This window comes from Phragmites australis, chromosome 21 (assembly GCF_958298935.1).
Source record: "Phragmites australis chromosome 21, lpPhrAust1.1, whole genome shotgun sequence".
NCBI lineage: Eukaryota > Viridiplantae > Streptophyta > Magnoliopsida > Poales > Poaceae > Phragmites > Phragmites australis.
In genome coordinates, this window is record NC_084941.1 from 21,460,314 (window position 1) to 21,604,492 (window position 144,179).

The following is a 144,179-nucleotide window of genomic DNA, read 5'->3' on the forward strand; positions in this document are numbered from 1 at the left end:
GCCTGATGGCTATAGAGTATTTATAGTGCCGTTCAGGGTGTAAATGTGCAAGCATACCTAATACAAACTATCACTATACCACAGGGACCTAGGGCCGGTCGAATCGTACAGTATGGGTCAAGGTAGGATGCATTTACCCATAATCAGAAGATATTATCTACTATTGCAATACAGTGGTGCAAGTGGCCCTAAGGGCGTGGTACTCAGCCGGTCGCCTATTGCGGCGCCACACTGTCCCGGGTGTCAGAGTGGCCTCCACTTGCATCGGGAGGCCAGGGTGGCTACCTCTTGCACCGGTATTAACTGCCGGTCACTTCGTGTCAAGCTAATTGTCTTTGGTGTTCTCCTTTTGCTGATATTCTCTCCAAATGCCAGCTTCTTCCCCTGTCTCGAGAGGCGGTGGCCTGAGGAGTTCACGGCCTCCGAAAGCCTTAGCTTCTGCATGGAGTCCAGAGCCCGAGAGCTCTGGAGAAGCTCTTGACGGCGTCCTCTTAGTATTATCTGTGGGCTGGGATATTTCCCCCAATAGTACCCCTCATCTGCTGGCCCCGAGGTGTGGAGGGGCGAGCAGATGTAGAAGGAACTAGTTTCAGCCCAGCCTCATAGTCAGGATATCCTAATATAACTTCTAGCCATTAAAGAGCCTCTCGGTGATGACCGTAAGCGATGGTGACGAAGCCAGATGGAGATGGCGTAACCCGGAGGAAACTGCATGGTCCAGAGCCCAATGACGATAGTTGGAGATATCGACTTGGTTTATCTAAAGCTCGGCGGGGATGATGCAGTCCAGAGCCTGGCGGGGGTTGCCTAATGTTGAGACGATGTTGGAGCCAAGGGCCGTGGAGGTTTGCGGGGATCTACGTGCACCGGAGCCTATGCTAAGATCGGAGGCATAGTAGACGTTGGAGCCGAAGGCCATCGGGGTTCGAATGGAGGCAATGCGCTCCAGAGCCCATGCTGAGGCTGGAGGCTTAGAGGCGTTAAAGCCGAAGGCCGTCGAGGTTCGAATGGAGGCAATGCGCTCCGGAGCCCATGCTGAGGCCAGATGCATAGAAGCATTGGAGTCGAAGGTTGTCGGGGTTCGAATGGAGGTAATGCACTCCGGAGCCCATGCTGAGGCCGGATGCATAGAGGCATAGAGGCATCGAAGTCGAAGGCCGTCGAGGTTCGAACGGAGGCAATACGCTCTGGAGCCCCGCTGAAGCCGAAGGCGTAGAGGCGTTGGAGTCAAAGGCTGTCGAGGTTCGAACGGAGGCAATGCGCTCCAGAGCCCATGCTGAGGCCAGAGGCGTAGAGGCATTGGAGACGAAGGCCGTTTGAAGCCCTGCGGCGGTCAGAGCAAGCTCTTCAACTTATCGGATGGTGAGCCTTTTCACCATTTGAACCGTCATAATGGGGATCGTATGTAGAGGTAAGATATTCTCACCATTTTTTGGCATAAGTACTTAATGACCCGTGGTAGCGTTAGTGCATCTGATGGTGTAATGCGTCAATTCTCCTAGGGTCTTGTGCCTATTGCCCTTGCATGCACTGAAAGGGATTCAAATAATAAATGTGACGGGATGTGTTTGCAAAAAACTAGGGTTCTACCACAGGGAGTTACCACGTGTGCACGGATTTCACCAGGATGCGGCCACGACCCCTCAGAATAATAATTGGGAAGGCCGCGCGATGGCACCCGTGCCGGTTCCGTTCCCTTCCCTAGGCGTACGCAAACGATTGGCCTGGCTATAAAAGTTGGGGTCTACCCAGTTTATCCTTCATTGCTGTGTAAGGGAGCGATTCTTCTTTGGCTTGATCATGGCGTCCTCCTCCTCCTCATTGTCAGAGATGTTGATGATTTCGACTGGCTTGATTGGGGCAGGGTCACCTCTGGTGCCGGTGCTAGTTTCGCTTGTCGTGGTGCCTCCAGGGGCGAGCGGTCCCGTGGGCCTGTTTGCAAGGTTGGAGCCAGCAACCATCGTGCTTCCATCCTTGCAGAGAGAGCCCCCCCCCCCCGCCACTCCGTCTCTATCTCTAGTCTGATTGATCACTCCAGTTGAGATTATCGATATCTCTGACGATGGATAGGGGTCGACTGGGATCTTTTGGAGAAGGAGATCGATGAGGAAGAGAAGGCGGAAGCCAAGAAGAAGGAAGCCCAGGCGAACAAGAAGAAGGCCAAGGAGGAGGGAGAGAAGGCTGTGGAGGAGTCCTCTTCATCCTCGTCCTCGTCCTCTGACAGCGCAGGGGCTGGCTAATGCATCAGCCTCCGCAGCGGTAGGCCGCAGATGAAGCGCATACGCCGCTTCATGCACCGCTGTTAGGGCTTGTAGTTTTCTTCCCCATCCTTTGTCAGTGCTTTTGGTCCTGAGTAGTCCAGATACTACAAACTCGGGAAGGCATGTAAGCATTTTTTGGATGTCAAAATTTATTAATATAACTAAGTCCTTGGGTCCGCTTAGTGTTTTTTTTCTTTGATCGAAGTGTATGGCGATCCTCCGGGCATGTAGCCAAACATGTTCTTTTGTGTGTGCACCTAAGCTCTAGCGCCTCACCTTCCCCAGCCCCCTCGCACGCAGCAGTTATTACTAGCCGGAGAGTGCGATTATAGGTATTTTTTGTGTTTTAGGGGTGACTGGAGTGATGAAGTCAACACAGGTTTAGGCCTCAACGCAACCGAGGTAGGTGTCATCGATGTGCGAAGGGTTTGGACCTCGACGCCTTTGGCCGGGGATATTAACCTCATCGTTCCTGACGGAGTAGGCACGAGGGAGTCGTGTGGTGGCTGGACTCGAGACAAGAGTTGGTGTCGGAGACGGACTCTGAGTTGGTTACGTATATGCATGTATGCATGGGAGATGTGCATGTATGATTACGTAGGAGTTGTTGGCTAATTAGCTTAATTAGCAGAAGATGTTTGTCCTCTTATGATTAGAGGAAGAAAGAGACCAGATTGAATACGACAGGGAGTTGTAGTTCGATTTGGTCACATTTGTGCATGTGGCTACCCTATAAACGCAGAGCGCAGAATAGGGCAGCTTAACGTAGCAGCAGCAGCAGCAGAGAGATAGAAAAACTTGAGAGAAAGTTGTTTTGGGATTTCATGGAAATCCTTGTTGGATGCTTTAGAGAGGTATCTTGTAAACTCATCTATGCAATGAAAATCAAGTTTCGTAAGTTGATAAGTTGCTGATTCAGAATTTTCTCTATGTTCTATATTCTACATGTTTGGTTTTGGTTTTTGATTAATCTTATGCTTTTATCAAGTTTCATCTTGGTTTAATCCATCCAAAAACTTACTAGAATATCTAGTGTTTGATCTAAGAAAATTTCAAGTGGATTTGGTTTGATCTCGAGTAGCTTTTTGTCAACTCGACTAGGTTTTGATCTACTCAATTCTGGTTGACTCAGTCTGCTTTGATCAGGAATAATTCTTGATCCACATATCCTATTTACTCGATTCTTATGGCGTTAGTTTCGTATTTGAATCTAGTTGCTGCTGACCAAATTTGAGAGTAATCCGACCGACAGATCTTACTTACATCATTTCTACTAGAGCTTGTGCAATCTATTTTGAGTGGAATATCGAGTTTTAATCGAGTTTCGATTTGGGTGATTAATCTTTGAATTTGGTTTCCGCAATCATTCACCCCCCCCCTCTCTGATTGGTTATTTTGCGTATATTTGATCCTACAATTGGTATCAGAGCCTTAATCGTTTCTAATTGATCTTAATCGGTAATTAGAAATATGGCTTCAGATTGGTATTCCACAAAACCTTGTGTTTTCGATGGAGTTGATTTGCAGTTCTGGAAGGTGAAGATGGAGGCATACATTCAAGCACAGGGCTTTGCAATTTGGGAAAAGGTCTACAAGCCATATGTGGTCCCTGAGAATAATGAAGTGACGGCACAGAACATGTCTCATGTCGAGGCGAACAACAAGGCAAGGAACCTGATCATATAAGGCTTGGGAAGGAGCAACTTTGATCATGTAATACATCTCAACTTGGCGTTCGAGGTATGGAAAGCACTCTGTGATTATCATGAAGGTTCAACTACTATTAAAGAGGTATGTTAAGATTTATTTAAGAAAGATTACATGCGTTTTGAGATGAAGCCTAGTGAGTCACTAGATGATTTCTTTGCTCAGTTTAATAAAATTCTTAGTAATTTGCGTGCTGTTAATATTACATATACTGATGCTGTGAATGCACATCAATTACTAGGAGCTTTAGATATGTTAGTGTGGGAGATGAAAGTTACATCTATTAGAGAATCTATTATCATGAGTTCACTTATATTAGATGTAGTGTATTCTAAATTGAAGACTCATGAGCTAGATGTTTTTGCTAGAAAGAACATTAATAAATCAAATGCTTTGGTCTCTCAACCCAGCATGTCTTATATTAAATCTTCTTCATCAAATTTTTCATTATCTTCTATATCTTCACTAACCAATGATCAGCTTGAGTTGATTCCTGAAGAAGATTTAGCACTTCTTTCTACTCGGTTCTCTAAAGCATTGCAAAATGTGCGTATGAGGAAGAGAGAAAGTGGAGGTCCTTAAAGATGCTATGAATGTGGTGATCTTAACCGCATTTGTTCCAATTGTCCTAAGCTCACAGATAAAACATCAAAAGAGGAGAAGGAGAAAAAGAAGCGATCGTTCAACGACAAGAAGAGAAAAAGCTTTCTCAACCGCAAGGTTGTGCATCGAGTTCTTTCAGCGCTCGAACAAGTCAACCTAAGTGATGTTGATTCAGATAGCAGCAAGAATGACACAACATCTAAGAGCAAGACATTACGTGATTTGACTAGATTGTGTCTCATGGCAAGCAACAAAGAATGCTCAACCGAGGATGAACTTGACGGTGATGGTAATGAGGTATTACCTACTTATTATGATTTATCTAATGCTGTTGTTCGTCTTGGTACACTCTTAGAGAAACATAACAAGAAAATTAAGAAACATGATGTTTTAATTGAATAGCTTAATTCTAAAATTGCAAGACTTAAGACTTTAATTCCTGATGATAATGCTTGCAAGTCATGTGACTTAATTTATTCTGAGCTCACTTCTCTTAGAGATGTTCATGCTTCTACTATTGAGAAACTTAGAGAAGAAACTGAGAAAAATGAGAAATTTGTTGTGTTGAATTGCAAACATGTTAAAAATACAAGTTGTTCAACGTCTGATTTGCATGATTCAATTTCCTATTCTAATTGCTCAATTCTTGAATTGAAGTTGCATGATGCTAATACTAGAGTTTCTCAAATAACTAATGATATGATTACTCATGAGGTTCTTTCATGCTCTAACTATCGTAAACAAAAGAAACCCATGAGTGTTGCTTATAATAAGTGCCCAGCTCTTTCTAAACAGGTTGATTACTTGAAAGAAACTTTAGAACATTTTTCTAAGGGAAAGAAAAATCTGAACCTAATTTTAGATTCAACTAAGTCAAGAACATGTAAACAAGGTTTAGGTTTTGATCCTTATGCTCGTTCTAAGACCAATGCACCCACTGTTATTAGAGCTCTTGGTTGTGGAAAATTTGAATCTCTTGCTGAATCTGAACCTAAGAAGGTTGTTTTTAAGTTTGCTGGATTTTTATCATCTACAATGAATGCAAATGTTGCTTCTTCTTCAAAATCCATACATCAAGTTAGGTACACTTGCACTCATTGTGGTAGAGATAGACATGTAGTAGATTTTTGCTTTATACTAGCTAAACAACAAAAGAAAGAAAAGTCTAAGGCTAGATCTAATTTGCGAAATGCACGTTTTATTCCTCATGAGGTTGTGGCACCTCATTTTGTGCCTCAGGTGAAACAATCATCACCTTTTACTGCTCATGTAACTCGAGTTGAACCTACTCGAGCTGCTTCTCGAGTTGAACTCACTCGAGCTTCTCGAATTAAGTCTACTCGGGCTACTCATGTTTTGCATACTCGTGTTGTTAGTCGAGTGACTCAGTACTGGATTCCTAGCTTTATTACTAACTTCAGTACTGAGGCCTCGACATCTTCTGTTTTTTTGTAGCCTTCCCGAGCGAGGAAGGAGAACATTTGGCTAGTCGATTCCGGATACTCATGCCACATGTCCGGTGATAAAAATTGGTTCTCCTCCCTTGTACGTGCATCTCGTGCTGAAAGTGTTACTTTTGGAGATGCTTCTTCTACCTCAGTTGTTGCAAAAGGTACAGTGCAGGTAAATGACAAGTTTATGTTCAAAGATGTTGATTTAGTCGAGAACTTGAAATTTAACTTGCTTTCTATTTCACAAATGATTGATGAAGACCTTGAAGTGCGATTTAAGAAAAATGAATGTAATGTATTAGATGCATCTAGTGATTTGGTTTTTAAAATCTCACATTTTGGAAGAGTTTTTAAGGCTGATTTTGATGCATCACCTTCTTCTAAGCTTAGATGTCTTGTTGTTAATGTTTCTAAAGATTTATTCTTTTGGCATCGTAGACTTGGTCATGTTGTTATAGATCATCTCACTCTAGTTAGTGGTTTAGATCTTATTTGTGGCTTGCCTAAACTTAAGGGTGATAGCGAGTTAGTTTGGTCTTCTTGTAGACATGGTAAAATGCATTCAGGTTCACATCCACCTATTACCATGGTTATGACAAATGCACCCGGTCAACTTTTAAACCTTGATACTGTTGGTCCTTCTAGAGTACAATCTTTTGGAGGTAAATAGTATGTGCTTGTTATTATTGGTGATCACTCTAGATATTCTTGGGTTTACTTTATGACATCTAAGGATGAATCTTTTGGTTATTTTAGAAGTTTAGTTCTTAGGTTATCTATTGATCTCCCAAGATCTTTGAGAACGATTAGATGTGATAATGGAACCGAATTTAAGAATTCTTCTTTTGATCACTTTTGTGCTGAGAAAGGTATTGAACATCAATTTTCATCACCTAGAGTTCCTCAACAAAATGGTGTAGTTGAAAGGAAGAATAGAACTCTGGTCGAGATGGCTAGGAACATGTTAGATGAATTTTCTACTCCTAGAAAATTTTGGGCAGAAGCTATATCTACTGCTTGTTATGTTTCAAACCGTATTTTCTTGAGATCTAAATTAGGTAAAACTTCATATGACCTGCAGTTCGGACATAGGCCGAGTGTATCTCACTTTAGAGTTTTTAGCTGCAAGTGCTTTGTATTGAAATCTGGAAATTTGGATAAATTTGAGTCCAGATCAATAGATGGTATTTTTCTTGGATATCCTGCTCATACTCATGGCTATCGAGTGCTTGTTTTGGAGACTAACAAAATTGTTGAAACATGTGAAGTTACTTTTGATGAGACTAGTCCTGGAACTAGATCAAGTGATGCAGGTACAGGTACACATATTCAGAGGGAGCTCGAGAGCATTTTTGTGGATGATGATGAGGTCGATCAGGATGAGATTTTAATTTCGATGATACAATCAGTTGTAGATCCCTTGACACCTTCGATCACTTCAGCTACAGTTGGACATCCTCAAGCTACTACATCATCTGTGCATATTGAAGGAGAAGATGAGATTGCTTCTCGAGTGACAGCTCCTTTGCACATTCAGCGGAGTCATCCACCTGATCAGATGATTGGAGATTTGCATGAGCGAGTCACACAGTCTAGGTTTATTGATTCTAATTCTCATGCTCATTCAGCTTTTGTTACTTCTTTTGAACCCAAAGATGTTTCACATGCATTAACTGACGGATCTTGGATCAATGCCATGCATGAGGAACTTGAAAATTTTGAACGCAACAAAGTGGAAGCTTGTCACACCTCCTCCGGGTCATACTAAATGGGTTTTCAAAAATAAACAAAGTGACGATGGTGTTGTTGTTAGAAACAAAACTAGACTTGTAGCTCAAGATTTTACACAGGTAGAAGGGCTAGATTTTGAGGAAACTTTTGCTCCGGTTGCTAGACTAGAAGCCATTAGAATTCTTTTAGCTTCTGCTGCATCTAAAGGCTTTAGATTATATCAAATGGATGTCAAAAGTGTTTTTTTGAATGGCTACATAAATGAAGAGATTTATGTTAAGCAACCACCTGATTTTGAAAATCCTAAATATCCAGATTATGTATACAAGTTGTGTAAAGCTTTGTATGGTTTAAAACAAGCCCCTAGAGCATGGTATGATAGGCTTAAAACCTTCTTGCTTGAAAAGGGTTTTGAAATGGAAAATGTGGACAAGACGTTGTTTGTGCTCAAGCATGGTAATGATCAACTATTTGTTCAGATTTATGTAGATGATATCATCGTTGGTTGTTCTTCTCATGCTTTGGTGTCCCAGTTTTCAGAAACGATGAGCAGGGAATTTGAGATGAGTATGATGGGTGAACTAATGTAATTTTTGGGATTTCAAGTCAAACAAACCAAAGAAGGTACTTTTGTTCATCAAAGTAAGTATACACAAGACTTGCTACGACGTTTTGAGATGGAAAACAGCAAGCCAATCATGACACCTATTGGAGCAACAATGACACTTGATCCTGATGAAGATGGTAAGCCAGTTGATCAAAAAGAATATAGAAGTATGATTGGATCACTTTTGTATCTCACCGCTTCAAGGCCAGACATACAATTTGTTGTATGCTTGTGTGCACGATTTCAAGCTTTCCCACGTGCTTCACATCGACAAGCTGTCAAACGGATTCTAAGGTATCTTCATGGAACTCAAGATTTTGGCATTTGGCTTTCTGCTTCTTCATTTATTAGCTTAAGAGCTTTTTCTAATGCAGATTTTGGAGGTTGTAGAATTGATAGAAAAAGTACATCTAGTACATACCATTTCTCGGGTAATTCTCTTGTTGCATAGTCATCTAGGAAACAGTCCTCTGTTGCACAATCTACTGCTGAATCTGACTATGTAGTTGCTGCTAGTTGTTGTTCACAAACTCTTTGGATAGTTGCTACACTTAAAGATTATGGGGTTAATTTAGAGAGTGTTCCACTTTTCTGTGATAACACTAGTGCTATAAGTATTGCTAAAAATCTTGTGCAACATTGTCTGACTAAACACATTGATATCATATTTCATTTTCTTAGAGACAATGTTGAAAAAGGAAACATTGAACTTCTTCTTGTGAATACTGAACACCAATTGGTAGATATTTTCACAAAACCTTTGGATTCTTCTCGTTTTGCTTTTCTTCGGGGAGAACTTGGTGTTATTCATCCTATGGGATTGTTTTGAGGGGGAGTTCTTATATCTTGGAACTTGTTAAAGTTTATAAAAATGAGAAAAAGAAATATGATGAGCATCATATCTGATACATATGTGACTTTTGAAGCTAGTGCTTATGCTACATAGGAGTTTTTGCACTTTCATATCTATATGTGTAACTATGTAGTTTTTGTCATGACTGTTTAAATTGAATGACAACTTGAATTAAATCTTGTCATGGTTAAACTCTCTTGATTACTTTAATCTTTGATAAAAATGCTATATGTGAAAGAATCAAAGAAATGAAAATGTGCTAAATAATAGTTGATAGATAAAAGATCAAGGAAGTATGCACTATCGCACTTCTTCTTTTCAACACTGCTTATCATTGCACTTTGATATGAACTTGGAAGAAGTTGTGTATGATCATAATCATTGTCTTAAGCTTCTAATTGTCTTTTTGAAATAGGCTTGGCATGGTTGGATAGAATAAGGCTGATGGTGCATATAATTCCTTGCAAAAGAATATGAGAAGTTCTTGACATCAAAATTGGCATCTTGATATGCCTTTTAAATCAAAGCAATGACATACTTTTGATATTCATGTTTTTAATAGCATATAAATTGAGGATTCAAAAGATTGAGATTGGGAAACCATGCCTTGCAAATAAATCATTAATTATACTTGATAAGTTGTGCTCACACTATATTTTTACATGTGTAGACGGGTTTGTGCAAGTATTCTTCTTAGTGTGGCTTGGTCGAGTATTTGTTATATATGTGGATGATTTCTAATGCTCATTGAAATGATTGAAATAACAAGACTTGATTCTCTCTTTTGAATTTTTGATGAAATCATTGCCAAAGGGGGAGAGAAAGTTGCTCATTTTTTAGATGGAGTTTTTTTTTACTCTTGTTTTTCTCAAAGGGAGTTTTTTTTCCAAGGATTTTTGTTGATCTTTTTATTTCACTTTGTGTTTGATTTTAAAATCAAATCATGTTTGTTAAAAGGTTACCAATGTTCACATGAGGGTTGCCAATGTTTTCATCAAGGGGGAGATCGTGAGATCATGTGATGAAAAATTGGTTTGATTGATGAAATTGACAGAGCAAAGTGATTTAGCATAATGACATTAGGTTGATGTTCATGAGTTGCTAAGATATGCTTGGATAGCATAGTTGGTTTGATGCGCTATCATTAGTTGGGTATGCTTATGTTATCGTGTTGGTTTTGCTTGGAGTTTGCGTGGTGTTGCGTGAACTGATCTTGAGTCAAGTCGGGAAGGACTTGTGCTCGTACTCAATTGTTGTTTGATTCATGTGCAGGTGTTGCTCAAAGACGAACGTGATCGATGACGGATCAACGAACTAAGTTCAGGGAGGAACTGAGGTTTGGTGACTAGGTTCAGGAGGAACTGAGGTCGTGGTGATCGAGGATGTCATGCGGGACGTTCGAGCTGAGAGAACAATGCATATGGAGACAAGGCTTCGCAATGGACATAGGAGGCGCTCTGATCATGAGAGGACGTGAAGACGAATTCTTGTTCGAGTTAGAGCAGGCACGAGAGAGTCATGTGGTGTCTCTCGTGTGGTGGCTGGAGTCGAGACAAGAGTTGGTGTTGGAGACGGACTCTGAGTTGGTTACGTATATGCATGTATGCATGGGAGATGTGCATGCATGATTACGAACGAGTTGTCAGCTAATTAGCTTAATTAGCGGAGTTATTTGTCCTATTGAGATTAGAGGAAGATAAAGACCAGATGGAATATGACAGGGAGTTGTAGTTCAATTCGGTCACATTTGTGTGTGTGGCTACCCTATAAATGCAGAGCGCAGAACAGGGCAGCTTAACGTAGCAGCAGCAGCAGAGAGATAGAGAAACTCGAGAGAAAGCTGTTTTGGGATTTTGTGAAAATCCTTATTGGATGCTTTGGAGAGGCATCTTGTAAACTCATCTATGCAATGAAAATCGAGTTTTGTAAGTTGATAAGTTGCTGATTCGGAATTTTCTCTATGTTCTATATTCTGCATGTTTGGTTTTGGTTTTTGATTAATCTTGTGCTTTTATCAAGTTTCATCTTGGTTTAATCCATCCAAAACCTTGCTAGAATATCTAGTGTTTGATCTAAGAAAATTTTGAGTGGATTTGGTTTGATCTCGAGTAGGTTTTTGTCAACTCGACTAGGTTTTGATCTACTCGATTATGGTTGACTCAGTTTGCTTCGACCAGGCATAATTCTTGATCCACATATTTGATTTACTCGATTCTTGTGGCGTTAGTTTAGTATTTTAATCTAGTTTCTGCTGACCAAATTTGAGAGTAATCTGACCAGCAGATCTTACTCTACATTATTTTTACTAGAGCTTCTGCAATCTATTTTGAGTGGAATACCGAGTTTTAATCGAGTTTTGATTTGGGTGAGTTAATCTTTGAATTTGGTTTTCGCAATCATTCATCCCCCCTCTAATTGGGTATTTTGCGCATATTCAATCCTACAAAACATTCTTCTATCTGATGCCGGTATAGACTCCTCTCCAAATGTGTTCCAGATTTCTGATTCAAAGCAATCTATTCAAAGCCCGGTGGCAGTTAGAGGAGGTGAAGCCGATGACTAGGCCGAGGGAGGCAGTCTGCGACCCCCTCAGCCCTTAGCGGTAGCGAGGCTCCAGAGATTGGGCCATCCGGAGCACTACGGGGGTTGCCGGAGGTGAAACCGATGGCTAGGCCGAGGGAAGCAGTTCGCGACCCTCGGCCCTTAGCCGTGGCGAGGCTCTAGAGGCAGGGCCATTCGAAGCCCAGCGGCAATTGCCAGAGGTGAAGCCGATGGCTAGGCCGAAGGAGGCAATCCACGACCCCCTCGGCTCTTAGCCGTGGTGAGGCTCCGAAGGTAGGACCATCCGGAGCCCAGCGGCGGTTGCCGAAGGTGAAGCTGATGGCTAGGCCAAGGGAGACAGTTCGCGACCCCCTCGGCCCTTAGCCATGGTGAGGCTCCGGAGGCTGGGCCATTCGGAGCCCAGCAGTGGTAGCCAAAGGTGAAGCCAATGGCTAGGCCGAGGGAGGCAGTCCGTGACCCCCTCGGCCCTTAGTCGTGACAAGGCTCCGGAGGCAAGGCCATCTGGACTCCAGCGGCGGTTGCCGAAGGTGAAGCCGATGGCTAGGCCGAGGGAGGTAGGCCACGACCCCCTTGGCCCTTAGCCGTATCAAGGCTCCAAAGGCAAAGCCATCCAGAGCCCAGCGACGGTTGTCGCAGGTGAAGCCGATGGCTAGGCCGAGGGAGGCAGTCCGCAACCCCCTTAGCCCTTAGCTGTGGCGAGGCTCCAGAGGCAGGGCCATTCGGAGCCCAGCGGTGGTTGCCGAAGGTGAAGCTGATGGCTAGGCCGAGGGAGAAAGTCCGCTACCCCCTCGCCCCTTAGCCGTGGTGAGGCTCCGGAGGCAGGGCCATCCATAGCCCAGTGGAAGTTTTGTCGGAGCAGAAGCCGATGGTGACGCTGAGGCGACCTCTTTGGTACTCGGACAACGTCTTTGAGTTACCAGAGGGTTTCGTGCCTCTATGACATTATTGGTATACCTTCAACTTGCCGGAGGGTTTTCCGTACCTCTATGGCATCAGGGCTTACGCCTTCGACCTGCCGGAGGGTTTCTTTGTACATCTACGACATCGGGGCTTACGTCTATAACCCGTCAGAGGGTTTTCAGTACCTCTACGACATCGGGGCTTATGCCTACGACTTGTTGGAGGGTTTTCAATACCTCTATGGTATCAAGGCTTTCGCCTACGACCTGTCGGAGGGTTTTTAGTACCTCTACGACATCGGGGTTTATGCCTATGACCTGCCAAAGGGTTTCTTTGTACCTCTACGACATCGGGGCATACGCCTACGACTTGTCGAAGGGTTTTTAGTACCTCTACGACATCGGGGCTTACGTGTACAACCTGTCGGAGGGTTTCCAGTACCTCTATGGCATCGGAGCTTTCGCCTACAACCTGTCGGAGGGTTTCTTTGTACCTCTACGACATCGGGGCTTACGCCTACAACCTATCAGAGTGTTTTTAGTACCTCTATAGCATCGGGGCTTTCACCTACAACCTGCCAGAGAGTTTCTTTGTACCTCTACGACATCGGAGCTTTCGCCTACGACCTGTCAGAGGGTTTTCAGTACCTCTACAGCATCGAGGCTTTCACCTACGACCTGCCGGAGGGTTCCCTTGTACCTTTACGACATCGGGGCTTTCGCCTACAACCTGTCGGAGGGTTTCTTGGTACCTCTAGGACATTGGGGCTTATGCCTACGACATGTCGAAGGGTTTTCAGTACCTCTACGGCATCGAGGCTTTCGCCTATGACCTGACGGAGGGTTTCCAGTACGTCTACAGCATTAGGTCTTTCGCCTATGACCTGTTGGAGGGTTTTTAAGGTATCTCCATTACCAAGGCCATGCCATCGGTGGGGGGGTTTAAGATGTCCCTACCACCGAGGCTAAGCCATCGGTGGGGAGGTTTTTTAAGATGTCTCCGCCACCGAGGCTAGGCCATTATTGGGTAGGTTTTTAAGATGTCTCCGCCACCGTGGCTAAGTCATAGGTGGGGAGGTTTTTAAGATGTCCCCGCCACCGAGGCTATGCCATCGGTGGGGAGGTTTTTAATCTCTATGTATTATTTCAGCGAAGGTATAACTTAAGTTTTGACTGTAGATATAACTTAGGTTTTACTGTTTATTGTTGAACAAAGATATAACTTATGTCATACAATATCCTGTTGCTACCTAGTAGCTATTTGTCGTAGAGACTTTCGATCAGATAAGCTAGCTACTTTTAGAGTACAGTGACTTTGTTGTATAAACACTAACTGGCTAGGTAAGCTATTGCTAGGTGGCCATAAGCGGGCGTACCTTTGCCAAAATGAGGCCTCCACAGCGAGGTCGAAGGCCAGGAAGAACTCTACAGCCTGAAGGTAGCGGAAGGGTCGACTTCTCCGGCCTGGGCTACCTGCCGAAGGTTCTGGGCTGCGTGGGTCATCTAGAGCACTCAGAGCCCTATTGCCGGAGCCCTGCACCTCTTCGCCACGGCCAATCCCACCGGTGTCGAACCCGACGCGGGAGCCACGTCAGGGGCCCCAACCGCTCCAGAGGCTCAGGCGGGGCCCCCTACGTTGGAGGCTTGCCGTACTTTGTTTAGGGCTAGGGCCTTTTCGCAACTCAGTCCTGATCGCTGGGTGTTGCACCATTGGCGGCGGAATCGGGGGCGGCATAACGGGCCGATGGGGGCTCGGTAAGGCCCAGCCGCCCACCTAGTGGCCCGTTGGAGGATTGCGACCCTTGGGTCGCCTGTCGTCGGCTTTTTTTCCCTTGGCGGGCGTCCAGTCGGCCTCTTGAGGTAATCTCCCTAGAAAGTTATGAGGGTTCGGTAGCCATCTGTATTATGGCCTTGTCTGGGTCTGTGTAGGATGCACCAGTACCCTTCCAGTGGTTCCGGAGCTTATGTTAGATGCCAAGGATGTTGGCGGGATCTACGCCCCTCGGGGAGGCCTTCGGGGCTGCCGGGTGACCAAGCTCTCAGAGGACACTGGCTCGACGAAGGTGCTCTAGGCATCGTCACACGAGGCGTCTAGGCGCCGGGCCCACGTATGAGTGCCCCTAGGCTCGAGCGCCCAGAACTATTGGAGGGTAGTCTGTCTAGCTGCAGCCTCCGCCGTAATCCCCTAGGGTGCGACGGGGTCCTCGCTACGCCATTGTTGGAGCGCCTCCGCGCTGGCTTGGGCCTCCGTGCCAACCCAAGCTGTTGGGCCGATGGTGACCCGATGGTCGTCGTTCCGCCCAGCTGCGGAGCTGATGGGTGCATACGGTGTGCCCGGTCGCAGCTGCCATGCATACATTTGCATGGGTGCGGCGATGGAAATGGCTGCTTGGGCTAGCGCCTTGGTGGTCTTTTGTGGTATCCTACCTCCCCTTGTACTTCTATGTTCAAGTCCCCACAGACGGCGTGCTGTTGGAGGAAGAGAAGATGTCTTCCATGAATAAAGTGCGGTGAGAGTCTCTTTTAGAGAGGAAACTCAAGCTTGGAGAATATATTATCTACTATAGCAATACAGTGGTGCAAGTGGCCCTAAGGGCATGGTACTCAGCCAGTCGCCTATTGCGGCGTTGCAATGTCCCGGGTGTCAAATTGGCCTCCACTTGCATCGGGAGGTCAGGGTGGCCACCTCTTGCACCGGCATTAACTGTTGGTCACTTCGTGTCAGGTCAATTGCCTTTGGTGTTCTCCTTTTACTGATATTCTCTCCGGAGGCTAGCTTCTTCCCCTGTCTCGAGAGGCGGCAACCTGAGGGGTTCACGGCCTCCAGAAGCCTTAGGTTATGCAGGGAGTCCAGAGCCCAAAAGCTCCGGAGAAACTCTTGACGGCGTCATCTTAGTATTATCTGTGGTCTGAGATATTTCCCCAACATAAACTAAACATGTCGTAAACCTCTGCTTGCTCCAACAGTAGAGATGACCCAGTAGTCTCGATAATAGCATCGATCCAACCTCCTGAAGGCTCCAAATTAACCCTGTCTGATGTTTAGAAGGATAACATGGAAGGAACCTAACACAATCTAATAACATGGACAAGACTTGGTTACATAAGATTCTACGAGGTCAAGTCGTGTTAATTTGTATATATGGTTGCGCACTCAGCCAGGAATTATTGTTTATTCATTAGTGCGGGTGGGTGGCTTCTTGAAGAAATTGACATCTCACCAAAACTCGCATTTTTGTAAACAATTCGCACTACACTTTTGGAAGCCGGAAGGAAGCTGAACTGCTTTGGTTCACTCAAGACTATATATAGGGCAAGAGCCTCGCCGTGTTTAACTCATACAAGCTCCACACAGCCATCTGTGCTGATAATTAACATAGAAGGCAGCGTGTGCTACATACCTCGAGCCAGCTAGGAAGCGGTGGCGGCAACCAAGGTGATCGGCATCTTAATTATTTAGCTGAAAGCAGGTGACTGACATCTTATATTCATTCTTGGGACAGTAATTAATAGCAGTAGTTGATTAGATTGCGCTTGTTAGCATCTAATCTTTCTTCCGCTTTTCTAGTAGTACGAAGTTTATCCAGAAAAAGGAAAAAAAAGAAGGCGTACGAATTCAATCTGGACTATAGCTCTGCGCAACGCCAGACGATCAAACTCTTTTAGACTTATTCATGTTTCCTCTCCTTCGCGTTTAATTTTTCTCCAAACATCTGATGTTCCATGTGAACCTTAGGTTTCATTGTTGTTGAGATTTCTTTTGCCTACTTATGACTGACCCTATATTCTGCACCTAATATATAGTTATTCAGACTTATGGCTAGGGTGGGCACTATTCTACACCGACCTGTGGAATAGCTATTCTATGCGTTTCCAAAGTTACTGATGAGAGGGTTCGGATTTATTGAGTTGGAAGTTTCAGACTAACTAACTTGCACTTTAGGACACCTCTCACTGAATAGGACGATTAGACATCCAGTAAATTCCTTGCCCAGGCGCAATATTTAGGCGCACATCGAATAATATTTTACAAGTTTGTATGTGATAGTCAAAATATCAATCAGTTGGGGGCAACCATCAACATTTCTTTTTACCTTTTCTAGATAATGGAATTATTGGTGAAAAAAAATATCTTTCACGAACAAAGTGCGGCGAGAACCAGCTTGCTAGAGTGGTTCAAGCTTAGAGAAGAAACAGAGAGGAAAAGAGTACCCAGAGTGATGTGAAAATCTATCCCGTTGCACCGTGTGCCCCTGGTCAGTATTTATATTGCCGTCCATGACGTAGGATTACAGGCATGTCCCTGACTTATGGTAGAGATATAAACTATCGCCTATACAAATGGGACATAGGGCCAATATAGTAATACATCGACCAGACTGGAGGCCCAAATATCAACCATTCTGATGATATCACCTAGCCGTGGCAATCACTGTGGCGGTGAGTGGCCATAGTGCCTGGTCGGTCGCCGACTACGGCGCCGGTCTTATCCGGCATGTCAGACAGCCACCACTTGCACCAGCGTATCAGGCGGCCACCACTTGACCGGCATTAAATGTCGGTTGCATCATGGCAAACACCACGTGGTTGGTGGGCACGCTCCTACGGGCCTTACTAGGGGCCCCTTGCACCTCCCCCTCCTCAGGGGGCCCGCGGCTTCCGGTGGTTAGTGGTTCGTAGGGTTCAGAGATCCCCAAAGGCTTGGGCTCCCGGGGTCGCTCCGGAGCCTGGGAGTTTTCGAACGGCTCCTGGGCTTGACGTTCTCCTTGGTTAGACTGTCGGAGCCAAGGGACGTCGAGGGTCCTTGATGGCGACCCCCAACAGTAGCCCCTCATGTGGATGACCAGCAGAGCAATCATCCCCGCGCTCTCCGGAGCTGGACCTCTAATGATTCTTGGCTCCGTAGCTATGAGGCCCATGGCCCTCCGGTGGCTTTGAGCCGCTTGAATTGCCGGTCCAACGGTTGAGCGAGTGCACAACGTCACCTGAAAGAGTGGGCATTAAATGCAACCTGCTGTTAGTGGTGGCATCACGTCACCAGTAGGTGGTAGTGGGACACGCGGCACCTCAATGCTGGAAGATCATGGAAAACGGTGTCGCCTCCCCATGATCGTGGGTGAGGGGACGGGAAGTGCGCACACGCCCCGAGGAGGCAATAACTCCTCCCTTGTCTTTATAAGACGGGGGTCCCAGTCAAGAAGCCACCCTATTTGGCAATCCCATTTCCAGTTGTCCTTGCCTTAGAGAACGCACACCTCTCGGCCACTGTACTCCCAACTTCCATCACCGCCAAGTGGACCTCGCCGCCTCAAAGGATTTCCCATGGCTCGCTCTGGTGCTCGAGGCAGAGCCATTTCCCCGGCGAGGGGCTGTGCAACATTAGGAGATGCCACCGTCGTGTCGCCAACTACAGCCGCAACCTTCCGCCGCACAGAAATGGCATCCACCGCCATCGGCATAAATACATCAACGACGGGCGGGACCGTTGACGTGTGTGTGCCGATGGGGACCTTGACATCATCGGTTTATCGACCATTGCCCTGGCTGTCACCGGGCGTGAAGCTCCGCCACGCCAGCAAGAAGTACCCCATGCAGACCAATGCATTGGGGGAGTCCACCATCACTAAGGTCGAGATCAACCGGATGGTTGAGGAGGGGAAGATCTCCTCAAGATCCGTCGCTCTGGCCCTGCCAGGGGAAGTGGTTCTGGCGCCGCAGGGCTACGAGACTGTCATCTTCGAGGCCTTCTTCGATGAGGGCCTCGACTTCCCGGGCGTGCTGCTCCTCGAAGGGGTGATTCGTTACTTTTACGTGGAGCTCCCACAACTCTCAGCCAACGCTATCGCCCGCCTGGCCATCTTCAAGTGGGCCATGCGAGCGGAGGGCTACGAGTGGCGAGTGAAGCTTTTCACCGCCATTCACGAAGCCAGCTACCAGCCAAAGACCTGGACGGAGGATGGAGAGACAAGGACCCTCAGCTTCAGGAGTGTGAATTTCCTACTTCAGCAGGAGTACCAGGATGCGTTATCGTCGAAGGAAATCAACAAACGGTGGTACACTGGGTGATCTAAGGGGCGGTTCTACTACAACGTCAGCTCCGAGTCACCCCTCCACTCCACTAACCGGGATATCCACTACGTCCGGACCCTGGTGGTGGACATCTCTGGGGCTCAACTGGCTTCAAGGGTGGTGCTCCTTCGGAGGGTGGCCTAGAAGATGAGCATGTATGATCTCGTGGAGGGGTTCACGATGCTGTGCATCCGGCCTCTTCGGGCGGATTGGGACCATACCTTTGAGAAAGGTGAGGAGGGCGAGCCTAACACATACTCCAGGCCCATCATCAGCTCTAGTGAGTCCTCTTCATTGTCTAGCTTCAAATCCGCAGATGTGAGACATATTTTCCTTTTAGAGAATTGCTTCTCGCTGGACTAAGCAGCTGAGATCATGGAGAAATTCTTGGGCCAACCTTCCGTCGTGGAGCAGGACCAGTGTTTAGAGCTGGTGGGGAGCTGGGAGCGGCACAACTGCATCTGCTCTCCCCTTGGGATTGAGGCTCCAGCGTGGTCGGACCCTGCAGATTTTTAGGTCACCGGGAAATGAGGGTGTGTGTCCTCGGGCGCCGTGGTCTTCGTGACTCGTGAGATCCCACTTTGAACCCGAGCTCTGCCTATCCCCGCAACCTTGTGTGCCAGTTCAGCGGCTGAATCTTCTAAGGTAGAGTCAGATGGGGCGAAGCGGGGGAGGCTTTTCGAGAGTGCCAGGGCTATGAGCTAGCCGGTTGGAGACAAGGCCCGGCCAGGTGGAGGTCATCATGGGAAGGGACTGGCCCCCCTGGACTCTTCCAGCCATGGCCAAAGCAGAAGAGTTCATGAGGCCTCGCTGGACGAGTAAGCAGAGTTGGAGATTGCGGGCTCTTCCGACGATGAGGCCTCTGACAAGGGTGAGGCGTCGCTTTTCCTTTTTTGCTCTACTGTTCTTGTGCCAAAGGGTCCTAACTCCAGCATGTTTCTTATTTGTACGGGTTGCCGTAGCGGATGCATCTTTGGTCTCCGATCCAGAGGTACCTGGGGCCGCCACTCCGGAGACGAGGGCTTCGCCACCCTGGGACGCCAATCCGGACTGGGGCCTTGCTCTTGTGGCCAAGTTTGGGGGAGCTAAACCTTCCGAGGCGGCCACCTCCGAACCCTTGGAGCAGGGACTGAGCTTCGAGACCTTGACCCCGGATGACTTTGCACTTCGCCCGGAGGCCATGAGAGCCTTTGTCTCCGCCTTGTCTCTCATTAGGAGTGGAGAGATCGAGTTATCGGTGGCCTGAAGGCCTCCGGAGGAGGTGAAAGGGCGTCTAGAGGCGACGGCCTGGCAGGTATGTTGTTTACTGAATCTTTTTTGGTCCTGGTGTTTGGGCTGCTTACCTTATCTCTCCTCTGGTGCATTTTGCAGCACTTGCTCTTGACGAGGGTGCTAGGGTGTTCACAGTGTCGAGACCTTGCTGATTCCTGTGACGTGGCTCGTGACAAAGTGACCGAGCTCCGTTGCACCTTGAAGGAGGCTATGAAGCATGCAGAGGTCATGGAGGGTCATCTGGAGGAGGAGACGATGCGCCAGGAGTGTGCGGAGGCCGTGGCTCGAGAGGCTGTTGAAGCCCGCCGGATGGCAGAGGCATCAATTGACCAAGCCAACGTGAGTTGTGTGGCAACAGAAGGCGAAGCCCGTGACCTCCGCCTTGCGGCGGCCATAGCTCAGCAAGAGCGGGCAGAGGAGCACCATGGGCTGGCCGGGATAACGATGGAGGTGGCCCGGGCCATTCAGATGGCTCTGAGAGGTCTCAGGGCCAAGGTCCCACCACTTCCCTCCAGCCCGGAGGCATTAGAGCAAACGCTCTGCTGGCTCTGAGCTGCAGCAGGGGTGGTGACCAGCGCCACTGAGGCCTTCGCTACCTCGAGCGTCCAAGTGGCCTTGTTGCTACAGTTGGTGTTGTTACACCGAGCAGGGCTCCGCCGGCTCGATGCGCTGGAGCAGTCGGTCCCAGACTCCATGGTTGAGGACATCCGACCCGAAGCACCTCCGACGGAGATCCACATAGCTTTGGACTGCTTTCGCCGAGGAGTATGGGCAAAGCATGGCCGACACGTGATGCTACACTTCATGGCAAACTGTGTGAGGTCTAGTGCTCAAGGGCCTCCCCGCGTGGACTCCGCTACGGGACATCAGGCTCTGTGCCCCGGTGCATCCTCAAGTGCACCACCACCACCTGGGCTTCCTCCTCGCCCGGACATCACTCCGCAAGAACAGCTTCCGTGAACGGGCGATGCTTCACAGGATCGGCCTTCTGAGGTGTAGCGTGAAGTAGGCTTTTACTACCTTTTTTTGTTTCTCTTATTCTTCACCAGAGCCAAAGATCGAGTGTGTTAATCCTATTTTATGTAGTCTGACTTGTCCCTCCTTCCTTGGTGGGGCTATATCTACCCTGTGCTTGTCCATTTATCTGTGTGTTATGCTGGTACACCCGTGAGCAGGATGCACATTCAGGTTTGGTGACCCGAAGTCACTGGAACATTCCAAAGTGCTCGGGCCGCTGCTTTTGGAGGAGGTCCCAACACATCTTGGTACTCCAAGTCTGCACCATCATCCATGCGGCGGGAGCACTTCATTCTTCCCCGCAATTCCCAAAGACACGTGGACCCCAAGGTGGCCACCGATGTCTTGGTTAAGGTGGAGCCAGAGGACCCTTCCGCTTTAGCTTTGAAGGCTGGCCCAAGTTCCGTAGGTGTAGACGAGTGGTGGAAGATCTTTGAGGTTGCTGACCTGCGTGACTCTTGATGTTTTGTTCTCCCACGGGGCCCTGACGGAATGGTGCCAGCAGGCATTCTTGAGGACGTCATGGCCCGGGTCAAGACTGAGGATATAGAGGCTACGGAGGCGTCGCCGTTGTCGGAGGAGCTGGATTTTATAGCCTTCAACTCCTCAGGTTCGGGGTGACTCTATCTTCGGCAAGTGGTCTTCGCGTCAGGGGTATCTGCGCCATCACTCCATGTGCCGCTATGGGCGTGTGGTTGGTGACTCCGGGGAGCGGAGTCGCTCCTCCGTATCTCATTGTGCTTCGGGGAGGTGTGGCAGTTTAGCACGGTTATTAGGCATGGATTGATTGTAAGGCATATCGCCGAGTGTAATCTTTGCACATGAATAACATTGTAATGTGTTGATTTTACCTCTTGCCTTTAATTTTTGCTCGTGCCTATACACCAAAAGCCTCCCCTTTCCCGGCACCCCCACACGTTGTGGTCGCTAGCGATCGGAGGGTGCGACTAGAGGTACGCTTAGGTCTGACTAGAAAGAGTAGGACTCACACTTTTGATGTATTGTGATGAACCTCGACGCAACTAAGGTTGATGCTCTCGAGGTGCGAAGGGTTTGGACCTTGACACGACCGAGGTATGATACCTTCGAGGTGCAGAGGGTTTGGACCTCGACACAATCGAGGCATGATGCCTTCAAGGTGCGGAGGGTTTGGACCTTGACGCGACCGAGGCATGGTGCCTTCGAGGTGGTGGATGGTTTGGAACTCGACATGACCAAGGAATGATGCCTTCGAGGTGCGGAGGAATTGGACCTCGACACGACCGAGGCATGATGCCTTCGAGGTGGCGGAGGGTTTGGACCTCGACGCGACCGGGGCCAAATGCCTTCGAGGTGGCAGAGGGTTTGGACCTCGACGCAACTGAGGAATCATGCCTTTGAGGTGTAGAGGGTTTGGACCTTGACGCGATCGAGGAATGATGCATTCGAGGTGCAGAGGATTTAGACATCGACGCGACCGTGGCATGATGTCTTTGAGGTGGTGGAGTGTTTGGACCTCAAGATCGAGGCATGATGCCTTCGAGGTGGTGAAGGGTTTGGACCTTGATGCAACCGAGGCCTGATGCCTTCGAGGTGGCAGAGGGTATGGACCTCAATGCGACCGAGGTATGATTGCTTCGAGGTGGCAGAGGGTTTGGACCTCCACGTGACCGAGGTCTGATGCCTTCGAGGTGGCAGAGCGTTTGGACCTTAATGTGACTGAGGCATGATGCCTTCGAGGTGGCGGAGGGTTTGGATCTCGACACGACCGAAGCATGATGCCTTCAAGGTGACGGAGGGTTTGGACCTCGACACGACCGAGACCTGATGCCTTCGAGCTGGCGGAGGGTTTGGACCTCAACGTGATTGAGGCTTGATGCCTTCGAGGTGTTGGAGAGTTTTGACCTCAAAACTTGAACCGCCACAACAGAGATTACGTGTGATGGTGAGATAGTCTCCTCTTTTTCTGGTGCAAGTTAATGATGATGCAAGGGGTAAACACGCCAGCTCTCCTGGGGTGTTACGCCCTTTTGTCCTTGCAAGTGTCGAAAGGGATTTGAGCCATAAATGCGATAAGACATGTGTGCAAAAAACCAGGGCACTTGAGTGGAACTTGGAACATTGCAGGGCATACTGGCACGGCCACGTGTCGCTAAGGAGGAATTGGAGTAGTCACAACAGGGTTTTTTAAGTGGTATCTTGCACTGCGACTCACTTTACCTTTGGGTAAGGTAAAAAAAACTCATCCACTACTCAGTCCTTATCTACAATGTCATCTCCTCCGACTCCGGGTGCAAATGACCTATCCGAATTGTTGCCAATGCCCCTAGGGAAGGATGAGCAAGAAGGCCTGCGCCCGGTGGTAAAAGCGCTTCCACCCCTACTGGTGTTGCCATCGCTTGCTGCTGTAGCTCCCGCTTCAGCCCGATTAGCCCCTCCCATCGAGATCATCAACATCTTCGATGATGAGGAGATCGACTGGGATCTCCTGGAGAAGGAAATCGATGAGGAAGAGGGAGAACAAAAGCGGAAGGAAGAGGAGAAAGAGAAGGAGGAGGCTAAGGAGGAATCTGGCAGTTCTTCTTCCTCTTCTGACGACTACGGCGACTCAGGTGCCGGCTTCTGCATCAGTCTCCTTGGCGGGACGTGCATGAAGCATCTACGTCATCGTTAGGGCTATGTAGTCTTCTCGCCCTTCTTTTTCTTTTGTTCTTACATCTCTCAAGTATCTTGGAACGCTAGGAACTCAGAGAGGTATGTAAGTGTCTTTTGGATGTAAAAAGTTCTGGTTATGACAACTTTGAATGGATCCATTTGCTATCTTTTTCCAATCGCTCCTATTGATGTGTAAGGTAGCAGCGGAGGGTTGCCACGGCAATGGGCTTAATGATTCCATCGTTGCGGGCTCTTGCTAGTTGTGCGGTATGTTGCACTATTGAGCAGAGATATAACTTAAGTTATGTGTTTACTGTTATTGAGAGTAGTTAATTGCAGTTAACAATATAACTAGCTCGAAAGGTGACACCTAGTGTGCAGCCCCCAAGGCATTTAGTATGCTTATGTAAGGGTCAAAAATAAACAACGATGCTAAACTGAAAAAAGGCAGCGGTGGGGCGTACCGTTGGCGGAGCCTTGTAGGCCTTCGAGTCATGCGACGTGTGTTTGTATGACTGGGACTTGCACATTGGCGCGGGGCTGGAGCCTCGATGTGACCAAGGCATGATACCTTCAAGGTGCGGAGGGTTTGAACTTCGACACGACCGAGTCATGATGCCTTTGAGGTGTGAAGGGTTTACACATTGCTGTGATCGAGGCATGATACCCTCGAGGTTAAGCTAGCTGGGACAAACTTGGGTAATGCTTCGTGTATTACCAAACTAGGCCAATTATTTGGCCGGGATACATTGCTGCTTACACGTATCAGGTCCCTTACTAGGAGCTATTTTTTACACATAGTACCTACGGAGTGCATCCGTGTTCCAGGCATGCTCAGGGTGTGTCCCCTTTACGTCCGCCAAGCAATAGGAGGAGGGCCTGTTGGACTTGAGGATTAGGTAGGGGCCCTCCCATTTTTTTCGCAATTTGCTTGGAGCCAGGGCGCATCGGAGGACTAGGTCTCCAGGTGTGAAGGTTTGCGGTGCGACCTTGGGATTATTCCAAGCCTTGGTTTCGGTGATGTAGCGATCGAGGTTGTGGACGGCATGGAGTCTCGTGCCCTCAACGTGGTCGAGGGAGAGCTCTCATTCTTCGGCGGTCTCCGGGAGTTGAACCCAGAGTGACTGTACCTTGATTTCTGTCGGAGTCATTGCCTCATCGCCAAAGAGGAGGTGGAAGGGGGCAAACCCGGTGGGGCACGTGGATGTGGTGCGGAGGGACCACAACAACTTTAGAAGCTCTTCAGCCCATAAGCCTTTAGCTGGCCGACGAGGTGTTAGTTTAGGCCTGAGAGGATGTTACCGTTGGCGCGCTCAACGGCCCTGTTGGACTATGGGTGACGAACGGCGATGAAGCATAGTTCAATGCCGAGCTCGGCGCAGAACTCCTGAAATAGGCCAAAGTCAAACTGCGTACCGTTATCAATGGTGAGTTGTCGCAGGACGCCGAAGTGGCATATTATATTTTTCCAGAAGAACTTCTGGACATTCTTAGATGTAATCTCTATGAGGGGCTCAGCCTCGATCCACTTGGAGTACTCCAATGCCACCACGGCGTACCATAGGTTTCCCTTGGCGTGAGGGAACGTTCCGATCAAGTCCATTCCCTAACGTGCCAGAGGCCAGATGGGAGCGATTGGATGCAGGGGAGTTGGAGGCCGATGGCTTCAGTACCCCATCCACTGGCAACCCTAGCAGGTGCGTACGAGTTCCTCCGCATTGGACATGATCATGGGCCAGTATAGCCCCTGGTGAAGTGCCTTGCCTGCAAGGGCGCGGGGCACGAGGTGGATGCCGTAGAGTCCTTCCTGAACCTCCCAGAGGAGGTCGGCCCCCTACTCCCTGGTGACACACCGGAGGAGGGGGTGCAGACTCCAGCCTTGTACAGGGCTCCATCAACCAGGAGGTAGCCCCTAGCGCGTTGTTTAATATGATGGAGGTCGATGGGGTCATCCGACTCCTTTGCCCCATTTAGGTGGGAGAGTATGGGGCCCTCCAGTCCGGGACTTCGATGGGGAGGATGGTGGCGACAGCTCCGTCGGGCATACCTGCTGCCGATTTGTAGAGGACTTCGAAGAAGGCCCCCAATGTGAGGACTCCGTTCCCGTAGTAGCTTTGGCCAAGACATCTACTTATTGATTGTCCGTGCATGGTATGCTTCGTAATGATATGCCCCGGAAGAATCCTTCAGCCTTATGGATGGCATCAAGGTATTTCAACAAATCTGGATGCCGGGCCTGGAAGCTTTTGTCAACGTACCCAGCCACTTCCTGCGAGTCCATCTTGACGATGAGTCTAGCGGCTCCTAAGGCTCGAGCCTTGCGGAGCCCTAAGAGGATGACTTTTGTACTCAGTGATGTTGTTGGTTGCCTTGAACTCCAAGCGGGCGGTGAACACAGCTCGCAGCCCGATCGAGGAGATAAGTACTGCGTTGGCTCCCACGCCATTGGACCCATAAGCTCTGTCAATGAATATTGTTCATACATCCTGGGGAGGGGCCGTAGGGGGTTCTGCGGGTGGGGGAGTCCATTTGGTTACGAAGTCGGCCAGAACCTGTGACTTGATGGCCATCCAGGCCACAAACTTCACCGCGAAGGGTGCTAGTTCCACCACCCATTTGCCTATGAGCCCCGTCGCCTCCCTATTACAGAATATGTCACCCAGTTGGTATGAGGTTGATACTGTGATGTCGTGGGCGAGAAAGTAGTGCTAGAGCTTGCGAGAGGCCATTAGGAGGGCGTATGCTATCTTCTTGAGCTCGATGTAGTGCATTTTGGCTTCCGACAAGGCCTCTGAAATATAATAAACCGCCATATGCGTGAAGCAGCCTTCGTTCTTCGCCTTCCATATGAGCATGGCGCTTATAACAGCGACGGAAGCAGATAGGTACAAGAGGAGCCTTTCACCGGGGAGGGGTATTGCGAGTGTCTTGAAGTCAGAGAGGTGGGTCTTGAGGGCCTCGAAGGCATCCTGGCATTCTTTCATCCATTTGAATGGCTTGGAGCCCCTCAGGGTTTTGAAGAACAGGATGTTATGCTTGGCGGACTTGGCGAGGAAACGGCTAAGGGCCGCGTGGCGACCGGCCAGGTGCTGGACCACTTTTGCGTTAGTGAGGGGGCCATTTCCGTGATGGTCTGGATCTTGCCAGTGTTAGCCTCGATGCCCCGCTTGGAGACGAGGTACCCCAGCAACCTTCCAACTTTGGCACCGAAGACACACTTCTCCGGGTTGAGCTGCACACCTGCGGCCCGGAGGCTATTGAAGGCTTCTTGAAGGTCATCCATGTTGTTGGCCTCGATCTTGCTCTTCACTACGATGTCGTCAACGTAGGTCTCGACGTTGTAGCCTAGATGTTGCTACAGAATCTTGCGTACCAGGCGGGAGAAGGTGACTCTGGCATTCTGGAGGCCAAAAGGTATCCGAACGTAGCAGTATACCCTAAAAGTGGTAATAAAGCTGGTTTTGCCCTCGTCATCTGTGTCCATCCACACCTGGTGGTACCCAAAGTATGCATCCAAAAAACTCAACAGCTCGCAGCCCGTGGTGGAGTCAACCAGCTAGTCTATGCAAGGTAGCGGGTATGGATCTCGAGGGCATGCTTTGTTGAGTGCTGTGAAGTCGATGCACATGTGCCACTTTCCATTAGGTTTCATAACTAGGATGGGATTTGATAGCCACTCAGAGTGGATGACCTATCAGATGATGTCAGCTTTTAGCAACTTCTGAACCTCCTCTTTGGCAGCCTCCGCCAGCTCTGAGGACAGCTTGCGGAGCCCCTGGCATATAGGTCAAGCCTGAGAGTCGACCCAGAGGACGTGTTCAATGTTGCATCCATCGACTCCAGGGAGGTCCTACGGAGACCATGCGAAGACATCGATGTTGGCCCGCAGGACGGCTAGGAGCTGGGCCTCCTGCTATGGAGCCAGCCCATATTCGATGCACCTAGCCACGTGTTTATTGCCATGGACGGAGATCAGCCCCTAGGGTCCAGGTGTCTTCATGCAGAGGTAGTTATGATGGGGGACCGCTCTGAACTTGTTCAGGGTGCCCTGGCCTAGGATGACATTTTACGCGTAGGGTACGTCCACCACGTCAAAGGTGATTATCTCGGTCCTTATGCTGGAGCCCTCTTCGAAGGTGACTAGGAGCTCTATCTGGCCCAGGGCGTCGAGGAGGCCTCTGAGCTGGAGAGAGCCAGCCCCGCAGAATGCGGAGCTAGTCAAAGGCACGCATGAAGAGAAGATCTGCGAAAAATCCTCCGTTGACCAAAACCCTCCAGATTTCAACGTCGGCAATGCTGACGGTGATGAAAAGGGTGTCGGTGTGGGGGAATTTCACCCCCACAGCGTCATCGAAGGCGAAGGTCATCGGGACTTTGGCCCACCCGGAGATCTAGCGGTGGATGATGGTTTCCCTGACATGGTTGACCCCACGCGCGTAGTCCCGCCGCTACTACTTCGAGGACCCTCTAGAGGTTCCTCCTCCTGTTATGGCCAGGACCACCTGCCTGGCACGGTCTCCATCATTGATGTGCTTCACCATTGGTGGTGGAGGCAGAGGAGGCAGAGCTAGCTAAGGAGGGTTCGGTAAGGCTAGGTGATCCACTTGGCGGCCTACCATAGGCCTTCGGCCTCTGGGCCATTTGTTGTCGGTTCTATCCCCTGCTGCACGTGCCGCCTACCTCCCGAGGTACTCCTCTCAGAAGGTTACGAGGATCCGACAATCTTTGGTGTTGTGGGCCCATGCAGTGTGCACCAATATCCTTCTCCTGGCTACTGGGACAAGGCACGCTGTTGCTGGGGGAAGGAGCCGGAGCGCCCCTAGCCTCGCCCACTACAGGGCAGGTTCGGAGCCCCTCATGCATCCTCGATGTTGTTGATGTCGTGTCGCTGGCGTTAGCGAGACTTGCCGCTTCGGAGCCCATGGCCTCCTCAGAACCCCTTTTTGCCAAAGGGGGGATGGAACTTGCAAGGATCTAGTTTGCGAGGTCAACCTAGCGGGCTCGACACAAGGGGCCGTTGAAATATTAGCGGCCTCCCAACGGAGCCCCTCTTCCTCTGCACAGGCGTATTCCTCGAATTTGCTCATGAGGGCGCTCATCGTGTGCACCGGGCGCCGATGCAATCGATCAAAAAGGGGCCCGGAGGCCAGACCCTGAGTGGCCGCATCGATTACTGATGATTGCGAGATGCCTTTTATTTGGGCCTTGGGTTGCGCAATCCTTTGGAAATATTACCACAAAGTTTCGCCTGACCATTGCCTGACGGCGAACAGGATCCCGCATGTCACCAGCTCGATGAAGGTGCCCTGGAAGTGGGAGCACTTGGCCATGGTGGTCGGCCCGGCCAAGTGCTCCCACTTCCAGGGCACCTTCATCGAGCGAACTAACTCCTCTGGGTCAGACTCGACTGTAGTCTTAGGTAGCTTTGGGGTTCAGAACCCGTCGGGGAAGCTCACGGCCTACAGGCTCGCTTATAGGGGGGAGTCAGAGTCTACGAGTGGAGCCTCACGCCATCGGGCCCGGAGCTCAGGTGCCTGTAGACAAATCATCAAAGGTGCCTGGGGACGTTGAGCAACGAAGATGACTCCCTCACTAGCCCCGGAGCCTGGGCCAGCATAGCGTTGGCCGTTTCAGGAGCGGCGATGGTCAGATCCGTAGAAGGCTGCACGGCCTGTAGAGCTGCCTATAGCTCCTCCAGCTAAGCCTGAAGGGCTTCCACGTGCTCCTGCTGGCCTGCCGTGGTGGCCCGTACGGCCGTGGCCTCAGTTGCAGCCCCTAGGGGCACGGCGAGGCCCTCACTATATTACTACTTTGCGCGAGGGGTGGTCGCAGGTTCAAGGCCCGCCGAACGCAGATTGAAAAATAGTTTGAAAAATGGCATGACTTATGGGGCATATGTGATGGGCCCCTACGTTAGGATGGCTCGGGTGAAGAATTTTTTTTTGACTTTTTTCGTATCCAAAAAATGCGAAAAACGTTCATCAGTAATAAGTGACGGATCGCTGTTACGACCCGTCACTTATGTTCAATCATTAGTGATAGGTCACTGTTACGACCCGTCACTAATGACCTTCATTAGTGACACTCCAGCCACGGCCAGGGTAGCGGTTGGGTCAGTGGTGGCCACCTAGCCCTCGCTCCACTCGACGGTAGGACTGGTGCTGGTGTACTGGGTGCTTGGTTGCGGCAGCCGCACGGATCTCCGCACCGGAGTGATCGTGAAGTCAGAGTTTTGGGCCGCTCCTCTGGTAGTCTTCTTCTTTGGTTGCATTCTCTTAGTGCTCCTAGTCTTCTACAATATATCTCCCCATAGACGGAGCCTGCTATTGGTGAAAGAAATTGTCTTTCACGAACAAAGTGCGGAGAACCAGCTCACTAGAGTGGTTCAAGTTTAGGGAAGAAAAGGAGAGGAAAGGAGTACCCAGAGTGATGTGAAAATCTGTCCCGGTGCACCGTGTGCCCGTGGTTAGTATTTATATTGCCATCCATGACGTAGGATTACAAGCATGTCCCTGACCGATGGTAGAGATACAAACTATCGCCTATACAAGTGGGACATAGGACCAGTATAGTAATACATAGACCAGACTGAAGGCCCAAATATCAACTATTGTGATGATATCACCTAGCTGTGGTAGTCACTGTGGTGGTGAGTGGCCACAATGCCTGGTCCATCGCTGACTACAGTGCTGGTCTTGTCTGGCGTGTCAGATGGCCACCACTTGCACCGGCGTGTCAGACGGTCACCACTTGACTGGTGTGTCAGACTGCCACCACTTGATCGGCATTAAATGACAGTTGCATCATGACGAACACGACGTTGTTGGTGGGCCCGCTCCTATGGGCCTTACTGGCCCCTTGCCCCTCCCCCTCCTCAGGGGGTCCGCAGCCTCCGGTGGTCAGTGGCCCTTGACGGTTCGGAGGTCCCTGAAGGCTTGGGCTCCCAGGGTCGCTCCGGAGCCCGAGAGTTTTTAGAGGGATCCTAAGTCTAACGATCTCCGTGCTTAGACAGTTGGAGCCAAAGGAAGTTGGGGGTCCTCAACGGTGACCCCCAACAGGAATGACATTGATTATCCCGGTTTATGCATTCGTGGACACATGCAGCTGTGCCTTTAATTTTCTTTCTACCTGCTGGGAGTACTAGCCAATTAAACTAAAGGGTGATTTTAATTATACATTTCTCCTGCAGGTCACGCCCGACATGCAGAAGGTTACAATTAGCAATGTCTGGCACCGCCCCCTCGTCCTGATACAAAAGGAAACTTTAAAAAATAAACCATTAGAAGAGACTGCAGTGGTGCGCGTCAAAGCGCCACTAGAAGCTACCAGCCGTGCCCTCATCAACCTAGTCATAGTGATTGATGTCAGCTGCAGCACGGCGGGGGAAGCAGCACTGTCGGCAAAGAAGCCGTCGAAGCTGTATCTGCTGAAAAAAGCCTTGAGGTTTATCATAAGACAGCTTCGTACCGGTGACCATCTCACCCTTGTGTTGAATGACAACCTTACCCCTGAGAATTTTATAATCTCCGAAGATATTCAGAAATATGCTGAAAAAAAGGTGGACGAGCTCTTGGCCATGGATGACACCGCGTTTAAACCCCGTTTAGAGGTTGCCGTAAAGGTACGTTGTGTACTTAGTTATTGTACATTTCTAGAAGGTCCACAAGATGCATAATATTTAGTACCATCTCGATCCGAACCGAAACAAATGTCATCTTATATTCACCAGTGCTCTAGCATGCGTTTAGGTTGTCTACCTTGGAAGCATATACGGATTGTTAAAAGGAGAGGAATTTACATAAGAGGGAGAAAAATAAAAGTAAAAAGTCACATAAAGTTCATATATAGTGTGAAATGTTTTTAGGAAACAAATAACTATAGAAACATACAATTGTTAGAGAGAATGTTTGTCTTTTTGTGGGAAAAAGAAAGAAAACTTACACATTTGATGTGCTTACAATGATTACAGATCTTGGATAAAGTAAATAATGGAGAGCATAAGAAGCATTTATGCTTCATCGTTCTCCTGTCCGATGGGCTAGACGACAGCAAGTTCAACTGGAAGGACGGCAAGAACCTCGCCGATGGTGAACACCTCAAGAAGTATCCAGTCCACACCTTCGGCTTGTGCAAGGCTCACGACCCAGAGGCATTGTTCCGCATCGCCAAAGAATCCCAAGGAACCTACTCATCCATTACCGAGAATCTCAGCAGCAAGATCATTGAAGCCCTCGCTGTCTGCCTCGTTGGGCTCAAGAACGTCGTGGCCAAAAATACTGTCGTCACGATCACTGCCAAGAATTATAGAGCATGGTCAACAGAGATAACGGGAATCTACTATGGAGGTTATTATTACGATACAAGCCCCATCGACATTGGCGTCCTTTACGCCGGTGAGGTGAAGGACTTGGTCGTTCACTTCAAAGTAAAAGTTCGTTATTTGGAGCAGGGTGCTAGTACATATGCACCGCTTAGTGCTAAAGGAAATTATGATAATCCTGACGGGAAGGTCATCATCATTAAGGAATGCAAGCCGGAATTTTCGGTTTACGCGCGCCTGATCGAAACGCCCATTGACGAAAGGCCTTTGCTTCCCTTCCCCGTGGTCCGGCTGCAGATGGCCCGGATCGAACTGTTGAAGGATGTCATGGCCAAATCCCTAAAGGAATTCGAAGACTGGAAGAAGCCGGCCAAGGGTGCTAAGGACAAAGGCGATGTCCTGGAGACTGCGGCGTACCAGTATCTGGAGAAAGAGTGGAAGAATTTCAAGGAAAGCAACAAGTCCTGGAAGAATGCACAGGAGATCGGCCTCGACCTGGAGCACTTCGAGAACGACATTGAAGCGATGCTGAGCAGCCTGAAGCGCCTTGGAATGGGCTGCGTCTACTCCTGGGTGTCTAGCTACGAGATGCAGCGCGCCACGACCACGGGCTTGCCAACAACCGCGTTCCTCACGCCGAAAATGCAGGCAGAGGTGCAGAAGGCACTGGAGAAGTCGGCGGAGGGCTCTACGTCCTCTGCGGCAGGCAGCACGCACCCGTCGCCGCCGGGGGAGGAGAGCGGCAAAAGCAACCACGCCATCCAGCTATTAAACTGGTTGGACAATCAGTTGGAGCGATGCTCCGAGCTGGACCAGTCGGTGCCGCCTGCAGCCAAGCCGTCGTCGAAGCAGAAAGGCGCCAAGGCCCGCGACCTCACCGACTACATGCAGCGCCACATGTACAAGGTGCGAATGTGCGAATGTGCGATTGTGTGTACGGCTGCACGTACCAACATAGATCGATATATGAGTTGGTTTCAATTAATTACTCACCGTTGGATGCAGGCCGCTGTGCAGACAATTAACGAGTGGCGGGTCTCGTCCGGCAGCGGGAAACAGCCGCATTACCTTGGATCCGACAAGGGCGAGCATGAAAGTGCCGCCGGTGCAGGCACACACCACAGCCAACAGAACCCCGCGAGAGAAGCTGCAGGGCCAAAAGCAAAAGGCCATGAAAAATCGGGTGACGGGACCTCACGGTAACGCGCCCCCTCCCACTCTCGAGACAAAATGATTTGAAGACGGGATCGATAGGCAAGACAGTGATCGAGTTATCTTCGTTTTTCGTCGTCGCCTCTCTCCCCCCTGTCCATTTTATTTCCCGTGTATGAAAAATGGTTGTTCTACTGTTAGTCGTGATCAGCTGCGGCTTGCCTAACTTATATTGCTGCTTGATCAGCATGATCAAGGGCTAGTATACGTGTGTAAGTGAACTCCACTATATATGTTTGTTTCTGAAGAGCTAGTATGTCGTGTGGCTTCTCGAGTTTCCAAAGTCACAAGAGCGTCCACAGTCTTGAATAATTAAGGGCCTACATCCTCAACTGCTAAGGGAAATCGAGAGGGTAGGGAATTTAGTTAGCATCGACACTAAACATTGCAGGCATGGATGCTAATGTCAGGACGCAAATCATCAACTTCAGCTAAGGTTAGCTACTAGTGCTAACTTATTTAGTATTCATATATAAAAAATTATTAATACAGTGCCGATGGCCCGATGCGTTGCAAAGGAATCCAAAATTATAACAAGATACCAAACCATGCACTCAAATCTCTATTTTATTTCTGACACATGGAGCTAATCGTCATCATCGATTATGTTTAACTTTCGTTGCATAATTTAAAGTCAGTACTACTATTGCGCACGTTATCATGAAAATTCATACAAGGACATATGCTTAAGTTAGAGTCAATACTTGAAGTCGTCTAGCTTCTAAACATTTGCCATGGCGAAACAATGTAGCAGTACAAAATAAATCAAATCCAAAGAAATTTCTCAGAAACATTAGTGGTGAAAAGAACTGACTTAAAAGTTTCTGCGTCAAACAAATGGAACAATTTAATTTATCACTGCGAACAGACTATCCTTTGCAGAGTGCAATGCACATGTAATTCTGTGGAGCTGATGAATTACATTATCAAACCAAATCATTCTATGCAGTACAGAGGAATTATTCACGTCATTATTTTTTTGGATACATTATCATACAAACCTGGATTAAGACGAGTTTAATAAGAGCATGTGAAGCATACGAAAGATGGACAAAATGTCTGATTAGACAAAGTAAACCAAGAACAATACTCGATTAAAGAAGCAGGTACAAAAAGTACACGCTTACAATCTGCGTTAATTTTGTTCAATCAAGTTGTTAGTTCCATAAAACAAGCTTCAGCACATTCACTTTGCCATTGTGTTCTCGCAAAGCAGTACATTAGTAAACATACAGATCATCTTTTAACCATTCCCAATTCCTTTGGAGAAGCAAATGTAAAAAAGATGTCCTTCAGTTTCAAGATTTCAGCCTCACAGGGTTGAGCGGTGGACCATCTGTTGTCGGTTTGATGTGACCTGGGGCCTTATTATCTCATATTTTTCGAGCTGACCATCTCTGAACATAGGCCTAGCTATCGAGAAGTCGGAACATAAGCCTAGCTATCGAGAAGTCGGAACACTCCAAAGCTGCAAGCTACAAATAGAATGAACAACTATAAACAATGTTATTAAACATATGGAGGTGGAAATTGGGAAAGGCAGTGTAAATCATTCTTGCTAGATGTGAAAAACCATCTAAACTGTATTCTAATTAATCATCAGGAATAATCATTAATATAATCACATCCACAACAATTAACTAGAATCAATCTCGATAGTTCCGGCACATGTTTTATGCCCAAGATCGAAACACATACATTTCTAATATATAACATCACAACAAAGCTAATGAACAAGTAATTGAATTATATTACAAGTTCTTAAGCATTCAACCATTAACAATGATTTACATTAAAAGGAAGCTAGGAGGATAAATGACAGAACACCTCCTAACCAAAACTAGAAACTACGCAGCGGAAGATTATCCCTATCAACACCAAAAGCTAGATGAAGTCATATACCCTTAAGCTCCACCCAAAAGCCTCGCCACACGAATAGTTTGCACTACCCATTCCCACCACCTACATCGACGGGCGTAAAGTAGCAAAACACGAACTCCTCCTCACCGATAGAACTTGAAAGAGCAACGTGAGTACAAAGGTACTCGCAAGACTTAATCTATAATTAGTACATATAAATAACCCGACTCCAAAGATTATGCATTGAGTCATTAGCAAGGAATAGACCATAAGATTAAGTAAATTCATATGCGTAAGCAACCTAACATCTATATGTGAGCATCTATACATAACTAAAGCACATCTAGCCTGCAATATCAACTTGCACATAAATGAAAAAGAAACATCTCATATAATCAATAATCCTCAACCACCAAAACCCAACATACCATGCCGTATTCCCAGATTCGAAAACTCTACGACGATGCGGATGGACAGAAGCATACTCATGATCGAGAGCGCGGCAATTCGAATTATTTTTACACCCTGCAGGGGGTACAACTTTACCCACACGACATGGGTCCATCCTCTTGGCCCCCGAGACAACCTTTCTCATATCCGAAACTATCCACTTGCACATACCCCTATAGCACCAGGGTTACCGCGAGCGTGTCCCAGACACCTTCGGCTCCCCGCCACCTTGCTTCTCCTTTATTTGTCTTACGCGTCAAAGGGACGCATGGCAAGCGTATGATACTTGGCTCATTCGTCCATTATCCGAATATGTGGTTGTATGAAAAGTTCTAAAGCCAACGGCACCAACGAACGGTGCTTAAAAGATGCAAACGGTCTTTGGTATTCGGGTTCTACTCCCGACCTACCCCTAGCACCGCCCACATCTCGCCTTATTCTCACATCTCATAGATCCCTCATCATTGTCATTGTAATTATGAATAATAAATAAGCCCTAAGCTCGCGAACAATGGTTGAACCATCGCTCGACTTCTACTGAGGACCTATGCATTGCTAAGCATTTCGAACAACTCTTAAGTTAGACATCAACAATGTTATCAAGACGATAAGGATATGGATAATCAATAACTCAAAGTAGAAGTAATGCACTCAACATAGGTTCTACTGATATAAGAGACATCGACTCGCTAAACATGCAACATCCATAAACGACAACTTATCAATTTAGACTCTATTCAATTCAAACCAAAGGGTGCAATATGTTTAGATGCTTGCCTTGTTGCTCCGGCGGTTGCCTGATACTCCCGACGCAACACTCACAGAACTCAGGTAGATTGACGTCGCCTTCACTCGCTTAGACCGTCGGCGCAAAGCACTCTAAACGAAACAAGAATGTATTGCATAAACAAAAGAACGATGGAAAAATGTGCAAAAGATGCATGCTTCATAGTAATGGAATGCCGTATTTCGAAAACATTTGCAAGAGACGGCCAAATGATTGGGGTTCCGAAGTTTGAAACCCCGGATAAGACAACCAAAGTGCATATAGCTTTTAAGTGGCTGGTGGTTAGACCGGCGTTGAAGTGACGGTCAGACCGTCGGCGTGTAGAAGGTTTCGACATCTGGCAGTCAGACCGAAGGCATGGTGGCGGTCAGACCGCCGACCAATGGTTAGACCGGCCCGAATGACGGTCTAACTTTGACTATGGGGCTGACTAATACTTTGAACCGACCTACTGGCGGTCAGACCGACCCTAGTAGCAGTCAGACCATCAAACCCTGCTGGCAGCACCTTTGCGGGGTCGCCGGCAAGGACTCCGGCGAAACCTTCAGCGACGAAGGGCACCAAAGTACTCCACAATGCTAGGGGAACATTTTATGTGGTCATTCGGACGACATGCACGGTCCGGACGCGTAAAACCCCCAAAAATGAGATCTAGATCTAGCTTTCCTAGGGTTTTCCAGTCCAAATCAAAATGGTGGGAGACTCGAGCTAGGAAACGACGGAAAGATGGCATGGGGATGTTTACCTCGATGTAGGTGAACTTACTAGCGGATAGGTAAAATCTGGGGAAGCTCCGATTCCTGGATCGGGCTTCCGGAGAGTGATGAAGCTCGCGGTGGGAGAAACTGCGAGGAAACCCTTTTCGGCAGGGAAAAGGGGGGGAAGAACTTGAGGAAGTCCTTCAGGAGGCTTGGGGGAGTACTTGCTGTCGATCTCCGGCCTTCGAACGCGACGAACGGATCACACCTTCTCTCTCTAGGGTTTGAGGGAAGAGGGGGAGTGTGAGAGACAAGTGAAAGAGATAGAGAGGGAGAGAGACCGATCGATCCTTTTTAAGTGACGCCTCTGTGTTCTGGCGGTCATAACGCGGGGAAGGTCGATCAGACCGCAGGAAACACACATCGCAAACCCACGTGACTTTACACCTGGCGATCAGATCACAGGTGAGCCCGGTCAGACCGCGAGAAGGGTTTGGTGCTAAAAACTCTAACATATTCCCCTCTTCATCCTTTTTCTATTCTTTTCCTTTTCCAAAGTATTTGGAGCTTCGCCAAGGTACTCTAAACTATCTCTAAGGTATTAGGTATTTGTAACATGCTTAACTAGATTTTATAAACAAATACGTACCAACCTAGTGCCATGATGATAATACATGCTTAATTACGTGATTAATGTTTTCGGGATGTGACAAACCTAGAATCTCGTCCCGAGATTCAGCAAATTTAGGAAGAAGGTGATAACGATGAGATGGGAAAGAATTTTGTCGAAATTCATTGACGGAATGAAATGATAGCCATTGGGCCTTCATATGAGCGGGCGGTCAGACCGCAAGGACGGCAGTTAGACCGAAATCTATACAGAGAGTTTTTAGGTTCTAAACGTCTCTGGTGGTCAGATCGGCAAACCCACAGAGGTCAGACCGCCAAGAGTTGGTTCTCCTGGTTCGAAAGGTTTCTAAGTGCAATTCTTTGGGAACAAACTTTCCATTCAACATGATGATGATTATAGACATGTGAGATGCTCCAATTATGCAAAATTACAATGATATTTATAAGTTCTCAAAAAGTTCGGGATACTCGGAGAAGATTTTATCCTCACGCTTCCAAGTTGCTTCGTCATCGATGTGGTTGCTCCATTAGACTTTGATGAACTTGATAGACTGACATCGGGTTTTGCACTTCACTTCATCCAAGATTCGAATTGGTCGCTCGCAATATGAGAGATCCGGTTGCAATTCTTGATTTGCAACCCCAATGATTTCGGTTGGAACTCAAAGGTATTTCTTCAGTTGCGAGACATGAAACACATTGTGGATAGCGGAGAGGGACAGAGGTAGCTCCAATTGATAGGTCACCTCTCCACGCCGAGCAAGGATTTGGAAAGACCCTACATAGCGAGGCACCAACTTCCCTCGGACTTGAAAGCGTCGAACCCCTTTGAGAGGCGACACCTTGAGATATACAAGGTCCCCAATATCAAACACAAGTTCTCGTCACCAGTGGTCCGCATAGCTCTTATGTCGGGACTAAGCCGTGAGGAGACACTTGCGAATAGCCAGAACATGTTCTTCTACCTTTTTGACCAAATCCGGGCCTAGAAAAGCCCTTTCACCGGATTTGGACCAATTCAACGACATTCGGCATCTTCAGCCATAGAGAGCTCCAAACGACAATGTTTCAATGCTCGACCGATAGATGTTGTTGTAGGAGAATTCGACGAATGGCAAGCAAATTTCCCACCTCTTCTCATATGTGAGAGCACAAGCTCGCAACATGTCTTCTAGAATCTGATTCACTCTCTCGGTTTGACCATCGGTTTAAGGGTGGTAGACGGTGCTATGGAAGAGCTAGATTCCCATGGCTTCATGAAGGTTCCTCTAGAAATGAGAAGTGAACCGAGTGCCTCGATCGGAGATGATCTTCTTCGAAATCCCATGAAGGCAAACAATTTGAGTGAGATACAACTCGGTATAATCTTTGGCACTGTATCGAGTCTTCACCGGGAGGAAATGTGCTGACTTTGTGAGTCGGTCCACAATGACCCAAATCGAGTCATAACCTTGAGAGGTCTTCGGCAATCCGGTAATAAAATCCATATCAATATCCTCTCACTTCCAGGAGGGAAAGGGCAATGATTGGAGCATACCAACCGGCTTAAGATGATCGACCTTTACTCTCTGGCAGATATCACACTCGACAACATATCGAGCGATTTCTCCTTTCATGCGAGTCCAACAGAATCTTGGCTTAAGGTCTTAGTACATCTTGGTACTCCCTAGATGGATGGATAGCAAAGAATCATGAGCTTCATCAAGAATCTTCTTTCTCAGTGCCTCAACCTTCGGAACAACTAGCCTCTCCCCAAACCATAGGACACCCTGATCATCTTCATATAAACAAACAGCCTTGCCTTCCTTCATTTTCTCTCGGATTCGGGCCATGCCCTTATCATCCTTCTGAGCTTCTTTGATCTCCAAGTTTGCAAAAAATCCCTCTGGGACCATTTCAAGTCCAAATCTCCGAAAATCATCACAAAATGTGGCATTTCCGGGCCTGACCATAAGACAATTGCATCGAGCCTTTCAACTCAGTGCATCGGCGACCACATTTGCCTTGCCAGGATAATAATGCACTTCCAGCTCATAATCCTTGATCAACTCAAGCCATCTTATCTGTCTCATGTTCAAATCAGCTTGAGTGAAAATATACTTGAGACTCTTGTGATCCGTATAGATACAGCACAGATTGCCCAACAGATAATGGCACCAGATCTTCAGAGCGTGCACAACTGCCGCCAACTCTAAGTCATGAGTTGGGTAGTTCTCTTCATGACGCTTCAATTGGCGTGAAGCATATGCGACAACTCAGCCTTCTTGCATGAGGACACATCCGAGACCTATGCGAGAAGCATCGCAATATACGTCAAAACCCTTGTCCACTTCGGGTTGAGCAAGAACGCGAACGGTCGTGAGCAGTTTCTTCAAAGTTTGAAAAGCTGACTCACATTCACTCGACCACTCGAACACACTTCCTTGCTTCAATAGCTCAGTCATTGGCTAGGCAATCTTAGAGAAGTTCTTGATGAACCGGCGGTAATAACCCGCGAGTCTAACAAAAACTCCGGATGTCGGTGACATTCTTGAGTTGAACCCAATTTAGAACTTCCTGCACCTTACTCAGGTCAACATCAACTCTGTTCTCCGACAATACATGACCAAGAAAAGCGACTTCTTTGAGCTAGAACTCGCACTTACTGAACTTGGCATAGAGTTTGTGATCTCAAAGTCGGCCAAGAACAACACGGAGACGCTCAGAATGTTCCGCTTCAGTCTTGGAGTATATAAGAATGTCGTCGATGAAAACCACGACAAACTTGTCGAGTTCCTCCATGAAGACTGTGTTCATCAGATACATGAACAACGCCGGTGCATTAGTCAATCCGAAAAACATGACGGTGAACTCATAAAGCCCGTAACGGATAGAGAAGACCGTCTTTGGAATATCCTCTGGTCGGACCTTTATTTGGTGATAGCCCAACCTCAAATCAATATTAGAAAAAACCCGGGCACCGATCAATTGATCAAACAGAGTATCAATCCGAGGAATTGGATACTTGTTCTTGACGGTGACCTCATTCAATAGACATTAATCAACACACATCCGAAGAGTTTGGTCCTTCTTCACAAAGAGCGCCAAGCATCCCTAAGGTGAGGAGCTCGGACGAATGAAACCCTTTGAGAGCAACTCCTGAATCTGTTTCTTCAACTCCACTAACTCATTTGGAGGCATCTTATAAGATCTCTTCGAAATCGAGGTCGTACCGGGCATAACCTCAATAGAGAACTCCACTGCTCGGTCGGGTGGTATTCCTAGCAGTTCTTATGGAAAGACATCAGGAAACTCACAGACCACAGGAATATCTAGGAGGTCTGTGGCTGCGACACTCATCAAGGCATATAAGTGGGGACCACTCTCTCCAATGTGAAGAGAAATTGGCACACCACTTGGATTATTGAGAGAAACCACCCTCTTGGCACAATCAATACGAGCCCCATATTGGGTTAACCAATTCATTCCTAATATAACATCTACTCCTCTAATACCAAGGAGGATCAAATTTGCAGAAAACTGAACTCCCTCAATGAGAATCTTAGCCAAAGGGACGAACCAATTGGCTTGCAATTTAGCACCGAGTGCATCGATACGGAATGAAGAAGGCAGGGTTTGGGTGGCAATATTGTGACTCAAAACATACCCTTCCTTGATTCCTGGATCGGGCTTCCGAAGGGTGATGAAGCTCGCGGTGGGAGAAACGGCGAGGAAACCCTTTTCGGCGGGGAAAAGAGGGGGAAGAACTTGAGGAAGTCCTTCGAGAGGCTTGGGGGAGTACTTGCTGTCGATCTCCAACCTTCGAACGCGACAAACGGATCACACCTTCTCTCTCTAGGGTTTGAGGGAAGAGAGGGAGTGTGAGGCAAGTGAAAGAGATATAGAAGGAGAGAGACCGGTCGATCATTTTGAGTGCCGCTTCTGTGTTCTGGTGGTCAGACCACGGGAAGGGTCGGTCAAACAGCGGGAAACACACGTGGCAAACCCACATGGCTGTACATTTTACGGTCAGACCCACATGGCTGTACATTTTACGGTCAGACCGCGAGAAAGGTTTTGTGCTAAAAACTCTAACCTACTCCCCTCTCCATCCTTTTTCTATTCTTTTCCTTTTCCAAAGTATTTGAGGTTTCGCCAAGGTATTCTAAAACATCTCTAAGGTATTTGTAACATGCTTAACTAGATTTTATAAACAAATACGTACAAACCTAGTGCTATGATGATTATACATGCTTAATTACGTGATTAACGTTTTCGGGATGTGACTAGATGGACGAGCAGACAGTCTCAAAAAAAAAAAGATGGACCAACAGACCATGAGACCAAGAGCAATTCAGAGATACTATTTATCTCGATCAAGTGCTAGTCTAAACAGGTAAACCAGTGTTATAGCCAAGTCTAAATTCAGACCAAGAGGGCACATGTTCAATGCATACAGAGGCTGCAAGAACATAAGGTTGACTTTGTTCATAGCTAATTATCTATCATGGAATGAAAGCTAAATTCTATGAAGTACATAAACGTTTAGAATAATAATCTATCACTCAGATACAAATTCATCTCATTGCCATTTTTCAGAGGAAGATGAAATACAACGGCCATCTAGCACAGGGAAAAGAAACAAGCTGGGGACGAATTATTCACCTCATATCGACAACCAGAAATGGTTGTGCATGTTATGACAGTTTGTGAACCAGAAACACAGGTCAAGACGGTGAGCTCCTTGCATAAATAAAAACTCCATTATAGCTTATCATATTAAATAATTAAATGCAGGGAAAACAAATCCATCCATCAAATTCCACCTAGATTACAATTGCAAATCAAGATATGATATTGAAGCAGTCATCCACTGTCATTAAATTTGTAATCTATCATTAACTTACCTGATAATAGATATAGATGTTGAGACAATGTTGTGGTCACAGCAGAGAGGTGAAGAGATTCAAAGCAAACAGCAAGCGCTATGTCATAACAGAACTATTACAGAAATAATGGAATATTTGGAGTTCTGGACATGGGGCGTATAAGCAGCTTGTGTTACTTCAATCAATAAGAGGTCGAATAATCCAAAATAAGAAAAATATGGAGTTACAGCATTAATGCAGGAACAGATCACATTTCTGCTGATTCATGCTTCTATTTCTATCGGTATATCCATCTTTCTTCATGATGTCTATGCAAAGCTTGCTCTTTTCAAATTGATTCCTTTTGTAAAATCGATACCTTTTTTATACATCTGTTGAGTAATTAGCGCGTCGCGTGGCCCGTCGCCGAATGAGCTTCGTATTAGCATAGATTTAAAATACTATATAAAGGAAATACTAAAAAAAGCATACATTTAAAGAGTATGGAAGTATAATGTCGAGGTGATATTATGCGTAGTTGATGATATTACAGCTAGTGAATAAAGCATACTTTAAAAAATACATGGTAGGATATATTAAAAATTACACAAAGTAGACAACGAATCATTTATGCACTTCCGCCTTTCCATTGTGCAAGTAATATTGAAAAGGCATCATTATAAACTAATATGGTATCAGTTTGATTAATAATCAGATAGTAAGTTGTAACAAATCAGCAAGTTCACGGTCAGAAAGATATAATAGCAGAGAAAGCCAAAGGTTTAGTACCAGTTGTGAGATGTATACAACAGATTTTACTGGGAACAGTTCATAGAGTAGGAAATTTTAATGAAGAATTAGGAGACAAAAAGAAAATTATGGTGTCTATTTCAAGAGCATTGTTAATCTGAGCATTGTTTGTAGCTAATTGTAAAATGTTTTAACGATGGTGTCTATTTCAAGAGAAAAACAAAAACTGTAAATTCAATCGAAGGGCTTAGTCCCTCAGGACTTCATAACAAAATAAGAGGACAGAATTAATCAGACATTTAGAAAAGCTTAAGTATGTCTTGCATGTTGAAATTTTTAGGGACATACAGGCTTTATGGATTTATGGTGGCAACAGCAGTGTAAGCACGGTGACACCATTCAGAGGCAGAACAATTAAAATGAGATGTATAGAGGAGCACGAATATCAATTGTCATTAGCATACCAAATTTTCCCATTCCCATTTAGCACCACGCGAAATTGGAATAACATGGTCAATTGTCAGGTTGTCACCAGAAGAGAAATATCTGCAGGTAATGCAGTCAATCAATTTCAACTAACTGAGTAAAGATACATTTTTCTTTTCACTCGACGCAATCCTAGTCTCTCTTCTCCACTGAGATATCATGCTTCTCTTTGTCCAATTAAAATACCACAAAATCAAAGACAATATGAAAATCAACAAAGAAACTCGGGGCGGGGGCGGGGGCGAAGGAGTAGATGTGGCCGAGGGGGGCGAAGAACTCGAGGAAGGAGGAGAAGAATCGGGACACTCATCGGGTGGACGGGCGTGCTCTGGGAAGGCTCGCGAAGTCCAGATCCAACGGTTCTCCTTCCTTGCTGGCTTGATCCGACGGCTCACGTTTTGATGGTGATGTGACTCAATGACGGTTGACCCTCATTCGATAGCCATGGTCTTGAACAATTGATTTATCGCAGTGATCAAGTAGTTCTTCATGTCTTAGATTAGTCATACCTAGATCATACAGACACATAGGTAATTGAACCATACATAGATCATATAGACACGTAGGTAATTAAGTAGACTAAGATGATAGCAAAGTTTACATCCATATTGTACAGAAATTTAATCCTGATCATGTAGATTTCATCCTGAAAAGTTTTACAACAGTATGGATGAACATAAGGTCTGTACAGAAGAACAATAATTTTGAATTGAGGAAATGCAAAGGGAGCCTGTTTTCACTATAGTTGTCGTGCTCAAATGATTTATCAGGTGCTAATGATTTAGAATTCTACTCTTGTTACAATAATAGTTGCCGTGTGGCCCGTCGCCGATACGAAATGGTGATTTTTATCTTCGTTTTCAAATGTTTTGTTGGGACATGATCTAACATCATTGGATATAAGCCTAACAGAAATCACCGTGTGTGTCCAAAGCGAATCAACACGGCGATATGTGTCTACGTGGTAAAAAAAAAAATCGGACACGCGAGTCCGGATAACACAGGTATATTGCAATCACCATTTTGTTTCTGAATAAAAGGTTTTTTTTCCAAAATCTAAATCGGCCATGTTTGAAAGATTATGTAGCAGACGCTATATCTGAAAAATTGATGTACTCATCAAGGTGTGAGGATAATAGAGGTACCAGTGGGCCAGGATATGAGCAATTGGCACAATAGGATGTCCTAATCAATATCTATATTCTAACGGTGGAAGGAATGACACCCTCCAGGGCTCTGCTACTGTAGCAGTAGGCCCAAGTAAGTACATGTATGTATATATATACATACATACACGTATATATATGTATATATGTATACCTATATATACGTATATATACATGTATATATATACATATATATGTAATTTTTTTTTAAAAAAAGTTAGAAAAATATCAAAATGAATATTAGTTACATTAATAAATCAGCTGAAAAAAATCTAAAATGCAAAGAAAAATATCTAAAACTCAAAAAAATATGAAACAAATTTTTTTAGTTAGTATTACTTTTACCTACATGTTAAAACTATGTGCATGCATAAAAGTACTATTGTTTTCTCTATAACTAACTTAATGTGTTTAACATTAATAATTTTATAAGTAAATATTGAAATGTACAAAATTTGTGAACTTAATTTTTTAGTCTTCTTTTGTCGTGCTCTACACAGCAAAATAAAAATAGACGCGGCGTACGCGCCAATCAGACTAGTGTATAATTAATTTGGAGTGTGAGCAATTGTAAACCAGCGCTTTTGACCGCCTTTTACACCGACATCTACATTAGTCGACCCATGCTCAGCATTGCCACTGTATACGATTGGTCTTGTTTGAAATCTTAACCCACTACAATCTTCTCACAGCTTGCTCCCACCTGGTATAGGCTGTGCAAAATTGACACAGAACGAAAAATTGAGAGCTGGAAACAAATGGTAGAATTATAACAGCCAAGTTATGGAGAATTAAGAATTTTGAGCAGGATCAAAAGCTTTAGTTTTCCAAGTGTTAACTTTTGAACACAAGGGAAATCATGGAAATCATTTTAAGCACAGTAACCACAGGATATAGAGTTTGGTTAGTAATAGCTTTTTTGAAAACACAAGTTAATGTCACACAAAGTACTTTGAGGTAGCAGTGTACAATGCAGTTTGAGATCATGTCGATTCTGCATATTTTATTGTTCGCTAAATCATTTCCTTTTAATAACAGGGAAATCAATCCATTACTAAAGTCTTATATGACTTCAATTCTGCAAAATCAGTTATCTTAAAGAAGGGATTTCAGTTGTTTGGGTACTGTAATTAAGTAAACAATAAATTCTGTACACATGGTTATATATCTCTAAACTAATTAAAGAACTCATGAAGGTTGAAGTAAAGCAATTTTTTTCTTTGCTCCAGTTTACTCTTTCTAAGGTCAATCTAGAAAAAAAAAAGATAAGGTTACCTGCTTCTGTAAATGCTTATTATCCTACATAAGAAACTTATGCATTGCAATTACTTTTTCTGAAGATTCTGAATCCCCCATCAACAGTAATTCGCAGCACCTCAAAGCATAATGCAGATGCGCATAATTAAGATCATGTGTAGAGCTATAACAGTGGGGAAAAGGAAACAAACACTTTAGGCTTTCAACAAAGTTAATCAGTTTGAGTTTGCTCTTTGCTGACACATGTCTGCAAGTGTAGGAAACATCTATGTGGAGAGAGGTGAAAATATATTAAACTAATTTTGACAGCGTTATGATTCAAAATTGTGGTAATAAGCCTTTTGTTGCCCTTTTCATACACAGATTAAGAATGGTTGCAGTCATGCTTACTATTTCATTAGAGGAGAAAAATTATAGCTACGCAACAGTATGCAAAAGAAGATAGTAAGACATGGAAGTTAAGAACATAGATTATAATGAGCAAGGCAAAATGACACGTACAGCTAATATGCAACCATGTAGTTGAAACAGCTTCCAATGAGAATAAAGGAACTTAGTAATATTATCTGAGCATCAAATCATCATACTAGCTCCTTACCATATCTGATATTTTGCCAGGCTGAAGCTTTTGCAGGAGCAATATGAGCAACATTGCAACTCCACCACAGCGCAAGCAATGGTCAGGAGGTGGACGATTCACGGGCAGCGTAGGAAAGAAGAAACAGCAGGAGTCCTCCAATGCTCTTATGCTACTTCATTTTCACATGCCTGCCTGAAGGAAGCAACTGTTAAATCACTACCTCATGAACAACCCAACTCAAATTGGATTATTAGACATTTATATGACTGGAAATAGCACTGTTACCAGGGAAAGTAATAGTGCCACCATCTTCAAAAGTACAATCAATGTTTAAAAAGCAGTGGGCCCTAGGCGGTGGTTCTTTCCTAGCAAGTTACTATATTATGCATGTAAATATTCAATTTTCATGTAATGGCATGTTTAGTATAGTAAATTTGCCTTGTTAAATTAAATAAGAGATATTGACATACCATACATCCATGACCATGATCCATCTTCCTCCATATCCATTTTGTCCCAGTGTCCTGCACATGACAAAGTTAATTAAAAATGAAGAAAACTCATAACAGCAGCACTACATTTTATTGACATTTTGACAATACGACTGACATCACAATATCAATTATCAATAACTGATAACTAAATATAAATATATAATAGCAGCACCACTTCTCAGTTCTTAGTTCTTACAAGTCACAACTCACAATGCACAAATCACAAGCAAGCAAATATACGACACATTCAAACATAAAATGATGTTGATTTGGCTAGCGGGAGAGGAGAAACCAGCGCCGGCCACCAGGAGATGTCGAATCGGAGAAAGGAGCGACCCACATGCAGGAGGAAAGGAGCGGAGAAAAAAGCTAGGGCACGCCCAGTCGTCTTATATACCCGTCGCTACAAGCTCGACGCGGTGTTCCCCGCGCCTAGGCGGCCGCCCAGCGCGCCCAGCCCGTGCAACCATATCCGCCTACACGCGCTTAATCGCGCCTAGGACCGCCTAGGCAGATTTCCGCCTACACTACGTGAAAAACGGACAAAGGAGACACAATTTAGTGACGAGTTATTACACTACCCGTCACTTATATCGCCTCTGGTCGGAACCGGGTATATACCCGTCACTTATAACATGTAATAGGTGACAGGTCATAATATTACCCGTCACCTATGACATAAGTGACGGGTAATGAATAAACCCGTCACCTATAACCTGGTCATAAATGACGGGTCTCCCCGCACCAGTCATAGGTGACGGGTTATGGTACGACCCGTCACTTATGACTTGGCATAGGTGACGGGTCTCCCTAGGCCAGTAATAAGTGACGGGTCGTAATATGACCCGTCACTTATGAGAAGTAATAAGATTTGTTATAAGAGCTGGTCAGCCACTGTGCTGACCGAACAGTTGTCAACAGTACCGCGCGCTTAGTTCTAGCGATTTTCTTCGGTTCCACTAGAGACTCTCTAATATTTTGTTAATTTGAAGTTTGAATTGGTGCTATGTCTTTGAAGATTTGTATCTCCCCCTTTCCTTCTCCTCTAATCCCTATTTGGTAGATTTGTTGTGCTTTGAGTTGTAATCGGTCATTTTGCATCTTTATCCAAAATCTTAGTACAAGTGAGTTGTATTTATGTTAGATTTTGTACTAGGTTTGTCCGATCTACCGCGAGATGCCACAGATCTAGTGTATTTGTTGAGAATTTTTAATCGCGTGCTTAACCACAAAATTAAGGTCATTGTTAATGAAGAATGAATGGTTTTACATTAATTGTAGATAACGGACAGAAGTTGGATGTATCTCGAGACCCGAACTTGTCTGGAGTACCTGAGAGGGGTGAAGCATTTCATGAGTGCTGCCTTGGCGGATATGAAAAGAAGTTCCCAAAACTAGACAATATCCATGCACACTTGGTCATGCCTGGATTTAAAGAGAATTATACATGTTGGAACAAACATGGCGAAGAAGGCCTTAACGAGGGAGAGATGGATCGGGCCCTCCATACCGACAGTGTGGATCAAGGACTTACACCCGATGAAATGGATCATGATCTCAGGGATGAGGACATATTAGGTTTTAATGATAATGATCTCGAGGATTTTGTGGAGAATGTGGACCAGATGGTGCGGGATGTTGAGCGGCACGATGAGTATAACAATGGTAAGTTTGCTAATTTCTAGAAATTTGTGCGGGATTCCAAAACGCCCCTTTATCCTAACTGTAAGGAGAAGTACACGCGGATCTTTGGGAACCTAAAGCTTCTACAGCTGAAGGCAACCCATGGTTGGACTAACAAGAGTTTCGAAGCATTGCTGGATCTGCTAAGAGACATGCTACCGGAGGGGAATTTGGTGCCCGAGAGCGTGGGTGCGAACTTCTACAGACAGTTTAAAAACAAAGAGTTCATGAAACTTTTTAAAAAGTTATGCAGTCAAAACCAGCAACGGAAGTTCAATGCCCTATGGGCAAGACTGGATGAATTAACTCTAAAACAGACAGCGGAGGCTGCACCAACTGGTGATGAACCGATAGCTCTTGGACCTCTCCCAACAGATACTCTGCATATAGTAAGGAGGTCAGGGTCAGCTATTAGGAGCTTTTCACAGAGGATACGTAATGAGCCAAATGAAAAATGGGCTTTGCTGTACAACAGTGGTGGGGCAAGGTATGGAGTAATGACAACAAATCTTGCTGAGGTTTATAACTGGGTCATGCGAGGAATGAGGACTCTCCCACTTGTTGGAATTGTAGAAGGCATTTTGCATGGGACTTGTAAGTTTTTTATTGATCGGTATGCAGCTGCTAAAAATGTAATGGAGGATAATCGTGTGCTGTATGAACGGATGCTATGTGATTATATGGGGAAGGCCACAAAGAAGGCCCACATGCATCGCGCAAATTAAGAGGGGACTGCGGAGCACAGGTTCAGTGTCCTGTGCCAGGATAAGGGTCGGAGGGGTGGAAGACGTGAGCGGCATGTTCAAGAGTGTGTGCTAAGGAGTGGGACATGCATTTGTAGTTGCCAGAAGCCACAATTACTCCATAAACCTTTATTTGTAAGTACATGTCACAATATGTTCATGTTGCATATAGTTGTAAAGTGAATTTGCATTCAATGTATATTGTTCCTGTCTACATCTAGCAATGCATTAATGTACATGTCTTTCAAATACAGATATGGCGGACCCTGCGACCGCTGAGCTTCTGGAACCTGCATTGGATAAGAGGCACCGCAACTTCTTGTCCGCCGAGCACCAGACGGAGTTAGAAGTGTTCTGACCACGGGGCCCTGGAGAGCTGCTTACGATCGACGATCGGTGGAAGCACAGGTACTTCGATACTTTCATATGAAATTGCCATATCATTGATGTACTTCGATACTTTCAGGTTGGCAGCGGTGGGACTCCTACCGCTTTGCCGTTTGGTTGAGGTCCGATCGACGGAGAACCCCGAGGCAGCGGCGCGTCGTTTCTACTTTGGCTGGTCGCTGATGGCAGCATTTGTTGACCAATGGAGGACGGAGACACATATGTTCCACCTCCCATGCGGCGAGATGACCCCGACCTTGCAGGATGTAGCCTACCTCTTAGGCCTACCTTGCGCAGGAGCTGCGGTTGGGGTCATCGATATGGATGCTGACTGGATCAACGTCATGCATCAGCGCTTTGTCCCGGTTGAGCGGAAGGCCGATGCACCCCCCTACGTGCCTGAGTTCTTGTCCGATGCACGAGGGCCAACGAAGAAGTGGATCCTACAGTTTCAGGTTCGGTACAATACAACCTCTCATTTACTATTCGAGTATCTAGTTATGATCATTATTGACACCTGTCATATTTGCAGCCGACGTACATGCACCCCCAGGCCAACGCAAACTCGGTCTCCAAGCATTTGGAGGCCTATCTGCTTTGGCTGTTTGGGTGGGTTATGTTCACCAGCGACCAAGGCCACCTGGTTGCGAGGAAGCTTGTGCCGTACGCCAGGTTGATAGCGGATGCTGATGGTGAGGAGGTACCGCAGTTCAGTTGGGCATCTGTTGTCCTTGCTGCGACGTATCGGGCGCTCTACGACGCGTGCAGAAAGAAGGAGCCACTAGTCACTTTTGCTGGGTGCCCACTTCTTCTGCAGCTATGGTCCTATGAGCGGTTTTGCCATAGGCAGGCCAGTGGTCGACCGCTCCCCGTACCCAGAGGAATGGTACGGTGAGCCGGAGGAGGACGCGCCTACCATGGCCTCGATTTGGTGTCGTCATTGGGTACGAAGTGACAGCTCGCTTACTCTTTCGGGAGTGTAACTTTAATCACGAAGTGACCACACTACTGAACTTTAACCATGACATGACAACACATGTCTCCTTGCGCAGGCTTTAGACAAGAAGTGATAACACCGAACAGCTTTTACCACACAATAAATGACAACACAAGTACCAATAAACATGGAATATCTGTCCATCGTCAATGACACAACTTTCCCATTCTTCAAGATGGAATCATTTGCTCCTGCCACCCTCTGAGCCATTCCACTCACTCCTTTCTTCAAGAGCGAATCCAATGCTCCTGCCTTCCCCCACCATAAATAGCCGAACCTCTATATGTTGATGCACCACTCATTTCTCAGATCTCTCAAGTGCAATGTCTTCCTCAGCTCCACCAAGCCCACCAAAGAAACATTGGGGGATTTTCATCCCTCAAGGTATCGAACCACCGATGTGCTTCTGTGGTGATCCTTGCAGGCTCCGCGAGTCGCAGGACATCTCATACACCTATGGGCTGCGCTTCTTCATATGTGCCAACTACGAATATGATAAGCCTCAATATGGAACATATGAGTATCCACCGGTATAGCAACAAATATCAGCCACATCTTTACCGATTTCGCACCCTGTTTTACTAACCGCTTATCTTGTTCTATTTCTTAAGTCCCCTCCACCGCTCTGTGATTTATTCAATGGCTTGACAATGAGCAAAATGAGGAACAGAAGCAGTGGGTCGATATGAACATGAGGTGGAGAAGGGAAGCTTACGCACGTCGGGAGTACAAGCAACAGTAAGAGGAACTTTGCCTAAAGCGGGAGGAAGAAGAGCGCATGAGGAAGGACACGCACGACCATACCGTGGCTCAGGCTCGGGAGGCTGAGAGGGCAAGGAAGCGGGAGAGAGCCCGCCATGCTAAGGCGGCAGGTCCCGATGCCCTCCGAAAGGGAAAATATTCTAGATGCACTCAGTAGAGAGTATCTAATGTAACCCAACATACTTCTACTCCCTAAGGCATGTTATGATTAGGAGCGGCGCACTAATAAGTAGGTCTTAGTGCGAACCGTACATGCCACCTTCTTTTTCTCGTCGTGTCGTCGTGGTTACAGTCTCATGTAATATTTTCACCCTATGTTTAATATTATGTTTGTCGCTGTTCGCACCTCATACCCGCGTAATATGCTGCTAGTGCTTCACATATACAATTTGTTCAGAACATATGAAGATTCATATCACAATCTACCTCGTCAATTAGCCACAATTCGTGGAAGGAACTCAGGCAGCTACTATGATATCAAGCATTACCCTCGACTGATGCGGAGTACAGCGGGAAATGAGTATTGCAACGTGCTTTCTTTGCATTCGCTGTAACCATCAAAGCATTTCGGTATTGTCGACCCATCATATGCCTAGATGGAACATTCCTGACTGGGAAGTACACAGGATAGATATTGTCTGCAATTGGGGTCGACGGTAACAATCAAGTCCTGCCACTGAGATTTGCTTTCGTGGAGAGTGAGAACGGAGACAGCTGGTATTGGTTCCTTGAGCGGGTGAAACATGCTATTGTTCTTGATCGACTAGATGTGTGTCTGATTCATGATAGACATGCAGGGCTGTTGCAGACTTTGCTGGATATGCAACATGGTAGTGTTCGATAGGGTGTAGCAGCACAGTGACCCGACCTAAAGAGCAGGTGGTGCATGCGCCATATGAGTACGAATTTCTACATACAGTTTAAAAACAAAAAATTGATGAAACTTTTCAAAAAATTATACAGTCAAAACCAACAACGAAAATTCAATATCCTACAAACAAGACTAGATAAACTAACTCTAAAACAGACAGCGGAGGCCCGTCACGGGGAGCCCTCCCTCCTCAGCGTATTCATGGACTACAGCGGGCACCCCATCTTCCATTCAATCCTGGACCCTCCCGACGCCATCGCGGACAGGCGCTTCCTCCTGTGGCACAATGTGGGCGGCTACTGGGACCTGCTCGGCGTCCGCCACGGGCGCGCCCTCGTCTTCAACCGCACGCGGCACCAGTTCATCGTGTGGGACCCCGCCACCGGCGACCGCCGCTGCGTGCCCGTCGCGCCGGGGTTTGATGACAAGGAGAAGATAGTCTTCAACGGCGCTGTGCTCTGCGCCTCCGGCGACCAGGGCCACGTTCACGGCGAGTGCCACTCGAGCCCCTTCCAGGTGGTCCTGATAGACACCAGCAGTGAGAAAAGACAAGCATTTGCTTGCATTTACTCGTCGGAGACCGGAGTATGGGGCGATCTCATCTCCACAGCGATTCGCTATATTGATACCATAAGCAGTCCCAGCACCCTTATTGGGAGTTCCTTCTATTGGTTGATTGATGATATTGACGAGGGCATACTTGAATTTGATTTGGATAGGCACAGCCTTGCTGTAATCGAACCACCCGATATGGATACTCCATCCGGTTACAACTATCACATCATAATTGCAGAGGATGGTGGCGTTGGCCTCGCCGTTACTGTCGACTTTAGCTTGGACATGTGGGATAGGAAGGTCAATTGTGATGGCATTGGCACATGGGTGCTGCGGAAGACTGTTAAGCTGGAAGAGATCACTGGGCTGTCTAGGAATGAGAGAGGGCACATGATAATACATGGGTACGACGAAGATGATAATGTGATTTTTCTAAGGACGGACAATGGGTGCTTCGTGGTCCAACTCGAGTCCATGCAGTTTAGGAACCTTGGCAAAAGGGATTTCATCACCACCTGTGCCTATCATCCAAGTTTCTATTCATGTAGAGGTAGCTTCCTGTCTCTGTGTCCAATCATTTTCGGTACTTGGTTGCTGGAATAGTATAATACTAGTTGTCATTTCCCTACTCACTTTGTTAGATTGATGAACTTGTGGCTCTATTCTTTGTTATCTCTGAACTGTGGTCATCATCAGAGATAATTTTTTTGACTAATTTAGTCTATCACCGTGGAATGAATCTGTTGTGTGAACTGACAAATAGATGTAAAGGCTATATCCTTCTTTTTATTCATGTTTTCAGTTTTGCATACATTCCACACTAAGCACTTCATGCGTAAACATCTTGTAATGGTTCATTTCTGAAACTCTAGTCAGCAGCAGTAGCAGTGCTTTTCTTTTAGTTGTGAAATGTGAGTCATTCTGATGCAGTTTCTGTGAATTTACCAAAGAATATAATTTCTTTGTGTAGTGGCAGATTCTTACATTGAGTTAGTGAATAACTAAAAAAATCCTGTTCAGATATATCGTGTGGTTTTGTTCTGTTATGTAAATTATCAGACTGTTGAATCACACCTCTTGAACTGAAATAGAACACAGTGGAAATTTTTTAACTTGCTCTTTTGTTTTCTCACTTCTCAGTTACATGAGCAATAACTTTTCTAATTTGTGTACACCAGGATATTGTTGGACAACTTTTCTAGTTGGTGTACACTAGGATATTGTTGTGTTGGATATTCTTGTTTAAATACCACACATTGGAATTTCTGATGTTCAATTTCATTTGGAAATGCTAGCTACAGCAGCAGCTTCACACGTGGTCGTGGGTTCGATCCCTACGGACGGCGCCAATTGTTGGAACCGAAGTCCCGAACAAGATGAACCTTCGCTTATAGAGAATGTCGAAGAGTTCTTAGGGTGACACGTGCTTGGGGTAAACTATCTCGATCCCTCTCTCGGATACAGTATGACCCTATTTATAGCCCGTACTCAACCACTCCACGTGGGGTTTACAGTTTCTACCCCCTTACCTGCTACATTCTTGGAATATTCGGGGGCATTATGATACAATCAAGCATATTTACATAATTACAACTCTGTCTCGGGTAGTTAAAGCGGGCCCCGCCATCCAGTTATGGTCTTCAGTCTCCAGGATTCCGCCGAAGGCTTCTCCCCTTCGGGGCCACGAGCTGATCTTCAGTCCCAGTTCGAAGACACACTGCTACCTTCGCCCATTCCGGTCAACAAAATTACCGGTGAAGCCTTCGGCTTCCGACCGAAGACCCGCTCCCGCCTTTGCCGACACGGAAAGCTGGGACCGCGGGCACGCCTTCGGCCTTCGACCGAAAGTACTTCGCGATCTTCGCCTGCACTTCCTAAAACAACCCTGCAATCACAAGAGTGCGAAGCCTCCGGTAGACTTCGAGTCATCCTACGAAGGGGAAGGGCGGGAGATCATCCCCAACAGGATCAATTTGGGATCTAACGTCGTTCGTTAGTTGACAGGATTCACCCTATATTATCGAATGGTTTAGAGTGACTGCATTGGAGCTTTTGAAGAGCAAAAGTTGATCCTACAGGAGGTCTTGAATAGTGCAGATTGTAGGATTTCAATGACCACCGACACATTGGCCTTGAATGAAATTATGGGATACATGTGTGTCACATGCCACTTTATCAACACTGATTGGAAAGTGCAAAAGAGGATAATAAAGTTTTTTGTTGTGGAGACGCCGCATAATGGTGTATAAATTTTCAGTGCTGTTCTTAAATGCATTCAGGATTGGAATATTGAAGAAAAAAATATTTGGGATTACACTAGGTAATTCTGCAGCTAATGATACAATGGTTGACATGCTGAAGCACAATTTGGTGCACAAGAAGGTTCTACCTGTCGAAGCAAAGTTGCTGCACAATGGTTTGAAGTTTGTTGATCCAATTTTGGGTAAGATACGTGAGTGTCAAGTATATCCGATCATCGCAATCCCGAATGCAAAAAATTGAGAAAATTATTGCACAAGAAGGCATTTCATGTGAAGATTGGCCCCCTCTTGGATATTCCCACCCGTTGGAACTCAACATATTGGTTGCTTGAGATGGCTTTGGAGTTCAAAGGGGTATTTGATTCATTGGCATTGCAGGATGCAAACTACACATATGCACCCTCTTTTGAGGAGTGGGAAAGGGCGGGATTAGTGTGTAGATTGTTGAAGGCATGCTATGAGGCCACTGCGGCAATTTCTTGCTCATCATGTCGTACCTCAAACCTCTATTTTCATGAGATACTGAAAATCAAGTTAGCCTTTGATGGAGAAGCTTCTGAAGTGGATAATGATGTTCGAAAGATGGTAAAAAGGATGAAAAAGATGTTCAACAAATATTGGATAAAGTCATACATATCACTACCCATCCCTGTTGTTTTTGATCCAAGGTTCAAGTACATGTTTGTGGAATTCCATCTCAAGCAATCCTTTGGTGCTGATGCGGGCAAACGTCTTAAGAGAGTGCAAAGAGTATTGCAAGGGCTGTTTGATGAGTACTCTTCTCAGTTGAATGATTGCAACTTTGACTCCATGTAACATGGATGCGACCAGGAGATGGTTATGATGGCTGTGGAAGATAATGACCCATTCACTGATTGGTATCAGCATCTCAGTAACAATATTCTAGTGTCCACAGAACTAGATAGATACTTGAATGAGAGCCCAATTCAACAATCTGAGTACTTTGACATATTGAAGTGGTGGATGGTTTACGCACCCATGTATCCTACCCTTGCTAGCATAGTACGGGATGTGCTGGCGATGCCTATGTCTGCTGTTGCATCGAAGTCGGCTTTCAGCACAAAAGGGAGAACTATCAGTGACTATCACAAGAGATTGACCACAGATACAACTGAGGTACTCATATTCCTACAGGATTGGTATCGAGCATCTGGTAAATTAACATAAATTTTATGCTTGATAGCTTATACCTAAATTATCCAAAACTAATGTGCCTTTACATTTTCTGTTGTTAACTAGGTTCTCATCCGAGCATAAGGTCAATCACTGATTTTAGTGACCATGATGGGTTTTCAATTGACGCACTGTGTCTTGACTAAGTGAAGGTAATAAGGACTTATTTTCTTCAACAACGTGCTTCCTGTTCCTAATTCAGGCCTTTTAATGGATATCGGTTAGTTAGTACTGTTGCACTAAGCAGCTATTGTAGTCCAGAATGTGTCAAATGATCAGTCACTTGTGAATGGTTCTACTTACAAGATCATGCTCAAAGCATCGAGTTTTAGGTAGTGAGATCATACTTTGTCATTTTGTGTAACTGCTTCTCATGGTTATCATGGGATAGCTGTATATCCACTTTTTATTCAAAGGGTTGCATCTGCTATAGTATATATTTGTACCTCGCTCAGATTGGAGTTGTTGAAAATGATATGCGAACCTGACAGCTCCTCTGAAGAATACAAATTACTTCAGTCTAATATTTCGATCAATGAACATGTTAACTACAGGATTAACGTTCAGGATTTCTCATGTAGATGCATGTTATTTGTACACGAAGTAAATGAGTTGTTGAATATGACAGCTGCAATGCCATGGTTTCTGTTGCATGTTTATTGATTCTACTCCACAAAACGAACTCCAGATTACCTACATACAAAACAGACTAGCACTTCTTTATTTTACTTGTTCTTTGCCTTGTAATAATTTTAAATAGAGAGCTAAAAAGAACATGACCTTGAGCTATGTTCAGATGAATGAGAAATCAAATTTTCTCTATATATCACTTTTCTTGGCAAATTCAAATCTGAATGGAACTCCTCTCTTTCCATTTCTTTTCTCTACATATCAGCTGATTCTTTTCTTGTGCCCACTTGCATGGTTCACTGAGTAGTAGTTTTTCATTTCTGCAGGGCAAGGGAGTAGAGAAGACACTGGTTTTTTTTAGAAGACACTGTTGATTTGGTAATGTTGTTGTCGACTTGAATGAAGACTTGGTTTCTCCTTGGTGTACGGATGAAGATTTGTATGCATCACTGTATAACGGGGGGAAAACAAGAACAAAGCTGATTTCCATTGTTTTCTCCATTCATGAGCTGCTGGTGTATTTGGCATACGCGTTCAGAATGTGCAGATATTTTCAGTCAGAAGCAAGCATGCAAAGTAGTAGTTTGTTTCAGTCAAAGTTGTTATAGAAAATCTCTATAATTTGATGGGAAATATGATGATCAAGTCAATTACACTGTGACATGCGTCGGTTAATTTTGCACTATTCATGGCATCTCTGCTCGGCCGTCCGATCACCGTCACCATATTTCAACTTGTTAGCGGCTCACCCCCATCCACTTGCCTCCTTTGGCATAAGGTTTTCGACTCAATATCAGTAGCTTTACAATCTACTATTTCTCATATAGCGCAGATTTATGACGTTGTTGTGATAGTATGGGCTAGAATAATCTTAGTGATGAGTGATGTGCCGGTGCAATTGGAACAATAGTATTCGATCATGTTCCTCTAGCGTGTACCCATCTATAGAATATCATCAGATGGATACAAATGCTCGGTACAATTGGAACAAAATAAACTTTTCGTCTGTTGGCCTCGAGGGTTGGTTTTACAACAAAATAAATTTTTCACTGGTTCGCTTCCTCCAGCATGTGCACTCTCCATAACAAAAAATAGTTACATGAGAACAAGCAAGTCCTTTTCCTCAAAAGGCTATCTCATCAACAAAATAAAACAGAAAATGACGAACCTCCTTTGCTGGTCTCCTGCTGGTGTATCTGTCCATGAACCCTATGAATCAACACTTCTCGTATCACTCAGACCACACAAGAAGGCAAGAGTAAACTAAACCGTAGAGCCTCTTCCACTCCCAGCCACCAAGCCTAGGCATGGCCAATCCGAGACATCCTTTTTATCATCTCCCAATTAGCCCTAGCCATGGGCAGTCCTTCCACTGCTTCATGTCTTACCACATGCGAGTGAGATGCACATGGTATTGTACATACGCCACAGACCAAACGATGATAGTGCCATTGTCGCAAACTCAACGCGTCCTCTCAACATAGTGTTCAAGGGCGGCATGCAGGTAATAATTTTGGTCAAATCGCGGTTCACGATTGGACTGCAGTTGATGCACCTGAACCCAGTGCGAATATTGTTGCCGAAGCAAGAGGCTCGAGTGTCACTTCTGATCTTGCAAACGGCAAGGAGTGGACCAGTTCTCTCAACATAGTGTTCAAGGGCGGCAGGTAATAATTTTGTAGTCAATTTACTCAGCTATGTTTGGTACCTAAAAGTTCAGTGTTTAAGTTGAATGGTACGTACAAGTTTAATTTCCTTCCAACACATGATATTTCTATGAACATTTCTAATGATGAGGATCCTCTCAACTGATGGTGAGTGGGTCATTGTCGGTGTGGGACTGGAAAATCAGCTTCGGCTCATGGTACCATCAAGTACAAAAACGTCAAGGAAGGGACTTATAAAGAACTCAACATTCATGCATACGACACACTCCATCAGCTGTAAGTAGAAAATTTAAGAGCTCTATATCCACTACTTTTGTTTCTGACTTTTAAATATGTTATGTCCCTGGGATTGGGATCGAAGACCGAAGTTGGAGTGTGGGGCCATGGACCACAAACTCGGTGAGAAGTCGCCATGGCACAGCCAAGAGAATAATTTAAGGTTCCCCTGTGCCGGAGGAACCTGGCGCAGGGGTGCTGTGCGGCAAGGTGACGGACCTCTGTTTTCCCGTCTTGAATCCAAATAAGCCAGTCCTCCTGATATATGCTGCTCCATATCAAAGAGATAAAATTCCCACTGTAAACTAGGACTGGCCATTTGCCGTGCAGACCCTAACCTGGCCTGGCCGGAGCCACTCTTCCTTGGGTACCGGCAGCCTACCAGTATATGAAGCCCCACAATTGTTTTGAGCTCGCATGCTATAAGCATCTACAAGTTTATAATTTTCTTTTTGTGGCACCACAAAACTTGAAAACCTATTATATGTTAGAATGTGTGTTTCTGCGATTTTCTTCCGAGGGTTAGTCCACAAAAAATTCAGTATTTTGAACGGCCATAGAAACCTATATATATTGCGTCAAAAAAAAAAATGAAATGCCACTACAAAAAGTCCTTCCCTGTCCCATGAACCATCCTTAATCTCCGCTAGTCAATATGCCTCATAGTAGCAGCGTTCAAGACATCATATAGCACCAATTCAGGACGTTCTTGTGATAATATGGGATAGAATAATCTTAGTGATGAGTGGTTGACCGCCAGTGCTAATGGCACAATAGTAATTGGTTATGTTCCTCCAACATGTGCATCACATGTAAAACACTTGGTACCCAGTTACAAATATATGTCGTTTAAGATGTCTTCAAACTTTAGAAAATTTAACCACTTTATGTAAAAAAAAGTATTAAGGTTTATCAAATAAAAAATCAGTAGCAGATTTTTTTTATATAAAACTCTTTCAAACTAATGCTTAGAGAAAAGTAGTGGTCAAATGTCCAAAAGAGCAAGTAAAAAAGGAACCAAAATATACTATCTTTCCTCAAAAGCCTGCGCGGAAAATTAAAACTAAATTAATGAACGTCATCTCCTGGGCTGTCATGTTAATGCACCATACCTGGAAAAAATTTCTATGGCACCGGTGCCACGTAGCACCGGGTATGCATGCCCTTGATTTATATGTGCAATAGCCGCCCACCAATGCTAAAAGACGGCCCTTGATTTATATGTGCAATAGCCGCCCACCAATGCTAAAAGACGCACGTGAAGTGAATCCATACCCGGTGCTACGTGGCACCGGTGCCATAGAAATTTTTGGTACTCGATATAAATGCGGCTAAATATCTGGTGAGAACAACCAATTCAATGGAATCATGAAACCATTGCACAAACACATACTCCTAAGTTTTTAGATGTTCTGAAAATCAATCGTCACCAATAAATAAGTTGACCCCCAATACTAACGAATATCTATATGTGAGTATATACTCCACCTATTTTGAGAACCTGTATTTACCCTTTTACATAAAGAGAAAATGCCGTATGAAAAGATGGAGTAGCGTGGTCCACTAGCGGCATAAATTTTTTTTTTAACACCAGACTTTCTTTCGGAAGTCTTCTTGGAGACTTTTGACGGACTAGCGGTATAGATTTCTTTTAACACCGGGCTCTTTTTCGAAATTTTTATTGAAGGTTTTCGACGGGATATGACGTCGGGGGATTGAACCCGGGTAGGTTCGGCTCACGCCTAGAGCTCTACCACTGGGCACCATACCCGTTCACACTTGCGGCATAGATTTGATAATGATTATTTAAAATATTTAGTTTCTTTTTTTACATTTTACAGAAATAACACACATGAATTATCTAACGCATGGATGCCCAATTGCGTTTTGCTGATAATTTCGTAAGTCTCAAAGACTTTTCGTTGCGTTCACACATGGGTGGAAATTTCTTATACCAGGTTCACACTCTGGCTGAGTAGATAGTTTTGTATACTGCGCTCTGTTCAGTAAAAGAAAAAAGAAAAAAAGTGATCTCTGGCTGAGCAGTGGGACCACTACAGGCAGTGACTTAATTGAGAGCGGAGGCCTCGTTCATATTCGGGGGCAGAAATTCCCCAAACCAAAACCCTCCGCCCGCACCACCGCAGATGAGTGTGGACGGCGAAATCAGCGGCCATCGGCCCAGCTCGGCGCCGCCGCCGCCGGCGACCCCGCTGGACAACGACGACGTCCTGGCCCAGATCCTTCTCCGCCTCCCGCCGCGGCCGTCCTCGCTCCCCCGCGCGTCGCTCGTCTCTAAGCGGTGGCGACGCCTCGTCTCCGATCCCCATTTCCGCCGCAGCTTCCGCGCCCACCACCGGAAGCCACCCCTCCTCGGTTTCTTCTCCAAAGACAACAGACGTAATATTGTCTTCACTTCCGCGCCGGATCCGCCCGACCGCATTCCCAAGGCGCGCTTCTCCTTGCGGCTTGACAAGGGCAGCAGAGTCTTCAGCTGCCACCAAGGCCGCGTCCTTGTCAGCAACGAGAAACGGCTCCATTTCTCGGTGTGGGATCCTGTCGTCGGCGACCAGCGCCGCGTGGCCTTCCCCCCGGCGTTCCGTGGTGATAAGGTGTTCGCTGTTAAAAGGAGCAGTCATCTGTGCTGCCGGCGACCAAGGCCACGTGCACGGCGCTTGCCCCTCCAGCCCCTTCCAGGTGGTCTTGCTCGGCGACAGTGGAAAACGAATTTTCGCCTGCGTTTATTCATCAGAGACCGGCGCATGGGGCAATCTCATCTCAATATTGTGGCCGCCTAATATGACTCTTTCTAGTGATTCTATCAGTACCCTGGTTGGAAATTCCATTTGCTGGGTGCTTACTGTGTACCGCACTTTTGCTACACTTGAGTTTGATTTGGATAGGCAAAGCCTGGCTGTTATAGAGGTATCACAAGATGTGTTTGACCCGGACGAGGTTGGCAGGGATGGCTAGCAAGTAATGATTACACCTGCACATGGTGGTGTGTTTGAGATGATTAAGCCTTAATTAAGAAGATCATTAACTCTAAAATAAACACCATCTTAAGCGCAAGCGTATATATGTGTATCTGTGTTTGGTGATGCCATTAGAGGTTGACGGTGGGTCTGGGAGCGTCGGTGTAGATGCAAATGTTGTCAATGGTGACGCCGGCGGCAGCCTTCGCTTCGCTGCGGCACCCTAACTTGATTGGCAGTGTGTGGATGTTTGGGAGAGAACAAACCTCACAATATTTTCTCACTTGTGAAGGTGCCGGCTCCCTCTCATCTATATAGGCGCAGCACGGAACGGGACCGCAGCCATGATTAGTTGGTTGCGCCATCGATCATGGCGCTAGGTCAAAAAAGGGACCCCCTTTAGTCGGACGTCAGTTAAGATCTATTAGGAGTGGGGGCCTGAGATCATATTCAACATTCTCCTCCTTGATCGTAAGACTATCATCATAAGCCCACTTTCAATAAAATAGTACACCAAGGCAAAATATTACAGCGGCAAATTTAAATACCACTAAAACCCATAAACCTATAGTATACCACTCCATCTCGAAATAGAAATTCGTTATTGGTAATGAGAGTTGGTTTGCATTATGGTCCTATTATTTAGAATCATAGGCTTTCTAATAACCCCATACTGGCAACATGATCACGAAAAATATAGGATGGTAAGCTTTTAGTGAGCGGATTCGCAAGCATTGACTTAATACTTATATGCTTGAAATTTATTGTTTGATCCTGGATTCTATCTTTCACAACATGATACTTAATGTCGATGTGTTTGGCAGCACCACTCGACTTGTTGTTACTCGTATAGAAAACTACGGGTTGATTGTCGCAGTATAACGTAAGTGGTTTTGAAATACTGTCGACCACTCTTAATCCTGGGATAAAGTTCTTTAGCCATACAGCCTGCCCGGTAGCCTCATAACATGCCACAAACTCAGCTTGCATCGTTGAAAATGTTGTAAGTGTCTGTTTGGAGCTTTTCCACGAGATAGCTCCTCCAGCGAGGGTGACGATATAACATGACGTGAATTTCTTAGTGTCTACACACCCCGCAAAGTCTGCATCCGAATAACCAACGACTTCAAGGTTATCGAATTCTCTAAATATGAGCATGTAGTTTTTAGTGTCTTACAAATAGCGAAGAACTTTTTTAACGGCTTTCCAGTGGTCCGATCCTGGATTTGACTGATATCTGCCAAGCATCCCGATCACGAAAGCTAAATCAAGATGTGTACATACTTGAGCATACATAATGCTTCCGACAGCTGAAGCATAAGGAACCGACTTCATTTGATCAATTTCATATTGGTTCCTTGGACATTGAAATGTCCCAAACTTATCGCCCTTAACAATAGGAGCAGACGTGGTAGAGCACTTATGCATATTGTATTTCTTCAATACTCTATCAATGTATGCCTTTTGAGACAAACCTAATACTCCTTTAGACCGATCTCGGTGAATTTCAATACCAAGAACATAAAGAGGCTTCACCGAGATCCTTCATATCAAAATTAGAGGAAAGAAATCTCTTGGTCTCAAACAATATATCATTATCGCTGCTGGCTAATAAGATATCATCCACGTAAAGAACTAAGATGGTGAATTTTTCCTCTTTAAACTTTACATAAATGCAGTTATCAACTTTATTTTCTTTAAAGCCAAATTTTTTAATGACTTTATCAAACTTCATTGCCTTTTGAGACAAACCTAATACTCCTTTAGACCGATCTCGGTGAATTTCAATACCAAGAACATAAGAGGCTTCACCGAGATCCTTTATATCAAAATTAGAGGAAAGAAATCTCTTGGTCTCAAACAATATATCATTATCGCTGCTGGCTAATAAGATATCATCCACGTAAAGAACTAAGATGGTGAATTTTTCCTCTTTAAACTTTACATAAATGCAGTTATCAACTTTATTTTCTTTAAAGCCAAATTTTTTAATGACTTTATCAAACTTGAGATACCACTGTCTAGACGCTTGCTTTAGACCCTAAATTAATTTCTTAAGGCGACATCCTAAATGTTCCTTGCCTTCCATGACAAAACCTTCTGGCTGAGCCATGTAAACATTTTCTTCCAAGTCACCATTAAGGAATGTCGTCTTTACGTCCATCTGATGCAGCTCTAAATCATAATACGCTGTAAGCGCCATAATTATTCTGAAGGAATCTTTACTTGATATAGGAGAGAAAGTTTCATTATAGTCGATCCCTTCTCTTTGCGAGAAGTCTTTAGCTACGAGCCTTGCTTTAAACCTTTCAATGTTCCCCTTAGAGTCATGTTTGGTTTTGTAGACCCATTTACAGCCTACTATTTTGGCTCCGTCAGAAATTTCTACTAAGTCCCATACATCATTATCGCTCATAGACTTTAGTTCATCCTTCATGGTATTAAGCCACTCAGGTGAATGCTTACTCATCATGGCTCCTTTATATGAGTTGGGATCTTCTGCCTTCCCTATGTCATTAACATCCTCATTCATGTAAACAACGTAATCGTTCGAGATGGCAGGTCTTCTGTCACGCTGTGATCTCTTGATCGATATGTTAGGCACGGCTGGGGACTGCTGAGACTCATCGTTAGGTGTATCATTAGGAATTTCAGAGACCTCAACGGGGGTTGCACTGACGTTAGTTTCTACTGAGGGTGCAACCACTTGGAGCACAGGGATATAGGGCTCTTGGATCAGCGGTGTAGGAACATAAATCTGCTTTTCCTCGAGATTAACTTCCTTGGGCTCCAGATCCTCGCTCTCAAGAAACACAACGTGCCTTGTTTCTACGAACTTAGTGATCCTATCTTGACAGTAAAAACGATACCGCTTCGATCTTTCGGGATACCCGATAAAGTGACAACTAACTGTCTTAGGATCTAATTTCCTAATATATGGATTAAATACTTTAGCTTCAGCTGCATAGCCCCACACGCGTAAATACTTTAAAGAGAGTTTTCTCCCAGTCCACAATTCATAAGGTGTTTTTTGAACTGATTTACTGGGAACCCGATTAAGAATGTGCGCGACTCTCTTAAGTGCCTCCATCCACAGTCCAACTGGTAACTAGAATAGCTGAGCATACTTCATACCATGTCCATAAGTGTGCGGTTGCGTCGCTCAGCTACCCCATTTTGCTAAGGTTCACCAGGTGTAGAATATTGAGCTACTATGCCATTTTCTTGAAGGAATCTGGCAAAAGGACCAGGGATTTGCCCATATAGGGCATGCCTCCCATAATATTCTCCCCCACGATTCGATCTCACTATTTTAATCTTTAGATTGTGCTGATTTTCTACCCCAGCCTTAAATATTTTGAATTTATCGAGAGACTCAGAATGATCTTTAATGGGGTAGATATAGCTGTAACAGGAGAAATCATCAGTGAAGGTAATGAATGGATCAAAACCATCAACCGATGTCACAGGAAAAGGACCGCAGATGTCCGTGTGAATTAATTTTAATAATCCTGTGCTCTGAGTGACCCCTTTCTTCATTTGCTTAACGTATTTTCCTTTAATGCAATCTATGCAGTGGTCAGAGTCGGAGAAGTCTAAAGGTTGGAGAATTTCTTCCTTAATGATATACTCCATTCTCCCCCTCGAAATGTGGCCTAGACGACAATGCCATAGTTTCGAAGAAGTCTCATTAATTGTACTTCTCTTTCTCTTATGACTTAGATCATAGATATTCATCGACACAGAGGATTCATTAAGAGGAAGCATATAAAGTTTGTCTTGTCGGATGACAAGACCAATAACATTTGAATTAAACTTAATAATGCACTTATTGTTTCCAAAATTACAATGAAAACCATCATCAACTAACATCAAAACTGAAATGAAATTCCTCCTCATGGAAGGAACATAAACTACATTATTCAATCTAAGAGTGAAGCCGCTATCAAGAACTAATGGAAAGGATCCGACAGCTTGAACTTCAACTTCCTTCCCATTGGCCACTCTAAGACTTCACTCCCCCTTTCCTAATGTTCTCGCAGTAAGGAATCCTTGTAAGGAGTTGGTAATGTGCACAGTGGCACCTGAGTTAATCCACCATGAATTAAGAGAAAAATTAGCATAAGAGACTCATCAATGAATGTTATTAAATCATTACCCTTCTTTGCGAGCCACTTCAGGAAACCAACACAGTCCTTTTGGTAGTGGTCCTTCTTGTGATAGAAGTTGCATCCGTCATCCTTAGATTCTTGAGAGGAAGAAGCAGAAAGAGCATGTACCTTGGGTGCCCTCTTTGCTGCCTTATCATGCTTAGCGAAGAAATGCAATTTCTTCTTAGACTTGAAATCCTCTTGGAATTTTCTTTTATTCTTGGGGCTGCTAACTTGATTCACAAAGTCTTTATTTTCAGCTCTCAGCCTCTCTTCCTCTTGGACGCACATCGTGATCAAGTCGCTCATGCTCCACTTCTTTTTCTGAGTGTTGTAATTTATCTTAAAAGGAGTAAACTCAGGAGGAAGAGAGGTCATAATGAAGTGGACAAGGAAACCCTCAAAGATTTTCATGTCCATGCCCTTGAGTTTGGCAGCTATGTCTGTTATCATCATGATGTGTTCTCTTATGCCACCGATGCCACCGGACCCATAATTATACTTAGTGTTGAGTTGCTTCTGAATCAGTGTACTGACGTAAACCTTGGAAGTGCATTTGAATTGCTCCTCCATAGATGCCAAGTATATCTTAGCTTTTTCTGAGTTTGGGATAGTTCCCCTTATAGCATCTGATATCGAGTTCCTCATTATCATAAGAGACATGCGCTTGGATCGCTCCCACTTCTCCGAAAGTGCATCATAAGTTTTCTTTAATTTATCATAATTTTTCACACCAACGGCGGGAGCAGTGGGAGCGTCAACCCTGAGTGCGTAGTCCAGGTCCAAAACGTCAAGGACAACTGTCACTTTAGCTTTCCAAGTGGGAAAGTTATTTCTCATAAGTTGCTCTATGCCGTCAATTGTGGCGGCAACAGAAGAAGCGTTAAGAGCTAGAGAGCTGGAGAGAAGAATTGAGCCAGATTAGAAAAATTATCATAAAGAAATAAATTTGCACGAAAATAACCCTACGTTGGTCTGATTAAAATCATTAAAAAAACTCAAATCCGCATCACCGTTGGGCAGAAAACGGAAAAGAATTTGAACTATCACATAAAATGACGTATAATCAAAGTCAACTTTGGTTAGAAAGTAATCATGAACCCACATAAAATTGAGCGTAAAATTCTCTCGAAAAAATCTTCTCGTTGGTTCCAATTTTGTCCTGAGAATTAATCGTAATTTTGTGCACTAATCATTATCAATTTTGGGCCATAATCCATTGCATAAAAGAATAAAATCATTAGATTACCATTGGAAAATCTAAAAAAAGGAAAAGCCCAAAAGCTTAAAGGAAATTGGCCCAAAAGCTTAAAGGAAATTGGCCCAAAAGCTTAAAGAAAATTGGACCAACCGGCCTGATCAGCCCATCTGCCCATGACACCGGCAGCCTAAAACTTGGGCTTGCGGCCCAGAAACTAGCGTGCGGCCTATCTCCTTGCGCACGCGTCGGCCTGGCCGAGAGCGCAGCCCAGCCACCGCGCCCGGCCCATCTTCGCGTCCGGTCCTCTTTGCCTCGGAATTTTCCAGCCATCCATCACGATCCGATGGCTGGCCGACGAAATCGCCCGGGATAAAACACCGTCGGTCAAAACCCTAATCCTAAAATCATTTCCTCCGTCTCCTCTCTGTTTTCTCCGCACGACTCGAGAGAGAGTGGCGGCTCGTGAGTACGCCGGCGACAGGAAGCCGCTAGCCAAAGGGGGGAGAGAGTGACTGACGACGGCGAACCATGGCCGCTGGTCGCCCGAGAGAGAAGAGGGCAGGGGTGCCACTGTGGGCCTACCCGCTGGAGCGCGCGTGCGACCGAGATCACGCGCGCCTCCGTCGGTTAGTTTGTGGTGGTGCCCGAGGATGGAGCGCGCGGTGAGAAGAGGTGCCCCGTCCCGCAGCGGAGGTGAGGAGGGCCGAATGAACCGCGCGCGCAAGAGGAGGGGAGATCCCGCCGGAGAAGAAACACTCCAACGGGCATGACAGTGACGGAAGACGCCGGGATCTGTAAGACCTCCACCCCCTTTCTTTCTTGCTCTAGGGTTCTGAAAAGGGGGCTTAGGGTTCGGGATTTGGGGAATATTGGGGTTTAGGGGTTCTGATTGGGGGGGGGGGATTGGGGATTTCTTAGGGTTTTGATTAATCTCCCCGATTCCCCTCCTTATTGCTTTCTTGAGCACCATCTGCCCAACCTGAGCCTCATTGACCCCATTCCGAGTAGAATCTCCCCAAAACGTGCCAACCCGTGCCACACAAACACACATATATGAATAAACATGACTAAAACATGATCAATTAGCTCTAATCCGAGGCATAATACACTAATTCACATTAATATGAGTCTAATTGGGACTAATTATCACTTAAACATGCTCAATTAACATTGATCCAAAACATAAACAGCCTAAAACATGAATATGAGCATTGATCCGAGCCTAATTCATCTTAAAGATTCATAATTTAAAGCTAATTGATGTAAACCGAAATCAATTAGGCCCGTTTGATCATAAAGTGACATCAACCGAACACAATCTAATCTAATTAAGGTCTAATTGGGTCTGATTAGGGCTAAGGGTGGCTCTGATGCCATTGTTTGAGATGATTAAGGCTTAATTAAGAAGATCATTACCCTAAAACAAACACCATCTTAAGCGAAAGCGCATATACGTGTACCTGCATTCAGTGACGCCATTAGAGGTTGACGGTGAAGTTTGGGAGCGTCGGTGTAGATGCAAATATTGTCAATGGTGACGCTGGTGGCGGCCTTCGCTCCGCTGCGGCACCCTAACTTGATCGGCAGTGTGTGGATGTTTGGGAGAGAACAAACCTCACAAGATTTTCTCACTTGTGAAGGTGCCGGCTCCCCCTCATCTATATAGGTGCAGCATGGAACGGGACCGCAACCATGATTAGTTGGTTGCGCCACCGATCACGGCGCTAGGTCAAAAATTGGACCCCCCTTTAGTCGGACGTCACTTAGGATCTGTTAGGAGTGGGGGCTCAAGATCATATCCAACATGGTGGGCTCGGCTTCCTCGTTTTGTCAGGTCATAGCGCCCGATTATGGAAGAGGAAGGTTGATTCTGATGGTGTTGCTATGTGGGTGCTCAGAAGTACTGTTGAATTGAAAATCTTCCTTCCGCAGTCGAAATGGGTGGAGACACTGGGGTTGGCGGAAGACGATAATGTGATGTTTCTATTCACAGATAGTGGGGGCATTTTCGTGGTCCATCTTGAGTCCGCGCAATTTAAGAAACTTCCTGGAGAAATAAACGACTGCTGGTGCCATCCATTCACAAGCTTCTTTGTTGCAGGTAAATAGCATACATGTACTGTGTTTCTATAACAAAAATTAGTTATTTTCCATAATTAGTTGCTGGGATGCCTTTCCTTTCATGGAATTTTAGACTTACAATTTGAACTTAGGTCCAATCATTTGTGTCTTTGGCTGCTTGATGAAGTCTTGACATTATTATTGTTTTGCTATCATGCAGTTCATATAAATGGTATCAAACTGTTTCAGTCACTTCAAGCTATGCACATCCATGGATCAAAACCATGATTACGAAGATTGCAATTTTCTTTTCAGAGTAACAGACTAAGGTTTATTGTTGGCTGTCTATTGTTGTGCCAGCATGAATGATGTCACAGTACTCAACTGTACATAGATATAGTGCAAAAAACATTAGCGTGAGTTACGTAACAGTTAGAAAATTTAGTACAACTACATGGAAACTATTGTCGAACTGAAATGTCAAATGACTGAATCAATAGTTTAACTGACACAATGAAATGTGTAAAGGTAGGTACATATTTCAGTCAATACTTTGATCTCTATAATCTTGCTACTAACATGAATAACCGCTTGTTTTTGACCTTATAAAATAATATATTATTTGCTACTACAGTTTTTATAGTGGCAAATCCATTTGTACGAGAGAGGAAAAATGAAGCAAGATAGTTTGATCTTTTCTAGCAAAAATTATTAAAATCTGAATAACCACGACCACTTTTGTTTCTAGAGTTTGTTAGTTTGGTAGTTTTTGAGATCCGCTTGAGATCACATGGCACATGTTCGTGTAAGGTTAATTTTAGATATTTTTCTGATCAGCCAAAATAGTCTGAACGTGCATGTTTGTTCCGATGAGATAGATGAGTACAATGTTTCGAGGAATACCCTTTCCACTCGATAATAGATGTGATTTTTCTTATTTGTTCCTAGTATTCCTATCAAACCAGAGTTGTTTTTCTCTCAACCTACAAATTTGGGTTCATCTAAATATCTCCTCACTGCTCCATCATATCTATTTGTCTTTATGAAACGTTTTTATTTGTTTCACTTCATATCCTTGTAGGCGTGGGTGTTGGACATGATGGAGTTGAAATTGGACACAATGCTTAAGATGGCTATTTGGTTAAACATGCCACTGTGCTTTATTGGTTGAGCAGGTAATGCAAAAACATTTTCTGAATGTAACCTGAGGGATCTGAGTAGTTTCTTAAAAACATAGGTTTTTTTGCCCCTTTAATACCGTTTCTCAAGTACCAAATTCCATGAGAGGATTCCATAATTTTACATTATCACTGTCTGCATCCATTGCTCAGCTGTTAGCCCACCTCCCATTACATTTCTCAGCAGACTGCCCCCTGGCTCTTTTATCCAGGTCCTCTTCCTCATCCCTTCCTCAGTAACCTTCTGATATTGTGTGAGATTTGATAAGGCAAGTAGGTCAATATTTGGTCCCGATGGGGGCTTTCACTAAATGCTTACTTTCTACCTAGATCGGATCATCAGAATCAGGTCATTATAACTTGATTAGGGCATTGAATCACGAAACTTTACTTGTCTTTGCCATCTGATGCGGCCAGTGCATTTTCCTGTTGTTCTATTGCTGTTCTCTATTGTTAGTGTTGGTTTTGTCTGGTAATTCTGAGATAATTCAACCTTGGAGATAAGCTCCACAAGTGTGAATTTAATGTCCACTGTTTGAAATTGCCAAATTTTTGTGAGATAGGACTCCTGACTTTTGCATCAGTGAGTATAAAGTGGTTTAACTGATGAGGTCATTTGTTCTGCAGGTACCTAAAGTTTCGTTCCGGTTGCCCAAATGAAGAAATGTCTTGTTGACATAGACACTTCCATTTTGTATACCGTGGCCAGGGGTCCTTTCCATGTGGGAAAATCGACCCTTAACGATGCATGTACTGGAAATCTATGTAGTGTGCTTGCAGGAATTAGTATGTACCCTTAACGATGCATGTAGGTTATCAAGCTTGCTCAAACATAACCAAAGTGTTATAAAACAGATGATCCATGTCAAGTCAACCGTCGAGTAGTTGCACATCCAGCAATTGCTCGACGGTTGTTCATGTCCATTTGTCCATAGACATCTGTTTGGGAGACGTGTCTCTAGAACGGACACCTCATTTGTTCTTTACATCCAGTTACTATCACTTTCAACACGTTATCAGTACCTACACCTTCCACTAAGTGATCAACAGAAGAATTGGAGGCACAATCACAGGTGAGAACCATGACGATCCTAGACGTACCTGCAATGGTATTGGTTGTCGCTCTACTTGGTGCTTTACATCATGTGCGACGTCTTCACCCTCACATCTTTGGTGGTCGTTGTGGTCCTTAGGGCCGCGATCACTGATTCTTCCGTCACTGTGGTCATCGTGGTTCGCGTCCGCTTCGTCGTACTCTGGTTGACACACAAGGCGTCGACCCAAGCACCACCATAGCCATGACTGGCGCAGGTGTCGTCGTCCACTAGGGCCCTCTCGACTTCTGCCCGATACATGGCCTTGCACAATTATCGGACTCACCGACAGTGAGTACTGCCGAGCCGTCACCACCAAAGGTCCAAGTCCCAGTCAACATTGTCTCGGCACCATCGTCCCCCATGCTTGCGCTCACCACACCGATGGCACTAGGGCCGAGTCGCCTTGGCCACATGGTTGCCACAGCATTGCGCTGCCTAAGCAACGGCGCACCAGCGCCGGTGACCCGAGATGTCACACCGACACCTTCGACCCACCTAGGCGGCACGATGGCAGCTCGCCGAGGGGTCCCCCTACTTCATAGACCCAGCAATCGGATGCTCCTTGGGCGCATCCTCCCCTCCACGCAGTATAGGACCCACCAACACCGCAGGCGAAGGGACCTTGTCGTCGCCCTCCACTCTAGCTCGTCGTATCCTCCGTTGCTTCGCAACAGCAGCGGCGAACCACCAGCCCAGCCTCCACCCAGGATCTTGGACCCCACCATCCTCAGGCCTTCGCTTCGGGACCCACATCAATGGCGGTAGTGGCAACTTGACCTCCTCCTCTGATAGGGAGTACACGCCGCGCTGAGAGGCGCGGTGGCACGACGGAGCAGAGGCGGAGCAGACGAGGCGGTGTGGCGGTGCTAGCGGGTGAAGCGTGATGGGTGGGGCGGGGCATAACCCTAACCGCCCCACCAAGCCTAGGTCTATTTTGTAGAAAACCCCCTGGGTTTCTAACATATTGCAAGATGTTCCAACTACAAGTATTGTGTATTAAGTACTTTTCATGTTTAGGCCCTCGGTTTTTACAATAATTGCACACTGTGTTGTTTACTGTTGTAACTTCATACTCCAGACCCTGTTTTGTCTGGAATATTGTGTATTTTTTAATGTGTTCGTTTCATGCAATCCCTATAACATGCAGTTTACTTAGCAATCATTGTTTATTTTGCAATTAATTTTCTTTATTGCAAAGTTTATATTTTGCACTTACATTTACAATTAAGCCCGCAATTGCTTCATATAAGCACACAACGCTTAATTCAAAGTAGAATTTAATGCAAAATTTTAAGTGATTACCTCCAATTAATATTTGTGAAATACAAGATGATGGAATCAAGCATCTACTGCACCTCTGCAGATTGTGCTCCATTATTGTGAGGTCTACATAATGTCATTTTGACATTATGACTACCTTCAAAGTGTCCCTCCAAATATTCAATTTTGCATAATACAAGGTAGTAGGAATATAGGCATATACTGGCCATTGTCAGATTATGCCTCCTATTACTGCGAGATCTACACCATTTTGGTGATTATCTTCAACGTGTTAACTACATAATTTGAGGTCTACACTATGTAATTCAAGTCTCATATTGACTTTACAAATTTTGCATTATTACAATATTACAATAATTCTTCAATTTACCTAGAGTGTAAATTCATTCAATCATTGGTCATTTTGTAGGACAAAGTGTCCAGCGTCGAGTTCGATAGACTCGAGTTAGATAGCAAAAACTATCTAACTTGGGCGATGGGCATGAAGATAAGTCTATCGTCCCACGGACTCATAACGGCAATTAATCCTCCTTAAGTAGGATACCCACCACTTCAAGATCAAATCAAGTATGGGGTTCTATACTGCATAAGGCACCATCTTCATCCAGATTTAGAATCTGAATACTTGATGGATGAAAATCCATATGATCTATGGAACTCGCTCAAAGAGTGTTATGAACAGCAAAAAACAGCCATACTACCTTAAGCACAACACAAGTGGTCCAACATTCGCCTCCAAGACTTTAAGTCCATTGGAGAATAAAATCATGCTGTTCACAAGATCTACTCTAGGTTTCTATTTTGTGACAAAGCTCCCACCGATACGGAGAAAATTGAAAAAAACTTTGTCTACAATGCTTCCTGCCCGTGGGTATTGCAACAACTATACCGTGCTAGGAATTACTAGCACTATTCTGAATTAATTTACACTTTACTTCAGACTGAAAAGCATGATGAACTTCTTTTGAAGAACCATCCTCAGCGCTCAACAGGCACTGCTCATTTACCTGAAGTTAACTCTAATATTCAGAATACCAAGAAGTTCGACAGCAACGAACGCCACCCAAAGAACTTCAATGGCAAGAAGAATCGCAACAAGAAGCCAAAATTCCATAGACACAACAAGGGGAAGGGCATTTTCAAGAACAACAAAGACAAATCTGATATTTGTCGTAAATGTGGTTACTACAGCCACACAATTAAGAAATGCCACACCCCAAGACACTTGATTGATCTCCACCTCAAGTCCGTTGGACGAAGCCAACCAGCTCAAGGTAAAAGATTTGAAGCATAATTTAATCTTCAACCTGACACCACTAGGCATGCCAGTTGTTTCCGAAGTGTTCATCCAGATTCGGACAACGACATCACTCTACAGTAGCAAGAGGACCTTGAGAGCACCAACAATATGATCGTGGAATTTGCTTCCAATGACTTGTTTGGAAACCTCAATTAGTCTCCCAATTAATTAGATATTATTATATCTATGTCCTACATAGTGTTGTAGTAGGTTGTTGTCATCTTATACTATATTGTATATTCCGATAATGTATTAGCACATTGATACTCAATAAAGTTGTATGTATTCTATATATATGAAGAATTTCACTTTAAAATTCTTCATTTCTATATATAGATGTCTACGGGAGACAATCCGATGGAAGAGGAAATGTGCTTAGTGCATAGCTGTACCACTAACTCTATACTTAGGGAAACTAAATATTTCAATCTTTTAAAAAGAGTAAAGGAAATATTATGTCAATCGCTGGACACGATGCTATGATTGTTGGTTCTGGTCGTGCCATAATCAGACTCCCTATGGGTATTCAAATCACAATTGATGATGCACTATTGTATCCCGATTCAACACGTACCCTACTAAGTTATAGAGATATCCGTCAAAATGGTTTTCATATCGTAACCCATTATGACAACAAAGAGCAATATCTCCTCATTAACAATAATAACGAATATGCCAAATAAATACTAGAGAAAATTCCCGCTTTACCTTCAGGATTTACTATACATATATCAAACCCGTACCACATGTTGCGTATAAGGTAATTTCAGAATGTAGACACATTCCAAATATGGCATGATCACCTTGGTCATCCCGGCGTCGGGATGATGCGAAAAATTATCGGCAATTCAATTGGTCATGGCATAAAAACTGCCAAATTCCCACAATCTTCGGATTTTGTGTGCACTACATGTGCTACAGGGAAATTGATTTTAAGACCCTCTTATCTTAAAATCCGAGCTGAACCACTCAAATTCCTTGAACGCATTCAATGCAATATATGTGGTCCAATACAACCATTAACTAGATCGTTTATGTACTTAATGGTTCCATAGACGCATCTACATGATGGTCACATGCGTGTCTTTTGTCCACATGAAACAATACTTTTTCCAAAATAATTGCTCAAATTATTAAATTACGAGCACATTATCCCGAACATAGGATAGATTCGAATGGACAATGCGGCTGAATTCATCTCACATGCCTTCAGTGATTGTTGTATGGCCCTAGAAATTCAAGTCCAGCATTCAGTACCATACGTCCATACTCAAAATGGTTTGTTCGAATCTCTTATCAAGAGAGTCAAGCTCATCACAAGACCATTATTACATAATTGCAACTTACCAACTTCATGTTGGGGTCATGCAGTCTTGCACTCTGCTGACTTAATTCAATTATGACCAACTGCATATCACATAGCTTCCCTGCTGCAGTTAGTACGTGAAAATCCTCCTAGCATTTCCCATATGTGAAAATTCGGTTGCGTTGTATACGTACCGATCTCACCACCGCAACGTACATCAATGGACCCACATAGGAAATTGAGGATGTACATGAGGTATAACTCTCCATCGATCATAAAATACCTCGAGCCCCTCACAGGGGACCTATTTACAGCCTGGTACGCTGACTGCATATTTGATGATGATCATTTCCCGGCATTAGGGGGATTTCAAGTACCAAAAAGAATGCCAGCAAATCAATTGGAATGCCACAAACATTTCCTCCTCAGATCCACGTACTAAAGAATCTGAACTCAAAGTTCAGAGAATCATAAATTTGTAACATATTATAAATAATCTGGCAGATACATTTACTGACAACAAAGATGTCACTAAATCATATATTCCTGCTACCAAAGTGCCGAAAAGAGTGGAGGTGCCAAACAAAACCACTCGACTCCCAAATCAAAATAAGAGGGGGAGAAGTACGATCACAAAGGATAAAGTTTCTTGCAAGCTACCTCAGAAATAGAGGAATCCCTTATCCAAATAGTAAATGCAAATCAATGTAAAGTTGAAAGACACCCAAGGCCTATGGATATTATACATCTAGTGGATGATCAACATCCACATCCCAGATCAACTGTGCACATAAATACTGATGCTAGGACATCAGACCACCCCGTCTCTATCGTAATGGGAAATCATGATGAGTCAGAAAGGGTAGATGAAATTTCCATCAATTATATTAATTCTGAAGAATCATTTGACCGAAAGACTACAATTGTCGACACTTACTTCTCCTCAAAGATTGCAAATGACCTTCACAATGATCCAGATCCCAAGACCACGGTAGAGTGCCGCAAGCGCTCGGACTGGACACAATGGAAGGATGCAATCCATGCAGAATTGTGCTCGCTCTCCAAAAGAGAGGTATTCACATCAGTAATCCCTACTCCTCGTAACATTTTCCATGTGGGATACAAGTGGGTTTCCGTCTACAAACGGAACAAAAACAATGAGGTGGTGAGATATAAAGTGAGGCTTGTAGCACAAGGGTTCATGCAGAGACCTGTCATTGATTTCAATGAGACTTATTCTCCAGTGATGAACATAATCATGTTCCGATATCTAATTTCATTGGCCATTCAAAATCATCTATCTATGCAGTTGATGGATGTAGTGACCACATACCTATCTAGACATTCCAAATCCAAATGCAAACCGCAACATGTATTGTGTAAAGCTTAAAAAATTACTATATGGCTTAAAGCAGTTGGGAAGAATGTGGTACAACCGACTAAAAGAGTTCTTTCTACATAAAGGATACTCCAACAATGATAATTGGCCATATGTTTTTATAAAGAAATCCTCAACAAGATTTTGCATCATCTCTGTCTATGTCGATGATCTGAATATCATCGAAAATATAGAATATATAGATGAAGCACACAATCATCTTAAGATGGAATTTTTAATGAAGGATTTGGGTAAAACCAAATTTTCTTGGGTATACAACTCGAGCATCTTCCTTCAGGTATCTAGTACACCAAGCAGCATATACCCAGAAAATATTGGAGAAATTCAATATGGACAAATCATATCCATCCAAGACTCCCATGGTTGTTCGATATCTTAATATGAAGAAAGATCCATTTAGACCACAGGAGGAAGGAGAAGAGATTGGGACTCGAGGTTCCATATCTCAATACCATTGGATTGCTCATGTATCTTGCAAATTGCACCAGGCCTGATATCGCATTTGTAGTGAACTTGCTAGCTAGGCATAGCGCTACTCCAACTAAACTTCATTGTGCGGGAGTCAAAAATATCTTTCGATATCTCCAAGGCACTATAGATCTTGGTGTTTTCTTTAAAAGAAAGCAAGATATGAATATGATTGGATACACTGACACTAGCTACTTATCTGATCCCACAATGCCAGATCACAGACAAACTTCATGTTCCTACATGGTGGGACAACCATTTCATGGAAGTCTTCCAAACAGGCTTTAGTGGCTACAACCACCAATCATTCTGAAATAATTGCATTATATGTAGCATCTCGTGAATACATGTGTCTTCGCAGAATGATCAACCACATGCAACAGTCATGTGGTATTGGTTCCATTGAATTACCAATTATTATCTATGAAGATAATTCTGCATGCATTGCTCAAATGAAACAGGTTACATAAAGAGCAATATAACCAAACATATTGCCGCTAAATTGTTCTATCCCTATGAGTTGCAAAATAATGGGGAGATATAAATCTTGCGAATTAAATCATGTGATAATCTCGCTGATTTATTCACTAAGTCCTTGCCAACTTTTGCATTCCAAAAATATATTCATGGTATTGGTATGCAACGACTTCGAGATTTGCAAGTATCAGGGAGAGTCTCCTCTTGAATTTTAACCTGTTCATACATCATATTATACTCTTTTCCCTCTATGAGTTTTACTTACAAAATTTCTCATAAAAGGTTTTTAATGAGGCAATATCTACACAAGGACATATGTCATATCTTCTATTTTCCCTACCGGGGTTTTTAAAGGAGGTATACAAGACATATCTATTGTTCTCTAAACTCGCTTATGAGTTTTTCCTTTTAAGAGGTTTTCTCATATGAGTTTACAAAGAGGCAATAATCAATATACGCTATATCATTTTCTCCTTATTTTTCCACTAGATTTTAAAGGAGTTTTAACAGCATATCACTACTCTCCTCATATTTTTCCCATAGGGTTTTTGGAGCTTTCAAGATTATATATACATGGACTTGATCAAGGGGGAGTGTTAGAAAATAGATGACCCATGTCAAGGCAACTGCTGAGCAGTTGCACATCGAGCAACTACCCAACGGTTGTCCATGTCCATTTGTTCATAGACATCCATTCGGGAGGGGTGTATATATATATATCAATGAAAGATCAATAAAGAATAAGTTCAAATCCATTTGTTCTCTGTTCTTTACATCCAGTTACTATCACTTTTAACAAAAAGTAGGAGGCAACTAGTCATTGGATAAGCAGATCCAGCTACCAGTCTAGGTTCCCTGAACCTCCATCGCTCTCGACTGACTGTTTGCCATCGGAATTTTCATCCCATCATTGCCCTCTTGTTGCTCGCTACCTCCCTTCTCTGCTCCCCTTGACCACCGCCCCAGCTCATCCTGCCTGCCTCCCCCTGGGCCCCCGATGCTTTACTTGGTGCCATCTATTGAGCTGCATGCACCGATCAACTCACATAAAAGCCTAAGCTGATGAGAAAAGATGGACAATTCACTTCTTCTACACTCCTATTCAAGTGCAGGCTCGCTCAGGCCTCAGACGTGGAAATAGGAATCGACTGCAATTCTTTTATTTAATTGCGCCTGCCAGGACTCGAACTTGAGACATCTGGTCCTCATACCATATTGAGCTACTATGCACCGACCAACTCACCCGAAACACTAAGCTGATGGGAAAAGACAAGCAATTCGCTTATACTTCAACACTCCCCCTCACGTGGAGGCTCCGTTAGGCCTCAGACATGGAAATATGAGTCGGCTGTAATTTTTTAGTTTAATTACACTCGCCAAGATTCGAACACAAGACCTCTGTACTTTACTCCAGCACCGGTGGCAAGGGAAACTCCAGCAATGGTGACTCCTCTGGCACCTCCTCCAACACCACCACGAGTGGCTCCTCGCGTACTAGAAATAGTTTTGGCAATCCAAGCAATGGGTCTGGTGGCCAACAGAGCACCTTCGACGGGTGCTCCAACAATAACCGCTGATGTTGCTCCCAGCCAACTCACCCAAAAGCCTAAGCTGATGGGGAAATATAGACAATTCACTTATAATTTAATACAACAGCCGTCCGTCGTACCGCCCATGCCACTACCCTCCACCACATATCGCGCATTGCCTCCTTTCCGCACCCTAGACATGCACTGTCGCCGCCCTACGAGCCATGCCCTTTCGCTAACCAGTCCGATGAGCCTCCCCCGTCCCTACCCTACCAACCACCCGAGGCCACCACCACAACCGGTGGCACCCTTGCCACCACGTGGTCCTTCCCGCCGCCTCAGAATTTCTATAGATAGGGGAGTTGAACGCGCCCTCTCATAACCCTAAAAACCCACCCTTAAACCCTAAAGGTACTGGCGCGCCATGACCACCATTGATGTCGTCTAGTCCCTTGGTCATTGGAACTAGCGACTAGTAGAAGACTTATGTAAAAGTAATCTAGAAAAAATATAAGGCTTGTAGATCAACGAATATTGATAAATTAAGATCATAGGATCAAAGGGCTTGCTCGATTGTTAGTGGATGTAGTCGAGCACCAAGCCTAACTATTAGAGTGTAAACTAGAATGTAAACAAAGACTCAAGAATAGATTGAGCAACTGATTTCTCATTCCATTGATGTACAATTTATACATGGTGAACAGGTGTGTTCATGTTCTCTTGGGAGGCATCCCTCCCGAACGGGTGTCTCATGCCGAATTGGCATGAGCAACTACTTGGCGGTTGCTTGGTGTTGGGCAACTACTGGGCAGTTGCCAGCCTTGATCATCTTGGTTCGTAACCCCCCCCCCCCCTTGATCAATGTCGTCGCTTGTATACATCACATTGAGAACTCCTCAAAAAACCCCGTGGAAAAAATATGAGGAGATATATAGTAATAATATGGTGATATGCCATTAAAACTCCTCTAAAACTTAGTGGGATCGGAAAAAAAGAGAAAATGATATATCATATATTGATTATTGTCTCATTGTAAACTCATATGAGAAAACCTTGAAAGGAAAAACCCATACGTAAATTTGGAGAAAAATAAGTATGATCTGTGGATCAATATGCCTTTGATACCCCTTTTAAATACTCCAGTAGGGAAAATAAGAGATACGCCAATATTCTTATGTTGATATTGCCTCATTAAAACTTTTATGAGAAACTTCATGAGTAAAACTCATAGAGGGTAAAGAGTACAATATGATGTATGAACAGGTTATAATTCAGGAGGAGACTCCCCCTAAACATTGCAAGTCTCAAAGTCATCTCATACCAATTCCATGCACATATTTTTGGAATATAAAAATTGGTAAGGACTTTGTGAATAAAACTGTGACGTTATCATAAGATTTAATTTGTAAGATGTTTATCACCCCACTTTGTTGTAACTCATGAGGACAAACAATTTAGGGCAATATATTTAGTGATATTGCTCTTTATGTAACATGTTTGCATCTGAGCAATACAAGCAGCATTATCTTTGTAGGTAATGGTGGGTGATTCAATAGAACCAATACTACATAATTGTTGTATGTGGTTGATCATTCTGCGAAGCCACACACATTCACATGATGCTTCATATAATGTAATTATTTCAGAATGATTGGTAGAGGTAGCCAATTGAGTCTATTTTGAAGACTTCCATGATATGGCTATTCCACCATGTAGAAACACGAAATCTGTCTGTGATCTGTTGTTGTGAGGATTTGATAAGTAGCCAGCGTCAGTGTATTCAATCATATTTGGATCCTAGTTTCTTAGGAATTGGAAGAATATGTCAAGATCTTTGGTGCCTTGGAGATATCTGAGAATATTCTTGACTCCCGTCCAATATCGTTTAGTTGAATCAGTGTTATGTCTAGCTAGTAAGTTCACTGTAAATTTAATATCAGTCCCGGTGCAATTTGCAAGATACATGAGCACTTCAATGGCAATAAGATATGGAACCTCGGTTCCTAATATCTCTTCTCCATCATCCCGTGGTCTAAATGGATCTTTCTCCATATCTAGAGATCGAACAACCATAGGTGTTTTAGATGGATATGATTTGTACATATTGAATTTCTCCAATATTTTATAGATATAAGCAGCTTGGTGTACTAGAATTCATGAGGGAAAGGTGCTCGAGTTGTAAACTCCAACAGAATTTCATTTTACCTAAATCCTTCATATCAAATTTCATCTTTAGATGATCGCGTGATTCATTTATATCTTTGTGCGTCGCCGATGATATTTAGGTCATCAACATACACTGAAATGATACAAAATCCTATTTAGGATTAGTTGATAAACATATATGTCCAATCATCCTTGTTGGAGTAACCCTTCTGTGGAAGGAACTCACTGAGTCGATTGTACCACATTCTTCCCGACTGCTTTAAGCATATAGTGACACTTTTAAGCTTTACACAATACATGTCGCGATTTGCGTTTGGATTCGAAATTTGGATTCCATCGCGATCTTTCATGTATATGTCCAAATCAAGTGACTCATATAAATATGCGGTCACTACATCCATCAACTACATAGATAGATGATTTTGAATTGCAAAGAGATAAGATATCATAACGTGATTCCACTCATGACTAAAGAATAGATTTCACTGAAATCAATGCTGAGTCTCTTCATGAACCCTTGTGCTACTAGCCATGCTTTGTATCTCACCACCTCGTTGTTCTCATCCTGTTTCCGGACGAAAACCCATTTGTATCCCACAGGTAAGACATTTGGAGGTATTGGTATTACTGATGTGAATACCTCTATTTTGGTGAGCGAGTCTATCTCTGCTTGGATTGCATCCTTCCATTGGGTCCAGTTCGAGTGCTTTCGACACTCTATCATGGTCTTGGGATTTGGATTATTTTGAAGGTTGTTTGCAATCGTTGAGGAGAAGTATGTGTCAACAATATTAGTCTTTCAGTCATATGATTCTCAAGAATCAAGATAGTTGGTGTAAATCTCTTGTACCCCTGGTGACTGTTCGTGGTTTCCCAATAAGATAGAGTCGGGGCATTTTGATGTCCCAGCATCAGAAAATGAGCGCACTATTGAGCTTGGTTGTGGATATTGCCCATCCACTAGGTATAGATTACCCATTAGGTGTCTATCAACTTGATGTTGACTTGCATATACTATTTCAGAAGGCTTATTCCTCTGTTCTTGCTGACGCATGTGATAAATTGTATCCTCCTTTATGGCCGTACTTCTCCCCCTCTTATTTTGAACAGAGAGCTGAGTGGTTTTGTTTGGTACCTCCACTCTTTTGGCATATTTTTAATAGGATTATGGAATTTGGTGACACCTTGTAGTCAGTAAATGCATCTGGCAAGTTATTTCCAATGTGTTGTAAATTGATGATTTTCTGAACTTGGAGTTCAGATTCTTTAGTACGTGGACCTGAGGCAGAAATGCCTTGGACATTCCAATTAATTTCCTGGTATTCTTTCTAGTACTTAAAATCTCCTTCTAATGCTGGAAAATGGTCCCTATTGAATATGTCGTCAGTGTACTGAGCCGTTAATAGGTCCCGTGTGAGGGGATCGAGGTATTTAATGATCGACGGTGATTGATACCCCATTTAGATACCAATTTCCTTTGTGAGCCTATGTATGTACATTGTGGTAGTGAGATCGGTACGTATGTAGCGCAAACAAATTTTTGCAAATGGAAAATGCTTAGTGAATTTCCACGCACTAATGGTAGAGGGAAAGTGCTATGGTATGCAGTTGGTCGCAATTGAGTTAAGTTAGCAGTGTGTAAGACTACATGACCCAATAAGAAGTTGGTAAGTTGCAATTTTGTAATAAGGGTCATGCAATGAGCTTGATTCTCTTGATGAGAGATTCCGCTAAACCATTTTGAGTATGTACATATGGGACTGAGCACTGGACCTAAATTTCTAGAGGCATACAATAATCATTGAAGGCATGTGAGGAGAATTCCGCAGTATTGTCCATTCAAATGGATTGAATCCGATGTTCAGGATAATGTGCCTGTAATTTAATAATTTGAGCAATTATTTTGGCAAATGTATGGTTTCCTGTGGATAAGAGACACAAGTAAGATCATCGTGTAGATGCATCTATGAGAACCATGAAATACCTGAATGGTCTAGACAATAGTTGGATCGGGCCACTGCAGATGTGAGCTGCCTTTTTTTCCAGAGAGCTGCCTTCCACTGGAGAGTGCGGTGGGGATCTCGGAGATGATCCTGGGCCCATCTACTCACGCGGAGCGGGAGCAGCAGGTGGCTCTGACACAGAGCTGAGAGTGGTACAATCGCGTCTGCTTTCACCTCGGAGTGGGGGCTCCGGTGTGGCAGGATCCGCTGGAGCCTAAGTACACTGGGAAACGAGCGCGCGCTACTCCCACAATCCGCATGAAGCCAATCCAAGCCCGGTGGCCTTCTGTCTCCGAAGGTTCATACCAGCTCAACGGCCGAGTCGTCCGAGACGCCGCTGGTCCGTAGGAAGCGTCTGAGAAGGGTCGGGAGTGCGGGCGACCCGTCCGATGGTGAGGGTCAGCTCAGTGGTGGTGACCGGAGGAAGGGCCCGGCCTCTCCAAATATTGTCGGCCATGGTTAAAGCGAGAGAGGAGGCGTGGCCTCCGTGGAATATGATTTTGGGTTCACCGGTTCAGACGTTGACGATGTTACAGGCCCTTCTATGAGAGGGTTTGAGGTACTTGGTGAGGCGTCGTTGCTTCGTTAGCTATATCATGTTTTGGTCGTGCACCGGGATCTTGATTTGTGTTTCTTGGTATTTTGCAGCAACCACCGAGGTGGATGTGTCTTCGACTCTCCCAGAGGCTTCGGAGCCCCGGCAAGGGTCAGGGACTCCTCCGGAGGTGTCCCTGAAGGCCACCTCTAGGGACGCGGCCTTGTCTCCGCGTAGCCCCGAGCCAATTGGTGACTTGGCGACCGGTGTTGGGGTCACTGTGCCCTCCGCCGGGGCTCGCTTCACAACGGCCGAGGGGGGCCTTGGCCTTGGGGTCTTGACTCTGGATGACTTCACGCTACGTCCCGAGGCATCAAGGGCCTTTGTTGCGGCCTTCTCTCTTCTTCGGAGTGGAGAGGTCGAGTGATCGTTGGCCCAGCATCCTTTGGAGGAAGTTGAGGCGCGTCTGGTAGCGGTGGCCCTGCAGGTCACTAGTTTAGTCACAATTTGTTTGGTCCAATGTCTAGTTATGAGTAGCTCATTTTGTCCTTTTTCATCTTATGTTGTGCCTCGTAGCAAGTAATTTTGACGAGGGCACTGGGAGATGGGAGGCGCCAGGCCTTTGCCATGGCTCGTGACAAGGTTGATGTAACACCCAAAAATTCAAATTTTTGCAATAATTTAAAACTTTCTTAGAATTAACTCAGGTGTTGCAACTTAGCTCAATAGGAAATTAATTTCTAAAATTAACATGGCCTAGGATAATTGTTTGATTTCATTCATGCCGTTGTAGATGCAATAAGGTTTTTTTTTTTGGGCGGAAAAAGTTTGCAAAATTTCGCTAGGTTTCGTCGCTTTAAAACCCCATTGGAAAATTTGATGAAATTCATTTGGAAAAAGAAATTCTAAAAGGAAAATGCCCTCGGGCCGATTCTTTCTCCCTCGGCCCATTTTCCCTCCCCTTCTCCTTCTCTCGTGGGCTGTCTTCCCTTTCCCCGCGCCGGCCCATCGGCCGAGCCGGCCTGCAGCAGCCCCAGCCGGCCTCTTCCGCCGACCCCTTCCCCCGCGCTGAGCCACCCGTGCCGAGCCGCCTGCGCCGAGCCGAGCCCCGCCCACGCCCCGGCTCCTCTTCTCCTTCCTCCGGCCGCGCCCAAGCTCCAACGGCCGTCGGCCGTTTTCCCTCCTCGCGCGACCTCTCCTCTCCCAACAACTGCCGGATCCGAGCCCTAAAGCCCCATTAAGTTTCCCCGGCCATTGCCCCCTCATTTCCCCTCTCCATTGCGCGGTTAAAGCAAGGAAAACCGTCGGCCATTAATCCATGGCTGCCGCCCCCTTTCTCTTCCAATTCCGGCCACCCTACTCCTCCTCTCCTTTATTTAAGCCGCCTATTCTCTCCGTGGCAAAGTTCCTCGCATTTTGCTTTAGCTCCCACTCTTTTTCCTCGCCGAATTCGTCGTCGCCGTCCTCTTCTTTGCCAACTCCGGTGAGGAGCTCCGCCGACACCGTTCTTCATGACCGAACAGCCTCCGGCCAAATTGACCCGTTCATCGTCTTCGCAGGATCCTCCGGAGTCGGTTCCTCAGTTTGCCGTCGTCTTTCGGTCGCCGGAGCACCCCTTCCGCCGCCTAGCCGACCGCCGTTGCAGTACTCGTCGTCACCCGACCACTCCAGCGCCTCTCTGGTCTCCTTGACGCCCGGGGTGAGTTCGCCGCCCCTCCCTCCTTCTCTTCCGCCGCTCGTCGGAGCCTCCCGCTCACCGGCGTGTGTTCCCGGCCAACTCCGGCCGTCCCCCGGCCGCCCGTCGCCGGCCCGTAGCCGTCCAGAGCCATCGGTCCTCGGTGGACCATGGACCGAAGGATCTCGGCTGGTCCACCGCTCGGTGGACTCGGTCCACCGCTCGGTGGACTCGGTCCACCGCCCTTTTTTTTCACAAAATAATTGATGTCCAGTTTATGACATCAGCATTGCGCAATAAACCCGTTTTCAGTATAAAAATAATCGGTTTTAATCTCTGGTAATAAGAATAATTTGCAGAATAGCCCCTAAATCTTCAAAATCTCATAACTTTTTGCTCGTAGCTCCGATTTAGGCGATCTTTGCGCTCATATTCTCGTAGTGACGTGTAGAATCTGTTTATAGGGTTTTTCTCTAGTTTTAGGAATGTTTGGTGTACTGTTCTCATGTTAGATTGTGTGCTCGTGTAGACGATTCAGTCCAGGAGTTCGGCAACTTTCAAGAGGAAGATTTTGAGGGACCTGTGCAACACTTCGACGAAGGCAAGTGTCTTGACCATGTTGCAAACCCAGCTTTTACATCAAGTAGTCTTTCTCAAAATATGCATGATGCTTTACAAAAATGGGTAGAATAGCAAATACTAGTGTTGGATATAGATGCTTTATCCATACAAGATCATCATGTTTTTGCTTAACCATGCTTTAGATGAACATGTAGCGTGTAGGATGATAAATCTTGAGTTATGAACTAAAAAGAATTGATATAGGAAGAATATCATGGAAAATTAATGTTGTTAAGGGAGTTAACAACGGTGATAATTGGGGTTCTGGGCAAGAAAGGGGTACTTTTCCCAACATGGTTGGTTGTTTGGTTGTTGGGTAATATACCCTTATGGGGTTATTGGAGGTCTTGCCCAGATCATTTTAAGGACCGGTTCGTGGAGCGAACACCCATGGCAAACAAGGCAACCACGAGACCAATATGGTACGGCTTGGCCTAGTAACTAGATGTTCTCCCAGGGTTGTATGAGCCAATCGGATGTGTAGATAAGGAAGGGTTACTTCCCGATTCTACCCGGCACAAGAGGGGGCCTCTGGGGTGGAGGGTTACTCCACTTATGTACGGCGGTGAAACCTCAGTGGGCAAGTGCATTCTGGGAGACTCTCTGGAAAAGCCTCGTAGTGATCTCTTGGCGCACACCCCGGAAGTGTGTAAGGTACCATCAGGTGCCGGCAACAGAGAAGATCACGACTCGTGGGTAAAGTGCACAAACTCTGCAGAGTGTCAAACTGAATATTCAGCCGTGCTCACGGTTATGAGCAGCCTGGACCCTCGCATGATTAGTCGGGGTGGGTGTTTTTCTTGGTCTGGGAATTGGGTTGAATTCCCGGAGGTTAAAGAAAACCTTTGGTACATCTTTTCTCGGTTAAAATAAAAATTTGTTTCCGTAGTTCAGGGCTAAAAACCAGCTTTTATGCAAATGAAACCCTAGATTAGGAAAACCTTGTCTCAAGCCACCATATTTGATTCATTTGTTTTCCCCCACTTGTTGAGTATTGGAAATACTCACGCTTGCTGTTTCAGAAGGTGACGCATTTGAAGATTTTCCTGAGGATGACTTCCCCGAGGATGGCGCCGAGTTCTAGGCTTGTGGAACCTCTCGGTCGGCTGCCTGTTGGTTTGGGGCTGTGCCGTTCCCTTTTTCCGCTGTGGTGTTCTTTTCTTTAGACCCGTGGGTGGTCATTTTGTAATATTCTAGCGTTGTAATAAGAAACACTGTGTCTGTTACACTAATGAAGTCGCTATATGTATGAATAACTGATCCTGGCATACATATAGTTTACATCTGGTTTTGGTCTTTAAACCGGGTGTGACAGAAGTGGTATCAGAGCCGTGTTGACCGTAGGTCGCAAGCCTAGCTAGAAATGGTCGCGTAATAGGGATTAATTTATAAAAAAAAAATTATATTTGCAAAATCTTCATTTACCCTTGAGCTTCATTTTACTGCTTTATTGAAAATGTTTTCTGATTCTCTCTTGTTTCCAAACTGTAGATGGCTCGTGTCAAGCAGACTGCCCGCAAGACCACCGGCGGCTATATTCCTCCCCGTGCCCCGGCCACCTTTGCACCCAACGCCTCTGCTGGACCTAGCCGTGGAGTCATCATCCCTAAGAACGGAAGCAAGAAGCTGTACCATTCCAAGGGATTCGAAGCAGGGAAGGCACCAATGATACTGGTGGAAATGCTGCAGCATCTAGGGTACACCAAGGCGCCTGTCTACCATGGTCTTCGCCAGATTTATCCAGGACGTGAGGAGTGGACAGTGGAGGTGTGCCTCTACGGTTCTCCGGAAGGCGACGACAATTATGAGATCGTGGGCATCCACAAAGCCATGGCCGTCCGTGCAAGCTTCGAGGCGGGGATCCGAGATGCAGCAAGGCAGGCACTAGCTCGTGTCTGTGAGCGCCACAGGAGTGCTCTGAGGGGGACCTCCTACGACTACTTCCCTCGTCGAGAGCGTGGAAGCCGGGACATCAAGGTGAAGGCAACCACCCACGAGCACAACGGTGTGGCTCGAGAGCAAGTGCTGCTGGCCACCACACTGCACGAGGACTTGGATGAAGCCTTGGACGAACTTCGGGACACCCGCAAGCGCCTTCGTGACGCCGAAGCACAGATCAGGGAGCTGCAGAAGAGCCTCAATGGGATGTCCAGCTCTTCCGACTCAGAGGACCAGTCCATTCGCTCGCCCTCTCCCAAGAGGCCGCGCCGCAGTGATCCTTCCAGTGAGGAGTCTTCGGAGGACGACGACCAGTCAACTGCCAAACCATCTGCCGGGTCGCATGCTTAGGAGAGTACCTAAAGCCAGTTTAATAAGTCGTCTAGACCGTTTGTGTTGTCTAGTCCTGGTGTCGTCGTGTCTGTTTTGTGATCATGTTATGAGTTGGATCTTTTTGTGATTGTCGATGTAAGGTGGATGCTCTTTCTCCACATTGCATCAGTTATCTTATAATAAATAGTTGGGAGTCTTTTTGCTCTTGTTCTTCCTGTCTCAGTCATATCTTGTCGTCTTGGCTTTTTCCTCCGTTCCCAGCTCATACCTTGGCAACCAGCATATGGTGAACACCAGAAGAAACCCCCGCGCCGTCAACAACGAAGTCAACAACAACCAGCAACTGCCTCCTCCTCCTCCACCACCTCAATTCAACATGGAGCAAATGATGGCCATGCAAACGCAAATCCTTCAAGGACTAGCTCAAACTATGGCAAATATGCAGCAGGCCCCCGTGCGCATGCAAGCCCCTCCTCCTCCGCCGCAGAATAAGTTGGGAGAGTTTATGAGAACCAAGCCCCCGGTATTCTCACAGGCTATGGAACCAAAGGATGCCGATGACTGGTTGAACACCACGGAGAAGAAGCTCATAATAGCTCAGTGCAACGACAGGGAAAATTAATGTTGTTAAGGGAGTTAACAACGGTGATAATTGGGGTTCTGGGCAAGAAAGGGGTACTTTTCCCGACATGGTTGGTTGTTTGGTTGTTGGGTAATATACCCTTATGGGGTTATTGGAGGTCTTGCCCAGACCATTTTAAGGACCGGTTCGTGGAGCGAACACCCATGGAAAACAAGGCAACCACGAGACCAATATGGTACGGCTTGGCCTAGTAACTAGATGTTCTCCCAGGGTTGTATGAGCCAATCGGATGTGTAGATAAGGAAGGGTTACTTCCCGATTCTACCCGGCACAAGAGGGGGCCTCTGGGGTGGAGGGTTACTCCACTTATGTACGGCGGTGAAACCTCAGTGGGCAAGTGCATTCTGGGAGACTCTCTGGAAAAGCCTCGTAGTGATCTCTTGGCGCACACCCCGGAAGTGTGTAAGGTACCATCAGGTGCCGGCAACAGAGAAGATCACGACTCGTGGGTAAAGTGCACAAACTCTGCAGAGTGTCAAACTGAATATTCAGCCGTGCTCACGGTTATGAGCAGCCTGGACCCTCGCATGATTAGTCGGGGTGGGTGTTTTTCTTGGTCTGGGAATTGGGTTGAATTCCCGGAGGTTAAAGAAAACCTTTGGTACATCTTTTCTCGGTTAAAATAAAAATTTGTTTCCGTAGTTCAGGGCTAAAAACCAGCTTTTATGCAAATGAAACCCTAGATTAGGAAAACCTTGTCTCAAGCCACCATATTTGATTCATTTGTTTTCCCCCACTTGTTGAGTATTGGAAATACTCACGCTTGCTGTTTCAGAAGGTGACGCATTTGAAGATTTTCCTGAGGATGACTTCCCCGAGGATGGCGCCGAGTTCTAGGCTTGTGGAACCTCTCGGTCGGCTGCCTGTTGGTTTGGGGCTGTGCCGTTCCCTTTTTCCGCTGTGGTGTTCTTTTCTTTAGACCCGTGGGTGGTCATTTTGTAATATTCTAGCGTTGTAATAAGAAACACTGTGTCTGTTACACTAATGAAGTCGCTATATGTATGAATAACTGATCCTGGCATACATATAGTTTACATCTGGTTTTGGTCTTTAAACCGGGTGTGACAGTTGAAGGCCTTCGTCAGGCCTTGGAGAAGGCCTTCGTCAGGCCTTGGAGGAGGCCCAGAAGCAGGTGGAGTCTTCGGAGGGTCTTCGGTGGGAGGAGGTTTTGAAGCGGGAGCTCGTGGAGGCTGAGGCGTGGAAGGCTGCTGAAGACCTTCGGGAGGCGAGGGAGTTCGCCGACGCAGCCAATGCAGCCCGTGTGTTGGTTGAAGGTGATGTTGAGACCCTTCAGGCTATGGTGGGTGAGGTGCGACGAGAGTTTAAGGAGGCTCAGCCATCGGAGGCGGTACTACGCTCGGAGTGCCAGCAGTTTGCTGCACTTGTGTTGGAGGTTGCCCAAATTAGCTCTGATGCCCTAAGCGGCCTTGGGGCCAGGTGTCTGCCACTACCCTTTGACTCAGAGGCGTCGGTTATGCCGCTCTTCTGGCTTCAGTCTGCTGCGAAGGTCATGGTTAGGGCAGCAGAGACCTACGCGAGGTTTAGCGCATGCGTGGCAGCGGCGCTCTAGCTGACCCTGCTGCACCAAGCTGCGGTTGGTCCCCTTGAAGTACTAGAGAAACAGGTGCCAGACTCTGTGATCGAGGGTTTTCATCCAGAGGCACCTTTGGTGGAGATTCACACGGCTCTGGAGAACTTCCACCGTAACTTAGAGGCAAGGCATGGCCCGAGTGTGGCGCTGTGCTATATGGCAGGTCAGGTGGCTCTAGGTGCCCCAGGGGGTCTTCGCCCGAGTTCTTCGTCGAGAAGTCCAGCCCTTCATCCGGAGCCTGTAGGCGCACCGCGGCCCTCTAGAGACCTTTCGCTTCACGTCGTTGCTCCGCAGGAGCAGTCTCCGCATGTGGATGACCTGGAGGTGTAGCTTTGTTGCAGGCTGTCTAGTTTTTGCTCTCTTTTCTTTCCGAAGAGGGTCAAAGTCTTAGTATGTTGACTACCCCCTTCTGCTTCATGTATTTGGGCCTTTTCTTGTCTAATAGAGCCATGTCTGTCTTCTTGTAGTTCTCCTGTGTTGTTCTAGAATGTTTGTGCCTTTGAGGCTAACTGGAGTCCGATCTGCGTATATAGGTGCGGTGGTCCGAAGCTGCAGGGGGTCTCGCTCGTATCTTGGATGGTGCCTCCGAGGAAGGATCGAGTGCGTTTGGAGCGTCTGGGGCCACTCCGTTTGTCTGACGGCGGAGTCGCTTCATTATGCCCTACGATTCCGAGGGGCAAGTGGATCCGGAGGTGGCCGCTGATGTCTTGGTCAAGGTCGAGCCGGAGGACCCCCTTGTGTCTGCTTCGGATGTATATTTTGTTGCAAAGGATGACTGGTGTGTAGCCCGAATAGCCCAGGAGGTTACCAACTCATGCTTCTTTGAACGCTTCATCCTCCCCCGGGATTCTGATGGAAGGGTGCCTTACAAAATCCTTGAGCCTATTCTGGCCGAGATGAAGGTGGAGGAGGTAGAGTCCCCGCTAGAGGAGCTGGAGGAGGAAGAGCTGAATTTCTCGGTCTTCGACTCGTATCCTTTCCCAGTGGATCCCTCACCTTCCCAATGCCGAGGGGGCTCCGTCTTAGGCAGTAGCTCCCTTCTTGGAGGGGATTCGCATCGACCCCCTGTGCGCAGTTACCGGGGCCAATTCTCTAGGTCCCACGGTATTTCTAGGAGGTGTGGCGGTCAAGCACCCTCGTCCTCCCGTAGTATTTTAGGGAGGCATTACAGGCTAGCAAGTTTGCTAGGCATAGATTCGATGTACAACGGTTAGCTGAATGTGAACTCTTTGTATGTCATGTATGAATAAACTTGCATTGTGTTAGCTTTGTTTTTTGGCGTTTATAATTTATCGTATCAACGCTTTGCATGTGTCCCCTATCCTAGCCCCTTTGCATTCTGCGGCTATTAACGGCTGTGTGGTGCGAGATCTGAGGGTTACTGCGTTGCGTTGGGTGTCAGCATGGAAGAACATATCGTTTACTAACATTTGGATGTGTGACGTGTTGTAGTACGGAGACTTTTAGTCTTCAAAGTGCTGGAGGATCATTACTTTGTATGAATCCTTTTTGGCATGGAGGCTAGGCCTCCAAGATGCCGAGGAGGTTATCCCTCCGCCACATAAGTCAGCCAGGTCGTAAAGATGATGGAGGGTCTTTTGCCTATCCAGCACGGAGGCAATGCTTTCAAGATGCCGAAGCAGTCTATGCTCTCTACCACTAGGTTAGCTAGACCTTAAAGATGGTGGAGGGATATATGCCTGTCTAGCACGGAGGAGGGTCTTCGTAGGCTTTATGTGGGGTTGTTGTGGGGTAATGAGTTTTTTTTTTGAGGTAATACCTCTAGGTTTGGTGGCTATTTGTGGGTGTGTAAACCTACGTTTTTTATTGTGCTGGACCTTCGGAGAGGACTGAGCCTGTGGTCCCCTACACATAGTATGCGGAGGGTCTCTGTGTTCCAACTGTGTTCGAGGGGGGTACCTTCTGCATCGGCCAGGTGGTAGGAACTAGGCCTGTTAGACCTGAGGACCAGGTAAGGGCCTTACCATTTGTTGCGCAGTTTTCCCGGAGCTAGGGCACGTCGAAGTACTAGGTTGCTGGGCTTGAAGTTTCGTGGCACAACCTTAGGATCGTACCATGCCTTGGTTTTCTTAATGTAGTGATCAATATTCTGGATGACATGGAGCTGCGTGCCTTCGGTGTGATCGAGGGAGAGCTCTCTTCTCTGTTAGTTTGTGGAAGTTGCACCCTGAGCGAGCATCCCTTGACCTCGGTGGGGTTCATGGCCTCGTCGCCATATAGGAGGCGGAAGAGGGTGAACCCGGTGGCTCGTGTGACAGTGGTGCGGAGGGACCATAAAACCTTGGGAAGCTCTTCGACCCATAGGTCTCGAGCTAGGCCGACGAGTCGGCGATTTAGGTCGGAGAGGATGTTGTTGTTGGCCCGTTCGACGGCTCCATTGGACTAAAGATGTTGAACTACCATGAAGCATAATTTGATGCCGAAGTCATCGTAGAATTGTCTGAAAGGCCTGGAGTTGAATTGTGTGCCATTGTCGACCGTGAGCTGTCATGGGATGCCCAAGTAGCAAATTATGTTCTTCTAGAAGAATTTCTGGACATTCTTTGATGTGATAGCCATGAGGGGCTCGGCCTTGACCCATTTGGAGAACTACTCCAATGCTACCACCACGTACTAAAGGTTGCCTTTGGCACGGGGGAATGGTCCGATGAGGTCCATGCCCCAATGAACGAGGGGCCATACGAGAGCGATTGGCTGTAGGGGAGCCGGTGGCTTCGACGTCCCATCCATTGGCATCCTTGGCAAGTGCGGATGAGGTTTTCTACATCGAACATAAATTGTAGGCCAATGGAGTCCCTAGCGAAGTGCCTTGCTAGCTAGAGCGCGAGGTGCCAAATGGTTGCCGCAAAGGCCTTTATGTATCTCCCGGAGGAGGTTGGCCCCTTCTTGTCTGGTAATGCAGCGAAGGAGGGGAGCGCAGACACCTGCCTTGTAAAGGGAACCTTCTATAAGACGGTAGCCCATGGTGTGATGCTGAATGCGGTGGAGCGCAATCGGGTCTTCTCGCTCTTCTGTTCCACTGAGAAGGATAAGAGGGGAGCCCTCCAGTCGGTGGTTTTAATGGGGAGGATGGTGGCGGCCGTCTCATCAAAAGTTTTAGCAGTCGGCTGGTGTAGAGTATCGAGGAAGGTGCCCATCAGTGGGTCTTTTCCTGTGGCGGTAGCTTTTGCCAGGGCGTCTGCCTAGCCATTGTTCGTTCGCGGTATACTCCGTATTGATATGCCCCGGAAGTGTGCTTCGGCCTTGCGGATGGCATCGAGGTATCTTGTAATGTTTGGATGTTGAACTTGAAAGCTCTTGTTGACGTGGCTGGTGATGATCTGAGAGTCGGTCTGAATGATGACTCTGGCTGCTCCCAAGGCTCGGGCCTTCCGGAGGCCCAAGAGGATGGCTATGTATTTGGCTGTTGTTGGTCGTCTTGAAATCCAGGCGAGTACCGAATTGGAATTGCTGGCCTGTGGGGGAGATGAGGACCGCACCAGCTTCGGAACCCATGGAGTCGTATGCTCCGTCGGTGTAGATAGTCCAGATGTCTTGGAGAGGGGTACTGGTAGGTTCAACGGGCGCTAGAGTCCATTCTGCGATGAAGTCTGCCAAAATTTGGGATTTGATGGCGGTGCAGGCCACAAACCTTACCAAGAAGGGGGCTAGTTCTATTTCCCATTTGCCGATGCGTCTTGTCGCCTCCTGGTTGCGAAACACGTTGCCAAGTGGGTAAGAGGTTGGGACAGGGATGCCGTAGGCAAGGAAGTAGTGCCGGAGCTTGCATGAGGCCATCAACAGGGCATATGCTATCTTTTCGAGCTCAGTATAGTGTGTCTTGACCCCAGCTAAGGCCTTTGAGACATAGTATATAGCCCTTTGAGCAGAGCGACTGTCACTTTTCTCCTCCCGTACCATGGCGGTGCTGACAGCAGAGGTAGAGGCAAACACGTATAGGAGCAACCCTTCACCGAGGAGGGACATCATGAGTGTTTCGAATGCCGCCTGGAACCCTAGAGTCCAGCTGAATGGTTCGAAGCCCCTCAATGTTTCAAAGAAGGGGAGGCTATGCTCAGTAGATTTGGCGAGGAAGCGGTTGAGGGCTACGAGGCGGCCAGCCAAGCGTTGTACTTCCTTTGGATTGGTGGGAGGTGACATTTCTGTGATGGCATGAAACTTGCCCGGGTTGGCCATGATGCCTCTTCGAGAGACAAGATATCCCAACATCTTTCCAGCCTTAGCGCCGAATACGCACTTCTCCAGGTTCAACCGCACGCCTGCAGCCTGGAGGCTATCAAATGTTTCTTGTATGTCAGCAACATGGTTGGCTTCAAGCCGGCTTTTTACCACGATATCATCCACTTAAGCTTCGACATTGCGGTCCAGTTGCTGCTGTAGTACCTTGTGCACTAGGCGAGAGAAGGTGGCCCCAGCATTCCGAAGACCAAAGGGCATCCAGACGTAGCAGTATACCCCGATGGGGGGTAAGGAAGCTAGTCTTGCTCTCATCCTCTATTGCCATCCACACGTGCTGGTACCTGGAGTAGGCGTCCAGGAAGCTTAGCAACTCGTAGCCGGTGGTGGAATCCACTAGCTGGTTGATGCGAGGAAGGGGGTATGGGTCTCGAGGGCATACATTGTTCAGTGATGTGAAATTGATGCTGATACAGCACTTTTCGCTGTGTTTCTTGACCAGGACGGTGTTGGAGAGCCAATCGGAGTGGATGACCTCCTGGATAACACCAGCCTTTAGTAGCTTCTGGATCTCCTCTTTTGCGGCTTCTTCCTGCTCTGGGGAGAGTTTGTGAAGCCCCTGGGGTACGGGCCTGGCCTTCGGGTCGACCTAAAGAGAGTGTTCGATAATTCAGCGGTCGACTCCCGGGAGGTCCTACAGGGACCATGCGAAGGTGTCGAGGTTACCCTGTAGGACGGTCAGAAGCTGGGCTTCCTTCCTGGAGGTGAGGTCCGCCCCTATTTGGAAGGTTCGGTTGGGTTGGTCTGGATGTATGGGGACACACTATATGTCCCCCTCTAGTTTGTGGCCTCGGAGGGCAATGGTGCCCGGGATGTTCCGACGGGGGGTCCTCGGAGCCCTCCTAGGTCACAGCGTGGATGTGGCGGCCGGGGAGTGGAGCAGGGTGCCAGTACTCGATGCGTCTAGCCAGGTCTTAGTCGCCATGGATGGTTATTAGCCCCTGGGGTCTAGGAATCTTTGAGTAGAGGTAATTGAGATGGGGTACAACTCCGAATCTATTCAGAGTTACTCATCCCAGAATGGCGTTGTAGGTGTAAGGTTCATCCACAACGTCGAAGGTGATTACTTCGGTCCATGCTGCGAAGTCCTCGCTGAAGATGATCGGGAGTTCTATCTAGCCTAGGGCATCGAGGGGGGTCCAATTGAATCCCTGGAGGGATCTGTGGTCTGGTGAGAGCCGGCTCCATAGGATTCGAAGATAGTCGAAGGCGTGTATGAATAGGAGGTCCGTCGAGCTGCCTCCGTCGACCAATATTCTCCAGACCTCAACTTCGATGATGTTAGCTGAGATGACTAGGGCATCGGAGTGGGGATTTTTCACCCCCTCGAAATCGTCAATGGTGAATGTCACAGGGGCGTCGGCCCATTTGTGGGCCTGCCGATGGATGCTAGTTGCTCCGATGTGGTGTACCCCATGTGCGTGGTCTCATCGCTGCCATTTCGAAGTGCAGCCGGAGCTCCCTCCGCTGGTTATAGCGAGGATGGTCTGTTTGCCCTGCGCCCCTTCGTCGTTGTACCGCTCTACAGATGATCGAGGCGGGGAAGGCAGGGCCAGCTGCGAAGGGTTCCGCAAGGCCAGATGATCAACCCATCGGCTGGTTGGTGGCCTGCGATCTTTGGACCGCTCCTTGGTGGCCCCCTCAATCAAGGCGAAGGCTACCTACCTACCGAGGTACTCTTCCTGAATGGTGGTGAGGGTCCAGCAGTTGTCGGTGTTATGTCCTCATACTCCGTCGTGTAGAGTGCACCAGGATTCCTCCTCGGAACACCGGTTCGGAGCACGGCTTCACTCCGTGAGGCCTCTGGGGTGTCCCCAGCCGCGTCCCCTGGGGTGGTTTTGGTTTGGAGCCCGGCGGCCTGGGCTGATGTTGTCGATATTTCAGTGTTATCGCTGCCGCCCCCTTTGGGACCTGAAGGTATGAGCCTCCTCGAAGCCCCTCTTCACTGGGGGAGAGGGGCGTGTGACGATCCCGCCTGTGAGAGTGATTTCTTGGGGTTGACACAGGAAGTCTCGGTAGCTCATGAGCACCTTGGGTGGAGTATTCCTTCTCTGCCCGCGCATATTCCTCGAACTTGCTCATGAAGATTTCCATATTCTGATCGTATAGGGGGCCTTCGGCCAAGCCCTAGGTTGTAGCATCGATGACCGAAGAGTCCGTTATGCCTCTAATCTGGGCCTTGGTCCGGAAGAACCTTCGGAAGTAATCCCGGAGGGTTTCGTTCGGCTCTTGGCTGATAGTGAACAGAATTCTAGAGGTTACTGGCTAGATGAAGGTGCCATGGAAGTTGTTGCAGAAGAGGTCCCAGAGTTAGGACTAGGTGTAAATGGCGCTAGGGTCCAGTGCCTAAAACGAGCGTATGGCCACCCCTTCCAAGGCGAGAGGGAAGCACTTAGCCATAGTGGCCAGTCTACCCTAGCTGGCCTCTATGGCGAGGGCATAGGAATGGAAGAACTCATCAGGGTCTGAATCACCCTTGAACTTAGCTAGCTTCGGGGTCCAAAAGCCCTCCGAGAAGGGTGTAGCCTGCAGGTCGACCTACATGCTAGACCCTTCCTAGAGGGCTTTCGGACAGGGGAGAGTCGTAGTCTTGTAGGGGATCCTTGCATCGCCGACTCCGAGGCTTCGGAGGTCGAGCGTATAGGGTCCTGGTGTCGACGAGTTCATCAGCCCGTAGAGCTCGGGTCAGAACAGCATTGGTCATCATGAGGGCGGCGGTGGTCGTGCGGGTAGCTTGCTGCTCGACCCGCAGGGTCATTTGTAATTCCTCCATATGGGTCAGGAGTACCATCAAGCGTGATTAACGCTTGGGTGAAATGGTGTTTTCGGCGATGGCACCAGCTGTAGCACCTAGGGACGCAGTGGGGGCCTTGCCCTACTACTGCTGTTGCTGCTGGGTCTCCAGGGTAGAGAGCCCTTCATTGCTGGCCACAGCTATGGTCATGGTTGGGTCAGCGGTGGTCGTAAATCTCTCATTCCTCCTGGTTGGGGGCCTATTGTCGGCGTGGCCTGTGTTTAGTCACCTGGACTGTTGCATAGGCATGACCGGGGGGTCAGCCATCATCACTGCGACCTTGATGGTCTTCTTCTTGGGTGGCATCCTATCTCTCTTAGCACTTACGGACGGTTTGCCCCAGCAAGTACAGCGAGAGTTTCTTCTAAGGAGGAGACTCAAGCTTGGAGACGAAGTTTGAGAGGAAGAAACACCACAGATGTATTGATAGTAGAAAAATGGATCGGTCTAGGGGGAGTATCACAACGTGACTTTGTGTTTATGCACATTTGTGTCCTGTGTGTTGCCCTCTCCTCTCCCAGACGACCATGACCTCCTATTTATAGGGTTATACGTAGCTTAGCGTACAAGTTATCGCTATATGCAAAATATCTAGGACCCAGCCGAGTTAGGTCTTATCCTGGATAACTACTTTTTACCCTACATAGAAGTTAAATATCTACCATGGTAACTATTGTGGTGCCTGCACCCTGAGGGGTGAGCCGGTCGCCAATTGCAGCCCGGCGCCGCGCTGCCTGGGGTGTCTGGATAACCTCCATCGTATTGGGGTGTTAGGACAGCGTCCACTAGCCTAGGTACTTAATACAGGAAAAGGTTGACCGGTGTTCCCCTTCTAGAATATCTTTCTTGAGGCTTGACCATGGGGGCTCCAGGGGGGCATGGCTCCGGGAGGTGGAGGCTTCGGGAGGAGTGGCTCCGGGAGATGGAGGCTTCGGGAGGCATGGCTCCGGGAGGTGGAGGCTTCGGGAGATGGAGGCTTTGGGAGATATGGCTCCGGGAGATGGTTACTCCGAAGCTTGAAAGTTCGAAAGCAGCTTTCGGGAGGCGTGGGTCCGTTGGCATGGGCTAGTAGGGCCAAGGGGCCATCGGGGGTCCTTAACAACGACCCCCAACACTTATAGAGCAACAATGGGTTGTAAATCATCACAACCTCGGGGATTTGGATACATGGCTAAACCTCCTAGTGGTGCTGAAAGGTTTTGCGTTGAGCTTGATGAGCAAGCTCGTGCAAGAGATGGAACCCGAAGACAAAATTTGGAGCTCAATCTCCAAGTTCATGATTTACAAGATCAACTAGCAGCTGAGCGTGCACAAAGAGAAAGAGACTTGGAACACGAGCATGCTGAAAGAGTGAGAGTTGAAGAACAATTTGAACAAAAGCTTGCATAATGGGGCATGCTTCTAGAGGAGGAGTGTAGAGACAGGCGATCAGAGCTAGAGTCGCTTAAGCAATCAATGATGGCTGAAATGAGGCGGATGATGGCAACTCAACAAACGACCATACACCAGGTGCATAAAAGCATTTCTTTAAGTTTATTTATGTTGCATCACTATATTATTCTTTCTAGTTTTTCATCAGATATGAACATCAATTTAAGACCAATGGGACCCATATGGATACCTCTAGGAAATCAAATTGTAACAATATCTATTATACGCAGATGCCTCAACAAAGGGATACAACAACAAGTTCAAGTTCTAATGTGAAACGCCCACTTTTTCAAACCAGAAGTTCTAATGTGATCAATGTTGCTTTGCCTCGAGTGATTTCCTCTCAAAAACTTAAGCAAGCTGCTAAAAGCTACCAACGCCTTGGAGTTAATATGGTAATTTACTGCTTTTAATACCAGTTTTTCAATCAAAATGAAGCTTCTATGGTTTAATAACTGGGCATAAAATTCTACAAGCATGAACTATAAGACATGCCACAGTTTAATTAATGTTCTAGCAACCATGTCTTAGCCAATAACCTTTGCTCTAACTTAACTTCAATCTATGCTTTGTGCTTTCCAGGGTGGGGTATATGAAGGAAGCGAAGAGAAGAATTGAAAGGACCACTTTAGGAGATGCACTTATTTGAATGCCTAGTTGAAGCTAGATTTGCTTTTTACTGTGGATGTTTGTTTCATTAAACCTATGGATGTTCTTTTTCGACCTTCCATGTATGCATTGACCAATATGTACTTCTGAATATTTGCTTTCAACATTGTTTGATTAAAGAAATGGTTAATTTGGAGCTTGGGCATAAGCAACATGTGAATTGCTTGAAGCATTGTATGATACGTGATGAGAATATCCAGTGTATAGTAATACTGGAAACTAAATGTATGCATATTACAAATATTAGTACTATTTTCTTTGTGGCAAAAGGCTATCACCATGAAACTTCAGCTCTTGCATTAAACTATTACAACAAGAATAAATTGTTCTCATAAGCTACTACCACAAAGGAAATGTTGTTGCAACATGATATTGCAACATTTGAAGTCTTGTCGGAAAAGGTTGTTGCCATGAATTTTTTTATTGCGATAGCATATTACAACAAAAGAACGGTGTTGTAATGTGTTATTCCCATGATAATTTAACCATCGCAATAGTGTGTTACCACAAAATAGGAGCTGTTGCAATGTGATATTACCACGAAAATTGATAGTTGCATTAGGCTGCAACAAATATTGCTTGTTGCAACTGGATGTTGCCAAAAGAAAAATGGCATTGCAATATGCTATTTCAATGGAAAACTCTTGTTGCAATGTGGTGTTGCCACAAAACTTTAATCATTGCAATAATATATTGCCATGAAAAATAGCTTTGCTATAAGAACTTTGTGCAACATTGATAGTCATGGCACTAATAGCCTAAAATTGTTGCAGTATGCCTCTTTAGCACAACAATCTAAAAACTGTTGCAACATACTATTACCACGCCATTTATTGCAACGGATTGCAAAGAAGTTCACTTCGTTGCAATAGGTACCTATTGCAACAAGACCTATTGCCAGGAAAAATTTTGTTGCAAAAAGTAGGTTCCCTTGTAGTGAAAACAAAGAGTTTCACAAACAAGTCACATACTTGCTGATCAATGTAAATGATAATTATTCAAGGAACTAGATAAACGATTATCCAAAAGCACATTAACATAGACATGACACATTCTCTCACATGCACTAGACGCAATCATGCAAGTATCTAATACTCATAGAGCTCATGTTTGGGCTGCGAGAGAAGCTTGGGTTGAGAGAGGCTTCGTCAATGGATCAGCAATATTCGAATCCGTGTGCACCTTGCATTTCTTTATATTACATCTATATATGATCTCTCGGATGAGGTGATAGTGTTGTAGTATGTGCTTGGACTTCTGGTACGACCTAGGCTCCTTGGCTTGTGCAATGGCTCCACTATTATCACAATAGAGGTCCATTGGACTTGACACAATAGAGACCACACTCAACTCAGAAACAAATTTTTTGATCCAAACAGCCTCTTTTGCAACTTCACAAGCTACTATGTACTCGGCCTCCATCATTGAATCTGCAACCGTTTCTTGTTTAGAACTCTTCCAACTCACGACACCTCCATCAAGGCAAAACACAAATCTAGATTGTGATATGAAATCGTCCTTATCGGTTTGGAAGCTAGCATCAGTGTAACTATTTACAACGAGCTCCTCCGCACCTCCATAGACTAGGAACATATCCCTTAGTTCTTCTGAAATACTTTAGGATATTCTTAGTTGCTACCCAGCGAGCTTCACCTGGGTTTGATTGGTATCTACTTGTAACAGTTAGAGCTTAGGAGACATCTGGGCATGTACAAAGTATAATATACATGATGGACCCGATAGCGGAAGCATACGAGATCGCACTCATCCTCTAAAGCTCATCATGTGTCATAGGACACTAACACTTGCTGAGAGTGATGCCATGTGAAATTGATAAGAAACTTTTCTTGGAATCCTGCATATTAAACATTTTCAATACCTTATCAATTTACATACTCTGGCTTAATCCAATTAGCCTTCTTGACCTATCTCTATAGGTCTTTATGCCCAATATGTATTTTTCCTCTCCTAGATTCATCATTGAAAAACTCTTTTGCAACGAAGATTTGATAGCATCAAGTATTGGAATATCATTCCCAATCAATAATATGTCATCCACATATAAGATTAGAAACACAAGTGCACTCCCACTAAGATTTTTGTAAACACAAGGCTCTTTTTCATTCTTGATAAAACCAAACCCTTTGACCACTTCATCAAAACAAAAGTTTCAGCTCCGAGAATCTTGCTTCAACCCATAGATAGACTTTTGCATATCTTTCTAGCATTTTTTCAAATCGACAAAACCTTCAGGCTGTGTCATGTACACATCCTCACTTAGGTTTCCATTGAGGAAAGCCGTTTTGACATCTATTTGTCATATCATATAGTCATAATATGTGGCAATTGCTAGGATGATCTATATAGACTTTAGAATTACGACGAGTGAAAATGTTTCATCATAATCAACTCCTTGAATTTGTTTAAAACCTTTCGCCACCAATCTTGCCTTATAGATATGAATGTTTCCAGCCATGTCTATCTTTTTCTTAAAAGCCCATTTACACTCAATGGTTTTTACACCATCCGGTAGATCGACCAAGTTCCAAACTTTATTTTCTCTCATGGATTCTAATTCGAATCTCATGGCTCCAAGCCATTTCGTAGAGTTCGTTCCCACCATCGCTTTCGAGTAGTTCTTAGGTTCATCATTGCCCAACAATAATATGTTGCGCTGCTTCGTGGTTAGGAATATAAACCTCTCAGGTGCATGACTGACCCTTTCTGACTAACGTGGGGCTGATGTCTCCACAACAGGTTCTACAACCTCTTGCATATCCTGTTGAGATTCAGTAGGAGCTAAAACGCTCTCTCGTGTTTCCTAAATTTCTTCGAGTTGCATCGTGCTCCCACTAATTCTCTTTGAGAGAAACTCTTTCTCCAAAAAGACACTATTCCGGGTGACAAATATTTTGCCTTCTTTCCAGTTGTAGAACTAATATCATTTGGTTTCCCTAGGATACTATGAGGAACCATCCAAACAGTATTCTAATTAATCATCAGGAGGATCATTATTCAAAATCAAATCTCGATGATTAACCAGAATCCTATTCCGGTAGTCTTGGCACGTGTTTTGTGCCCAAGAATCGGAACACATACCTCCAACATAGTACATCACAACATAGCTTAATAAAGAGCAAGTAATAAACATTTATATTAAAAAATTAAGCATGCAACTGATTCCAACAATTTATAACAAAAGCGATCTAGGAGGAGATAAAAACCCCTCAACTCCTAACTATCCAGAGATCTACGCAGCGCTAACAATAAACTAGACAACAAAAGAGAGTGGAGCCACATGCCCTTAGGCTCCACTCCAAAAGCTCGTGCTTCCGAGTAGGATGCACTACTCCTGCCCGCCACCCTGATCGGTAGGCACAATGTAGCCAAACACCGCCCCTTCCTCAGCAGCTGGAGTACCTGCATCAACTTAAGGGCAGCACCCTGAGTACGAAGGTACTCGCAAGACTTACATAATATGGATATATAATATCTCGACTCCAAGGATTATGCATTGAGCTGTTAGCAAAAATATAAACATGCGGTCAAGTTAATTAAAGTTGTAAGCAACCTAGACATATGTGTGAGCAACTAACTTAACCAACATATATGAAATTACTCTGCAACTACCAACTGATCATATGAAACTGTAACCATAATAGAATTAATGTATAACAAGTGCCATCTTGACCACCTCCCACATATCCGAACCACAAACCACATATTCGAACCATATAACCAAACGAACCACGAGAACTCTACGACCGGGTGCAAATGAAACTATAGCATGTTCATGACCGAGAGCGCAGCAGTTCGAACAGTTTATACACCCTTCAGGGGGATACTCCTGCACCCACATGACTCGGGGACCATACGGCTTATGCCACCCACTAAAGTGCACACAAGGGGGTACCCGTGTCAACCTTTCCCAACCAGCCCCAACCGTGTGCGGCATGCATCGCTCGGCGCGGCGGTACTAGAACTACTCCCGGAGCAAACCAGTACCACTTACAAGCCCGCCCGCTCACACCGTCGATGTTCAGTGACATTCTTGGGCTGAACCCAATTGAGCACATCCTGCACCTTGCTCGGGTCAACTGCAACACCGTTCTCTGACAGCACATGACCTGGAAAAGCTACCTCCCTGAGCCAGAACTCGCATTTGCTGAACTTGGTATAAAGTTGATGATCTCTAAGTCGGCCAAGAACAATACAGAGGTGCTCAACATGCTCTTCATTAGTCTTGGAGTATATGAGAATGTCATCGATAAAAACCATCACGAACTTATCCAATTCCTACATGAATACTGTGTTCATCAAATACATGAAGATTGCGGCGCATTTGTCAATCCAAAGGACATGATGGTGAATTCATATAGCCCGTAGTGGGTCGAGAAAGCCGTCTTTGGGACATCCTCCGGTCGGACCTTAATCTGATGATAGCCCAGTCTCAAGTTGATCTTTGAGAAGACCCAGGCACCGGTTAGCTAATCGAACAAGATGTCAATCCTAGGGATAGGATACTTGTTCTTCACTGTGACTTAATTCAGCGAGCGGGAACCAACACACATCCGCAGAGTGTCATCCTTCTTCTTCACAAAGAGTGCCGAACATCCCTAGGGTGAGGAGCTTAGACGAATGAATCCCTTGGATAGCAATTCCTAAAGATGCTTCTTCAGCTCAGCTAGCTCAACTGACGACATCTTGTAAGATTTCTTGGAAATTGGAGCCGCTCCAGGTATGAGATCAATTAAGAACTCAACTGCTCGGTCGGGCAGCATTCCTGGCAATTCATCTGGAAAGACATCCGGGAATTCCCACACCACAAGAATACTCAACAGGTCTATGCTGGGGACAGCCTTCAAAGCAAAGAGACAAGAATCGACTCCCTCAAGTTTCAACTGAATCCTAGTGCCGGACGGACCATTTAGGGTGATGGCTCGCCGAGCGCAATTCATGACAGCTTCATTTTTGGTGAGCCAGTTCATTCCCAAAATGACATCTATCCCCTTTGAGTTCATCACCAGCAAGTTTGCACCAAAATGCATCTCATTGACAATGACCGACGCCTTGGGCACACACTGACTCACTAGAATCTTGGCCCCGGGTGCATCGATGACATACGGTGAAGTGGTGGCACTAACTTTCAGCTCATGCCGCCAAGTATATCTCGTAGCTATGAAGGAATGAGAGGCCCCAGAATCAAAAAGAACCAATGCAGGAATGACGACAGAATTGAAACTCATACTCAACGTACCCATCAGGACGGTATCACCCTCCTGAACCTCATCGGTGTTGGTGTGGCGTGCTCGGCCATGCTTGGGGACGTGGGTCACCTGAGAGGACTATGGCGCAAACTGAGCCGGTGGTGGCCCGGAGCGGTCACCACGGCTCCCGGCCATGGGTACGAGCAATCCCGCGCATAGTGGCCGACACGGCCGCAGTTGTAGCATGGGCCGCCGGGACCACCTGTCATGCTCACTTGAGAGTCGACTGGTCTTGCAGGCTACCCCTTTGGAGTGGAGAAAGCCGAACAATGCACCAACCACATCGGTCGTGGAGCAGTCGGTGCCGACATGTGAGATGGTGGAGGTTGACTCTCCGTGCGGGCACGTTGAGAACTCCTGCCCACGGAAGGTGACAGACCCCTCTTGCACTTCTTCTCCTCTTGGTGGTTCTTCAACTTGAATTCCACCATGAGCGAGGTGCTCACAAGTTTGTTGAAATCGGCGAACTCATGCGCCGGCAACTGGTCTTGCATCTTCGAATTGAGGCCGTTAACGAAGCGGTATTGTTTCCTTTCGTTGGTGCTCACTTCATCTTGAGCATATTGTGCAAGGTGGTTGAACACCTGCATGTACTCCAGCACTGATCTACCTGCTTGCCACCCGACTCGGGGATACTCCTGCACCCACACGACTCGGGGACCATACGGCTTATGCCACCCGCTAAAGTACACACAATGGGGGTACCCGTGTCAACCTTTCCCAACCAGCCCCAACCGTGTGCGGCATGCATCGCTCGACGCGGCGGTACTAGAACTACTCCTGGAGCAAACCAGTACCACTTACAAGCCCGCCCGCTCACATCGTCAATGTTCAGGCCCCACAAAGCCACACCTGCGAAGGTATTCTGCTCGCCTTACCATTAGATCGGCATGTGGTGAGTAAGGGAGTAAGGCAAGTGCTAAAACCAACTACCCCGTGATCGGCCTTACACGATGCAAGCGGCCTACGGTGTCTGGGCTCCCTTCCCGAACTACCCCCAGACTTTCCTTAAGGGCAGATGACACCCCTAACAACACCCACATGTCATCTCATACTCACCACTAAACCAACCACAACAACCTCAACCATGTATTTGTGCGACAAAGTAAACCCTATGCTCGCGAACAATGGAAAATGCCGTCGTTTGACTTGTACCGAAAGACAAAAGACCTAAGCATGACTAAGCATATAAGTCTAACTTGTACCTAGACATAATATCATCTCAAAGCTACAAGGAACGTGGATGAACAACTCATCAAGGAAGAAGAATGCAATTGGTGTAGGTTCTACACATTTGTTCCCGATATCGACTCCCTATACATGCAAACCTATACATAAGCATAATTTCTCAATATTTAGACTTCATTCATTTCAACTGACAGGGTTCAATATGATAGATTCTTGCCTTGCTATTTTGGTGGCTACCCAAAGTTTCCCTCACTGTCCTGGATCACCGGCTCGACATTCTCTAAAATGAATAACACGTGCAATGCCATGAGTATGAATAAAGTGCAATCATGCATGCCACAATGCTTAACAACATGCTAGAAGTATAAGATATAAGAATCAATGCAATACTAAATGATCTAAATGAAAACCAAAAAATAACAGCCATCTGGAGTATCCGAAATGGTTCAGAGTATTCGTGCTCGGACCCTCCAGGTGACCCTCCGGGAGAGGCGCTCTGCTACTTTTTTTTATTTGTTTGACTGGCCCGGAGTATCCGAAGTGATTCAGAGTATCCTGGCTTGGACCCTCCGGGAGAGGCGCTCTGTTACTTTTTTTTATTTGTTTGACTGGCCCGGAGTATTATGGTTCCGGAGTATCCGGGCCATCCTCCGAGAAAGACTTTCGGTTAGCATTATTTTAATTTGACTCGGAACCTCTGGGTTGGTCCAGACTATCCGGGATATACCAGACACTCCGAGTGAGGTTCCGAACGGGCCTCTCGACTACGCGATCATATAACTACCCGGAGTCTCCGGGCTTGTCCGGATAATCCGGGCTATACAGACTTGGTTTCTTCACGATTTTTCCACTTGGGTGTTTTGACTCATTTTACAAATATGTGCTACACAAACGTGTACATGCCCTATCCAAAGGATCCTAAACCAAACTCGCACCCTAAACCCTATCAAATTTTGAACACAATTCATCAGACAAAATCTGCTGAACCAGAGTATCCGGGTGAGTTCGGAGTATCCGAGCTATACAGAAAGCTATTCTCGAGTGGATTTTTTGGTCGATTCGAATTGTGATCTTTTCCAATCCTAAAGGAAACATGTTAGGGAAAGTCTAAGGGTACTAGAACTTGTTCATCAACTACCAACACTACTCTAGAGCTCAGATTCGACCAAAACTCCATTTTTGCTCCAAAAAGCTCAAGAATGCCAAGAACTTCAAGAACTACTCAATTCCTCCAGAAAAAAAATGGATTGGATGGATGAGTAGCTTATGAGCTAGAGAATGCAATGGTACCACATACATACCTTGAATCCTCCACTTGAGCTTGGATTTTGGAGGAAAAAAGAGAGAGTGCTTGAGCTTGAGTGAGAGGGGGAGGGAGGAGGAGCTGCTGTTATAGCAGCTGGGGAAAAATGTGGGGAGTGAGTAGAGGAGAGAGAGAGAGAGAGGGCAGTTGGGATGCTGCCCACTTGAGAGAGGGGGTGGGTGAGGAGTGGGGCCACATGTGGGGCCCACATGTTAGAGAGAATAGATATTTTCAATGCATTTTCCATTATTTTCTCCCCCAACTTTCTCTGTTATCCTAATGATTATTAAGGAAGTGCATTAGCGCTCTGGATTACCATTACGCAAATTTCAAGCATAATTTTGCTTAAATGCGTGATAAGAAATTGGGACGTGACAGATACCCCCAAAAGAAGCATTTTTCTTATTTGGGAGTGACCTTATCAGACATCAAACATTTTACATAGGCCTCACAACCCCATATTTTAAGGAAAGACAACCCAGGATGTTTCTCGGTCCATAACTCATATGTGTCTTCTCTACAGTTTTAGATGGAACCCTGTTTAGAGTGAACGCAGTAGTTTCTAGAGCGTATCCCCGGAAGGATAAGGGAAGATAAGATTGGATCATGTCTAACAGGGTTCAGTTCCTCCATTTAGATACCCCATTCCATTGATTGCTTTAGATGATCACCAAACTCATGACTCAAATATTCACATCCACGATCTGATCATAGAAATTTAATTGTCTTGCCTATTTGATTTTGTACCTCATTCTGGAACTCCTTGAACTTTTCAAAAGATTCAGACTTGTGCCTCATTAGGTAGATGTAGCCATATCTACTAAAGTCATAGATTAACAGGGTTCAGTTCCTCCATTCAGATACCCTATTCCATTGATTGTTTTAGATGATCACCAAACTCATGACTCAAATATTCACATCCACGATCTGATCATAGAGATTTAATTGTCTTACCTATTTGATTTTGTACCCCATTCTGGAACTCTTTGAACTTTTCAAAGGATTCAGACTTAGTACCTCATTAGGTAGATGTAGCCATATCTACTAAAGTCATAGATTAAAGTAATGAAGTACTAAAAATCACCTCTGGCTGTAAAACTCATTGGTCCACATACATTTGTATGTAAAAGGGCCAACAACTTATTCGCCCTCTCACTTTGACCAATGAAAGGCATCTTAGTCATCTTGCTAAGTAATCAAGACTCGCAAGCATCAAATGATTCGAAATCAAATGAATCTAGAAGACCATCTTTGTGGAGCCTCAGCATAAGCTTCTCATTTATATGAACTAAGCGACAATGCCAAATAAAAGTGGGATTCAAATCATTAAGCCGTTGCTTTTTTGTATTAATGTTATAGATAAGGACATCCTCAAGATATGGAATATATAATCCATTCACCAATAGACAAATATCATAGAGCATACCATTCAAATAAATTGAACAACACTTGTTCTTTATTATGAATTCATAACCATCTTCTTCTAAACATGAAGAAGAGATAATGTTTTTTCCCAAGGCAGGAATGTAATAATAATTATTTAATTCTAAAACTAATCCTAAAGCTAGCGATAACGAATAAACACTGACAACCAATGCAGCAACTTTTTCACCATTGCTGACACAAGCATGCATCTCACCTCTCACACACTTCCTAGTCCTTTTCAGTCCCTACAACGATTTGCAAGTATGAATAATCAATCCGGTATCAAATACCCATGAATCACTAGGACGAGTAGAAATATTAATTTTAATAACATTTATACCTAAAGTGAAGGTCTTACTTACCTTCTTATTCTTGAGTCCTTCCAAGTATAGCCTACAGTTCCTCCGCCAATGGCTAGAATTATGGCAGTGGTGGCAAGCATTAGAAGCAGCAAGACCAGCCTTGGACTTTCCTACAGGTTTTGGCTTAGAGCTTGAGATCTCATCTGAAGTTTTAGCCTTGACCTTGTGTTTTCTCTTCTTACTATCCTTCTGAACCATCATCACATGACTAGAACTTTTTTTAATGCTTTCTTCAGTAGTCTTTAGCATCCCATGCAATTCAGCCATGCTTTCATCAGTATTCTTAATGCAAAATGAAGGGCTCAAAGCTCACAGGGAGCGACTAGAGAATCACATCAGTAGCCAACTCTGGACTAAGTGGAAAACCAAACTTTTTCAGGCTCTCAATGTAACTAATCATCTTGATCACATGAGGACTGACTGGGCTACCTTCTACCAACCTGCACACAAATAAGGACTTTGAGTTATTGAACCTCTCAGACCTAGCTTAGTTCTCACACATGCTACAGAGTCCCACAATCATATTATAAGCATCCGTATTCTTATATTGCTTCTGAAGCTTAGAGTTCATTGTAGCAAGCATGAGACAGCTAACATCAAGTGCATCATTAGTGTGCTTCTTATAAGCTCGCTTTTCAGCGGTTGTGGCATTCTCTTCTAGTTCAACAGGATAGGGAATCTCTAGAATCTATTCCTTTTTCTCTTGTTTAGGAATAATTCTCAAATTTCTATACCAATCAATAAAGTTTGTTCTAAAAAGCTTCTCTTTTTTAACAACCCAAGTTAAAACTGGAAGTGTTACTAGCAGTAGGTGCCATGATCTACAACCAAAAATAAACATGCAAATTCAGCACTATGTTTATGTGAATTTTATATTAAACAATTTAACAAAAGACGCTCCACTATATGTTTTACAACCGTTTTTCCTCTAACAACATATAGTGGGTCAAGATCCATATTCAACTAAGTTCTAGTGAGCTTTGGTATCACTGCTAAAAACTTGAGCATCCTAGTTTTCAAAAACTTGAGCATCCTAGTTTTCAAAAACTTGAATTTCAAAATTTGTTCAAAAGAAATCTTTCAAATCTATTTCAAATATAGGCCAAATCAAAAGTTAAAATCCTTTTTCCTTTCTTGGGCTCAAACCACCTCTCCCTCTCTCCTCCCTTTTCTCTTTCTTCCGGCCCCACTTGGCTTCCTCTCTCCATCTCTTTTCTCTCCCGCAGCCTGGCTGACCTCTCCCTCGGCCCAGCCCCTCCCTTGCCCATCTCTCTCTTTTCTCTCTTCCTCCCTCTCGCTCGCGCCAGCCCAGCCCAGCCAGCTGCCCTTCTTCCTCCTCTTGCCGCTCGCACGCCCGCACCTGAGCACTCCTGGCAACCATGGACCCCACCACCTGTCGCATGTCTTACCGGCCTCACCTTCTGGTCCCCTCTCCTCTCTCTGCAGAGTCACCGCACGAAGGCACCGGCGACGAGCGCACAGCGTGTACGCTGACCGTGCAGCGTACATCCGATCGCCGGTCGTCGCGCTCCACCGCCTTGTCTCCTCTCTCTCTCTATCTATCTATCTCTATCTCTCTCTCTCTCCCGCTCTCTCTGTGCCTGCACGCGCATGTCACTTCAGCCACTGTGGCTAGTTGACATCGGCAGCCCGAACTCACGCGCGCAAGCCAAGCCTTTATTGCGTTGTACCTCGTCGTCCCACCGCTACACCGGCTTGTCCCCTTCGTCCGCCTATAAAAGGCCAGCCAAAGCCACTCCTCCTACCCGCAGCTCGCCGCCCACACCCAGCTGGTAAATCCCACCTCCTCTCTTTGCTCTCCACCGCTGAGCCAAATGCAGTTTGCACCTCACTGTCGATCTCCTCTCCAGAGGCCGCCGTCGGTCAAATTGACCTCACAGCGAGCTTCACTAAGCTTCACTCAACCTCCCTCACCCCTCGGCCTAGCCTCTCCCTCCCTCTCCCGAGCTGCCATGGCTGCTGAGCCCTTTCTCCATCGCTGACCGTCGACGATGCTCCACTGGCCAAACCAATCACAGAGACACTATCCCCTCAACCTGTACATGCTCCCAATGCTCAAAAACCCGAACTAAACCGTCCTTCCGCGTGTTTCTAGTGTCAATCGCCACCACCCCCAACTCCGGTGAGCGATTGGCCCTGTTCCGGCCATCACCGCCGACGGCACGCCCCACCATCACCTCCGCATGTCAAGACGATCACAGTGAACCATTCCCCGTCCCAAACCGAGGCCAGGAGCTCTCCGGTGACTCCCCACCGTGAATCCCCTCAACGCCGCCGTCCCCACGCCGCCTCAGCGACCCCGCCGCGTGTCGCCATTCGGCCCGAGCCACAATCCGTCCCCGTCGTTTTCCCCTCTCTCTCTCTCTCTCTCTCTCTCTCTCTCTCTCTGTGTAAACCTGACAAGTGGACCCGGCCGCTAAAGCATTTCCCCTCCCGCACTCCCCCTCGAGCTGGGAATGGGCTGCCTCGGGCCGGGAAGCCAGCCCAGTAGCCGAAGCCCAAACATAGTGCAGCCCACATACACAGTAGTCTTTCTCTTTTTCCCGAAAATCTGATTTTCCATAGAATATTTTGGGTATATTCTCCCTTTTTCTTTTTCCCGATTTAAATTTCCAATCAACTTCGGAAGCCCGTATCTCCTCCGTTTCAACTTTGTTTTCAACGATTCTTCCATCTATATTCATATAAATTCAAACTCGATCTATTTATACCAGTTTCATATTTATTCCAAATTTATTTATATTTTATTTGAATTTAATTGTGTGTTTGTATTGTTGTTTGCATGGGTGCTCGCGCTTTAGAGACCAGAGAGTTTGTGGAAGAGGAGGAGGGGGAGGCCGGGAACATAGGAGTTTGAGCAGGACCCTCTCGAGGACTTCAATGAAGCTAAGTCTCAATGTGTTACCCTCTTAATCATATTGAACCCAATTTTATCACCACAACCCGTAACAGCCTTTTTCCAATAAATATTTGCATGAAGTATTACTTAATGACATAATTTAAATTGTTGAGCTTGTTGTGACCTATTGTAGATTAGCCAGCCTACTTGTGATCAACCTAAATATAATCTTAGTAATCCTAGGACTTTCGTCTCAGCTATTTAATTTTGCTAAGGTGATCACCTTGTTACTAGTATGCTTAGGACGGTAATCTTTACCGTTACTTTATGCTTAACTATAATTAGATTTTAGAACTGTGTGAAACTTGGTGCTTTGGTGTTGCGTGAGTTGTGGGATGGAAAAACTTATCGGATAATGATAACAACTGAGAACTTGTTAGAGCTGGGGCAAATCAGGGTTTCGTCGGGAACGCCTTGGGAGTTGAAGTGTTGCCTATGTGGTAGGCTTCTTGTGGAGATATTGTCCTTGGCTCGATTAAGGACTAAGTTGATGTGACATCCTATCTAGTCTTTACAGTACAGTCACTCGACCATGTATGTGGCAGTGCTTAGTCTAAACCCCACAAGCTATTCTACTAGTTGTCCAGAGTAGGTGTGCAACAGAAGACCATGGAGCAGGTGTAAGCAGGTGCAGGCTTGGTGACCCAGTTGGAGGCCTAGTTAAAGGTCAGGAGCCCCTGGTTAGCTCCTGTAGGCGGATAGTGAAATGATGCTGAGGTGGGTAATGGCTTTGTTGAGTCGCACTACTACAATGGTAGTATGTTGCAAAACTCAGCTTGTGGGTAAAGTGTACCACTCTACAGAGGTAAAACTATTTGAATAGTTATGTCCACGGTCATGGACGAACTACGGTTCGGTCACAGCAACTAGCAAAGGTTGTGTTTATTTTCTTGGAGTGTGAGTGGGCTGGGTAAGCCCGTTTTTGGAAGATAAGTCCGGTAGTATGCTGTGGGTTGTCATGGATGGGGTGTCCAGCAACATTAAAACTTGGGTCCTGGTGACCTTCCACCATGGCCGAAACCCCCTTCATTTAATAATGTTGATATAAAGTTTTCATAAAACTCGCCTTATGAAATATGAACCTTGCATGTGTAAACTTAGCTTTTTAGCAAAGTTAAACTCATAGCCTTTATCCTTGTCAATATCATGTGCATGTGTTTATACCCTTTGCCGTAGGGCAAGGGTTGGGACTTGCTAAGTATGTTTGTACTCACCTTTGCTTGTGCTTTTAGAGGATGACCCAGACTTCACCGAGGCAGACGATGAGGTTAACGTGTAGGCTTAGTCGCGTCCGCACCCGAGTTGCCTGTGGAGTGGCGTGTTCATCATGATGTCCCTGTTGTGCTCTCTGATGTTGTGGACTATGTTATTCATGCACTATTGTGTAGTGTTGTATGTTTTATTAGCTTGGTGGAGCTATTTCACCACTCCCCTTATTGTATAACTATGGTTCCACCTGTCGTAAGACTCTTATTTACCAGCTATTGATAAAGAACTGGTATAATAAAGGTTTTAAGCATTGAGGATAACCCAGGACGCTTCAGGAACTTAGTGACCTAGGTAAGCAATAGCTTGCTAATCACATCCCTATGCGACTCTTGTTTGTTGGGTTGCATTGAATGCCCCGGCGCCCAACACCATGCCCCAAAGCCCAAAACAGTTTTGATATCTTTGTTAAGTAAACCAATACTTTTTTCGTATGGATGTCTGGCACCCACCCTATCTGGTTAAGGTAAATGATGGCACCCTGCTTTGGTAGACCTACCAAACAATAATCAAAACCTATGTAGGTGCAGCTATTAGAAGGGCATCATTTACTCTTAATTTTTCTAAGGGAAACTACTCTATCATGATAATCATATCCACCACATATAAAATATGAAAGAATAGTATGACAGCAATATAAAAGCATCACAAATAATCATATTGACTGTGACATAGTATGGCCCCTTCACATGGTGATCTTCATCACCATGGTTCCTATCCTCCGAGTCATCATGCTTCAAGTCTCCATGATCATGTACTAGTCTACCACACCTAATAGCACTAGACGAATTAGATGAGAATTGAAGCATCACAAGTCGGCATGCAAGCCGTTATACAGTAACATAACAGCATTTGGCTTCAATTAACCAATGACACATAGGCCATGAAAATTACACACATGCATCATATACACATAAAGGCCATACCAATCACAATATTATTTACAAAAACAAGTTAAGCATAGAATTGAATTCTAATATCGCGATGTGAGCATGTTATTATGACAATCTATGCGTGTATACTACGCGCCGCCCCCTGCGGCTTTCAGGGTCGCACCCTGAAAATCTCTCGAAAGTACAAAGATCGCATCTATGAAATCACTATGAAAATCTCATTGGATCGATTACATCAAGCCGATTCTGAGTCATTCACAATGCCTCAATTTCCACTAGATCAATCATATTGATCATCGCGTGAGGTTTTCTGGAAACAACAATAACACACACAATCTTGATCTACTATTCTACCAACCAGCAGCTGCGTGCGCTGTTAGCCCCGATGGTGATTCCAACCGGTAGGGGCAAGTCGCACGCGCGGCGAGGTGGGAGAGAGAGCTAATATTTTTGGTCATATGGTTCCATCGACTTGCACCTCATTCGATCCAAATTACACCAAACCGTGCATCGATCGATCCATCACATGAACCAATCACAAGAACAATAATAGAACTAATCTATTACTATCACATATCATCTATATGTGATCGATCCAGATCAAAAACTACGCATGTAGGCTTTGATACCACTATAGGGGAACCGGTAGGCTACGCTAGCATAAAACAAAATTCCTCTACTACATTCAACTAGGAAACCAAGCTAGTATGGGATCATGGATCATTACCACTAGACGTACAGTGTAGCGAAAGAAGAGTTGGAGTAGACTGATCCAACGTTATGCGCGTCAATGCAGAGGAAGCAGCTCTCCGACCAGCTCTGAGCAGGTATGTTACTCCTCAACCACCACCGCAACCACGAAGAGGAAGCCTTGACCATGTCCTCGACCACGATGAAGAAGTAGTCGATCTCCTCGACCACCTTGTCTACCAGGTGCTCACGCTCCTCGACTACCCTAAAGCGGGTCCGTCGCGCTCCTTGACCACAAAGCACGATCAACACCGTGACCAGAGAGCACAATCAGCATTATTCTTCACGCCGAGGAGATCAGCGCCGCAATAGCAGCAACGCCTCTACCGTATCCACACGTACACGGATGGAACATCGTACGCCGGTGTGCTAGCACCATGATCCTAGCTAGGGCTTCGTAGGGAATTCAGGAAGAGGTGGCGGCCATGGTTTTTGGGTGGTCGAATCAACTCGTACGCCCACGACTCCTGCCTCCTCTTATATAGAGTACAATAATGGGCATTTAATCACATTAAAGCTCATCATGATTCTAAACCCTAATAGACCTTTAATCATATTAAATCAAACTTGCAGATCCAATCTTCATATACGATCGCATCTAGGGTATATCACTAATAGGAGACGTTGTCATATTTAACGATGTTGAGGTATGAAATTACATATCGATGCCTTCTTTTCAATTTCTATACGTGTTCAAAGACTAATTCATTCGATTCTTCAAACGCAGTGCTTCAAACACTGTGCAAGTGTGATACTCCCTGAGGAAATACATGCCATTCAAGAACAGATCATCGTGTTCTTCTCATCGGACATGTTATCAACCCAAACAGCAAGTTTCATGAACCAATTGTGTTGTCGCCGTGTCAAGGACTTTCAGATGACACCATACTTTCTAGTAGAGAGTATGCGATAAGGAGAAAGTCTACCAGAAACGTTGATAGCATATATATGTCCAGATGACACCATATTTCTCATGTATATATGTTTACTTGATTAAATATGTGTCCCATTTTATGCATGTACTGAGAGGGAGAGAGAGACGGAGAGAGGAGAGAGAGAGTGAGAGGGAGGAGAGAGAGAAGCAAAGTATTACCGGCTTAAGGATTCAGCCAGCAGTGATTCCCCAGGGATCACTGCCAATCGAAACCACCAGCCGGCAGTGACTCCACGGGCATCATTGTCGGCTGAAGCCTTAAGCTGGCAGTGATAATTACTTCACTACCGGCGTTCTAGGCTGGCATTGATAACCACCTTCAATGTCGGCACATTGGGCTATCACCGACTATCACTATCAGCTACCCACTGCCAACTGGAAAATCAGCAGTGAAAGGGATTTACCAGTAAATAGTGAAAGGGGTTTCTATAGTAGTGTCGTCACCATTTGAACCGGCAACTCAAAGCTCACACTGCCCCTCCAGAACTCAGGCACACGCATGAAGATCTATCATGCCACTCACTTATGGCCTTGTGTAGTGGCTGTACGGGATCGTCGCATGAAAATGTTGTGTTCAATGGGCTGGCCCCGCTCGGGTGCATCCCGTCGCAACCAGCGGCGAGGCCACATGAGGCTTGGGGTGCACAAGCACCCATGGAGAAATTTAGTGATAGTTGGCTTATTTTGACTATATGCACCCCTTCAATCAAAAAGTATGTACTCTCAAGGAGAATTGTCGTCTCGGGTTGTTTGTCGATTTCTTTTAACCATGTAGTTGAGATGTTTTTGAACCTAATTTTTCTTATAAACTAAATCAATTCTCCTCTTCTCTAAAAAAATCAGCAATGCTTTTACCGTCGTTTCAGAAAAAAAAAGAACTGATAAGGAGATAGACCCTTATTTTCACTTACTTTGACATAATTTGGATTCTGCTGCTTGGTTGTGTCAATCAGACATAGTAAGGGTGTGGTATGATCGAACAGGGACATAGTACTTGTGACCATTATCTGATGGGATTTGAATTACATTTTTTTGGCAAGGTTCGTCCGAACAGGACTTGCAACCTTTTTTTGCTCCTTTTTTAGGCCACACTTTTAATGGTATGCGTAAACCATGGATTTTCTGATTGATAATTAATTGATCATAAAGATGTTTATGCTTAACGATATGAAATTATTTGTAGTTTTGTACATTCAGTGAACATGCATTCAAGTGGTTAGTATGCGTAGTTAAGATAGCAGTACGTTCATCCCACAAAATTAATTTTGTATAAAGTATGTTAAACTGTTGCAACATACAGACACATGGCTAATATAGAGAAAGAAAATACACATTTCATCACCTGCAAATTTTTTTTTTTTTACAGAATCACCATTATCACTCGAGAGCTATATATCAGAGTTTTGTACAGGGGCCCGGTATGGTCAGGACTCGGCCCAAAGAAGATATAACTAATTTGTGATGCAGAAATGCCAGGCAATGCGAAATTCCAGAAAGCGCAAACCAACTGTAAAACATTTTGCAGAAATTTGAATGCACCCAATAAACTATTTGCAACCTAAATAAATTTCTAAGACTTACCAAAATTAGATCCTTATGGATTCTTAGGAATTCAAGAAAAGGAGATTTCTTTAGGCTCAGGAGATTCAGAAAATGTTTCAAAAATGCACCAAGTCTTTCATTTTGATCATAAACCAGATTCTGGGATGTGTTTCTTTAGAACATGCCATGCACGTATTTCATTAAGAAGAAGAGAATTACAAAGTTCACCTGTTACAAACGCCTTACACGTACGGAGAAGGGCAGGCCACATAACCCATCCGGGTTCTAGGATGTTACATGAAGGGAGCAAACGAAGCAGTTGCCGGGGTGGAGGAGGTGATGGCGATCCAAAGTGCCCATCTCTCAGCTTTGTTTCTCTGGCCACTGCTTTGCCTTTGAGATCCTACTCACCTTGTCGGATCATAACAGGGCATTATGCCAGGTCTGCAGTGCATAAGCGGAACGCTCTGCACAAAAGATCATACACCCGTGTGTTATAGCATTCCGATCACTCCAGTTTTAATTTGCCAAAGGGTCAGCATTGTAAACGAGAGGGAATTGTGTAATTGGTGGATGTAATGCTTGAGTCTTACGGACTGTTTATATAGAGTAAAAGGTTTGAAGGGCAAAAAGATTCTTCTGGAGATAAGGCAGGATCACGGGATGACAATCAAAATCTACCAAATATAGAGATATGCCAAATATACTCTAGATCCTGCGCAGTCACATCGGGAGCTCCGCAGATGGTGAGACTGCAGTAGAAGCCAAAGGTTGCAAGATGACGAGCTGTCACACCCCCTCACCACCCCCGGCACAGTTTTAGCGGTCGATGCGTCATGGATGCTATGACTGGAGTGAAAGCCAACGAGGTTGCTCAAGCGGATGATAGACCTTTGTGCTGTCGAGGTAGCCAAGAGCGAGGGTGTTATAGACGTGGTGTAGGGATCGATGACGTCCTAAGAGGGGGTGAATTAGGACACTTAGAATCTATTCAGCTCCAAAAACAATACAAGATAAACCTATATCAATTTCTATCCAAATATGCTCTAGATTTATCTAGTGTGTCTACTCTACCGATCAAAGCACTTGCAACCTATCTAAGAAGGTAAATTGCAAGTAAGTAAATGCGGAAACGTAAATAAGGTAGATAGAGCAAACTCGGCACAAGGATTTTTTTTCCCGTGGTATCGATGGCATGAATGCCACCCCTAGTTCACGTTAGAGCTCCACTAAGGATATGCTCTCGGTCGGCACCCGGTCACGGCTATTAAGCCACCAAGTCACAAAGACAAGGTCTCAACCTGGATGAGTCGCCAAGCCATCAAGACAAGGTCTCACCACAAGTCTCTCTTCCGGTTCCTCACCGCCGTGATTACTTCAGAGCTTGAGCCACCAAGGTAAGGGTCTCCGCGTCCCGTACACGTGTCTTGCCGCCACTCCACACCAAGTCGGAGGGTCAACAAGCTTGAGCAACTCCGGCTCAAGTTGCCAGCGAGTCACCAAGACTCCAAGGCGCTAGCGTACCAAGAGGTACAAGCTTGGATTACTCCTTGATCCACTCTCTAGGTAGTAATCACCTGGCAACACACTCTCTAGGCCTATAAGCACTAATCACTCTCTAATAGTGTGTTTAATCATCTTGGATGATCACTTTAAGCACTTTGATAGCTTGGATGCCTTCTCAGGTGTATATGAACTTTTTAGGACTCCAGCACTCTTAAATGACTGAGTGGAGGGGTATTTATAACCTCAAACCCGCGCACTAGCCGTTAACCCAACGACTCTGAAAAGTTGTTAACACCAGATGATCCGGTGAGAACACTAGTACAAACACCGGATCATCTGGTGAGTACACTCTCACAAACTAGATGTTGGAACCCCCACTCAAGTCTCTGTGAACACCGGACACTCCAGTGTATACTCTATCTTCATCACCGGACATTTCAGTGAGTATACCTTAGCCATCCGAGACAACATCTTCTCTGTGTAAATTGCTCCGGTGTGTTCTCCGGTGCACATCACTTCATCACTGGACCATCTAGTGAGTTATCCTTAGCCAACCGAGTCAATGCAACCCTCTCTGGAAAATATGCTCCGGTGTACATATCTTCATAACACCGGACCTTCTGGTGAGGTCACTGCATTCTCCCCTTTGTCAACAATGCTCCGGTGCTTGCCTCCGGTGTGTTCAAATCAATCACCGGACCATCCAGTGGGGTCTTCTGCTTCTTCTTCGTCTTTGCACTGTTCATTGTCTGGTGTATTGTCCGGTGTTCATTCCGCTCACACCGGACCATCCGATGCCTTAAACTTTGATCTTCCACGGCTACAACCTTCTCTGGCGGAAATGTTCCGGTGTGCACAACGCTAATCACCGGACTATCCGGTGAGGTCTTCATGCCTCTGTCACCCTTTGCCAGAGATGCTCCGGTGAGTGCAAACACTCAGAGCATCGGACCATCCGGTGAGGCCAATCTTCCTGGAACTTGTCCAATTCAACCAAATTTTGTCCCGGTTACGGTGACTTCTTCATGTATTGCATCCCTGAGACTTACTAACATATATTCTTGACAAACAGGTTAGTCTCATTGACTATGTTGTCCTTAATCACCAAAATCACAATCATGACCTAATAGGGTCATTTTCGCTACACGTGGTCAAGGAAGCCGTGCGTGAGGTAGTCGCACATGAAGCTGCGGGCGCAAAAGTGCGCCGATGAAGGTGCTGGTGACATGTCGAGGCAGTCGATGAGAGAGATGTCGATGCCGAGGTCAATGCAGTAGAAACCGTCGAGGACAAGGGGCCGCACCAATTTTACCAGAATGGGGCGTGCGTCAATCGGGGACGACGGCACATGCCAGTTTTGCTAGAACTGAATGCACGAAGAATAGGACCATCACAAGAAGTGTCAAGTATCTGGAGGAGGGCTGCAGAGTGGCAGTAGAGGAAGAATCAACAGCGGAGGCAATGCGTAGCAACGAGAGGGCAGCGCATAACTGCGACTGTTCCGAAGTGGATGTGAGCTAGGCAAGAAGAAAACTGCGCATGTGTGTGTGCAAAAGAAAAAAATAGGCGAGGAGAAAACTTCACAAGCATGCATGCAAAATAAAATAAATGGTGATACGAGTGCCAAAACTGTGGTAGACGAGACAAATAAAAAGGGCTCGGCAGCTGAAAGCTGACTAGACAGAGAAGAAGGTGACCAACGAGGGTCAGCGACGATGAGGAGGAAGGGAGAACCCGAGTGGCGTGACGAGGACCATACGTGCTGATGACCAGTGGCAATGCCGCACTGAAGGGAGGTGGCGTTGCTAGGCCGAAGGGTCGTCGATGCATGGGAGTGGCAATGTAGAAGTGACACCAAGAGCCACCGTCGGCACGGAGGCAGTAGGGTGGCTATGACCACGGCCAGCGGCCCAAGGAGATGACACAGCGGTAGATCAAAGTGGTGGCAGCATTGTCGAGGATGACCAAATCGAGGTAGGGAACCAGAGACGGCGTCGGGTAGGGCGGAGGAGACCCCTGCATGACCGATCAGATCTGCGCCGCGCACATGGCGAAAACCGAGCCGAGGTAGATGATGTGCTAGTCGATGATGACACCATGCACATCAAGGCCGCTTGACCCTAGCAGATCAAGGTAGTGCGGTGTTGGTGGTGGCGATGTTGAGGACGTACCGAGTAGTGGAGGCGATGACGATCCGGTGTGGCACACCTGTGCAGACGGAGGCAGCCGGGCAGTGGTGCGCGTAGGCGTCTCTGTGGCTCCATGCGCCTAGCCATGCCGCATGGGCGAAAGACAAGGAACCGGCCGGTGTTGTCGACGCTGATATTGGAGTAGAGGTGCGCGAGGTCAACAGGTGGTGGGCGACGCAAACTGATTTCAAATAGGCAAAATAGTAAAGAGAAAAAACCGATTAAGGGATTGGAAAGATTTTTTAGGGCAGCTGATCAAGTTGATCCGTAGCACGAACCCTAGGTACGGAGTGCGCGGATGAAAGTGATGGTGAGAACCCTAGGATCGAAACCTAAACTGATATTATGAAAACAAGGGAGAGTTGTATAATGGGTGGATGTATTGCTTGAGCCTCACGGGCTGTTTATAGCGTACATGGCTTAAAGGGCAAGAAGTCCCTCCTAAAGATAGGCAGGATCACGGAATTATAATCCTAATCTACCAAATCAGATATGCCAAATATACACTACAAGCATGAGGTTGGCTCTATGCTTCTTTGGAATTTTTGCTTGGAGTAGCACGTAAAAGTACCCAATCAGGTCCAATAAAATGAAACTGTAATCATCCAGCAAAGAACGCGGAACTGCGCAATGAAAAATGACTGATTTCTCATAGTTCGCAACTATATCGTCATTGGAGTAGCAGTAAAGAATTGCAATTTCTGTTCCTACTGCGAATTGCAGTTGGATTTAGCTCTCCGAGTCATCAAAACAATTGTGGTTTTAGTATCAATTGTTTCTGTACATTTGGTGTAATTTGTCAGACTTCAGACGTGAGTACAGATGGCAATGTGCTTGAAAGCAATATGAATACGATGAGACAAACCTCCATCGACTAACCCAAGTAAATGTGCTGTGCACTAAACCATAACTATCATCAATACTGAAACGGACATACCCTCCAAAAACAATATAATGTGCAACATCGTTTTGTCATGCAAAGTTAGTTATGACTACATATAATTAAACAATAGAAGGAATTAGCAAATAAGACGACTAGTTCATGCACGTCCACCACATAGTTTTCCAGTACATGCAACATAAAGGATCGAAATTTGATATGGACAACACCAAAATGGAAGTGTCGACACCGACAAGCCATTTCTTCATCTGGGCAACTGCAACAGAACTATATATAGATACCTGCAATACAAGCAATCTCATCAAACCACTTCGTACTACCACGTACTGATGCAAAAGTCAAGAGTCATACCTCACAAATTCTGTCTAGTTCAAAGAGGAAACATTAGATTCAAACATAGGGAAATTATACCAGCATTAGACAAAACCAACACTAGAACGCCCTCCAACTTCCCCGTGGCTCTTGTTACTAAATCCCTGCACATGTGTCCTATTTTTGGTTGGTTTAGATGGACCAGATAGCTTTGATTAGTTCGGTTAGAAGATTTAGCAAGTTTAGATTTTCTATCTTTAGTTTTCTTTGTGTGCCGGGCAAGTAAGGCCTGATTTAGTTTGTACTAGGCTATAAATACTAGCTAATACATACCTGAAAAGTTGCAGCTCCCGCAGCACCAAAATCCTGTTTCTATTTTCAGTTCCAACAATTGGTATCAGAGCTAGGTTTGTAGATCGAATCAAGATGGTAGGAACGCCTCCTCCTCCTCCGGCCAAGGGCGGCGACGACGGGAACAAGGGCAAGGGCGTGAACGGCGATGAGACGCCGGTGACGACCCCTTGTCCCTCTCGCTCCCCCACCAGGATGAGGAAAGGGTCGCAATCTCCTTCTCCAAGCAGGCGTAGACGCGGCGGCCGCCGCTCCGTCGTGCAGAGGGTGATCAAGGAGGTTGGCGGTGCCGGAACGTTCCCAATCTTGACCAAGGCGAACTACAGCGACTGGTCTTTGGTGATGAAGGTGAAGCTCCAAGCCCGCGGCCTATGGGAGGCCGTGGAATTCGGTGACTGCGACGACCAGGTGGATCGGATGGCCCTGGAAGCAATTCTGCTCGGGCTCCCGCTGGCGATGCAGGCGCCGATCGCCGTGAAACCAACCGCGCAGGAGGCGTGGGAGGCGATCCGGAAGGTGCGGATCGGAGACGAACGCACGCGCAAATCAAATGCGCAGAACGTGCGGAGGGAGTTCGAGCAGCTCTGCTTCCGCGACGGTGAGGAGGTGGACGACTTCGCTGTCAGGATGGAGGGGCTCGTGACGAAGCTCGCCGTCCTCGGCGACCCCGAGCCACCGAACAAGGTGGTGGAGAGGTACCTCCGCGTCGTGCCGAAGAGATTCCGCCAGGTGGCCGTCTCCATTGAGACCCTGCTTGATATCTCTGAGCTCACGGTGGACGACATCACCAGTAGGCTAAAGGCGGCGAAAGATCGTGGCCCCGACACGCCGGAGGTCGACACCGCTGGCAAGCTGCTCCTCACGGAGGAGCAGTGGCTCGCGCGCTCCAAGGAGAGGCAGGCCGGTGAGGGCAGCTCCAAGTCCAAGCCCAAGAACAGGCGTCGAGGCCCGAAAGGGAAGAAGGGTGGCGACGTGAACGGCGATGCCAGGGACGCGCCGCGTTCGGATCCGGCGCGCGACAAGTGCCGCAACTGCGGCCGCCAGGGCCACTGGGCCAAGGATTGCCGCTCGCCCAAGCGTGAGCAGGCCAACCTGGCGAGGGAGAATGACGACGACGACGAGCCGACGCTGCACCTTGCGGAGATTCTCGATCTGAATCTTGTCGACAGCGCCGCGCCTTTGCACCTCGATGAACCGCGTGCACAGGAGTTCCTCGGTGAGACGGACGATGCTGAGAAGCTGGAGGGGTGGTACCTCGACACGGGCGCGTCGAATCACATGACGGGCCGCCTGGACGCCTTCTCCGACCTTGATCACGCGGTGGTCGGCGATGTGCGTTTCGGCGACGGCTCCGTTGTTGCGATCCGCGGCCGTGGCACCGTGATCTTTGCTGGGCGAAACGGGGAGCACAAGGCGTTCACAGGCGTCTACTACATCACGCGCCTGAAGAACTCCATCATCTCCGTCGGGCAGCTTGACGAGGGAGGCTCCAAGGTGGAAATTGAAGATGGCGTCATGCGAATCTGGGATCGGCAGCGCCGCCTCCTGGTCAAGGTTGAGCGCGGGCGCACCCGGCTCTACATCCTGCGGCTCGCCATTGTCAAGCCGGTGTGCCTGGCTGCCCGGGCTGGATCGGAAGGAGCCTGGCTCTGGCACGATCGCTACGAGCACCTCAACTTCGATGCTTTGCGGCGGCTGACGCGCGACGACATGGTGAGAGGCCTCCCCAAGCTGGACCACGTCGAGCAGCTGTGTGAAACCTGCGTCACCACCAAGCATCGCCGCGCCTCCTTCCCCTCCAAAGCTAAGTACCGCGCTGACGTTCCTCTCGAGCTCATTCATGGTGACCTCTGCGGCCCTGTGTCCCCAGCAACTCCAGGCGGCCGGCAGTACTTTTTGCTCCTCGTCGATGACTTCTCACGATTCATGTGGCTCGAGCTCCTCTCTTCCAAGAGTGATGCTGAGGCCGCAATCAAGAAGGTGCAGGCCGGCGCCGAGAACCAGAGCGGCCGCCGCCTTCGCGTTCTACGGACGGACAATGGCGGCGAGTTCACATCGAGCGAGTTCGCGCGCTATTGCGCGGAACAGGGAGTTGAACAGCACTTCACCGCGCCGTACACGCCGCAACAGAACGGCATTGTAGAGAGGAGGAATCAGACAGTGCTCGCCACGGCTAGAGCACTGCTGAAGTAGAGGAAGATGCCGGCGCGCTATTGGGGCGAGGCCGTTTCCACGGCCGTCTTCCTCCTCAACCGCGCTCCGACGAAGTGCCTAGCCAGGATGACGCCGTACGAGGCCTGGACCGGTCACAAGCCCGCAGTCTCCTTCCTGCGCACGTTCGGCTGCTTGGCTTATGCCAAGGTTGTGAAGCCCGGCATCTCCAAGCTCGACGACCGCAGCCGAGTAATGGTCTTCATCGGCTATGCTACCGGCACCAAGGCGTACACGTTGCTGGAACCTGCTACGGGCAAGGTGACGGTGTCCCGCGACGTGATCTTCGACGAGTCCGTCGGCTGGGATTGGGAAGGCAAGGGCGAGGCGGCCATGACGGCTCCGTATGATTTCCGCGTCGAGCGGGTCGTGCAGCAAGTATTCGAGCCCGCTCCGGTAAACATGAACGGGGGAGCACGATCGTCTTCACCAGCACCTGTTGCGCGCGCTCCTTCCCCAGCTCCGGCGACGTCACCGCCAGAGCCTGCTGCAGCGCCGGCGTCCCCTGTTTTCGTCACGCCGCTGCAAAATGATGAGGAGCGGCTGGACGCGTGGCACGACAACACTCCCGTGCCCTATCGCACGGTCGACGACGTGCTCGGGGAAACGGGACCAGCTCCAGGGATGGCAGCTCGCGTCTGCGACACCGAGCTCCACCTCGCCTGCACCGGCGAGCCGTCCACGTTCAAGGAGGCGGAGAAGGATGATGCTTGTCGGGCGGCCATGCGCGAGGAGATGAACACCGTGGAGGAGAACGGTACTTGGGAGCTCGTCGACTTACCGCGCGGACACCGCCCAATCGGATTGAAGTGGGTGTACAAGCTGAAGCGGAACGAGGCTGGCGACGTCATCAAGCACAAAGCTCGCCTCGTCGCGAAGGGCTACGTCCAGCAGCCAGGGATCGACTATGAGGACGCCTTCGCACCTGTTGCGCGGCTGGAATCAGTGCGGCTGTTGCTCGCGCTGGCCGGGCACAAGGGCTGGGCCGTGCACCACATGGATGTAAAGTCCGCATTCCTGAACGGAGTGCTCCGCGAGGAGGTGTACGTATCGCAGCCGCCTGGATTCGCCGTCGCCGGGGAGGAGAACAAGGTGCTACGGCTGCGCAAGGCGCTCTACGGACTTCGTCAGGCCCCGCGCGCGTGGAACGCACAGCTCGACAGCACGCTCAAGGAGCTCGGCTTCAAGCAGAGCCCGCACGAGGCCGGCATCTACGGCCGCGGCGAGGGTGGCGCACGGACGCTCGTCGGCGTCTACGTCGATGACTTGGTCATCACGGGCGCTTCGGAGAAGGAGGTCCGCCGCTTCAAGGAGATGAAGGCGCAATTCAAGATGAGTGATCTTGGCCTCCTTTCCTTCTACCTTGGAATTGAGGTGCAGCAGACCGCCCGCGGCATCACGGCGAGCCAAGGGAGCTACGCGCGGAAGGTCTTGGAGGTGGCGGGGATGGCCAATTGCAATCCGGCGCACACCCCAATGGAGGAGAGGCTCAAATTGAGCCGCAGTAGCGAGGCAGCAGAGGTTGATGCGACTCTGTACCGGCGGATCGTCGGCTGCCTGCGCTATTTGGTTCACACCCGGCCGGACATTTCGTTCGCGGTTGGGTACGTGAGCAGGTTCTTGCAGTGTCCTACGGAGGAGCACATGGTCGCCATCAAGCGCATCCTCCGCTACATCGCCGGAACCCTAGACTACGGCTGCTTCTACGCGCGCGGTGGCGCGGCAAAAGTGAAGCTGCACGGCTACACCGACTCCGACCTCGCCGGCGACATCGACACGAGCAGGAGTACGTCTGGCTGCATCTTCTTTCTCGGGAGCGGGCCGGTGAGCTGGCACTCCCTGAAGCAGCGCGTGGTTGCTCTGTCTTCGTGCGAGGCAGAGTATGTCGCCGCGGCGTCGGCGGCAACTCAGGCTATTTGGTTGGCCCGGCTACCTAGCGATTTCACTGGAGATCAAGCTGAGACAGTCGGGCTAAACATCGACAACATGTCCGCGCTCGCGCTAATCAAGAACCCTGTCTTCCACGACAAAAGCAAGCACATCAGGATCAAGTATCATTTTGTGCGCGAGGCGTTTGAAGACGGCAGCATCAGTGCCAGTTTCGTCGGGACATCGGACCAGCTCGCTGACATTTTCACAAAGGCACTTGGGCGAGTTAGATTCCAGGAGCTAAGGGCTAGGATTGGAATGGTCCAACTTGATCAATTGCGCAAGGATTAGGGGGAGATTTGTTACTAAATCCCTGCACATGTGTCCTATTTTTGGTTGGTTTAGATGGACCAGATAGCTTTGATTAGTTCGGTTAGAAGATTTAGCAAGTTTAGATTTTCTATCTTTAGTTTTCTTTGTGTGCCGGGCAAGTAAGGCCTGATTTAGTTTGTACTAGGCTATAAATACTAGCTAATACATACCTGAAAAGTTGCAGCTCCCGCAGCACCAAAATCCTGTTTCTGTTTTCAGTTCCAACAGCTCCCTCAACCCAGAATGCCCTCCTTCACGCGGACCTTGCCTCCTCCATCTCCCTGCTGCTCGCCCCCTCTCCGCTCGCCTACGGCTAAAGGGCACCACCGAATCTGTGCACGCGGCCTGCTTCCACGCTAACCCCGCGATGCCAAGCTGTCGCCTTACCTCCCCCGCCGTTAGCATAGCACTCCCGCCGCCTCGCCTCACCTCGCCGCCCTGCTTCCGCCACCACCGCGGAGCCAGCCTGCTACCCCGGGCATCCCTCTAAACCTAGGGAGCATAACCCGGACCCCAAACCATACCAGCGACGAGAAAGGCCGTCGACTGCGTCGTTGCATCAGATGGGAGAAGACAAGCAATAGGTACGTCAAATGAGAGAAAAGATTATTTCAGTTTTTGAAACATAATAAATATGAGAAAAATATAAACTCGTTAACAATACCTACCAACGAAATGGCATACTATCTATCTCACATTTTTTTGGGGAATCCATCTCACACATTAGAAGAACCAGCAAGGGATTCTGCTTTTGGAACAGAATCTTTCAAGCTCAGAGTCTCAGATACTCAATTTTCTCATTGCACTTCATCTTGTATAAAATGATATTTCCTTCGGTCAAAATAAGGGTAGTCTCAAAGAAGAAAACTAACTCTGTTTTGCATGGGAGCAAAAAAAAATCCACAATTTTTTGTCATCATAATATGATATTAAATTATAAAAAATATGAAATGAATACTTCTTTCGGCGACAAATCCAGCCATGTCATTTGGATAATCAGGTCAGTACAAATTCTTATATATCCATTAGTTGTTAGAATTGAGGAAATTCGACTGCACATAAATCATAGTGACATCTAGTTTGGTCCTGAGGAACTATGTAAAGAATGCAAAAGGAAATGGAAATGGTAGTAATTGGCTAATGGCGGAATGGCCAGTTACTGATGCAAGTTAGACATTGTAGTTGACCAAAAGAAAGATATGCTGAAACAATATTCAGGCAAACTGAATAACAATAGAATGATTATCGAGAAAATTAAGGAAGTCAATGACATGCTCACTATGTATCATAACGATCCAGAAAGAGCAGCAATGTGAAATGGCATAGCTATGAACTTTTATAAAACAAAGATAGGGTGTTTAAAGCCAAAAACTCATCTATTGTTAATTACAGTTAAATTCACAAAACACTGGACAATTTAATCACAACAGACCTTAATACATCTGTAAGCACAAAAAAAAACCCCAGGAAAGTATCCACGAAGCAAAATACACAGGGCAGCACTCTCATCTATGAGCAAGCACAAAAGTGTGCATAAACAGGGAAGGGGGGATGGACCTATACTCCTTAGTCATCAGCCATGCATAGAGCTCCTGTTAAAAGACTGCAAGCAGAAGTACATTAGGAATATGAAGGCCAGAGAGTGATCGAAAAACAGATTAATGATGGGAAACACTCAGCAAGGAAGCTGGACTGAAGGGAACCTCAATGGATTGTGCGAAGGAAGGTGGATGAAGGCGCGATAATGAACAAGGGAATGGATGGTTACTAAGGAATGAGGAAGAAGGACCCAGATAAAAGAGATAAGGGTAAGTCTATCAAGAAGTGTAATGAGAGGTGGGCATCAGCTGAGCAAAGAGTTGCAGATAGTGCTAGTTTAGAATGTCCTCTCTTTGTATTTGTACTTGACACTAGAACCTTATTTTTGCCCAAAAAAAAAAGAAGGCACAGATCCCTCAGATCATTCAGAAGATATTTTTGCATTACCGGATCATCAATAAAGCACAATGGCAACCAGATAACCATCTCACGTGTTGTTTACGATTTCAATTCCATTGCGTTTGTTAGCTTTAATCCTGACTACAGCTAAGCATGATGTCAGTTGCATGCTCATGGTCACTTGAAGGCTTTAGAATTACAGCTGCTAATTAGGAAGTGGAAGTAAATTTCATTTTTACAACTAGCTGTCAAAATTGTGCTTGCATGCAAAGCTGGACATTGTAGTGTTGTTAGCTGTAACTAATGTCGGTCACTGTAGTCTTCATATAGCCATGCAACCATCCAATGTAATCCATCCATTTATGAGATCAATACTGTATACCTCTTTGAATTAAATCCAACATTTGGTATCAGAGCCGAAGTTCGTCGATCCAAGGGCAACATGTCGATGCACTCGAGCGCATTCTCAAGTGAGTCGGTGCACTCTCCCGCTTGGTTCTCTTCTTCCCGCGCACGGTACAGTGGCGCCCATGGCCGTGGTCGCAGCAGGAGCAAGAGGGAGGTTGCAGGCTCGGTGGTGTATCCGATGCTCACCCGCACCAACTACGTCGAATGGGGTGCTCGTGATGCGAGTAAACCTCCAGGCACAGCACCTGTGGGAGGTGATAGATCCCGAAAGCGATGACTACTGTGACGACAGGCTGACCCTGTCGACCATTCTTCAAGCTATGCCGCCGGAGATGCTAGCGACACTAGCGATCAAGGACACCATGAAGGAGGCCTGTGAGACGGTGAAGACGATCCGAATGGGGGTCGAACGCGTTCGGGAGGCGAACGTGCGTAAGCTGCAGAGGGAGTTCGGCAACATCGCGTTCAAAGACGGCGAGTCGATCGATGACTTCAACATGCACATCACTGATCTTGCTAACAACCTCTGAGTTCTCAGAGACGACGATATCAAGGATGAGGAGGTAGTGAAGAAGTTCCTGCAAGTTGTGCCAGATCGCTTCATGCAGGTGCCCATCTCCATTGAGACGCTACACGACGTGAGCACGCTGTCGGTTGAGGAAGTCACTAGGCGTCTTCGCGCGGTGGAGCAGCGGTACAAGCTTGGCTCCAATGTCGATGGCAGCGGTCGCCCGCTGCTCACTGAGGAGTTGATGGCTCGGCTCAAGAGACGCGAGCTCGAAGGCAACAGCAAAAGCTGCAGTAGCAGCAACCGTCGACGCGGCAGAGGGCATGGGCGCGGCCAGAACAACGGCGTGTGCGACGCCGGACCGCATGACGACACCGGCGCAGGCGCTGGCGGCAGCCAGGACATCTCCAAGGACCGATGCCGCAACTGCGGCAAGATGGGCCACTGGGCCAAGGACTACCATAGCAAGCCCAAGCGCGGTGACCAAGCCTACTTGGCCCAGGGCGACGGCGATGAGGGTGTCCTATTGATGACGAGGTTTAGGCAAGCCTTGTCTCCGATTCCCCATCACCACCACCGCCACCATGTGTGGAATCCGCATCACCGCCACCGCGCACCTTCGTCCAGCTGAGGGAGGGGAAGGTCTTCACCCAGCTTGGTTGGGAGGAGGGGTGCGACCACCAACTATGGGTCCTGGACACTGGAGCTACGAACCACATGACGGGTTCACGAGCCGCCTTCGCCGAGCTCGACACCAGCGTCTGCAGCACCATCAAGTTCGGTGATGGCTTCATCGTCAGGATCGAGGGGTACGACACCGTCTTGCTCTATTGCAAGAATGGGGAACACCATGTGCGTACGAGGGTTTATTTCATCCCTAAGCTCACGGCCAATATCATCAGCCTTGGACAACTCGACGAGACTGGTTGCCAAGTGCTGATTAAAGATGGAGTCCTGTAGGTCCACGACGAGCAGCAGCGTCCGCTGACCAGGGTGAGGCACTCACAAACCGATTGTACATGCTGAAGGTCCACATCACGCAGCCAGTGTGCCTATTAGCGTGGAACGAGGAGGCAGCATGGCACTGGCGCGCAAGATACGGACATCTCGGTTTCTAGGCGCTACGGAAGCTAACATAGCGCGGCTTGCCACAGATTGACCACGTCAACCAGGTATGTGACGGCTGCCATGCAGGAAAGCAAAGGCACACGTCGTTCCCAGGGGAGGCGAGGCACCGTGCGGAATGCGCCCTCGACTTGGTACACGGTGCTCTCTGTGGCCCCATCTCGCCAGTGACACCAAGGGGAAAGAGCTACTTCTTGCTCCTGGTGGATGACATGAGTCGCTACATGTGGCTTGTGTTGCTCGCCTCCAAGGACCAAGCTCCAGCAGCGATCAAGCGCTTCCAGACATCCGTGGAAGTGGCGACAAGGTGAAAGCTAAAGGCCCTGCACACAGACCGGGCGAAAGCGTAAGCCTACATATACCTCTTTGAATTAAATCCAACAGTGTTCACCGCCAATGCCCATGCCTATAAGCGTAAGAAGTCGAAGTGTAAAACAAACAAAGCATTCCAACACAAGGCAAATGCAATAGGGAGAAATTTGTATGAACCAAAATCTGTAATTTGAAGAAAAAATAACTCAGCTTTGATACAATATTATGAACAAATAAGTAAAATCACATCTATTATCAAATGCAAGATTTTTCTCGAAACACATTACTCAAGTATCTCATGGTGAAGAACATGCACACTGATGATAAAAAAGGTATCTAAAATTATTTTTGAGTGAGCCTGTCCCACCTGGTCTCAAGCGATTGAAAATATACCCAAAAACTAATAAACTCTAGCAATATAAGTGATCATGGTGATCCACAATTAAATAAATTTGGCTAGAAAAGATCAACAATATCACTTCATATTTTTTTTTTTCTCTGGTACAAATGGAGGCAGCAGGACTCTTCATGAAGTGATAACAATGAATTGTAATATCATAAAGTTTCAAATTTTGGTTATTATGGATTTAATACTGGTAGCAAGATCATAGGGAGGTATTGAACGAAAGAATGTACCTAGATTTAAGTTATCGAATGTGCCAATTGAGCTACACATTTTGCATTTCAATTGGTTCAAGCTTAGCTTTTCATACATCATGGCTATACTAAATTTCCAACTGTTATATACCTTATGCTGGAAAAAATTGCACCTTAACTATGTGCATAAGAGTACTACTGTAACACTATTAATGCTGGCAATGGCAAAGCAGTAGAAAAGCAAAAGTAAACATTACTGCTGCTATTATTACTTAAATTTAAAATCTTTGTATTCATGGTTTTGATATATGGACTGCATAGCACATTAACTGGTGAAAGCATACCTCTGAACTGAACCACATGATTCAACAAAAAGGAAACATGGCTATATGTTAAAGAATTCATTAAGCATCCAAAGAAACGACCGATAGGCCTTGAGTTCAAAAAATTTAGTCTAATACTCAAGGAAACGAAAAGCCATCCCATCAAAAAATTATGAAAAATAACTAAATTTTTACTATGGCTGCAATGTACAGGCATGCTATTTACCTGAAGGGTAGAAACTTGTGAATGGATGACATGTATGGAGGTACATGCTCCTGTCTACGGGAAGTTTCTTAAACTGTGTTGAATCAAGATTGATCATGAAGATGCCATCACCATCAATCAATAGAAACATCACATTATCATCTTCAGCCAACCCCAGTATCGCTGGAGGGGACCTACCAACACATGGCCTCGGCAAAATAACGCTGCTCAGTTCAATAGTATTTTTGAGCACCCACCCAACAACACCATCAGAATCAGTCTTCCTCTTCCATAACCAAATGTTGAAGCCTAATAAAGCGAGAAAGCCGAGTCCACCACCTTCTGCAGGCGTAATCATTAATTGGTAGTCGTCACTGTCAAATGTGTTGTAGTACGGATCCTGTGGTGCCTCTATAAGAGCTAGGCTTTGCCGACCCAAATCAAACTCAAGAATGGCAACATTTTCACCAGTAAGCAACCAACAAATGGAATTCCCAACCAGGGTGTTCTTGGGACAATCGGCAGAAACAACCATGCTGTTCTGTGGCAACATGATTGAGATGGGATTGCCCCATGCGTCGGTCTCGGATGAGTAGACGCAGGCCAACAACCGTTCCGCGCCGTGGCCAAGCATGACCACTTGGAAGGGGCTGGAGTGGCAACACCCGTGAACGTGGCCTGGGTCGCCGGCAGCACACATAACTGCCCCATTAGACATGTACTTGTCGCCACGAAACGCCATGGGAAAATACACTTGTCGCTGGGCGCCGATGACTGGATCCCACACCAGGAACTTCCGATTCCTGTTGATGACAAGGACGCGACCGTGGCGGCAGCCGGTGATATTGCTGCGCTTGTTAATTGGCAAGGAGAAGAGCGCGGTGGGGATGCGGTCCGGCGGATCCAGTGCGGGAACGAAGCAAATGTTGCCGCATTGGTAGTCGTGGGCGAAGTAGCCGAGGAGAGGGACCTTCCGGTGGTGGGCGCGGAAGCGGCGGAGGAAGCCGGGATCGGAGACGAGGCGGCGCCACCGCTTGCAGACGAGGGAGGAGCGGGGAAGCGAGGAAGGCCGCGGCAGGAGGCGGAGGAGGATCTGGTCCAGGATGTCTTCATTGTCCAGCGGGGTCTCCGGCGCTGCCGCCAAGTGGGGACGGCGGCCGGTCATCTCGCCGTCCTCCCTCATCTGCGGTGGTGCGGCGGCGGAGGGTTTTGGGGAATTTCTGCCTGCGAATCTGAACGAGGCCCTCTCCAGCTCTGAAATAAATCACCGCCACTAGTGGGCCCCTTTGCTCAGTCAGATAGCGCCATTTACTCCCTCCGGTCAATAAGGGTCTGTTTGGGAATTCGTCTGTTTGGTTGACTGTTAGGCATATAAAAAAAACTTGCATCCGTTCCTACCATTCCGTATAGAAATTTGTATGGTATATTTAAATTGAGCATCACTTTCATTCAAATTAGACGGATACAGGTTATATGAGTTACAATGTTAATAATACCCATCCATCAGTCTCAAATCATAGAGTTATTACATCGACTCATACAGAAGATAATCAAACGTCTTCACAGGTTCACTACATCCATCGTTGCATTCGCTCGTATAGCTAACCAAACGTTCTTCTCAAAAGCTATACGACTTCTTCAGTCTGCTTTCACTTAACTAGACTATACGATACAATCTCTCTTTCTAACCAAACACACCGTAATAGATATTGCTGGGGATTTTGGATGGAGTAAAAAATACATGACCTTTTAAAAAGGTGGAGCAAATGCTTCTTGCACCCCTAATTAATACACTATAGACTCAATGACAAGTATTTGACCGATTAGCACTGGCATGCAGGGTAGTTAGCAGTGTGCATGATTAGTACCAGTGCTACTTGTAATCCAAGCTGTATCCCAGATTCCCAGGTGCCCGGCAGTGCTCAATACTCTAGTTGGGAAGACGGGAGCAGAGTTCAGGCTGCTCAACCATTTTGACAAAAAATTTCTCACCAATATGCATTAATTTCCAAATTCTAAGCAACCATCTACTCTGAAAAATTGGACCAAAGAGTGGAGTATGAACAATCTGTTGGTGTCACTCTTGATCAATACTCACGCGACCACTTGGAACTCTAGCCAGAGAAGAGACTCAATCACCCAACAAGAGAGTGTTTTGTGCTACTCTGAACAACTTGCAACAAACTTTGATAGAAAAAAAAAAAGAAAAACAGATCGAAAGACTAACAGACTGAAAGACAACAAACTACTCCGTTGAACATCTGAAAGACAAGAACTAATTGATCTGAAACATCTGTTGATCTGAACATCTGCTGATCAACCAAACAAGAAACCAAGATCTAATCCGCCCCATAGCCTCATGTATTCGCTCGATGTGCTGAGCACAATTATTCGCTGATCTACGCCATAGCTTCATGTATCAACGAGGCATCACCGCTAATGTCAAGAAAATTTTGTTCAACTGACGCACCGAATATTCTTGGAAAGCTTGATTCATAACAAGATGAAGTATCAAAATGTCAGTTCATATTAAAATGGAAAGTGCACATCACAGTGGTAAAAAAAGGTCACACATTACCTTATCAACGGTAGCTATAAGTTCAGATGTTGTTTTTGCTTTTGTCCTGTACTGAATTGATTGAATAGAATTAAAGAAACACAAATCTAAAATGTTAAAATCAGGCGAATTTGCAGGTTGACAGATCATCTGAATATCAAACCCATCTTGCTTGGCAGCATCACAAAATAATTTGTCATTATGTACAATATGGGGTCGAGCATTGTCTTGTTGTATATATATGGGCTTATTGGCATCTTCGCATGGCCATTTAGCATGAATCGCAGGTAAGATCTTTTCAATTAGAAAAGTTAGAGTGACCTACTTCATAATAGAGTCAATCGGCTTCCTCTCCAATGTCCCCGTAGGATGGTTGACACTTGATCTCTTAGCTGGTTCAAATGTTACAAGAGGAAAGCACCCAATTTTCCCATCAAATATACAATTTTCATCAGAGTCAAATCTTGGTCGAGCAAAGAGCAGTCAAAATCATGATCTTAGGAATGAAGTTCTAATTTTTACATGTCCATGTGGGCTCATCTTCTCCTGGAACCGTATAATATCTCTCAGTTTTCCTTGTAATATTAAATCATTTCTCATTAATGAAAACAAAATCGAATAGTCCTTTAAACGTTGGTCGTTGGGTATGCTCATTGGGTCAAGCATAGATATACATCACTTCAGCTTATCCTTCTTGTTCTTCTCTGCCAAGTATGGATTTATGTTGTTTGAGATTCATTTTATGATACCTTCCCGTTTCATAGCTAGAAGCTTGCCTTTACTCACATGTAAGTGGGCACCAAATCATCTAGCATAGTTTGGCTTGACAATAGAAGATCACAGATCCCAAATACATCCACTTCAAATATTCTTTGTACCGTCCGAATATGTACTCTGAATTATGTAGAAACTTATATTGTCACATGGCGCTTTAGACTTCCATTGTTGGCTTTTGCTAGCAAAGATTCCAATATTCTTCTTCGTATATCATTAGACACTTCATTTCTGTGTACATTCTCTTCAGTATATAGAGCACTTCCAACATCTTCATTAGCATTTGGAGCCCCAAAACCATGATCAAAACCTATATAAGCAGATTTAGAAATTGTTCTTTCATCAGTAAAGAAGATGAAGGAATAAATAAACTTGGTTTTGAGTAAGAAACTTGGTAAGTAATCACACTAGCACAACAAAAAACATTTCAATCAAGTTGTGTTTAAAATATATTGTTAAAACATGAGCTCATCTTGTGTTTAAAAAGAAATCCAGATGTAGGAATGAGATACATATCCATGCTTTGCTACTCTCTTTTCGGTGTTCCAAAATCTAGCCTTTTTTAATCCTCTCTCTATATTTTGTTTCTCTCTCTAGTTACCAGTTGCATTAAAACAAAGCAATGAAATGAATGGAAACGGAAAGAACACTTGGTTTTGAGTAAGAAACGGAAAGAACACTTGGTTTAACAGATTTGCCAGCACAAATTGAAGAAGATGAAGGAATAAAGAAACTTAGTTTTGAGTAAGAAACTTGGTAAGGAATCGCAACAGCACAACAAAAATAAAGAAAAAATGTAAGGAATCTCAAAGGGGAAGGAAAATGAGAAAGCTTACCTATCAGCAATTCAACATTCACTTCTTCTAGCTCCACATTCAAAACAATCTCTCCTAGTGTTCTTCAACCTCCAAAACTCAGTGCCACATTCAAATCAATTTCTCCTAGTTTTCTTCGACCTCCAGAACTTGGTGCCATGTTCAAATCGATCTCCCCTAGTGTTCTTCGACTTCCAGAACTTTGTGACATGCTTTATCTACAAAAGGTTCAAAATAGATAAAAAAAACAAGGAAAAGGGACTCATGTTATAAAGTCCACTCAGAGTCCCAAGACAATATGTTGGTAAAATGGGTACAACTCTCGCATACGGAGTCCAATTGAGGTGATCTTGGACTTTCTAGAAAGTTTATGCTGAGATCTTTCCAATGAATCTAACCTCGACCAAATATTCCTTATAGATTAGTCAAAATCGATGAAATAATATGCTACATCACCGTTTTGGACCTTGTATGGTCAGATTCCAGGTTGTGTACTCCTGTCTCACGGCTGCACAACCCTATGTCAACTTCCTCACGTCCCCCTATTTATACACAGTAGCCGTCGTAGTTTATGCTTAGGTTTTACTTAGATTATTCTCCGTATATCGATTTATAGAACCCCAAACTCAAACACTTTATTGGTAATCAGTAATATTCAGATTGCATCTATCTGTTCTTACTTGTGTTCTCGATTCGCTTGAAAGAAAAGCCTTCTTGGCAAGGTCAACCGCGTCTTGGCACGGTTGATAACCACGGAGTAGTGGTTGCGAGGGTTCTCGGTCTATTCTGGTCGGAGCTTTTGGACCATCAACGTCTAAACTCCACCGAATCGACTTATCATATTACCTTCAGAAGATCGGACAAACCCACATCATTTGGTATCAGAGCTTCGGTTGCCTGTTAGGTAATCTCAGTTATTCCCTTTTGCTTCATTGTGTTCCATTACCAAGAGTCCAGAAATTTGCCCAAAAAAAAAAGATTTAGATCTTATTTTTTCCGCTGTTCAAACCACTTTGTGCCCTCCATAATTTTGTTTTCAGTATTCACATTGTTGAGTTTTGAGTCTATCATTGATGTCTTTGTTGCTGGTCGAGTCATCGTGTTCTAGTTTCTAACGTTGAGTCTTTGTTGTTTAGTAGTTGTTTATCTCGGCTTGCCCTTGTCTGCTATAGCCGAGATCATACCACTAGTCGAGTCAACCATCTACTCGGGTTCGAATACTAGACGTTTCGGTCACTAGTTAGGTTCGATCACTAGTCTCTTCGACCACCTACTCAGGATCGATCACTAGTCGCTTCGACCAACTACTCGGTTCGATCACTAGTCGCTTTAACCACTTATTCAGGTTTGAATAGCCAAAATTCGACCATCTACTCGGGTTCGACCACCTAGTCAGATTCGACCATCCACTCGGATTTGCCGCCTCCACAACCTAGTCGAAGCTTCTCTGTTTTTGGTTACTCTCGGACACCCCTACATTCATATCAAGCATTATCCGACAAAGTTCAAGTAGCAACTCCTTAGCCAAAACAGAGCAAGCCAAAGTTTAGAGAGAGAGAGTATCTTTTTATTATCTTTATACCACTACTCTCTAGAAAAGATTTGTGACCCACATACCTCTCTGGTCCTAGAAAAGGTAGTAGAGGAGTTTTGAGTTTATGTCACATTCGCAAAAAAAGAGAAAGCAAGAAGCAAAGAGTGCCCAAAAAAAAGGAAGCAAATAGTGCAGAAAAAGAGTAAAAAAAGAACAAGAAGAAAGAAAGAGAATTCAGTTGGCATTGCGAATTTTGTTCCATTGTGTTTATTTCTACCCTATTTTTTCGACTTGCATGAGCTAGCTCTAGAACATGTTCGAGCCAGCAATTGTGATGAGTAACGTGGACTTTTATTTAGCTTTGTTAATCTGATTTCAATTATTGTTATTCCTTGCTACTAAATATTATTTGCTACTAACCATGGCAGGTGAAACATCAAATGCGAAAGAGTGTGATTTGAGGGGAAAATTCATGATGATGTTGGATGAGCACCGCCATGTTTTTAATGATGCCATTGACCAGAAGTTTGTAGAAACAAATAATACATTATAATGACTCAATGAAAGTATTGCAATACTTAATGCATGCTTTGATCGAATGGTTAATCAGCCAGTAAACCATGGACGTGTGGATCCTTACGAAGCAGCCTGTGAACATGAGGTTGTCGATGATAATGAGATGCGCAACTGTGACGCATTTGATGCACAACAAATGAATCGATTAAACTTCAACCGTCAAAGTATGAGAGGTAATAATTTTCAGCAACATAACCTACGTTTTAATGATGATCCATTTGCCAAGATTAAGTTTATTATACCATCTTTCACGGGTGCTTATGATGTTGAAAAGTATTTAGATTGGGAGATGACGGTCGAACAGAAGTTTAATGCTCATTTAGTTCCTAAAGTGCATAGAGTTAGGCAAGCCACTAGTGAATTTAAAGATTTTGCAATTATCTGGTGGAATAGAGTATGCATCGATAGATTAGCGCCTACTAGATGGAATGCTTTAAAGGTTACTATACATAACATATTTGTTCCACCTTCTTTTAAACATGATTTGCGTAAGAAATTGCAGCACTTAAATCAAGGTGATAGATCCATAGAAAAATATTATCAGGAGCTACAAATTAGTATGTTACATTGTGATATTATTGAGGATGAAGAGGCCGCAATGGCACATTTTTATGGAGGATTAAGATGTGAAATTTAGGACATAGTTAATTACAAAGACTATGATAGTGTTCCTAGATTATTCCAACTTGCATGTTTGGTAGAGAAAAATTGCAGGGATGATAACAAAGACCAAGAACAATTTTGGAAGCACGACTATTTCAAAATCAATGCTAGGACAAGTCAAAACAATCTCACATTCAGCTACACAGTCTGCTGCCCCTTTCTCAAGTAGGGCGCATTCAACAGCACCTCCAATATTTTCACCCGCTTCAGAGGTAAGCAAATATGCTAATGTGCATGCTCCAGCCAAGAGCTCTTCTTTAGTTGGTTCTACAGGCCATTTGACTGGAATTATATGCCAACGATGCAAGAAAATGGGCCACATTATGAAAGATTATCCAAGTCAGCGAGTGTACATTGCAACAAAAGACGATGGGTATTTAAGTGCTACTGATGTTGAGGATGAATAAGCTCTTGCAGCTAACCATGTAGGAGATGAGGACAAACATGAGACAGAAATAGACCACGAGGAAGAATTGAGTGCCACTGCCATGAAGAATTATAGGATCCTCATTGTGCAATGAGTGTTAAGCACTCAAATGGAGCAAACAGAACAGCTATAACGCCATAATTTATTTTAGATGTTCCTAATAGTCAAGGATTACCATGTTCGAGTCATTATTGATGGAGAGAGCTATAACAACTTTGTTAGTTCAGATTTGATCAAGAGGCTTGAATTTCCGACAAGGACACATCATCACCCTTACCATATTCAATGGTTCAACTACAACGGTAAGGTGAAGGTATTGCAAATAGCTATGGTGCATTTTTCTATTGATTCATACCATGATTGAGCTGATTTTGATGTAATACCCATGCAAGCATGCTCTCTTTTGTTAGGTCAACCATGAGAGTTTGATACTGATGCAACACATTATGGTAGAACTAATAAGTATACCCTTATACATAAAGGAAATAAAATAATTTTTCTACCTTTAACCCCTACTGAAATTGTGAAAAGTGAAAAATAGATAGTTAAAAATAAGAGAAAAGAGCGTGAGCATGAATCTGAAATTCAGCAAGTATGTATTATGCCTACCGCTAAATCTGACCTTGCTCAAATTTTTGATAATGAGCTGTCATGCTATACTTTGAAATACAAAGATTTTTTAGCTCCAATTGAGGATATTTCTAACTCTTTGTCTCCTACTGTTGCTAACCTTTTGCAGGATAGCAAAATCAACAAAAACAATGGATAAAGAGAAGAAGATGTTGATTGAGAACCACACTCCCACTGCTACATCTCCTCCCTTAGGTCATAATACCCTCTCATCCCTTCCCTCTTATGATGGATTTGGTGTTGATGCATGCTTTGCTTGGGAAATAGAAATAGATAAAAGTTTTGCACAATGTCAAATGTGCGAAAACAAGAAGATTAGGAATGCAGCTAGTGTTTTAACTAATTGTGCATCATTTTGGTGGAAGACTTTATGTGCATCTATTGAGTTCTCTCGAACTGGGAAAGAGATAAAAATTCTTATGAGAAAAAGATTTATTACTCAATCTCATGTATCTATTTGTAAAGAAGATGTGCATCTTTTGGAGGAGCAAATCCTTGTTGCACCTCCACCTGTGCCTAATATTTTGCTGGAAAAAGCGAACAAACAAGAGAAGAAAAATGAGAAGAAGGGAAAGGAAAAAAAGAAGCAAGTAGCTGCTCCATGCATGCTTCAAGAACGTACATATGATAATGCACCTATACCCATTGAGAAAGAGAACAAAGGTAATGAAAAAGGTGTTACATTCACACAAGGTGAGGATTATTTTGATATGCTGAAACTGCCCACTACACATGTTAATGAGCCAATGTTAGTGGAACCAATTCTTGATTTATCTTTGTCAAAAGATTATTTGTTTGCTATTCCTTGTGATAAAGAAGAGTTGTATAGTAATACTTCACTTATATCACAATCACAACTTATTCATGAACATGTTAATTCTGTTTTACAAGTGAATAGATGTTCTGAAATTAAACATGTGCAATGCATTGCTAGTGAGAAAGAAGAACTGAAATTGCTAACTTCTCTAATTACTTTAGGTTATATTGAATTTGATGTTCTTTGTGATCTAAATAGTTTAGACGAGAAATTAAAACTTAATTCTGATTTGCCATGCTTGTCATAGAATACTTTTCATGTTATTGGCAAATACAATGAAAAATTAGAGTATTTGGTTCATCGAGTTTATATTTGTTCAGATCTGAAACCTGCTATTCTTGTACCACAAATCAATCATTTAGAGGACTACAATAGCATTATTAATGTCATGTCAAGTATTTCTAGTTCTATTTGCAACTCACCGAATAGTTAACAAGAATGGGAGGATTGTTCGCTGCTACCATACACCACAACCATCACTTCAACTTTCTTTGTACAGAAGATACAAATTGATACCAGGTTACGATGCAATATCACTTCTTTTAAATAAGGGGAGCAAGAAGTGACATGTGCATACATTATACTAATATTGTCTGTTATGAGCAATTATGATCGTGTACAATCATTTCAAAGATAAATACAATTATTTCATAAAGAACTTATGATATTATATAACGAGATGTCCTTACACATTTTGCTTTGTGTAGAAGTTTATGGACAAGACAATGCTATACGTAAACCGAGGATGGTTTGTTGTAAAGAAAGGGAGGATGATAAGGGCATGGCTCCCTCGGATACACACAAGGTGAATTATTTCCACATTCTTCATATTTTCTTCATAAAGAATAGAATACTACTAAGTTTTTGTGTTGTTTTGTTGTTTAGGAACCTGGGAGGAACACCACAACCTCACCTGAATATTATCATTAAAAGTCCAAGTCTATTCAGAGTTAAAGTCGAGTCTTAACGAACTCCAAAGTCCACTCGAAGTCTCAGGATAGTGCATCAGTAAAACAGGCATAACTCTCGCATACGGAGTCCAATTGAAGCGATCTTGGATTTGCTAGAAAGCTTATGACGATATCTTTCCAATGGATCTAGCCTCGACCAAATATTCCTTATAGATTAGTCATAATCAATAAAATAAGGTGTTGTGTCACCGTTTTAGATCTTATAGGGTCATGTAATCGTGTTGTGCTCGGAGTCCAGGTTGTGTACGCCTCTCTCCATGGTTGCACAACCCTAGGTTAGCTTCCTCACACCCCCCGTATATATACACAGTAGTCGTCGTAGTTTAGACTTGGGTTTTTCTTAGAGTATTCTGTTTTAAATAGTTTCACCATATATCGGTTTGTAGAATCTCAAACTCAAGCACTTCATTGATAATTAGTAATATTCAGATTTTATCTACCTGTTCTTGATTGTGTTCTCGATTCGTTCATAGGAAAAGCCTTATTGGAGAGGTCAACCGTGTCTTGGCACAGTTGATAACCACGGAGTAGTGATGCAGTGGTTGCGATGGTTCTCGATCTATTCTGGTCGGAGCCTTTGGATCATCAATATTGAAACTACACCAAATCAACTTATCATATTATCTTCGAAAGATCGAGCAAACCCACATCAGTGACACCATCCAGTTTAAGGCAGATTATGCTAAGCTCAAGAAGAGAGAAGACCGCAACCACGGCCGCGATAAGCACAAGAAGAACAAGAAGCATTTCTTCAAGAACTACGACAAGATGGCCAAGAAGGTAGCCAAGATGACTTCTCGAGCATTTGTGGTGGTGCTTAGTGACGTCGACACATCCTCAAGCTAAACTGAGAGCTCAGAAGATGATGACAAGGCTTGCAAAGGAAAAGAGGAAGGTGGTCATGGATCTGAACGCGCTGTGCTTCGTCGCCGACACTCTCAAGTCTCACTGGGAGCTTTACTACATGGCGGACGACGATGACAATAACAGCGACCCCGAGCTTGATCCCTCTGAGGTATTGTCTTCTTAGGACCAGCTTTCTGCTCAGATTGATACCTTGAATGATGCTCTTGTTAGCCAGGATAGGTTACTTAAGAAAGCTATGCATAAGTTAAATGAGCTTAGGCCTA

General features: G+C 45.7%; 5 protein-coding genes and 1 long non-coding RNA gene across 9 annotated transcripts; 4 read left to right on the forward strand and 2 right to left on the reverse strand.

Annotated features, from left to right (window-relative positions):
* Positions 1-15,973: 15,973 nt before the first annotated feature.
* LOC133903417 (uncharacterized) lies at positions 15,974-33,445 on the forward strand. Of its 2 annotated transcripts, none has more exons than XM_062344792.1 (4): positions 15,974-16,110; positions 30,856-31,287; positions 31,636-32,892; positions 32,992-33,445. In XM_062344792.1, the coding sequence occupies exons 2-4, from the start codon at positions 30,868-30,870 to the stop codon at positions 33,187-33,189; spliced, it is 1,875 nt and encodes a 624-aa protein (XP_062200776.1). In that variant the 5' UTR covers positions 15,974-16,110; positions 30,856-30,867; the 3' UTR covers positions 33,190-33,445. The 2 variants fall into 2 exon arrangements, with proteins under 2 accessions (XP_062200776.1, XP_062200775.1); XM_062344791.1 differs by having other exon boundaries at positions 16,001-16,144.
* An 826-nt stretch (positions 33,446-34,271) lies between these two features.
* On the reverse strand, positions 34,272-46,228 carry LOC133903229 (uncharacterized). The gene is made up of 5 exons (XM_062344541.1): positions 46,202-46,228; positions 43,685-43,795; positions 42,268-42,345; positions 36,286-36,387; positions 34,272-34,673 (listed from the first exon to the last, which is right to left on the reverse strand). The coding sequence occupies exons 1-5, from the start codon at positions 46,226-46,228 to the stop codon at positions 34,608-34,610; spliced, it is 384 nt and encodes a 127-aa protein (XP_062200525.1). The 3' UTR covers positions 34,272-34,607.
* A 3,657-nt stretch (positions 46,229-49,885) lies between these two features.
* Positions 49,886-56,740, forward strand: LOC133903230 (uncharacterized). Its single transcript, XM_062344542.1, has 6 exons — positions 49,886-49,971; positions 50,834-50,960; positions 52,803-53,767; positions 55,481-55,664; positions 56,294-56,599; positions 56,723-56,740. The coding sequence occupies exons 1-6, from the start codon at positions 49,886-49,888 to the stop codon at positions 56,738-56,740; spliced, it is 1,686 nt and encodes a 561-aa protein (XP_062200526.1).
* Positions 56,741-61,245: 4,505 nt separating this feature from the next.
* On the forward strand, positions 61,246-62,202 carry LOC133903231 (uncharacterized). The gene is made up of 2 exons (XM_062344543.1): positions 61,246-61,863; positions 61,982-62,202. Exons 1-2 carry the CDS (start codon positions 61,377-61,379, stop codon positions 62,200-62,202), a joined length of 708 nt encoding a protein of 235 aa, XP_062200527.1. The 5' UTR covers positions 61,246-61,376.
* Positions 62,203-69,367: 7,165 nt separating this feature from the next.
* On the forward strand, positions 69,368-71,651 carry LOC133903823 (uncharacterized). The gene is made up of 3 exons (XR_009907367.1): positions 69,368-69,657; positions 70,699-70,792; positions 71,423-71,651. It is a non-coding gene; the product is annotated as an uncharacterized LOC133903823 (long non-coding RNA).
* A 50,944-nt stretch (positions 71,652-122,595) lies between these two features.
* Positions 122,596-134,597, reverse strand: LOC133902859 (uncharacterized). Of its 3 annotated transcripts, none has more exons than XR_009907153.1 (2): positions 129,427-129,578; positions 122,596-123,035 (listed from the first exon to the last, which is right to left on the reverse strand). XR_009907153.1 is itself a non-coding variant. In XM_062344179.1 (2 exons), exons 1-2 carry the CDS (start codon positions 134,466-134,468, stop codon positions 123,022-123,024), a joined length of 1,176 nt encoding a protein of 391 aa, XP_062200163.1. In that variant the 5' UTR covers positions 134,469-134,592; the 3' UTR covers positions 122,596-123,021. The 3 variants fall into 3 exon arrangements, 2 of the variants coding, with proteins under 2 accessions (XP_062200163.1, XP_062200162.1); XM_062344179.1 differs by lacking the exon at positions 129,427-129,578 and adding an exon at positions 133,307-134,592; XM_062344178.1 differs by lacking the exons at positions 122,596-123,035; positions 129,427-129,578 and adding exons at positions 131,617-132,171; positions 133,307-134,597.
* Between the last annotated feature and the right edge of the window lie 9,582 nt (positions 134,598-144,179).

What these genes read in the sequence shown, in the direction of transcription:
- LOC133903229 (XM_062344541.1), bottom strand. Translation starts at nt 46,228, where the DNA reads ATGGGGGATTCAGAATCTTCAGAAAAA. An exon ending in AATGGGAATGGGAAAATTTG is followed by an intron (nt 42,346 to 43,684) that starts GTATGCTAATGA and finishes TATTTATGCAAG; the next exon opens with GAGCTCACCGTCTTGACCTG. An exon ending in GCAACCGCCGGAGCAACAAG is followed by an intron (nt 34,674 to 36,285) that starts GCAAGCATCTAA and finishes TTCTATTTGTAG; the next exon opens with CTTGCAGCTTTGGAGTGTTC.
- LOC133903417 (XM_062344792.1), top strand. Translation starts at nt 30,868, where the DNA reads ATGCAGAAGGTTACAATTAGCAATGTCTGGCACCGCCCCCTCGTCCTG. An exon ending in GTTTAGAGGTTGCCGTAAAG is followed by an intron (nt 31,288 to 31,635) that starts GTACGTTGTGTA and finishes CAATGATTACAG; the next exon opens with ATCTTGGATAAAGTAAATAA. An exon ending in TGCAGCGCCACATGTACAAG is followed by an intron (nt 32,893 to 32,991) that starts GTGCGAATGTGC and finishes CGTTGGATGCAG; the next exon opens with GCCGCTGTGCAGACAATTAA.
- LOC133902859 (XM_062344178.1), bottom strand. Translation starts at nt 134,468, where the DNA reads ATGAGGGAGGACGGCGAGATGACCGGCCGCCGTCCCCACTTGGCGGCA. An exon ending in CACAAGTTTCTACCCTTCAG is followed by an intron (nt 132,172 to 133,306) that starts GTAAATAGCATG and finishes GTCTGTGTGCAG; the next exon opens with GGCCTTTAGCTTTCACCTTG.
- LOC133903230 (XM_062344542.1), top strand. Translation starts at nt 49,886, where the DNA reads ATGGCGGACCCTGCGACCGCTGAGCTTCTGGAACCTGCATTGGATAAG. An exon ending in CGATTTGGTGTCGTCATTGG is followed by an intron (nt 50,961 to 52,802) that starts GTACGAAGTGAC and finishes ACTCTAAAACAG; the next exon opens with ACAGCGGAGGCCCGTCACGG. An exon ending in GTAAGATACGTGAGTGTCAA is followed by an intron (nt 55,665 to 56,293) that starts GTATATCCGATC and finishes GGATGCGACCAG; the next exon opens with GAGATGGTTATGATGGCTGT.
- LOC133903231 (XM_062344543.1), top strand. Translation starts at nt 61,377, where the DNA reads ATGAGTGTGGACGGCGAAATCAGCGGCCATCGGCCCAGCTCGGCGCCG. An exon ending in GTTCGCTGTTAAAAGGAGCA is followed by an intron (nt 61,864 to 61,981) that starts GTCATCTGTGCT and finishes TTTATTCATCAG; the next exon opens with AGACCGGCGCATGGGGCAAT.